Source organism: Rhinolophus sinicus, chromosome 3 (assembly GCF_057876585.1).
Source record: "Rhinolophus sinicus isolate RSI-liver-muscle chromosome 3, RSI-T2T, whole genome shotgun sequence".
Classification (NCBI taxonomy): Eukaryota; Metazoa; Chordata; class Mammalia; order Chiroptera; family Rhinolophidae; genus Rhinolophus; species Rhinolophus sinicus.
This window is the reverse complement of record NC_142503.1, coordinates 188235177-188379355: the sequence shown is the minus strand read 5'-3', so window position 1 is coordinate 188379355 and position 144179 is coordinate 188235177.

Below are 144179 nucleotides of genomic sequence, written 5' to 3'. Positions count from 1 at the left end.
GTCAAGTGGTAGCTCCCTGACACACAACTCTAAGGGCACCATTCACTTAAATGCCCCCTAGGTCCATGTCATGTGGCAACTGATGCTCATTAGATTTAGAGAGTTTAACAGGAGTTTTCTGGCTCCTTCATGGAAAAATTGGAGGAAAGTGGGAGAGACAAAGCAAATTTCTTAAAACTCTAATGAGTACACTGCAGGACATAAGACATAAAGAAAAAAAAAAGTAAAATCCTTTGTTTATTATACATTTCTTTATCACACAGGTACAATGTAGTACACTTCATGTTTGTGCCCGTGTCATAAAGAAATATACAATAAAAAAGTGTTTTACTTTTTTTTTTTTCTTCAATAGCTTCATATTCTGCTGCTGGTAAGGCTGCTACAGAATCTTATGGAAAATGAGCTCCAGAAAAATCCACTCAGCTCATCTTAGTCAACTCATTGCGAAAACTGAATCTCTGGAAAAACAAATGATCATATATATACACCCAATGGCAGAGGGATAGTTCTACTTGTATCTGTTCCTTTTATTCTTATTGAACTTCCAGGAATCAAAGCTCACACCAGAATTATTTCCTAAGTTATTTAATTATCCACCTCTCTCTAAAAAACATTTAAATATTATAAACATTTAGAAGTGCATTTGGAGAAAAGAAATAAGGACCTGTGAATAGAAAATCAATTGACAAGTGTAATTTATGACAATATTACGGGAGCACCCCCTGGTGGCAGAACGTGGCCACCCTCAAAGTCATGGCCACAACTGGAATTTTAAGTGTGAGCCTTGTTTATACTGTGTAGAATCTATACTGTCTACACAGGAAGTCGCTCAAATTTACTGGTTTTGTCTGTTCCCTTTTGTATCAATTTTTCTTGATCTATTTACTTTGTCATCATTTACTATATAGGAATTAGCTCAATTCACTTTATATTATTGGATGCTTTGCAGTTCATGTTATTCACTGAAATACAGGGCTGACATTAGCTTTTACAGAAACACTAGACAGCCTCAAGCTTCATTTACAAATCCATTTGTTGTTTTTGTGGCCTGCTCCATATTGGTGTTCATAAATACCAACCTATTTGTTTTTAACGTTGTGATTTCATTCCTTTTGTTTTAAAGTAGGTCATTCTAGTACATGATATTCTGCATTTAAAGAAACAAAACTGTGTTGGCCCATAGAAAAGCCACATTACCATCACCTTTAATACAACCACAAGAAAAAGTAAGGTGCTTCTATTTTGTCCCCTCAAAAATCTCCTTGTGGAATTGGAATAAATCTTACACACCTGTGTCTCCTGCAATGTCACTATGTAAAATATTTAAGAGTTAGATTTCCTACTTATTTCCTTCTTACAAAAGAAACCCAAAGAACCCCCAATTCTTGAACCCAGACTTTTTGAAGTATCTTTGGCGTGGTGAATAACAAGAACAGACTTCTCTGAAACAGAGTTTATTCCTGGTGGAAAAACAACAACAACAACAACATCTCCAACACAAGAAAAAGCTGCACGATTAGCCTCCGCTTGGAACCCTCTCTGCCTGTGGTTTTCACTTCTTACATCTGGGAAGGACAGATGATAAAGCCTTCCACCCCACTGCCAAGCTGGGAGGCTCTCAATCTCTCTGCTGGTTCCACCCTAATTAAATGTGGACTTTATGTAGACCGCAACCCAGACTTGTTATGAATTCAGAATATGCTGGCTTCATTACTCTTGTCAGGCGGCAAAACTAGACCATGACAGACGAGTTTCTGAGCATTTGCTGATCATTCATCTACAAAACATAATAGTTTGATTCTTTCACTTAGGGCTATTTACAGAAACAGAAGGTGATTAATTGAAGCACCGACGCTGGGTAAATTCTCAGTTCTCTCTCTGTCCTGAATCCACTCTTAATGTATCTCAAGGAAATTATCATTAATAATACATTACCAAAGGAGGCATAGTGTGAGTCATAGCCTCTAGAGAAATTACATGATTTCATTAATCTCAAATAAACGTATAGTATTTCTTTAACTCTATTTTATCTTTGTTAAACATATATTTACACTATTATCAGAGATTGTACCGAGTTCCGAATACATGGATGTGTTCATACTTAAAAGTATCACGAAACCTGGAGGTAATAATAGTAATTACAATAATACCCAATGTCTATTTAGTACCCTGTGGAATAAGTACTTTAGATTTGTTACAACTCTGATAAATAAGCCTCCTTATCCCCCTGTTGCAGAGTAGGCAATGAAGACACAGAAAGATTAAGTGATTTATCCATGGTCAGAGTACTGTGAAGTGACAGGATCAGGATTTATATCCAAATCTAATCGACTCCAAAGCCTGTGTTCTTAATCACTGTCTATATTGTACTGCAGATGCGTCAAATGCAAACAACAGAAGGGGGTTGATGACTTGACGGTGGATAGGTAGGCCTATTAGCTGTATTTGGGTCCCCTACGATGTTCAAAACCACCTTGTGACTCAACATGGCTCCCCACTACTACATTTATGGAGGACAGCAAATGGCTCCACTCTTGAGCCACCTCTTCCTGACCCCAATGAACTTCAAGATCTAGTATCTGAAAGCAACCACTTGAAAGCCATCAGAATGGGAGCTGTAGCTGTAGTTCCCTGCTTTGTAAAATGATAGAGGGGACCTTCAGTTCTTCTTCCTTATTCTTCTGCCTATGACCACTGGTTTGTATTAACCAGTGTAAACGTCTAATTCAACAAATGTTGTTTACTGGAAGTCCCAGTATCCCCTGTAGACCACAAAATCCACATTTACGTATAACCAGGCCTTCAGTAAAATCCTCTGAAGATGTGTGTTTGTGACAAGTTAGTCCTATAAGCTTTTAAAAGGCTACCCATAGGATCAGGGAACCTCAAAGGATGACTGCGGATCTTTTTTTCCTTCTTTGATCCATTAGCACAATACATGGCAAAGTGTGGTAGGTCCTGCACAGGAAGTGGGGAGGGAAATGAAGTTCTTGAGGAATTGTTGCTCAAGGATCATGGTTTCTTTTTATAGGGCTGCTAGGTATGTACTGCAGACCTTGTTCTGACATCTCTTCCAGAGATACAGGAGGATGGGGAAGAAAATACACAGAGTGAGTCAAGAAATCATGGAGTGTACCTCTGCCTCTTACCAGCCCTGTGGTCTTCGGTTCATCACTTTACTCTCTGAGCCTCAGTTTCCTCATCTACCAAATGGGCCCTCACAACCTACCTGAGGCCCGTTGATGTCATGTGTGATACGTTCTCTGCCATGTGATCATGGTGGTGTTCTGCTAAAAGGCCAGCGTATAGGCAAGAGGCCTTTTATTTATGAAATTGTAAGGTTACTTGGCAAATTTTTCTGAACTTTGACTGAACTTTTTCATATTCATACCTCTGACCCTCAGTTGAGCCAGCCGCCTAAGTTCCCCACTTATATTAGGTTCCTATGCTGCTGTAACAAACTACTACAGACTTAAAACAACACCGCTGTCTTCCGTTCCATACCTGGAAGTTAAACATTCAAAATGAGTCTTATGAAGCTGAAATCAAGGTGTTGTCTGAAATCTGTCCTGCCTACTCCTTCTAGAGACTCAGGGAAGGGTCTGTTTCCTTGCTCTTTTCAGCTTCTAGAAGCTGCCTACTTTCCGTGACACATGGCCCCTTTCTTTGTCTTCCAAGAGCATCACTCCAACCTCTGCTTCCTGCATCACATGTAGTTCTCTCATTCTGACGCTCCTGCTTCCCTTTTATAAGACCCTTAGGGTTACATGGGGCCATACCTGACACTCCAGGATAGTGTCCCCATCTGAAGGTCCTTTGTTTATCACATCTGCAAAGTCCCTTTTGCTACTAAGGTAACATATTTACCGGTTTCGGTGATTCTGATGTGGACATTTTTGGGGGAGGAGGCATTTTTCTGGCTACCACACCACCTGCTGAGAGCATTGGGAGCATTTAGGACACACTGCTGTCTCTCCAATTCACCATTTTCATTTGGGATTGCCTGACCTCTGCCCTCCAGCAGACCCTTATCTTTCTGACCCCCAACCTGTCCATTTTCTTCTTTGACTAGCTTATCTTGGATCTCCCATTTATCTTGGCAGAGGAAATAATAGTTGTCATGACAACCCAACGAGGTAGGTACGACTGTAATTCTCATTGTACATATGATGAAAGTTATATACAAAGACACTTACTTGGGGACTCACAGCTGATTGGTGGCAGAGCTGGGATTGGAAGCTAAGCGTTTGTGCTTTAACCACTGAACATACTGCCTCTCCATCATGTGGAGTTACTTCCTGCTGCCTCAAAAATGTTTGTAGCCCTGTATCAGAGTAAGCGATATCCCAACTCTACTCAGCATTAGCCCTCAGCTCTGGCTTGCATCTCTTTCCACTTCCGCTGGGACTTTGGACCATTTGTTTCTTCTGTTTTGTTGATTTTTCCATCATTTTTAGCTCATCCTCTTCAACTTACAAATCTGCTCATCCAAAAAATTCTTCTTCAAAATTACCCCTACTTTTCCTTTGTTTCAAATGATACCTGTTCTTCATTTTACTGCATTCCTTGGAAGAATAATCCAGAATCACCATTTCTCTACTTTGTTCCTTAGTTCTCCATAATCTATTGTATGCAAAAAAGTTTCTACCTTACCCAGCCTCTTTGCAGAACGTCACCATGTTGGACCATACATTCCATCCTGGAGCCTTTTCCTCTTTGTCTTTTGAAGACACTGCAATTTTTCGGTTCTCCTACTGGTTAGTCATCAGTTGGCTTCTTCTCCTCTCATGAGTCTTTTCTAGCTCCTTAAACAATTTCACATCCCTCAGGAATATACCTTAGTCATCACCTCAGTGCTGATCACTCCCCAAACTTGATTTCCAGGGCTGAACTTGAGTTCTGCCTGCCACTACCTGTTGCACTTCTTCCCCTAAAATCCTGCCAATTCTCAAGATAAGTGCTTGCAAATGTGAGCTCATTCATTCAGCAGGATTGCTTGAATGTTTACTGTGTGCCAAGCTCTATGTTGTGAATGAAATGCAGAATTCAAGGAGTCTAGGGGGAGAGAGCGATGTGGCTACATCATTGGAACACAGTTTGGTATGATCAATAGTAGAAAGATGTGTTTTGGGGTACAAGGGGAGCAGAGAGGGGTGTCCTCACTCCACTTGAGCAGGGCTTTAGAGAAGTATAAATCAACAGGGTAATGGGGGAGGATGGGTGGTAGAGGGGCAGGAAAGAATGGTCCATGCAGAGGAGACTGTGCAGAACATAGCGGATTTGAGTGTAGGAATATCTAGTCTCTATCCCTCGACCGGCTCTTTTTCTCTAGTTGGGTTAGTGGAAACCTCCTTTTCTCTGGGAGGTGGCCTGATACACATGAAAACACTCAGAGCACTGCCTGGCTTAAAGTTACTGTCCAATGAATATTTAGTGAAGAGAAGGAGGAGTAAAGTCTAGAAGTAAGTGTTTCATAGAGCCAGGTCCCTGCCCCAGTGTGTGAATGGCGGGTCTCTCCGCTGGCTTAGCGAGGTCTCTGTGAGGTTCTCTAGCACGAGATCTCTCCTGAGGCCCTTACTCCTGGCCTCAGGTAGTTGCAACCCTGTCTGCCTGCCTTTGCTCGTGTGTGGGGCTTCATTTGATACCTTGAATCTTCTTTTCTAACCCCTTTCCTATTCAAATCAGCTCTGAGCACATTCCCTTACACGTGTGTCCTTACCTATCAGCTTTTCACTTGTAAGGTCCTCTGGAAATATTTACTGAAAGCATTTTACCCTGTTAGAGAGATTCTGCACCTTTGAAGGTGAGGAAAGTGGTGTTTTTCTAACAAACAGTAGCCTTTCACACCCACTGCCCCATTAAATCTGTTCTGCCTCCCCACAAGGTTGTTCAGACTGGCCCAGGTGCATCCGTCTTGCCCCAAGCTTGGAAAGGCCTCAAAGGCTCTTCGATTTAGCAAATGTTTATTTGGCAGTTTGTTCTGTGTCAGGTACACTTTACTGTTGGGAAAACAAAAACAAATAGTCCACTTCTGGCATGCAGCTCTGTGGGGCATGGGCACCATGTTAGCAAGGGTCTGAGTGAAACGAGAACACAGAAAAGGTTAAAATCTGATCTGCGCTGATGGGCAGTGTGGGGGATTGGCTTGAGCGGGGCTTCAGAGAATGAGTCCAAGTTCAAGGAGGGAAAACATGTCAGAAAAGAGTTTCCCCTTCCTTCCCGAATTTATGTAACATCAAGTTCTCCTTGAAGCTTCTGGATCTCTGTGTATGTGTATATCGTATGGGGCTATGTGAATGTGTATGTGTGTGAGTGTGTATAGTACCTATGTGTATGTGTGAGTATTGTATGTGTATGTCATGTGTGGGGGTGTATGTCTGTGTGTGTGTGGGTGTATCTGTGGGTCTTAAGGGACAGGATGTGTTGCACACATGAGGTTGAGTGTTCACCTTGCCCTTCCTGGGGCCAATATCCGGGGTGAGTCCCGCCCCCTTCTCTCTCATTGGACTGTGAAGTACTTCAAGCTAATACAGGCCTCATTTATCTTTGCGTCCCCTCACCCACAGTACCATCTATGTAATAAGTGCTTAGTAAGTATCTCTGGGATAAATAAATGAATAATAAAGTGGAGGTTGTAATGCTTTACTCGCCTCCAGGGCATTGTAAGACATCATTAGTTAATGTGTGCAAAGAGTTGTATGAGCCTTAATTATTAACATTATTTTATCTGCCAACCGCCTGTAGTTTACTTTCGGTGTATGACTGCGGCCTTTGGGCCTGGAACAAAATCCCCTGGGGTACACCCCCAGCTTGCAGTTCTGCAGGGAATCATTTGTGTGGAGGAGGGGATGGCAGAGCTGCCTCCTGGAGCACTAGCAGAGGAGGCTTGGCTGAGACAGCTCTCTCCTTGCAGCTTCAGGGCTGGGTTACAAGGAATGAAGCTGGATCTCACCCTCAAGGAGGAGCCCAGGGACCATGGGTACTTCGCTCATTGGATTTGCCCTTTTGGTACAAGAACAAATCGATGCCTGTCTTTCTCTGTTATTCAGGGCTTTATTAGGAGGGAAGTAACTTCAGGCCTCACGCGACTTTCTCCTCTGCCTTATAAATGTATTCAGCCTGACTCCTTTTCCACTCCACCAACCTCCCAAAGAGAAATGCTGGAAAACGAACCCAGAATATCACAAAGCAGTCAAGAAAATCACAGAAGATGCTGCTGTGATCTGGAATCTCTGTGTCACTGAGGAGAGACTTTTTGCTCCATTCATTAAGAAATCGCTCTATTGTAATGCAGAGTTAAATTTGTTCTCCTGATTCCTGATGGTGAAAGGAGGAGTTTGGGGTGTGTGTGTGTGTGTGTGTGTGTGTGTGTGTGTGTGTGTGTGTGTGTTGAGCTCTTATCACTAAGTGGGTCTGGAAATTGGCCTCTTGAATTTTTATTAAACTTCCCCAGTGTTTTTTTGGGGGAGAGTTGTTGGCAATATATATTATCTTTTAACAGACTGCCTCTCTCTCTCTCTCTCTCTCTCTCTCGCTCTCGCTCTCTCTCACTATCTTTCTCTCTCTCTCTCTCACACACACACAACACTGTTTAAAAAACTCATTAAATACTATGATCTATATATGGAAAAGTTAATTGTATAAGACAGTGATGCTAGTTAGCAGATGATTGGCATGGCTAAGTAGTCCTGGGAATTTATTCACATTGTCATGGGCTCACACAGAAGGCTGCCTGGGCAACGGGGCAGTGTCCTCATGGAAGTGTGCCCGGCTTCCCTTTTCCTATCTCCTTCTCTGCAGCTACATTGGCTCTCCCCTAACACCGTCCTCCTTGGACTCTCATCCTGACTTAGCCCTTGTAGGTACTGGTAACTGATGTCTGGACACTGGGTAGGTGCCCTCAGTCATCCAGTCTGTGTTCCATAGTTTGCAGTACTCTATGCTATTTGTGCTCTCACCAGGGGCTGCAAACTCAAATGCTTATAGGGCCCAGCAGTGACATAACGACCAAGTGTCCTGGGTCAGGGAGACATTGAGGTAAACTGGAATGTGCATGCCTTGCCTAAAGAGGCTAGCTTCTTTTAGACTCTGGCTGATTTCAGCTGAACTATGCAAGACAATCAGAATTCAAACCCAGTATTGCCAATGCACTTGCGATCTCATGATTCAGTTATCTCTGTGGAATCTGCCCAATTTAGAGACCTTGGCATCTAAGTTACATTTGTAAGGAAACATGGTGTAGACCAAACTAAGCACATGCTCAAAGATCCTACTTGTAGGCCTCCAGTTTGCAACCTCTGATCCTTAGCAAAGTCTAGTAGCCCCAGTAGAAGAGGATCCATGAAAAGTCTCTGACATTGAAACCACCAAGAAAGGGCTCAGTAGAGTTACATAGGAGACAAGCACACGGTGAACCCAATCCTGGAGAAGGCTCTTGACTCAGCTTCGTTAAAATCCTAAAGTGATGCTGAATGGGTGGGGGTGGGGGGAGAAGAGCAGAGAAGAGCATCTGGCTAGGAAGATTCCTTGAATAAAGCCATTGTGAAGATTGGCCGAGCTGCCTCTGGAATCTCCCAGTCCTATAAAACAATCTGATGTGCCCTTTTAGCATCAGAATATCTGTGCTCCTGGCTGACTCTCCACCCACAGAACAAGACATTTGAGGAGTCAAGTCCTCACTAGATTGTACAATAGGAAAAGCAGGCAGTACGTGGGACCTTGGACTGGTGTCTGGAAGCAACAATGATTTCAGAGAGGCCTGGGGAGTACTTAACAAAAAATACCAAGAGCCCCCAAGTCTAAAATGCCCTCTGCCCAGAGTGGGGCTACAGGTGACAAGTGGAGCACAAAATGTCATCACTGTGGGTTCCCTGCAGCTGCTGACATGATATGCGACATGTGTGGCTGGGTCGTCTCAGTCTGGAAAATCTATCCTTGCTATGCCAGTGCCTTGTTTTCGTGCACGTCTACATGCCTTTTGGAAGAATGTACATTAAATGATTATATATTTCTGATTTAAGGCATTTTTTTTAAGACAATGAGTTTTGAACCAAACTCAGAATGTGGAAGGTCTCACCCTTCTGGGCATAGAGAAAGCAGGCTTAGCGCCAGAGGTGCCGGTCTGTATCCTTGCTCTACTGTTCACGAGTCCCTGAAAATGATGTCTCCCAAATATTTTTGACAATTCCATAAAACTTAGCTTATCTTTAAAGAATAATTCCTCAGAATAGGGGTCCTGGAGCTGTCCTCCGTAGAACTATGTCACTAAGCATAAATCATGCAAAAGCCTTTGGATGAAATAACTTGCCTTTCAGACATTCTTTCCCACTTTGCATATCAAAAGCAACTTACACCTTTTTGCACAATCAATGCAATTGATTTGGTTAGTGAGGTACATGGATGATAGCATTCCTTGTAGACTGATCTTATTTCAAGGTAAAGGATAGCCTGTGACCTATAGTGAAGTTAACTTGGTTGAAATGTCAGTTCTGAATCAAATTAAATGAACTGCAATGTATTTATTCAAAGAATCTTCAGAGCCAGATGCTCTGCTCTCCTCGTCTCAGCCCCCACCACCCAACCCCATTCTCTTCTGTTAACTTAGGATTTTAACAAAGCTGTGAAATTAGACAAAGAACTTAGCTAAGACTAATGTAAGCAGAAAGACATTTTGCCAAGCCTAATTTAAAAATCAAATGACAGGTCCACGAGTACGTCTCTCCCCTGACTGGCATTAAAGGTCAGGAAGCAGAATGTATACCAGAAAAAAATAAGAGGAAACCCCCAAATCTGAGAGCTTTACGTTAGAAGTGAAAATAAACACTACTTTTTTCATAGCACATTCCCCCCCCCCCCCACATTGCCAAAATGATGTTCGCAGTCACCCCTACTTTTGGCGATGTCGCTCATGTCTCTAGAATGGATTGCTAAAGATGCAAAGGAGCCTTTCCATGGCTAGTCCTCTGTTGTGGGCATTGTTGCCAGTCCTATATATGCATATATGTGCATTCCTGTCGACTGGAACCTCCTAGGCGGCAGGAATGATGCAGTGCTTTCGTTCTCTCTTCAGCATGAAGAGCATAGGCACAGAGCCAAAGGTCCACATAGTTTTACTGACTCACATGAGAGGTTTAAAGCAAATGCCCTCCTTATGGTAGAGATGCAGCTACACGCTCTCAATTTTGCCAGCCCGTTAGCCCCTACCTGTCCAGCTGCAGGACCTCAGGGTCACCTCTCGCCAACTCCTTCAGCTACCTCTCTGCCAGTTGCCATGTTTCCCATGAACTTGTCAGTACACATTTGCTTGTTCTCTTCAGCTCTGATTGGCTTTTGAAGTTCACTTTCCGCAGCCATATTAGAGTCAAGTCTCTCAAAAGCCCACTTTCTGGGCTGCCAGCACCTGTCACTGTTCCAGCAGGTGCTGTACTCACCCCCTGGTGGCTAGCCTGGGCCCACAGGGTGGCTCCACTGAAGGGAATGGCCTTCTTTCCACCTCAGTGAAACAAGCCTGTGGCCACTAGAATCAGACATAGGTCTAAAACCCAAATCTGCCACTTACTGATTTTGGGCAAGTTACTGTATCTCTTTAAGCCTCAATTTACCCAGGTATAAAAATGGATCAGTAGTAGCACTGAAGAGATAATATGTACGTAAGAATTACATGAGAAACATGAAAAGCACTTATCAGGATGACTAGTCTGTATAATAAGCATTCAATAAATATTAAGCATAAGAATTACTATCAACAGCTATTGATGTCAGCAGAGTTATAAACAATTATTGATGTCATAAGAAACTACTATTTCCTCTTCTGTCCTATACTATTGAGTACCCTGTCCTAGACCAAGATGTCTTAGTCCCACAATAGTGATTCGTCTATTACACACCTGTTTCTGTAGTCACTATTTACAGTGACACTTGTCCCACTTGCACTCGGGGCTCTGTGTTCACTTGGAGCAAGGGTGATGGACATAGGGGAGGAAACTTGCTAATTTCCTTTTGTTTGTATATTTATTTTTTTACTATTCAAACACCCATTTGTTTTGTGACCTACCTTCCTTCCTTCCTTCCTTCCTTCCTTCCTTCCTTCCTTCCTTCCTTCCTTCCATCTTTTCTTTTTTGATGTGAAGATACAATGTACACTCCTGCTACTGCTTAAAACATGTGCAAGGCAAAATATTTTTCTGAAAATCTAAGCCAGCGAACACACTTCTTGGTGATACATTGTGCCCCCATGGCTTCTTCTTCGTCTTCTTTTTTTTTCTTAAAAGGCTCATGGCTTATAGTGAAAAGCCGCAGCTGCCCATATTGCAGTGATTAGCATATAAATGCTCATCTCTGTCATGGATGTGTATAATCATGAAATATGCTACCATCCAAGTAGGAACACGCAGTGGACTGCGTTGCAGAACATCATAGCGTCTTGTAGTAATGTAACATTTATGGTTGAATGGTCTTTTTCAATATAAGCAGGTATAATCATTTTCCCCAAATACCGTCAGGATAAACTTTCTTAGACTTGGTCAAGAGCCAGAAAGAGATGCTTTTGCTGGCACATGTGGACAGCCCTCACAATTCCCCTACTAGCATTAATATACTCTATGTATTTACACTTTCAAAATTGTACCTACCCAGACATATAAAATTGTTTGGATCAAAAAAAAAAAAATTGTTTGGATCTTTTCGACTAAACTAACTAATCAATTGACCAACAATTGGAGGACTTCCTTTTGCAACTTAGAATTTTAAAATCTTCAGAGGCACTCATTTGCATTTTGTCCTCAAAGTCAGTAGATCTAAAAGGCAACAGCCTAGCAATTGTGGGTGGTGTCTCATCTCCGATGCAGTCCAAATTGTTGTGAAGGCGGGGATCTGTTGGGTTCACCACTGTTTTTTCAGTGCGTGGGACTTTTCAATTAACCACTTATTGAAATGATTCATGGCTTGGTAAACATTGTGAAGTAGGCACTGTTTATCGCTGATGACCCTTCTTTCTCTCTGTGCTCACCACCATGAGGCCATGAACTTGAGCTTCCTTGCCGAGGACCTTTCTCTTTCTCAGCTGTTTTCACCTGCATATGGCACCCACATTCACAGTGGTACCTGTGCTGTGGACATTTGCAATTAACAAGGAGCACAGAGCTTAAAACGAAGGATACGAGTCTGACTGGCAAGCTTTCAGGCATCAGCCAGCCTGATATACAGATGCACAATGATGGTTTTGGACATTGAGGACTTCCTAGAGCCCTAAAATCACACACATATGTGGTCACCCAATCTTTATATACCTAAGATTGCCCTGTCATAGTCACAAAACAGCTGAATTAAACTGCCCAAATGCACTACGATTTTCAAATAACTGTTTTCTATTATGGACAGAATTCGGTGTTTTCATGCTATAAACACATGGGCCAACCTTTGTACTTTCATGTACAACCTCTATTACATATTTGACTCTAGGTGACTTCTTAATGAGTGGTCTCATTTTATTAGCAGTATTAATTCATATCAGCATTTGGACCAGCATGAAGCATTTACTAGTTCTTTGTAAGATGCTGCTCACATTTGAACCAAAATCAACCATGGTACTGTATTTTATATTTATATTAATTTATTTCAAATATATGTATATATATTTTAAATAAACCATATTTTAGAATTAGATTCTGCCATGAGTAAGACAGATTCCCAAAATAGTGGCTTACACAGAAGTGTGTTTCTCTCTTACATAAAAGAAGCCCAGAGATAGTATTACAGAGCTAGTTTGGTCGCTCTAGGAAACCACCTATAATTCAGACTTTTGTCAGCTCACTGTTCCACCTAGCCTGACGTTCCCATACTCATGGTTTCATATGCTGGGGACCCAGCCATCACAAAGTCATTTTGAGCAGCAAAATGAAGGGATGAACAAGGGTGCAGATCCTCACTTAAATATGCTTCTGGGGGCGGCCGGATGGCTCAGTTGGTTAGAGAGGAAGCTCTCAACAAGGTTGCTGAGCTGCACCCTTCGCAACTAGATTGAAGGACAACGACTTAGAGCTGATGGGCCCTGGAGAAACACACTGTTCCCCAATAAAATAAAATAAAAAAGATTGTTTAAAACAATAAAACCAAAAAAACACTTCTGGGATGTTTCAACATTATGTACACTTAAATCTCACTGACCAGAACTCAATAACATACCGAATTAACCAATGTCCACACCCACTTCAGGTAGGTGTGGGGCATGTAATTTTCAGCTGTGCAAAAATGTCTCAGCTAGAAGTACAAATTGCACTACACAAAAGAAACACTGTTCAATAATGCATTCATTTTCTAGTGCTGTGTAACAAATCACCACAAATGTAGTGTCTTAGAACAATACTCATTTATTATTCTACAGTTTCTGTGGAATTAGAAGTCTAGGCATGGGTTAGCTGGGTTCTCTGCCCAGGGTCTCAGTAGGCTGAAATCAAGGTGTCAGTGGTACTTCATTCTCCTCTGGAATCTCAACTAGAATAGGATCTGCTTCAAAGCTCTCTCAGGTTGTTGGCGGAATCATTTCCTGTGGCCACAGGTTCATGGCTACTTGATTTTTCAAGCTGGCAACAGAGAAGGAGTCTCTGGGGTTTGTATCTCTTAACTGCAGGGAAGGTCTAGACTCTTTTTAAAGGTTTCCTCTGATCAGTTCATGCCCACTCAGGATAATCTCCCTTTTGATTAACTGAAAGTCAACTGATGATGGAGCCAGGGACATCTGTAAATCCCTTTATCTTTGCCATTCTGTATTCTGTAGGTTAGAAGCAAGTCACAGGTCCTGTCCACACACAAGCGGAGGGATTATACAGAGAGTGACTCATTTGGTATCACCCTAGGCTGTGTCTACCACAGACAAGCAGCTAGTGAGCTTTGCTACACACTTGTACAGGATTTTTCTTTTTTTTGGCTACACTCTTCCATTAAACAATGGCATGTTAGACCTCCAAAAGTGTTGCCTGAGAAGTTCCCTGATGGATTTATGCAAGATGTTTCAGCAACTCGTGGCTGCATAAGCAAAATTTAGCAGCTACCGGTTAAACTAACGCACATCATTTATTCAGGGTTACTATTTTGTCTTATAATTTCAACCTATGTGTGTAGTCTTTTAGAAAATGATTTTCTAATTTGTTATTTCATAATGAAATTAAAATTTACTTTTGCTGTTTAATGTAAGTGTACATTGCATTCTGTAAGTGCCAATTCATCTTTCTATCCAAAATTGTAATTAAAAAGGTGTCTCAATGTCAAAAACAAAATTCGAGAAACACTAGCCTTGACAATACAGACGGATTTTTCAGTAGAGGTAGGGGTGGGTAGGAGTTCAACTCTTTCCATCAAAGGAAGTCTCTTAATAGCTCTTTCACTTAAGGAGGGTTGTTGAATAACATTGTGACATCTGAAACAACAAGGCTGCCATTAAGAATAAGCAGTGCATCCACAGGTCTCCTGGCTCGTGTCTCTACACAAGAACATAATATAAATAATAAAGAAGAAAGAGGAACCTGAGCTGTTAGCACAGATATTATGAAGTTTGAATATTAATGCTCATGAGCTTACTCAGTGGAGAGGCTTTCTCAGAGGCTTCCCCATTAGCTTAATAATTCCAGTAGTTTTGGTTATCTGACCTCTTTGTCCTTGAGAAAGAAGTAATGGGAAGAAATGGACTACTAGAGGTCAAGACCCCAAGACTGCCAAGAAGAGACCTCTTTGGGGAAGACAGAACAAATACAGAACAGAACCAGAAGTTCAAAAAGGATAGAATTGTGAGGCTATTTATTTCAGAGACATACGATAACATGTCACTACAGCCATCTTTACAAACTCGAGACAGTTCCCAGATAATCATAATGATGAACTTGAGTTATGAAAAGTACTGAATATCTTTCTAAAAGTTTCCAAAGATGAACTTTTTTTTTCTTCAAAATCCTTTCTCACAAAGGATTATATATAAGGAAATGATGCTATAAAGTGCATGACAGAGGAGCTGAAACAGTATAATAGATCCTCAACAATGTTACTTGTTATCTCTAACTAGTTATTATTATCTATAACTATTGTCATGGCTGTTAACAGTTATTGCTTGGCTCGCCTCAGCCTCAACTACCCCAAGTTCTACCTGCTTCCATTCTGTACCAGCAATCCTGCTTCCAGTCCTAGCACACATTAAACCCAGCAGTTTAATAGCAGTTCTGAGTTCCTATTGCCCCAGCCAGGTTCTCATCCTCTTATTTTTGTAGATAAAAGTTTCATCGGTAGATTGTTCTGAATGTGGGGCCAGACCACTTCAACGTTGAGGGCCTTGTGTGCTCTCATTACTGGAGCTGCTTGGTCATTGAACACTTATTTTTCTAGGTATGGCACAGCTCCATGTGCAGACATGCAATTCAACAAATCGGAGTGCATGGGCAATAGGTTGCCATGGAAGCCAATATTAGGAGGCCCACAGTCATCTAGCTCTATGACACTGATGCATTAATGAGATATTTCAGCAGTTAGTATTCTCTGGGAATGTGTGTGAATGGAAGGCTATGTTATGTTCTCTTAAGACTTCACAGAGGAATCTTTAAGGTACTTACTTTGCATATCATCTTGAGATAAAATGAAGATGGATGTTTCTATTGTGCATTTTTTTTTTTTAAGGAAAGTAGATGTTGCAAATGCAGTACTTTATTGTTCTTGTTACATATGCTGCAGGTTTAAGAATAACATTGCATTCGAGTTTTATGTATCTGCTGAACCAGGGAATGGTCAATTATTGGCAACAATCACATTCCCCACACCTCCCTAATGGCTGGTGGCCCACATTGTAAATTAAGTCGGAAACATAAAGCCAACAGAAAGTGTGGACCCCTGCTTTGGCTAATTTAAAAGGTGTTTCATAACATTAACCCTGCATGGAGAAATGCCTGCCAATCGCCATGGCACCATAAGAATGTGTGTAGAGTATGGATTTCAGTTTTGGGTGCTGCATTTTGAGACTATCATTCACTGTCTGGATGGTGACCAGAATAATGAAGGATATGGAAACCATATTGAATGATTGAAGGAAATGGGATGATTGTCCTTGGAGAAAGTAAAATTTGGGGGAAGACTTAATAGCTGTCTTCAAATATTTGGAGCCCTGTGTAGAGGAGTTGACATATTCTCCTTTCAGGGGTCATACTGAGAGTCGAGTTTAGAAATTACTGGCTTTCAGGCTCAAAATAAGAAGCAGCTTTAAAATAATTACAGATATTTAACAAAGGAATGGCCCTCTGTTCAAAGGAGTAAGTTTTCTTTCTTTAGAAATAAATGTTCTAACAAACCCTGTCGAGCGTGGTTGCAGATAGCTTTATTGTGTGGAAGGGTGAGTCAGACTAGATCTCAGCATTCACCTGTTTCCTCCATATTGCTGCTGTCTTACTTTTGCCTCATATCTTTAAATGGGAGAAACTTTGAGTAAAGAAACTGAGAAGAATGACAGTAACACTTCATTCATTCAATAGTTGTGACTGTATGTCTGACATGTTTAAGCGACCTGTAGTTGGGAGACATGCATGGAGGCCTTGGATACTTGTTTTTATAGGTTAGTTCTTTGCTGTGATGAGGGTGGTTGTGTTTTATGTACTGCCCAGTGGAAGAAAGATCAATGAGAGAGTGCATCAGAATGATACCAAATGGGGTCTCGGAGTTGTCCAGGCCAAGAATGCTACCAGATAGTACAGATCGACCACCGGATGTAGCCTCAAGTCACCCACTCGGCTTTGTGATCCCTCACGTAGGTTTAGCTCAGTTCACTTGGTTGATAGCATGGTGTACACAATCTTTAAAAAAAAAAAAAATTGCTGTTTGCAAAGCATTTCAGAATATATCTTTTTTTGTTTTTTTTTTTTTGTTCTGGTAGCCCAATGATAAACTTTTGGGGTTTTAGGGTCATATTTGTTTTAATCAGAAAGTTCATTCCAGTGCTCATTTCTTGGTGAGCTTCCATAATTGACAGTGTCAGGGGTCACTTGCGAAAGAAGGTGGTAGAGCCAGGCAGCTCTGCTCTGATAATTGAATAGATTCACTGTTTGTAACTACATCTCTACATTTGGAGAAATCTCCATCTGTGGCCTCGGGCCAAGTGCTCTGTGAATGCTCACTGAATGTTTGTTGGCAGAAATGATTTTTCAGAGGCTGTTTCTGCATAGCAAGTTCAGATTCACTCACACATAATTGGCTTAGCAATTTTTCTCTTTGGGCTCCATACAGGCCCTCTCTCTAGGATGGTATGGTAACTAAAGAATGGGATTGTAGTTTATTTCTAACTTTGTGTTCCAGCCCTCGTTTTTCAGCTAACTATTAGACATTGCCAGAACTTTTGAGGGCATCACAAAAATTATTCTACAAAATTTTCTTAAATTCACTTCAACTTTGAGAAGATTATGTATTTTGCATAGAACATTTTGGGAGTTTGAGGAACTGCAAACTCCTAGTGAAAATGAGAAAATCCCTGCTCAGGTTTTAGAAGAAGAAATGAATATTAATTGAGATTAGGAAAAATATGTGGGACAGCATAAAGCCTAATGAAACCAACAGCAGCCCCCCTACCCTCAGTATTCCTTTGGAATGGAAGAGAAAAGGAACAAGAGAAATAGGTGGATGTCTTGTGTGTTTGGTCATCCTGTTGGCAGAGGCAGAGAGGAAAAAAGACTGACTTTGCTCTATGTAGCCCCTTTAACTGACTGAATACTCCAGGAAGCCATAGAGACCATCTGGGAATGACACACTGAAAGTGTTCTTGGTCCCTGTCAAAAGGAAGGGAATGTGGCAAAAGGAAGAAGGTCGGCAGCCCTGCGTTCTTGGAACCTAAGCTACATTTCTGACCACATGGGGTGTTCTTTCTCCCTCAGAACTGCCAGACTCTGTCTTTGTGGGTTGACTATAGGCAACTCATTGTTGCAGTTGTCCAAACCAAAGTCAGCTCATGTCTATCCCATTTCATTTTAAGCTTTGTGTGAAAGCCATTCCCTTCATTATTTTTGACACACATTCTTAGATTAGATCCATATGTTTATTAATTCCAACAGAAATCCAGTGGAAATCAGATCAGGGCAACTTATGACTCCTCAAACCCTGGAAAGATTATGGAAATCTTTTAATAATAAAATATAATAGAAAGTTATTCTAAAAATTTTTGCTCGCTTATCTTTATAATCATAAATTATCTCATACCTAATTACCAATAGGCAGACTGAGTAATTGTCTTCATTGAGGGATGTTTGACACTGAGAAAATATAGCCTTATTTTATAAACCTTTTAATGTTCAGACTATAAATATGTCACAGCTAAGGAATACTGCATCTTTAAGTGTATTAAAGTCACTCTGGTGTAACCAAACATAATGGGATTTTTAAATGAATTATAACTAAAGTAGTTAACAAACAACTTTTTAAACTTTCAACATGTGTGAAGCTATTTGAAACTATTCGTTTCATATTAGATGCCCCAAACTGTATTTCATTCTTAGCCGTTTGGTAAAAAAGAAAAAAAAAAGAAAGAAAAAAAAAAGAAAAGACAGAAAAAGAAATTATATTGGTGGAAGCTTTTTCAAGACACAGATTTAATAGAAAGAGAATGGTTTGATAGGAAATTTAATACCTATTCTTCCCTCATATGAATAAGGAATCACATTAGTGAGTTTTTAGAGTGCTGTTTGTGTTTGGGAGAGTTTTGGGGCAAGAACAGTGCATGTGTATTTAATTTAGTAAGAGGATTCTCCATGTGTATTCTGGTGCCTGGGACTGAAGTATTGAAGTTTGTAAAAACATGAACTCTTTCCTTCTGTTTGAGATCTCAATTCACACCCAGGCCTGGCAAGCCCTTGGAAAGTGAGACTTTGCACCTTTACTCAATCATTCATTCACTGTCCTATGTAGCTTATTTTGTAATTCTTATGAGGCAGTGTAATGATTGGTTTGTATAACTCTTCAGGTCATATTAAGATTGGTTCTTAAATTCCAGCAGAGTAAGATTTTTATCTGTTTTGATTACTATTATATCTTAGGAAATAATAGGAGTTCAAGGAAAGTCTTTTGAATGAGTGAAGGAACAAGCGTTTATTGAAGTCTTGCTTGTTAGAGTTTGGAAATATAAGGGCAAGCAAAGAACCCCTGCTTGCAAGGAATCCACTCTTTAGAAGGGAGGATGGTTCCAGCAACTGGTGAACCTGGAGAGCTTGTAGGAAAATTGCTGCTAATCGAAGCACCATTTTCTGTTTTGCTTTGGTGCTTACCAGGCAGGGACATGACAGTGTAACACACATAAAACAGCATTCTTGGCCTGATGGCTCCAGGGGTGTGTTGATGGCTCCAGTTTTGGGGCCAGACTCAAGCATGGGCAGAAAGACCCAGCAATCCCAAATTCATGGGAAACCACTGCACGGTACAATTATTGATAGTGGAGAGAGGATGCTGCCGCCACCTAAAGCCAGACATCATGTGAGACATCTCCATCAAAACCTGTTGAGTGGCACAGTCTTTGCTAGTGGCATGAGGGGCAGTACAAATGACCTTAGTATGGAGTTTCTTTGAAGTATCTGAGCCCTGGTCTCAGAAAGGGAGCTTTCTATCAAATTCATTGCAACACCAGTAACTAAAGTCGCTGGTGTGTGTCCTTTTAGGCTTAATGTATTCCAAACCCATATCAGAGTCTAGGTTACACTCTGTGTGGATCCTGGGCCAAACAAGAGCAAGTTGCTGAACTTGGGCAGTCCACAGGTCCCAGCTGTGATTCCAGTAAGCTAATGAAAGCTCGGGCCTAAAATACATGAGTAAATTCTATGTGCTTAAGTACCATTCTATTCCAACAATGAGAAATATAATAATCTACTACATAAAGTAAAACCTTCTTTATCATCAGGAGCATATTATAACCATTGGAAGAGGAAAAAAAAAAACCACACAACTTTTTCTCCTCTTCTGTACTTTCTCCGATGATGTGTTGTGAATTCAGACAGTAGGTGTGAGTAGCTAGTAAATATTTATAGGAGGTGGCTGGTGGAAGAAAACCTCAGCAAAAAGAGGATATTCTAACTGAAGCAAAGAAGAAGGACTTACGTTATCTTTCCCTTTCCCCCTGCTGCTTGTAGTTGGATAAACACCAGGTATCGCTTATTGGGCAGTGGTTGTTTTTTTTCTCATTATTGGCATCAAGAAATAAAACTGAGGGCGGACTGGGTCTCATGCATATCACTTCTCGGAGTGTGGTTATGCTGAGGGTCCAATTCATCCTTTGGCCCAGATGGTGGTGGGAGAGGGTGCTCCATTCCAGCCATTTGAGATCCTAGGTTGTTATCGTGGAATAAAGAAAGATTACAAAATGCGGCAGAGGGAAACAAGCAGGGAAGATGGTCTTCAGCTAGTTTATGTTAAAGAAGGGCTCCTCAGGGGCATTTCTTTATATAGAGAATTTTGCTTAAAAATACACGCTTTCTTTTTTCCTCCCATCAACTTTGCCCTGTTGTCTCCTCTACTCATTTTCAATAAAGTTGATCATGTGCTGCTGCTCTGCTTCCGAAAAGGCTGGAGACCTCTGTAGACTTCTCCTTCTGCCTTATTTATGATAGCAAGAGCCTAAACAGACAGAGGCTGTCAGATTTATCAGTGAGAAGTCAAGAAGAGTTTAGTTTAAGCGGGCAAGAATGCAAAAGTCTTTATTTTTTAATTTAAGAAATGGATATTTTTCCTCTTCTAAAACTCAATGGATAAAATGATGTGAATGCGATTCAGTGGGTCAGTAGAGGTGAGCATACTGGAAGAATAAGTCTTACCAGGCATTATCATTTTTATATATGTGTGTACACATACCCACTCAGAAAGGGAGGCATACAAATGATGACAGCAAAGGCTCCCATAATAATTCTGAGCCCTTGGGCAAGTCACAGAAAGCTCCTATTGGTTTGCACGTTTGACTGTAATTTGATCACCATTATTTTTTCCTAATTCACCATGTATTGAAGTCTTACGCAAGAAGAAGTCTGGAAAGGAAGTGGGGATGATCCCGTGCAGTTGGTTCCATGGAAGGCCTCCATTGCCCTATGGGAACCACGGACAAAGACTTTGCAAGTTGCTTTGCTTCTCCATGTACATGGTGTGAAGGGCAAGTTAATTTACTCTTCTCTGCAAATCCTTATCCCCGTGAAATTGGAATCTCCTGTTTGCTGTCTCTAGGGCATGGTGATGAACACTGAGTCAGCCAAACAAGCTTCCTCTGTCTCTGATAGTGTAGTTTTGGGCTAGGCGCATGAAGTCTCCATCCAGAGTGCTGGCTCCAAATCTCAGGCTTTGCCATTTACTGGCAGCCGCCAGGAGCACTTGTAAGATGAAGGATAATAGCAGGGTCTACCTGGGACAAGATAAGCACTCTGTGACTGATGGGCATTGATATTCTTATCATTCACTCATTCATTCATGTCTGAATTCAATAAGTATTCACAGAGGGCCAACTCTCTGTGAGGCACTCGGGTAGGACCTAAGCTCTCCTGGTAAAAATCAACAGGCTTTTTCTTTCTTAGAGGTTCTATCTGATGTGAGAAAACAATGTATAAAAAATAGTAAATACATTTGTAAGATAATTTCAGATCGTTTTATGTGCGAGTGATGGTTACAGGTGTGAAAAAAAGGAGATAAAACAGGATAACTTTTGAAACCATGTGGTGGGGATTTCTTTGGATCAAGGTGCTCCTTGGGCCCTTCTAAGCCTTAAACCTGTTTGAATGGGCAGTTGTGTATTCTTCTTGAAGGGCCTCCCCTAAAACTGTACAAGCTTCACAAAACCTGGGTGTAATAAATGAGGGACTACCTTATTTAGTAAAAAGGGGCCAGCCACATAAAGACCCAAGGGAAGTACTTTTCAGGTAGAGGCAGCCACATGTGCAAAAGCAGCAAAGAGCTCTACAGGCCTGAGGGATATCAAAGAGGCCAGTGGAACCAGGGTGTAGTGAGGTGAGGTCAGCGGGGTGGGCAGGGGTCAGGTCCTGTAGGGACATGTCAACCAAGTATGGCTCTTGGTGATTGCTCTAGGTAGTGTTATGGGTTGAACTGTGTCCCCTGATAAGATATGTTGAAAGCTTAGCCCCCAGGACCTCAGAATATGACCTTATTTGGAAATAGGTCTCTATGGATTAATTGCATTAAAATGAAGATATCAGGGTAGGCCCTACACTAAAATGGCTTGTGTCTTTACAATAAGGGGTGGGAGGATTTGAATACAGAGACTGGTACACATGGGTAGAAGATGAGTGAAGACACAGGGAGAATATCATGTGAAGATGGAGGATTGCAGTGGTGCATCCACAAGCCTAGCAAAGCCAAAGATGGCCACAAACCTCCAGAAGCTAGAAGAGGCAAGGAAAGAGTCCTCCAGAGGTTTCAGGGGCAGCACAGCCCTGCAGACAACTTGATTTCAGACTTCCAGTCTCCAGAGCTGTGAGAAAATAAAGTTCTATCATTTTAAGTCACCCTGTTTGTGGTGCTTTGTTATGGTAGCCCTAGGAAACAAATACAGATGGGAAGCCATTGGAATATTTTAAGCCAGTGAATAACACGATTTACTGCTTTGTAAAGAGTACATTGAAAATGAGCAGAAGGAGGGAGGCTAGCCTGGGACTCACGGGAATCCAGGTATTAGATGATATTGCAGGGACTGTGGTTGTTACTGTGGAGATGGAGAAAAGTAGATGGCTCCCCAATGAATTTTGGCAATTGGCCCAATGGGATTTGCTAGTTGACTGGATGTGTGGAGCAGGAAAAGAGAGAGCTCAAGGATGAGTGAGTCTTAGAGAGTTTCTCTCCATCTTACGTATAAATGGTCTGTCTTCTAGCTGGGAAATATTCAAAAGTCCTATGAAATCCTTGCTCACCAATTTCATGGCACCATTTCACTTAACAATCTCTCTTATTTATTAACATTAATAGTGCTGTGGCATTTAGTGACCGTGTGACGAGGGAAGGTATTATGCCAGATGATTCCACAAATAATTATCTTCATATTTACATGAGTGCTCTATTTATTTTTGCCGATTACTAGTGCATTTTTGAACCCATTAAACCTCTAAAGCTTTACCAATAGGCACCTGAGTAAGGTCCTATAATCTTGAAGAAGAATTTAGTATGTGATTGCTGAGCTACTAAACTCCCCAGCTACACTATTGTTTCGGTCATTGAGAATTTAACAGAGGAGAAAATCAGAATGTATTGATTTCCTCTTATGCCCCTTGGAAGAGGCATTCCAAATTGTTTTTCTGATGTTTGGAAGAGCAGGTGTGATAGTGCCCTTTAAAGTATTTGAGGAAATCCAAATCTGCTGGGTGAGCATATCACCAGCTTTCTCTTGGGGTCTGGCTCTGTGTTGATGTAAAGTCGTGTGTTAGGAATTGGAAGCAGAAAGAGTTGCGAAAGCTCCTCTCCTGGGAAGTGTGTATGTACTCTCACACCAGGTCAGATTCAAGTATTGAGCTTTTCATGCTGACTCTAAGGATGTCACCCCAGCTCTGTTAAAACTTGCATAGCTTTTCTTACAGCTTCCTTTTTTACAGGTTTTTTTTTTTTTTATGTGAAAAATTCATTAGAAAGAGACCCTTATGGTTTTAAACCCCCTAAGCCTGCTGCCAGATACTTCTTCCCCACTTCTCTCTTTCCTTTCTCCCATGACCTTTTTTCTTCTCTCCTCTTCTTTTCTAAGTACCTTAGATCAGGTGGTTACATGTTTGGGGAGTCATGGGTATGAAAGAATGCAGAAATGTGCCCAAGCAATAATGTTCTAATGAAGCACATGGGTCAAATGGCCACGAGGCAAATTTAGTCTGTGTTTGTAGGCAGACACTTTGTTGAAATAAGGCACTGGGATGGTAGTAGCTGGACCTGGGTTTTACTTCTGACTTTGACAACCTCTCTGACCTTCAGATTCTTTATCTATAAAACATGTCGATGATGATCTAGTATGTAGTGAGGGGCATATGAAGTAATATATGTGAAAGGACTCTACAAATGCTAAAGTGCTAAATACATGCAAGGTATTCCTACTAGGAATGTCTAAAATAACATAAGGAGGATCTCTGTGTACAGGCAGACCTCAGAAAGATTGTGGGTTTGGTTCCAGACCACCAAGACAGAGTATCACAATAAAGCGAGTTGTAATCTTTTTTCTGGTGGAGGGTCTTGCCTTCAATTTTTAAAAAATGCAACATCTGTGAAGTACAATAAATTGAGATATGCCTGCACCTGACCTGGAAAGAATTGCAGGATTCATTGTTAAGTAAAACAAAACTAAACAAAACACCAAAAAGCAGTATGTATGGTGGTGTGATTGGCATTTATGTGAATCTGTATCCAATCAAACCAAAACCATAAGAAAAATAGGTGTATTTGTGTGCACAGATAAATGTCAGCAGGTAGAAAAAAATGAGAAAGATGTGCACAGAACTGTGGTGATACCTAAACAGTAGACACAATTACCTGTGGGGAAGGGATAGACTGGATGTGGTAAAGGGGAGACTTTTGTATATTGTACTCTCATATTGTATAACAAGAATGTTTTCTGTGTTACTATATTTACTGTAGTAATATAGTTCTAAGACATTACTAGTATTATTAGTAGTAATACAGTACTTCTGCATTACTCAGCTACTCAGCTATAAATAAAACCAAAAAAACCTTTTTAAGTTAAAAAAGAACTATTGTGAGGAGGCTACGGAGGTCAGCAATGGAAGTCATTACACTAAAATTCCTCTTTTGTTATTTATCTCGGTCATGTTTTTCATTCATCTTCTAAGTCAGCCAGCAACAAATATTTCTTCAGTACTTGTAGGTTATACACTGGGCTAGGCACTGGGACTCGCCCAAAATATAATGAAATGATTTCTGTGTAGTTGGCATCATGTGCAATGTTTAAGTTCTGGTGAAGTCTTGGATGGTAAGGGGAACAAAGATCCCCAATAAGACAAAGATCAAATGTATTTAAAGATTAAGAATTGTGGCAGACTCTCTTGGTGACCTACTCAGTATACATTTCACCTCCTCTCCTATAAAGAAGATCTTGATTTTGTTCAGGTAGTAACGTGTTCAGTGTCAGCAGGGGAAGATGATTTTTCTGAGCCTTTCATGACATCCTGTTGTTTCCTTTCTTGTTCCTGTTGTAGCTAGGAGTATCCATGAAACCTGAACTGGCCAGGTTGTTTCTAGAGAAGATCTGCTTTCCTAAACTGAAGGACAAACAGAGATGGCACCTCTCTTCTTTCTTCCTGACGGAATGTAAATGTGAAGGCTGAAGCTGCAGCAGCCATCTTGTTATCATGAAAGAAAGATCCAGAGAGCAGCAGAAGGCTTGGCCTTAGCGATCTGGAACCACTGAATCAATGCTATAAACAATCTGTCTTCAAATTTCTCATCCTGTGAGAAGGTTAAACCATCATTTAAGTTAAATTTTATGTTAATTGCAGATGAATGCATTTCTGATACAAGAATGCATTAAAAATATCTGTATACAAACTTGAGGATGATTAAAAAAAAGAGAGAAGAAAAGGAAAAAAAAAACTATTAGCAATGCAATAGTCATTGCACAATATGTTTAGCCAAAAGTTTACATAAGCAATCCCCCAGTGAATTCTGGCAAACATTTTTTTTGTAGAAAACAAATGCAAACATAAGTTTGGAGAATATCTCTAACAGGAAGTTGGAAAACAGAAAAGACATAGTGCCAGAGTCCTAGACATGGTACTAGGATAAATTCTGGTTCGGAAGGCAGAGGCAAGGACATGGGCAGAACTGTGTGGAAGAACCAGGTGGTGGCAGGAACGCAGAGGGTCTGTCCACTGTGGTTGTGGTGCCAAATATGTTTCATGTTCCTTCTTGACTGGTAGGGTTGCCAGCTTTAAAACATAAAAATGTGTGATTCTTATGTTTAAATGTAAATGTGAATGTCAGATAAACAACAAATATTTTTTGAGTATAAGTATGTCTCAAATATTGTACAGGGTATACTTACACTCAAAAAGTATTCATGGGGGGGGTGGCTGGTTAGCTCAGTTGGTTACAGTGTGGTGCTAATAACACCAAGCTTTCTGGTTTGATCCCCGCATGGGCCACTGTGAGCTGTGTCCTCCTTAAAAAACTAATAAAATCTACTTAAAAAAAATAAACAAAAACAAAAACATATTTGTTGTTTATCTGACATTCATATTTAACTGGGTATCCTGTAGTTACTCTGGCAACACTATTTAAAGGCCTGGGGTAGAACCGTATGTCTTGATTGCCCTCTGGTTCAGATAATCAAGTAGTTAATCACTTCCTCAGCTTCCTTGTCCACATTATGCCTTGGTCTGGAGGAACCCAAATTCTGTCTGCAGCTCTTTTCTTATCCAGTGGTGAGACCTTAGAGGTTACTCCACCTTTCACGCCTTAGGTTTCCTCACCTGGGCTTAGGCTAGTTCTTTCGTAACATCCCATTGGAGGGTAAAATCGAATGTTTCAATAATTGATACACACAAAAGGTCAAGTTTAACTGGGAAACAAAATTTTAAACTAATTTACAGGGCTTTACAGTTGGATTCTAAGTGAATGTTACGGACTGTTCACTAAATGTGAGCTGATTCAAGTTTCACAAGATATTTAGTTAGGTAATGGGAAGGGGTCTGGAAACATCCAGAGTATTGTCATAAATAGGTCACATTAAGTGAGCAAATGAGCTTAAAGCAGGACCTTTGGTCTCCAAAAGTGGGTTGATTATTCCCGCTTGTCAATTAGTTTTTCCAGAACAGTTTGCTCCTTTCTCTCAGTATGTGTATTGATTTCTTTTCATTGTCTGTGCTTTCTCTTTATGTATTTAAAGATAAAGAAAGTGAGTTATGATATGTTAGACACATGTAGACCCACTGTGAATTCTCTGGTGTGTTGCCTTTCACTCTTTCTCTAAATTTGGGTGGGGGCTAGAAACAGAGAGAGGGGAAGGTATGGGTCACCACATGAGGGACAGGCAGAGATGTGGCTGGCTTGGCCCTGGTACTTCACATCAGACCCCCTGGCTGATGTCAGCTCTTCCGCAGGGCAGCTGGCAACACTTACTGAAAATTGAATGCCACTGTAGTTATCATACAAGTCACTGATCAGCGCTGTGCTGGCTGCAGTTTGTCTCCCCAGACCCTCTCACGGAAATCTCTGCCGAAATTAGAACAAGAAGAGAATTCAGCTTCAGATTCTGCCAGGCTTTCATTAATCCTCCAGACACTGGCAGGATCTGTCTTGCTTTCTCCTTTTCTTTGCCAGCAAAGTGACACTTAACGAAGAAGGTACCTCTGAACATGCTGGTACATCCCCGACAAACTTTTATAAATATGCCCAGCTGTTTCCCCAAGCTCGGCTCTGTGTAGCCTGCAAATCACGGATTAATTTGCACACAGCTGCTCAGATTCGAGGGAGACAAGCTCTTAAGAAACATTCAGTGTTGCTGGTATTAAGCCTCTAATTTCCTTAAGTGAAAAGTTTCTAAAGCTGTTCAAGTTGCCTGAGGAAGCTGCAAAGAAAGGCAGGACTCCTGGGCTTCCTCCCTCCTTGTCTGACAGCCCCACAGTTACGCTGAAAAATCCACATAACTGTTCAGTGCACGTGATAGTCTTGGAGCCACCAGACCTCTATTTAGCAATTTTTTCTTGCAGGATTTTTGGACATCTATTTTATATGCAAGGCACAAAAGGAGACAGTGCTCTGTCATGGGTGGGACCCTGAGTTTTAAAGGCAAACAGACCAGGGTTACAAGCCTTAATTCCCTTCTTAACTTGGGCCTGGGGCCGTGTTTTCATCTATAATAACTGAGTCACATGAAAAGGTCCTTGGGGATATTTAACGAGATAACATCTCCAACTGAAAAATGTAAAGTGCTTTCATAGCCTTTCTACTCACCCACTGCCACTGTCTAAGGGAACTTATGGATGCTTCTGCCTGATTTAGTTGTGCAAATTAGGCTAATGGGTGGAGAAGGCGGTGTGGAAATGTCTAGAAGACCACCTGGAATTGCACTGGGAAGAGTAGAGATTTATTCCTGGATGGAAAATTATAACTGCAGACAGATGAGAGGAAGAGACATGGTGTCAGACTGGACTGAGTATTTGAGAAAGCATTTGGGAATGTGGGAAGAGAGAAAGGGAATGATGGACGTCTCCTGTACTCTGCCATGTGAGATACGAAGCAGAGCAAGAGGAGAAAAAAGGAAAAGAAAAGAAAAGAAAACATTTGCTGTCAGTTATAAATCAAGCTTATGGAGTTGTTCAGTTCTTTTGGGCTGTTGGAACTACTGAAGAGTTTTGGGTGTGGAAATGACAGGGCCATAGCTTTATTTATGATCATTACGAGGCATGGTGGAAGATACACTGAGAAAGAGAAGCCTGGGAGAAGGTGGCGTATCAGACGGACACACTAGACTAGACTAGACTGGACTGATAAGAGAGGTAATGAGCCCCTATTAGTGCTGGGTATTCTGTAGGATATTCAGCAATACTTGGAGTTGGTGGATGATGAATAGAATTGGGTTTTTCTTCTTATGAGTCTCCTAAACTAGAATATTTTTCCTGTTCCTCTTTGGCCACATTCTTCTCATTCTTTAAGATGCAACTCAGGCTCTTCCACCTCCGAGGTCTCCCCACCACTCTCAACTCCATCATTTCTGAAATTTAGATTTCTGACTCACTGCCTATTCCACCATCTTCATTTCTATCCACCATTGTTTAATTCAACTTCAGCATTCCTGGGCCTGACTTATTTTTCCAATGAGATTGTAGGCTCCTGTAACTCTTTCTCTCTTATCCTCATGCCAAGCACAATGCTAAAACCAAATAAATAGCTATTGGATTGAAACCAAGTTGGGGTTCAGGGTATATCTTACTGGATGACTGGTATAAAACTAATAAGGTACAGTAAGAAGGGAAGAGGTATTTGAATAATAGAACACATACACAGATAAACCTTGAATTTTTCATGAAAATGGGAATCGTCCTGCATTATCATTTTAGAATTTCACAAAGTCAACTTAATATAACATAAATACACAGAGGAATTTATAATTGTGCTACTGCTGACCTTCCTGGAGGCAGACAAAAGAACACACAAGTCACTGTTTGGATATACCTATGTGTGAGTTGCTCCTTCTTTAATTGAAGTCTTGTCCAAACAGACTTTAATTGATTAATACAGATGCCTTCGGTGGTTATGTGTTTATTATATTTCCATAATTTTATTTCTCCAAAACTCTTGACATGATGCCTAGAGAAGAATTCATTTTTGGACTTTAGATAGGCATTTTTTCTTTTTTTTAAAATAAAGTATAGTTGATATACAATATTATATTATTTTCAGGTTCACAACACAGTGATTCAACGCTTATACACATTATGAAGGGATCATCGTGATAAGTCTAGTAACCATCTGTCATTGTATAAAGTTATTGCAATATTATTGACTACATTCCCTATGCTGTACTTTATATCCCTGTGGCTTATTTATTTTATAACTGGAAGTTTGTACTTATTAATCACCATCACTGTTTTCGCTTATTCCCTCACCCTCCTCCTTTCTGGTGACTATCAATTTGTTCTTTGAATCTATGAGTCTGTTTCTGTTTCATTTTGTTGCTCATTTGTGTTTTAGATTCCACATAAAAGTGAAATCATATGTTATTTGTCTTTCTGACTGATTTATTTCACTTAGCACAGTACCCTCTATGTCCATCCATGTTGTCATAAATGGCAAGATTTAAGTCTATTTTATGGCTAATATTCATATTCATATATATATATATGATCATATTTTTTGTATCTATTCATTTACTGATGGACATGTAAGTTGCTTTTATATCTTGGCTATTGTAAATATTGCTACAATGGATATAAGGGTGCATATATCTTTTTGAATTAGTGTTTTCATTTTCTTCACATAAATACCCAGAAGTGGAATTGCTGGGTTATAAGGTAGTTCTATTTTTTAATTTTTTGAGGAATCTCCACACTGCTTTCCATAGTGGTGGCACCAATTTACAACCTCACCACAGTTCACCACGGTCCTCTTTTCTCCACCTACTCACCAGCACTTGTTATTTGTTGGCCTTTTAATAATAGCCATTCTGACAGGTGTAAGATAATATCTCATTGTGGTTTTGATTTGCTTTTCCCTGATTATTAGTGATGTTCAGCATCTTTTCATATGTCTATTGGCCATCTGTATGTCTTCTTTGGAAAAATGTCTATTCAGGTTCTCTGCTCATTTTTAATCAGATTGTTTTTTTTCACGTTCAGTTGTATGAGTTCTTTATATATTTTGCACATTAAACCCTTATTGGATATGTAATTTGTAAATGTCTTCTCCCATTCAGTAGGCTGCCTTTTCATTTCATTGATGGTTTTCTTCCCTGTGCAAAAGCTTTTTAGTTTGATGTAGTCCCATTTGTTTATTTCTGCTTTTGTTTTCCTTGCCTAAGGAGTTCATCTTAGTTTAACTAAGATTTTTATTATTGTTGTTTGATTTCCCAGGTTGAAGCAAGGAAACAGAGTCCCCAAATAGCAGAAATCAAAAGTCCTGCCTGACCCAGAGTAACAAAGGTAAGGTCTATGTTTGACAGTGATAAAGAAGACGCACAGGGAAGGAAGAATGTGTGAGAAAAAACAAACAGCTGATTTGACAATGATCAGGGTATTTGATTCATGTGTGCTTTTAAAAAAATGAATTCAGAGAACTTTACAAAACAAAAATGTTCAAGTAGTGAGGTTGGCAACTGGCAAACTATTACATTCCCATTTTCATACAGACAAACTAAGACCCAGAAAGACGATGCCATTTAAAAATAGCCAGTTAACTATGCTGCTTTGGTTACTGGGAGAATTTGTCTTTAAGAATATCTATCATATAGAAACTTGTAATAGCTACACATGAAGAAATGTCTAGTCCAATAACAAAGGAATGATTTTCTTTACAGAAGGATTTTCCCAAAGTTCCTTTAAAAACCAAACCATCCAGTGCACTTGAATTCCAATTTGATATTTAGATATATGATTTACCCACAGTTTTCAAGAACCCTTCAATTGCATAAAAATATATTGAAATGCAGGCAAAGTCAGGCCAATTCAGTTTTAACTTGAATTAGAAGTGACCAAAGTGTCTGAAGGGTGCTATTTCTTCCAGATCAGCTTATATTTGACTTTATTTCCTCACAAAACGGAAAAAAAAAAATTCTTTGACTTTGTGTGACTTTCCACCACAGATATATATTCTTAGGTGTGATTCAACTTTATCTTCTATTTTCTTATCTTCCTAAGAAGATGCATTTGTTCAAAACCAATTTACTTGGTTAATTCTTTCCTCTGTCATCTTTGTAATTGTTTCCAATAGGCCTTGGCCAAACAATTCTTTCTCCATCATGTGGTTTCATCTCAGCTGAAAGTTTGCATCCGCAAAGTCTGTTGTTATGGCAACAGCCAGGCTGCTACCAGCTCAATATTATGGTTTTACTGCAAGAAAAGGAACAGGGAAACGAGAGTGGAGGAGAAATGTGACCTTTCCCACATATCTGCTTTTCAGTAATTTATCTTATCACTACTGTCATAGTTAATTCTTTTACATAATTCTCTCCTTGCAAGCACCTTGAATTCTACTAAATGCATTGTCTTATGCACATTTATAGTTTAATTAATATTTATGGAGAGGAAACCATGAGGTTTGGTCTAGGCATGTGCACACGTACAGTGATTCATTAGTTTGGGTAAGCATTCCATAAATATGCATTGAGCACCTCCCCTGTGCCATGGTAGGTTTCAGGTGCTGGATCAGGCAGTGACCATATCAGACAATGGCCTGGCTCTCCTGGAGCCACCATTCTAGTGTGAGAGTCAGGCAGTGAACAAGGAAACACATACGTAAGATGCATTCAGATGACTATACATGACATGAAGAAAACAGAGTACTCTGACGGAATGATGGTGATTGGGGCAGGGGGGCATTGCATAGGGCATTCAGGGAAAGCATGAAGAGTTCACATTAGAGCCGATGCCTGAATGAGGAAACAGAGTAGAACATATGAACATTGTTTGGAAAGGTTTTCTAAGCAGAGGGAACAGCAAGTGCAAGGAAACAGACATGAGCTTCATGGGCGTATGATATATGCAATCACACAGGGCCTCACAATCAGAGGGTCCAGCATTTGGCTTAATGCTCTGCTGCTGATATCTTGAAATTCTTAATGATTTTATCTTTGAACTAGTGTTTTGGGTATGAAGTCTGATGAGCCAATGGAGCACGTGTGCAAGCATAGGAAATACACACTCAATGTCTGTCTGCTATTCCTTACCACCTTTTTTGCATATATCATTTGTGATGGCTCATGAACAGAGAATTCCAGTGGGCCCACAATGTGTGGGAGTTCAGTGACACTCAAAGGGAGTACAAGTTAATTATGTTGTATTAACTATTGAGTAAAGGCTCAGTGTGGCTATGCACTGCCTTTGAACCAGAACTTGCTTTGAAAGCAGAATGAAGGCAATGACATTCTAAGGGACACTGAGGATCAAGGAACCATACCATATCCATTCTCACCATGTTTCTTCCCTGTATTAGCCAACCACTTATACCGAAAATGATGACATAGAAGGAAAGGGAAAGCTAGGACTACTCATAGTTCTTTTTCCTTTCAGTCCTTCCTTAGTCATCAGTCAGCCAAAGATAGAAAGTGCTGGTAGACCATGCAGGCATCTTGAAGTGAAATAAAAACAGTTAAGTTAGTTTTGTGCAGAATTTTCACTATGGTGGTAAGAATGAAATACATATACATGCATGAGTTACCGAATACAGATTGTGCAATTTTTGTGACTTTACGTATGAATTAAATGCATTTATATTTGCACTTAACACTGGCATTGCATAATATAAAGATGAATAGTAAAATTTGTCGGTAGTTAAATTTTTCATTTCCCATTACTGAGAATGACAATACACAGCAAATAACTGATTATGACAGGTTGAGGAGCAGCTGTGGAAGAAAGGAAAAGCCTTATATTTTAGTACATTGAACAACACTTACTCTTGTTCCTGCTTTTTTGAATAAGAGGTATCTTAGTCTATTTGGGCTGCTACGACAGAATTCCATAGACTGAATGGCTTATGAACAACATACATTTATTTCTCACAATTTAGGAGGCTTGAAAGTCTGATATCAAAGCACCTGCAGATTTGGTGTCTGGTGAGGACTCTCTTCCTGGTCCATAGATGGCTGTCCTCTTGCTGTGTCCTCACATGGCAGGCAGGACAAAGGAGCTCTCTGGAGTATTTTTTATAAGAGCATTAATCCCATTCAAGAAGGCAGAGCCCTCATGACCTTTTACCACCCAAAAGCCCCCACCTCCTAATCCTATCACCTTCGGGGTTAGGATTTTAACATATGAACTTTGGAGGGCACAAACATTCAGTCCCTGTCAAGGGGCCCTGCATTTTAATTTTTCATTGGACTCGGCAAATTATTTCGCTGGCCATGGTGATAACATAAGTCACATGAGAAAAGATATTATTGCATAGAAGAATTTGGAAAAATTAAAATTTAGCACTTCTGAGCTTTGAATTCCTGGGCTCTAAAATACAGCTAAAAGTACCCCCATGAATGAGGTTGTAATGAAGATTGTTTCACAAGATACTGCATATCCCACACTGGGCAGAGTCTTTTATATTTGGCAGGCCTTCAGTAAGTGGTCGGTATGGCTTTAAATGTACCCTAAATATGTAAAATATAATGTTCTCTGTGGATATAATTTATCCTAGGGTTGTAGAGATGGGAAAGGCCTTCTAGGTGAAACAATGTTTACATTTCCATAGAGAAATTCTTGCTTTAAAGGAACTTGAGAGAGAGCATACAGCTAATATATTCCATAATACCTTGGCTTCAGGACAGCATTTGACAAATTATTTTATCTTTTTTTGTGGAAAAGGAGAAACATAGGTTAGATGGTAAGTCTAATAGATTTGGATCAGTTCAGATATTTTACTCAGAGAATTTGATTTACGGATTGCGGTAGCATGGATCCAGTGATATGCCAGAAAACTTTGTTGTTGGCTCTATCCTGTTTAATATTTAATTTGGTGGCTTCATGGAAGACATACCAGGCTTCGTGATCAAATACACTATGTTCGAAGGAAGAGCTAAAACTTCAGGAGACTGATGCACAATTTCAAATTGTTTTGATAGACTGGCATCATGAACCAAATCTAACAGAATGGGATTTAGCATGGTTAAAGTTAGTTAAAAGTGAAATCAGAGGGTGGAGTATCCTAGGCTTACAAGAATATCCTGTGACAAAGGGCTAAACGTTGGAATTGGCTATGAGTCATTCATTAAATATGTATTTTTGCTTAACAGCTAGTAAGTGCCAGTCAACAAGCTGGTTATTATGAGGAATATGAAGGTGCTAGGAAAAAAGAATTCCATGTGAACATGGCAGACACAACACAACCCAGACATGTGAAGTCACCAAGGAGGGCAGGCAACGCTGATGTCAACTGAATATAAACTTCATTCATTATTTTGTTTGGCTCACAAGATCAGAGACTTATTCTATAGTCCTACTGGATATGGGCACTTACATTTACTTCTCGGAAAGAGTATTGCAAGGTGCTTCCAGAAGAACATCTTATGGATTAAAAAAAATGTAAAAACTGTCACATGAGGAATGAATGGAATGATTGAGGATTTCCAATTAATATTGCTACTATAATTGATGATACCTGATTATATGAAAACCAAACCATACCCAAAGAATCTCTGAATCAGCTAATTTTGCATGTTAAGCCTGGGAAAAGCCCTTGGGAAATGCTCAGTTGTTATATTTAAATATTCAACAGATTTTTATGTGGAAAATAAAATTTGGCGTTTTCTGTGTTGATCCTTAATTAAAATTAAGACAAATGAGTGGGCAGGAAGGTGAATATTTGGCTCAATGTGCAGAACGCCTTTCTGCTGAGAGCTGACCTTCCTATCATTGGAATTGTCCTTTCTCGGGCCAAATGACCATTTGTCAGGTGTGATACTGAATTAAATATTGAACCATACCGTTTCTATGGTTCTTTGCTATGCTAAGATTCCATAATGTTTTTAATGGAATTTAATGTAAATCAACAATGATTTAGCCCCTTCTATGTGGCAACCATGTCACTAGGCGCTCCTGAAGTTATGCAAGCACTGGAAAAAAAAAAAAATATTGTGCCTTCACCAAACTGACGGTCTACATGATTGATCAAAAATATTTAACCAAGACATGTATCCTAAAGGCACTCAATTTGAGTTAAGATTTTATGAGGCAAGGACTTTAGTTTCAAAAAGGAAAGGGGAAAATGATGGAAAAGAGAAATATTGAGATGTAACAGTCTTACAAAAAAATCAGAAGATATTTAACTTTGCTGGTAATGGAGGTAGGTATTGAGTTGTCTACCACCAAGTGAGTAGCCAGTAGAGTTAAAAAAAAAAAAAAAAAGATTTTAAATTATGTGCTACTTCCAAATGGCATGTTGGGTACATTGGAGGGATGCAGAAGGGGCTCAAATTGTGGACATGACTTTGGGGACTTCAGAAATGCTCAATCCTTACCACACCCTCACCCCGGTCTGAGTGGTTCCTCACACATAGGGTACCATTCTTAGCACCACATGACCCTGGCATCCTGGCCGTGGCTAATTGGGATAAGGACAAAAGCAATGAAGGGCCAATGTGGTCTTACTGGGGGTTGGTTGAGAGCTCTGGCCAGTGCGGGATCCCTGTAGGGAAATGACCACCTGGTCCCTACATGTCTTTTCTTTTTGCGACTAGGAATAGGAAATATGCAAAGGAGCCAGCACTATAGGATACGGCAGAAGCCAAGGCAGGGGGATGTTAGAGAATGGATTCCATGAGGCAGCAGAAGCAATGGCACGGAGAGCATGAGCGCAGAGGAGAACAAGTAGAGCAAGGCAGGAGCATCTGAGGTAGAGATGCTCATTAAGTCACATTCATGATGCCAGAGTGCTAGACACCCAAACAATGGCTACCTGGGCAAATAAACAACATACATATACGAGGGTGCACCTAGGTGTTAATGTCTGTGCTAAATATGAAAACTCCTGTGGGAAATCAGAAAAGGGAAAGATCATGGTGGTCTTAGCAGTGAAGGAAGGGGTGAGATTTGAGTTGGGCAAGGAGAGAACTTGAATTGCCAAGGATGCTGTACATGAGGATGGGAGTGGGAAGGCTTGTGGTGTAGGCATGCAAAGACCAGCATTACTGAAAGATTATGCTTGGGAAAAATGGAAGAAGTGTATCTGTGCCAAAGAGAAAGCAGAAAAGACTAATTTCCCAGAACTCATTGCCCTCTTTAAAAATGTCAAAACGGCCTCTGTGTGGCACTTCCACGTTTAACACACTCTTTCAGTTCCTACTGGGGAGGGAACATCAATGTTGAATCCCTCCTGCATGCCCTTTCAATTCTCAAGGTCTTTTCCATAGTCACACTGAACTCCAAGCGTTTTTATTCACCTTCACTGCGACAGGGTGAAAGGCTTGTTCTGACAGTTTAATACTCTCTGCTGACAAAAGTGTAAATTGTGAGGGTGATTTGGGGACTGTGGACAGCTGACCATGGGACCAGGGTAGAGGGCTTCTAATCATTTTCTATAAATAACTGAACTTTTTTCAGCTGGTAATGATTTTCTGTCTCTTTTGGCAAAGCTTGAAATTTGAACCAAGAAGCAAATTGTTCTGATTCCTTCCACAGGTCCTCTGACTAAAAGCAAAGTGGGGCCAATAATCAGCGTGGGATGGTTAAAGGGAGAAAGCATGTTTTCTCTTGCCCCTGATGAGTTTTAAATAAATTTGATTCCTAGGCTTTAAATGAGGGAAGCATCATGCAGCTCTGTGAGAGGTGTAAACAGGGTTCCAGATTTTCTGCTCCCTGCTGAGAGTTAGCGAAAGCTGTTTCTGTGTTTTTCTGAATAGAATGTTTTAGCCGAGGCTCAAAATGAGGGCGTGAAATCTCGGCAAATGCATGACACGCAAAGCAAGGCCTGGTCTATTAAAATCCTATTAACTCGCTCCCAAACTTACCATTTTCACACACACACACACACACACACACACACACCACACACACACACCACTGCCAAGTTTGCCTGTTGGCTTACTAGTCATACATGGAGAAACACGTCTTGGAGATCATAAATACAATTTCTGTCAGCTAATCAGACTGGGAGTTTCCAATGAAGAGATAGGCACGGCAGAATTCAGAGGGGTTAAGAAATGAGGTGGAAAATGAAAGCTGAGTTATGTTCCTGTGACTTGTCTCGCGTGAGCATCCAAAGAGATAAGGTGGGTTTCAGAATATAAAAATGTCTTCACAAGCCCATTAGTCAGAGGAAACTGGGCTCTGGAACCCTCTGCTTCAAGAGCACATGACAAGCCCTCAGCGCACAGCGGGCAGAAGAAACTAGGAAAGCTGTAAGCACTTTCTAGCATCTGTAGGATATCGGCACCGTACCCTACCAGAAGAGCCTAATCTTCCAAGTGGCCTGTTTTTGTAGTGAATCTTCTGGAACATTTAAGGCTTGAAGTTACATGAAGAGTGAATCTGCATTCTTACTGAAATCACTCTTAGTTCCAGAATGTTCAGTCCAGGGAAGAATTATGGTGGAAGACTGGTCACAGGAGATAAAGTGGCTTTTTGTAATTGCGAACTACAATGCCTTCTCTGGGGTGTTGGATCAGTGGGCATTCATTGGGATTTGTTGATAGGCTAAGGTGATGGATTAAGAAAACCTGGTTTTTTATCTTCTGCTAAAAGAATGGAAAAGGATTTGGTGATTTCGCTTCCAGTCTTAACTCTGCCTCTGGAGCACTGTGTGAGTTTGGTTCGAGAAACTACCTTCGTGCTTTGAGACCTCAGAGGATAGAATGGCAATAATGATAGTTACAGAAATTTAGTTGGAGGGCTGCTACCGGGGTCCCTCTTGCTTCGTGCCACAGGGGGAGGATACTAAGCTGATTGATGTGTAGAGTAGATGCTCTGGTATCCGTTTCAGGTCCTCCCTTTCAGAGTGGACACTTGTTACCTCAACTACTTGGAGTGTTAATTACTGACAGCTCAGAGTTTTGTCCCTCCCAGAATTTGTCCCTAGCTTAAAGGAGCTGTTTTGCCCAAGGTTATACCCCTTCCCCGGGCATAGCCTTTATCCAGTGACTATTGATGCCAGGTTATGAAGGCCCAGGCTTCTTGCCTCAATTCAGGACAACTCTGAAGACCCATCTCAGTTCCAGAGCTCCCTGTGGAATAGACAGAGGCGTTTGTCAGACCTGCATCGCAGCTCAAATTCTCTCTCTGCCCAGTCTCGTTATTTTCACTGCACCTCCCAATACACCCGAAGGGTGATCCTGAAATACCATCCAATAAACTTCCTGCATGTAAATCCCTGTTTCAGAGTCTATTTCTGGGAGGACCAATCTCAGAGAGTGAGTCTAGGATATTGATTAGAACTTATTTGTTGTAGAGCTGGGGCATTGCTTTTAGGTAAGATATTTAATTTAATTTTAACTTTTAAATAATATTAATGGAGAGTTTGAGATATGCTTATTATAAAGGGTCATGTGTTCAAAAAGGCTTAGCCATGTTCTCATATAGTTTCAGTAACTTTCTAGAACTTTTAAAATCACATTTGTCACCCATGTGTCAGATATCTGAGTTCAATTTGACTACTTGTTTTTTTTTTTTTGTTTTCAATTTGACTACTTGTTGATAGACTGTTATGTCATCTTTACAAAGCTATTTTTTCCTTAATTGCCCTGGTGACGAAAGGGCAGCTCGTCTGATCCTCTGATTCACAGTCAGAACAGTTGAGATTTCTAATGTGTATTCTGCTTCATGCCCTTCTACCACAGAAAAGTTGGAGAATTTTATTTTCTTCATTTCTTTTTGTACTGCAATAGTTCTATACTGAGACAACGTTGTTTCCGGGAGACAGTGAAAAGAAAAGTTAACTCAAAGAATCTAAAGATATTGGTAAAGTATGTGAGATACCTCTGCTCTAGAGAAAGCAGAAATCTCTCCAAGGTGTTTGGAGATGAAAAGAGGACTTTCAATAAGGCCATTGTGAATATTCAAAGGTCTCTACTAGAGCTGAAATATATTTATTTAATGATTATAATAATCAGTTAATATTTACCATTCGGGAGCCTATTACTCATTAGTTAGGAAAAAATCACTAGACATCTAGGTGCAAGAAGTAAATTACAGGTGATACGTTTCTTACTATCTATCCTTGAATAGAGTTGAAAGTGACCCACTGTTTCCAGAACCCAGCCATCAATTTGATACCTCTTGTCATTTAGTGTAGGTCACTATTCTATTTTCTCAAGTTCCTTTTATTTCCTTGAATGCTACAGAATTTTTTGACTTTTAGGAGGAGATCAAAGATACTCATTATTATTACCCACTCCTGTGCTGCTTTGTATTTAAATCAGAACCGGGGATTATGTGGTCCTATTAGATATGATCTAATACCATGATTAAAAAAACAACTGGAGAGATTGCAGGTACGCAAATCAGCATGTGAGTGGGCCAAGAGAGAGAGGAAGGGAAGTGACAGACTAAGATGAAATATGAAGTCTTGGCTAATAGGAAATGGAAACTGAAGATGACAGGGCAAGAAGATTTTAGTCATTTCCATGATCAAATGGATGTGGAAGGGCAAATTTAGCTCCTCAAACAACTGCTTTTCCAAAAAAAAAAAAAAAAAAGCAAGCGAGAAAAAACCCCCAACCATTGAATTACTTAATAGTTATAAGAAAGGAAGAAGAACTACTTTCTTGTATCTTATTTTGGCGTGTATATACTTAATGCATCCAGTCAACTGCCCCCGCCATGCAATAAGGGCAGTCCAGCAGTGTGGCCAGCGGCCACTAGAGTGCAGCAGAGAGCTGCTCATAGAATCTGTTCTTAACTGGGATGTCCTTAATGGGGAGAAGTCGACTCACCAAGGTTACCTCCTCTATCCACTCCACCACAGGAGAGAGATGGACCCTTTTGTTTAAGGAAGGTATTCTGATCAAGGATCAAGAATGTCTTTCTGGACTGAACTCAGCTGGGTTACTATTCAAGGAGTTTTAGCTGTGAAACCTCTCTGAGCCTTAGTGCTCTCACCAGTAAAAATGGGGATAATAACAGTACTTAACTCCTAGAGTTGTTGTGAGCGCTAAGCATGAGGATACCGGCATTCAGTAGTCACTCAGTAAAAACTGCCATGTAAAACGAATCGTTACTATTCTAAGTGACTGGGCTCTTTCACAGAATTTGGGATGAGGGTTTCTTTAGATGCCTGTTCCAGGACAGGCTTTGTACTCAGTCACAGACCTGCTGCCTCTGAGCTCAGAAGCAGGCTTATCACCGTCCTTGCCACAGTAGTCCTGCTACGGCAGTCACACCCAGATAGCATGTCACAGATGAGGAGGCCTGGCTCGCTGAAGGGGACACAGCCAGTTAATGGTAGAAAGGAGGTGAGAAGGCATCCGAGTCTTAAAGAACCCCCTTCCTAAATGTGATATTTCCTCTTGAAAGTAAGGGAGGCAGATTTGGAACAGCAAAATTAGTATGGTTTCCTTAAATTTAAACCCAAGGATCACATTAACTGGGCTGGCAGGCAAGACTGAATTATGACTTTTAGGGTCTTGCTGTTCTCAAAATGTTGGTTTTCAAGGAGGTTGATATTATTATAGTAAAGGTTAATTGCAAATTGTCTCTTCATTTGCATATTCCATTAAAATAAGGGCTTTACTGAGCCCTTGCTCTGGGCACAGATTCTGTGGGAGATTCAGAAAGTATGGAAGAAGCAATTCACAAGCCAGGATCACAACTGTGGTAGCAGTGGGGCTGGAAAAAGCCAAGACACTTGTGTACCTGCTACTTCCTGGTGGACTTTTCTGCATAGAAAAGTAGCTGGAAGACATAAGTCACCAAAGTCTTCCAAAGAATGAGTCATAGGGTTAAGACTAGAGTCACGATGCCAGAATCATCTTTCTTTTGTTCACACTCTGAGAGATGTCATAAATATTACCAACTATTGACTTTTCACTACCTGTTTTCTCTTTTTCTCTGGTTAATGATGCATCCAACTCGGCCTAATGGACAAGGTTACTCACTCATCACCAGGATAGACAAATCAACAAAAATGATCTACACTAAAAGCGTGTTGTGGGGAAAATAAATTGGGGTTTTGGTTGAATGAAGCTAAATATAAGTCAATTGTGGGATGTGGAGGGCCAAAGAGATAGCACCACCTGAGATTACTAATGCACAGTGTCTGGGGGGAGGGAAGTATTAGACTAGTGTCCCTCAGTAATTTTAGAGTCACAGATTTCTTTGAAAATATGAAAACTGAAACTCTTCTCAGAAGAAGTCATGTACATATAAAAATTTGAATAGATTATTATGGAGTAAATGTTCTTACCTAATAGCCATATACTGTCAATATTTCATTTCATATCCAGCACTTCTCATGTACGGAGCACTGTCCATGCCCATGGAAAGTAATCCCTTCCTTGTGTTTTCAACCTACCTGAGAGTAGTAGGTAGGTGAGTGAATTCATGCAGTACAGGGACTCTAAATATCCCCAAGTCAATGTATGTACTATTGACTCCTTTCATGACAGATGAGGAAATTATTAACTTTCAATGACTCACAACATACATGCTACCCCTTTTTACTTTCTGTTTTTTATTGGAAGACTCAAATTTTTATTATAGTTCATTATAATTAGAATAAGAAATGCTTATAATGACCTGTAATAAAACTACAATAAATTATAATAGTCTATAATAAATTCTATAATAAAAGTAAAATGCTATATATAATAAATCGTAACATAACACTATAATACAAAACTATGATAAAATGTTTCTTTTTTGAAGAATTAAGATACTTTTATTGCCTTATAACAATAATCAAAAATAGCTGTCTAGATTAAATTTTCTGCTGAGAGAGTTCAAAGATCTTTTCATACAGAAATTTGTCCATTTGTGATTTATTTATTTTGATTTTCATGTTGACAGCACTTATATAGTGATGATATTTTAAGAAGGATACACATTAATTATGCTACCTGAATTCCTGCATATTTGAAAACTTTTTCTGTTGTTGTCACAAAGAATGAAAACTAATTTGGGGAAAGTCCTTGGATGACATGTTCCTTCATTATTCCAGAATTTAGTAGACTTGCTCCATTGGTTTCTGGCATCTACATTTGTTTGAAGAAATCTGGGGCTACTTTAGGAGTTTTAATAACTTATTCAAGAATGAAAGTATACTCTTCAATGTTTATAGTGTTAGGTGGCACCTGATGATCCTATTAAATCTGCGTTCATAAGTAATTTCAGTTCAGGAATATTCTCTTCCATTATGCCTTTGCATGTTGTGTGTGCACTGACTACTGTTCTCTTTATGGCCAAATAGCTACATATGGCATTTCTACTGGGTTCCCCATGTAGACCACCTTCTTCTCAGTGCTTTGAATTTTTCCATTTTGTTTTTGCTGTGGGCGATTTTTTAATGCCAATACCACTTTTTGTTTTCCCTCTGCAGGGCTCATTCAGTTTTTTCGCTGTGATTCTGTATTAATTCCTTCTTTCTTTCCATTGAAACTGTTTTGTTATTTCCTTTCATCTGAATTTACAGAGTACATGTTTCTATAATTTCTTTGAAAGTCTGCAACATTGTGGCTGAAATATTTATTTTCTTTTTTGGAAGTAAAATCTTTTCAAGATTGCTTTCTTTATTTTGTCACTTGCCTGGTCTTTTTCTTTCTTTTTTGTTGTTTTTACAGATCTTTCTTGCATTTGTTTCCTCTCCCTCATCTTAAAGCTTTTATACATCTCTTGAGTGTTGACAGTTGTATCGACATCTCGCTTTTGATCCCCTAAACTATACTTACGAGTAGATTTATCTTGGTTTGCTTCTTTGTTTTCATGGGAGGCAGTTCAAATATTTCCTTACGGCACAAACATTGGGGGGGGGAGGTAAGAAACAATATTTAGTGATTTTTTTGGGAGGGTTTTGTCATTTGACTGCTTGATATGCATATGAGTAAAGTTGGGGGCTGAGAAACTGGGAGGAGACACAAAGGTCAAACATGGCTAGAGAAATATCACTCATTTTTTTTTAATCAAAGTTTATTGGGGTGACAATTGTTAGTAAAGTTACATAGGTTTCAGATGTACAATTCTGCAATACAGGAATATCACTAATTCTTTAACCTATTTTTTGGTGTACGTTATCCAGGTTTTGGAGAAAAATTTAACCACTATCTTTTACCCAGAACTTTGTCTATCTACTTCTCTATTATTTTGTTTTTCTTTTACAACACATACACACAAACACACACGTGTGTGTATAATCTAATGTACATAATGTATGTATATGTGTATATATTTATATCTATTTAATCTATCTATCTATATTATCTATCTATCATCTGTCTATCTATCTATACACAGTAAGAGAAGCAGAGAGACAGAGAGAGGAGAAGAGAGAGAGAGAGAAGGAGAGGAGAGAAGGTAGCATCTAGCTGGATTATGACACTCTTTAGGTTGAAACTGTATCTTATCCCCTTTTATATGTTCTGTACAATGCCCAATTCAGAACCTTCCTTAAAGAAATAGGATGCTGGTTTATAGTGGTCTTAACCGCAACCAAATATGGATCACTGAATATGGACCAGGCATGTTACTAAGCATTTTTATGTGGAAATGTTTCCTTTTACATTCTCAACAATATTAATGAGATAATTACTATTATTGTCCACATTGCCAGTAAATAGTGATCCCAGAGATTCAAACCCTGGCCAGACTGACCCCAAAGCTGATCTCTCAACCAGCATGTGCCCCCTTTAAAACATCATCTTTATGTAGGATGACTGGTGCTCCAAGGTTCTCTCTTTCTTTTCATTTTGTTCCAATGCCTTCATGAGTCTACTTTCTAGCATTTCACTTTAGGCTTGTGCCTGGTTGCCTCAGTTCTCAAGATGCCTGTCTCCAATAGGGCTACTGTCCTCAGATTTCCTAGTAACCAATGGTCCTTCTTTGCAAGAAGGAGTTGGATTTGAATTCCCTTGATGAAATAGTTGAAGACCACCCATCATTTCTTAGAATTTGAAATGGCATTCAATCCAAACTTTGGTGGCCTGAAGCTAGCCATGGGAGCTGCCTTGGAAGAACTTGACACTTTCTACTGATGGCATAAGCTCATGAATTACAACCTGCAGATTTATCTCAGGGGGATGGGAGGGGTCACTCTGGGTCCTTCCTGGCAGTTTGGCAAGTCAAACTTTATCTCACCGGATTGAATCCTGCTTTCTTCAGCTTATTGTTGAACTCAGGGATTCAGACTAGGCTGGGCCCATCCTCATTTGGCAGAGAAAACAGAGGACGCTACCAAGTAACTGTGCCCTCAGTAGGATGCCATCTCGCTGACCACATTTGTTTGTGTGCTTTAATATGGTGAAAGGAGATGCTGCAATGCTATTTTTTTTTTTTTTTACAATTTCAGCATTCTTAATACAGAAAATTTTGGAAATGTATGCATGCAGTCATAATTCCATTACCCAGAGATAGCCACGTTCCTATTTTGATGAATCCAGTGTTTTTCTACTTGTGTATTTGTGTATATTATGTTTACTTACCGTGGGCAGATCCTTTCAAATACTAATATGTATCAACTCAGTTGTCAACCAATTTTATTTCACAGCATGCTTTTTTAATGGCTGCCTAGTATTCTATTATATGGGATAACTATTTCTTCCTTTACCAACTAGGAGCCCTTCCTTGAGTCAGTTTAAATCATCCATGGTGAGAAAGAGGATTCTGACCAAGAGCCTCGGAGACATAAACCACTTTTCTCAGACTCTGGCTTTCTTCCTTTGACCTTTCTTCCCTTTGTATTGATTTCCAACATGACCTTCAAGGCACTTTGCCCTGACACCTTCAAGGAATTAGGTCTTGCTCAGGATGTTATTGAAAATGGAAATAGGGCAATTCATGTGTGTGGATTGAAGTCTTTAAGAGATCAAACCATTGAGGAAATGGAAAGTCATCTCACCTAAATCTATTACAAAGGAGAAAAATAGGAGAGAAAGAGGGAGAGGGAGGAAGAGCAGGAAGGAGACATGGAGGGAAGGAAGAAGAGACTAAAATTTCACTTGTTGTCTGGAACTTTCTTTAAACTCTTTACAAGCTTGGGAATGAAAGCTCTGTTCAGGGCAGCACATAGCAGTGATGTTAATGATTGAGGGCAGATAATAATAGAAATAATTGCTCACAGCACTATAGCTCTTGCTAGGGTCTCCATTTAATTCTCACAGTTATCCTCTGGGGAAAGTTTTATCATTATATACCCCTACTTTACAGTGAGGAAATTGAAGCATGGAGAGAGACTAGGGCTCCCCACGTCAGAGTGGCAGAGTGTGACCCAGTACCCCCTTTGATGCAGATGGAGGGAACGGAAGTGCTTCAGTGGAACTAACCGAATCGTCAGTCTGCCGTGCCTGGAGCTGTTGTGTCCCCAGGACCGAATGCCCTCTTGTCTGCTGCCAATATGGGCTGAGACTCCAGCTTCAGTGGGCTTGACAACACCGTGTAGTTCAGAAATGGGGACCAAAATGCCTGTTGTGCTCTGGGAAACTCAGATTGCAGAGTCACGCAGGGACCGATTTTTAACAATTCAAGTAGGGTTCTGTTCCCTTTCAGACTCTTTGACCCATTCCCTCTCTTTTTCCAAAAGTAATTCTCTTGAAGCATTGGAAAGAAATCAATGTCTGAAGTTCTGCTTTGATTTCAAAATGGCCACTCATTCTAGTACCAGATAGGTTTCGAATTGGACTAACTTGGGCACTGGAGGCTGCAGAAAATTAAGGATGCTTTGATAAGGACGTGCTACTTCTGTCCTTGAAGAGGATGCTTGTGGAGACTTTGCTGAGTGTGTGGAGAGAGGAGAAGGAAGCCGGAACTGTGGTTAGGCCCAGTTTCATTTTATTTGAGGTTCTAAAGCTGCTGGATGCTCGGTAACTAATGCAAGTGAAGTGGCTCGGAGGGATAGGGGCAATCCTGGTCTCCTGTGCGTCAGGCAAGTATGGCTTCTTTGTAAACCTGGACAATGGTTGTAGGAGGGAGAACTAATTCATAAAGTGATTCTAGCGTCATTACCCAAAGAACTCTCAACACCCCAGGATCCTTACAGAAAGGATATTTTGTTTTGACTTTTTCAGTTTACAGAAATTTCAGCAGGAAACTATATTTATTTCAACACATAGTAAGACATTTTTTTTTAGAAGTAAGGGCATTATAAGAACCACAAACAAGTCTTGGTTTTGCCCTTGAAAATTTACAGGACCTGAGGGCCATCATTCTGAACTTGATTTTCATTATATACTAGTATAGTTAGCATATAATGAAACTGTATACTAGGATAAATGGCCGAATGTGTGCAAATTGCAGATTACCCCTGAGAACTTAGATTGCAAATAATTCCTGACACAAACCTGATTCGTTGCCATTTCTTTCTTTAACGCAACTTGGTCTAAGAGAAGGGAAGGAGCCCAGGTCTCCAGGTCCTTCTCTGCCAGAGATGGCTGGTTGGGGACCATGCACAAACATCCCCCTTGGCCCTCAGGTCTTTCTTCAGGACAAGGAGGAGCTGCACCAGAAGATATTAGGGAGTCTTCCTGCAGTGATATTTGATGATTTATGGGTGGGAAAAAATAAGGATGGAAGGGAGGGAGAGAAGAAGGAAACAGACGAGGTGGGAGGGAAGGAGAAAAGAACAGAAGAGAGGAGTGGTTGGGGTAGAGAGAGGAGGGAAGAAAAGAAGGAAGGAAGGGAAGGAGGGAGAGACGGAAGGAAGGGAAAAAGGAAAGGGGAGCGGTGGGGCAGGGAGGGAGGAAAGAAAGAAGGGCAAGAAGGAGGTGGGGGTGATATTGAAAGAAACTGGGACAGGTTCAAACCAGCTGGGCCTCTCTCATCTGCCTGTGGCAGGGACAACGCTACCCACTAACGACCATTGTTGCGTAACTGTTCATACCTCCTGCCCCTCTGCTTCTTTATGGGCTGAGTCCTTGGAAGCTCAGACAACTGTCTGGCCATGACTCCTTTAGGCCAATCAGGGTAGACATTGAAAGCAGCAGAATTAAAAGTAGCTGAGAAAGACTAGATGTATCCCTATCAGGAAGAGCAACAGAGCAAATCTGGAAAAACAAATTTCTGGGTAAGAAATTTTTGAGCAGTGCACAGAACGGATATTTAGGACATTACCCTATGTCTGTTGTGAAAACATAGACCATGTTTTTTACTCTTCAAGTCTTTGATTTAAATTGCTTCTGAACGTTCTTTATATGTTCAGATTGCATCTTCCTTGAGCATCACAGCATGCCAACACGGGACCCGTTTTATTTGTGTTGTAAGAGGTTTTGCTGGGTGGGCATGGGAGAAAGTAGGCACATTCAAACTCTCATGGACATCCAGACAGTACTTGGGTTGTGTATTTTTAGGAATACCCTTCAAAAAAAAAAAAAATGGAACTGAAGAAAAATGGAGAAATACAAGGACAGGAGGAAATTTTCAAAATGGTAAGCCGGGGCAAGCAGGAGTTAGTTGGTGGAGGAAAGATAACGTTTGCTGCTGCTGTGGTTGTTTTGCTCTTAAAAGAGGAGTTTTCTTCTTTGGATTGCCAACTGCTTTGTTTAATACTGAAAATTCCAATGGAGGATGTCCTCTCAGGAGTGATGGACAGGAACTGATGAGAAAGTGAAGGCAGAGCTGGATGAAAGTGGCCCCTTCGAGATATTTGAGGAGGTTCCTGAGGATGCCTGCAACTGAGCACTGTGGCAGGAGTCCAGATGCAGCCCCTGCTTCCTATCTTCTGGTCACACTGTATTGGAGACCAGCTGGGGGAAAGAGGGCATCGAGGATTTTTCTGGCTTGTTCCTGTTTTTGGTTCTCTGGTGATTCGAGGGTCCTCTCTAGATGGGAGGGTGTCTGACACGGTTAAGAGCTAACAGATTGCTGTGAATACATGCCAATTAAAATTAGATGAAATCATTTAGAAACATTATTCTAACTCAGGATGCCCCAGTAGTTGGTAGTGGCTCCTTTGAAGGCATTACATTTGCAGTCAGCATAGCGGTTGATTGTTCTGTTTTCAAGTGTTCTCATAACGATCTCATTTTTTTTCTCCCTTGGAATTTTTTTGTAGGGTTTTATTTCACTTAAAAAAATCTGCTCTTGGAAAGATGATTTGAGATGGGAGATGTTCTGAGGAATGGAGACCAGCAGACTTGATGCCCTCTAACATAGAAATGGTTGGGGAGAAAATAAAAATCTAACTTGTACATTTTCTCAGATCAGGAATGACCAGCATTATAGCCATTCAGTGAAGTGGGTCTTTCTACCAAAATATTCACGTCACTGAGATCAACGACAGGCACAATAGTTTATGAGTCTGTATGTGTAGAAAAAGGTACTTTCTTTCAGTTTTGCCAAATATTTCAGTTCTGTCTTTGGGGTTTAATTTCAAGTATCAATACTTACCAAAGGCATGTCTCTAAAACAGAAATAAAGCACAAAACTCCCATCACTAATATGAAATAAAAATGTCTGTTAGTAACCATATACTCCACAAAACAAATTTTAGTCAGCTTGACACAGCATTTTTAACTCAACTGCAAGGCATAGGAAAAATACCAATGAGTTTGTTTTATATTTTCTAAATAATTTATCCTTTCTACTCTGCTGTTGTCTGCAAGGTAACTCCACATTCGTAGAAAATCTCACAGGATAGATGGTGTATGGAATTTCATATCTTCTTCCCTGGAGTTGAAACTTCTGATGTTCAGTTAGTTCCCTTACATATTATAACCTCTGCTTTGTAACTAAATTGAATGTGCTCCCTATAGAGAGTTTACCAGATTGAATTTTGCAATTTAATATAGCAGAAAAGAGAGAATGCCAGTTGTTCGTCTCAAGGTAAATACTTAGGAGATGTGTGGAAAAGCAAATCTTATTTTGTATCAACAAATGGGTTCTGCAATGCTTGCCAAACCCAGGCTGGAGCCTCTTGACTATTTGGGCTGGCGAAGCCTGAGAGAGGGGAGATCTTTCTGGCCTTGGGGCACCCTTGGGGGTCTGCTGCAAGGCAGGGTCTGGAAGCTGGGTGTACCAGGAGCTGTGCCGACCTAGGCCAGTATGGAGCGCAAGGCCCACAGAGTCAGAATAAAGACCTGAGAAGCTGCAGTCTTGTTTCCCCCAGGGGAGAAATGCAGCTATGACTGTGGAGTGACACATAAGCAAAGGAAGTGAGTGGGCACTGAGAGATGCTAAACGGGCCCGAAGAAGGTGTGTGAGGTGAGCAAAGTGATAGTTTCAATTTTTACAATTTCATTTATTTATTTATTTATTTATTTATTTATTTATTTATTTATTTATTTATGCTATCTATAAAAGTGATACCTGCTTACTGAATACAACTTGGAGCATGCAGAAAACTCTTCAGAAGAAAAAAAGAAATTATTTATGGTCTCCTTCTTTTCCCCACCAGAATTAACCATGTTGAATGTTTTGCTCAGTGTCCTCCCTTTAATTCATTTTCTCAAGCCCGTACACACATATATATATATATATATATATATATATATATATATATATATATATATATATATATATATATGTACATATATATATATGATTATACACGTGTATGTAACTATTTCATTTTCTTTTTGTTCTTAACGCGATTCATTTTTTTGACATTCAAGAAGTGTCTGTTTGATGCCTACCAGAAGTTCTTCTGGGCCCTTTGGGTTCGATGATGAATAGTCCAGAGGTCATCCGTCTGGCTACTTCCGTGTGGGAGAATAAAACAAACGTCAGGCAGCGGTGCGTGGTGTCAGTTGTGTGATGCCATTGCATGGAGTACCTTCTAAAGGAGTGTGTGGTGGAGGCTTCTCTGGAAGCACAGGCTCCTGGGGTCAGAACGTAAGTCCCCAGTACTGGTCTTGGGGCCTTAAGATACCCTTTCTGCAATTGAATCCACGCATAGTGAAGGACCTGTCCAGGGTGGGAAAGAACATTCTAGGCAGAGGAAACAGCATGTGTGCAGGTTTGGGGAATGAGATCACACAGGGCTCTGAAACAAGTCCCCTGTGTTGTGGGGCATGAGGCAGGTCTCAGGTCTTCAAGGAAGCGTGCTGGAGTCTTCAGCTAAGGATAGGCCCCCACTGGCCCTCCATGTAGGCTGTGCTTGGTTCTGGCTGAAGATAAGCAGAGTAAGGAAGAAGTGTGCAAACCAGAAGTACCTCTTTTTGTGGAGCTTATATACAGTTGGCCGTTCAAGGAGTAAACATTGAAAATAGGAACGATGAGACAAGACCACCCTCATCTTCCCACCACCCAGTCTCTAAGCATACTTACGTGGAAACCCAGATGACTTCCCTGTCACAGTGGCTCTGTCACTGCTCTCGTCTGACACCCTATTGCCTGTGCTCTGCATCCTGTCCCTTTTCACCTTCTCAAGGGCTTTGCTTTATCTTTGTTCCTGCTTTCTCCTGCATCCCCTATTTCTCCCTTTGTTTAGGATCATGCTTATCAGCATGCAAATGATTTCTATCATTCAGCATCGTAAAAAAACATTTCTTGACTGCACACTCCCTTCCAGCAACCAAGCTAGTTCTCTATCTGCTTTTACAGAATGATGTCTCCCACGTGTCCCGTACTTGCTATCTTCCTTTTTTTTTTTAATTCTTTTTAATCTCCGCTCCTCTCTTCTTCACTCCAGTGAGGCTTTAAGCACATCTGCTTCTCTGCCACCAATGACTTCCGTGGTTACATCTCTGTCCTCTTCTTGTCAGAAGCCATAGATGCTTTCAACACAGCTGAACACTTTTCCTATTATGAAGCGCTTTATATGAGAACTTCCATGACAAGAACTCTCCTGATGTTCTTCCTGCCTCTTAGCCAATCTTTTAACGTCGAGGTGCCACCAAGCTCAGCCCTGGACATTCTGGTTGTTTATCTAGCCTGCTTCTTCTTCGCTGTTTCCCAGGTGGTAAGTGGCCCCTTCATCGCCCTCGTTTCTGCAGCCAACTCCCATTTCTTTCTCATCCATATCTAGTCTGTCATCAAGTTGCCTCTAGCTCCAAATTATATCAAAATATACCCTACAATATGGTTACCTCTTTCTAGCCTCAATTCTATTTTGAAGCCAAACAGCAGACTTTCTCATCTGGAGGCTGTAAAGGCCTCTTCACTGGCTTCCCAGCTTTCACTCACCCCCCTTCCACTGCCATCCAGATGCAACTTTTAAAAATGTAAATAAAATTATGCAATTCCTTTGCTTAAAACTCTTCAGGGACAGCCTCTTGCCCTTAGAATACCATCCAACCTCACGTTATGGTCTGCAGTCTGATCCCTGCTTCCCCTCTGACCCCGTGTGCACCATTCTCCTGCTCATTCTCTGCCCATCAGCCCCTTCGGAGGCTTCCTTTCTCTGAGGAGTGCTTGTCTCCTCCGGGCGTTCATGCTTCTGTTGCCCTTAGCACGGGGTGTCTTTCGTCCAGATCTCCTCATCCTGACTACCTCTCATCATTCAAGGGATTTTTTTTTCTTCCTGACATTGTACTTGGATTTTGTCACCATTACTTCACCACACAAGCTTATTTAAGAAATTTCCAGTGGCATTCATTGATTTTACTTGTGCCATGCATTTTTTTAAGCTTATGCGTACTGAGTATTTAGTATGTACCAAGTACTTGGCTCTTTTTCACTATCTTAGTGAAGAGAAACTTGTTGTCTGAACAGTTTAATATGGTTGAACAGTGTTTCCAACGCATCTATTGTGTTCACCAGATATCCTAGTATCACAGACATTACAAATGTTTAATAAGGCACATATATGAGCTGCCCACATGGCCAAGGGTGATGGTTAACCAGCTGCTGTCATGTATGGAATGCTTGTGTTTTACTTGGCATTGAGCTTCTTCTCATGAATGAGCTCATTTAATCCTCATCTCAATCTCATAAGATAAATTGTATTACCGTTCCCATTTTACTGAGAAGAACACTGAGAATTAGAGAAATTAAGTAATTTTTCAAAGCCATACATCTAATAAGTCAAGATATTTGAATCTGGCAGTTTGAATTTGGAACCTACAGTTTTACTTTTCAGAATGGCATGTTCACTGTGATGTTATTTATGTCTTTTTCTTTTTTTATAAAAAGGTCTCCTACAAGATTTCTGTGAGTAGGTGTATAGGATATATGTATGAGAAAAAGGTCTAAGACAATGCACATTTAACTGAATCGCATTACCTCTAGAAAGGACTGTGGGGGGAGGCCAAGACTGAGGATGGTCCTCAAATGTATGTCTACTTACCTGTAAGGCTTAATCATTTTGTTCCACAAGGTAAATATACCCATCCTTATTATAGAGTTTAAAAAATAAATAAATGATGTCTTTATTTTACACTTTATTGTGAATGCAGGAGTCATCATTTTTTTAAAATGCTTTATGAGTGACCACTTGACATCTTGCTGTTTCTGGCCCTCATCTGCTTTTATATTCTCTAGAAGATCTCTAGTTCCTCTCATTCACTCTGCAAATTTGGTAAGCCATAAGGAGAATAAAGGATTAAATTCATTAGCAATTTTACAGAGAAATGTTTCTTCAGATTTCTGTGCACACATTTTTATTTATGATATTTAATATCTGATCAACAAGTTTCCGTTGATAAGAGTTGGCACGGCCTTCTTTCCCCTGAGCTGGAGCATTTTGATTCCATTTTGCGAACTGTCAGCTGACATGGCACAGAAGTTCTCCCTGCATAAATCTTGAGAAGCATTACATAGGGACACTTTCCAATCTAGCTGGAAACTTTAGTAAGTGGTTACATTTGCATTTGAAACACTTTTATATCCGTGATGACCTTTGAGACTCAAGACTCTATGAAGGACGAAGACGTGACATATTTTAAATCCATTTTCCAGATGAGAAAACTGAGATTAAGGAAGGTGAAGTGACTTGCTCATTGCTACAGCCACTCAGAAGCTGAGGTTCAAAGCAAGGTTTTCTGCATTTAAATGCTCTGGTATTTTCATCATACTGTGTTGCCTCCCAAATTCTTTGAGGGTTGTCCAGATGTTCTTTTACATTTATAGATACTATAAATTGCATTTTATACATTTTATAACTTGCAGTAAGACTGAAGAATAACTAGGACACCTCATTTAAAAGGAGAAAAAGCTGGGTTTCAGTGAATAACCTGTATGGCAAGTGAATGTTTGCGGACACTTCCAGTTAAAGAGATCTTTATTACCATTTGACTTCTGGTGTTTACATTAGATGTGAAAGTTAAATAAAGACAAACACCACCTTGGGGAAACATTAAAATGCTACAGTGAGTTTTGCTTTATTTAACTAACTAGCTCCATTCTTGGAATCCTATAAAAGTGCTTTTTTGCCTTTTAATGATTTTGCATGAATGTTTTATTTTGTTTCATGAGATATGACAGGTGGAGCTCTAAAAAGCTTCTTAGGATTGTCTTAGATAGTAAAAAAAAATTATGATCATCCAGTAACAAAATGGGAAGAAACCCTTAGAGATGAACTCTTGTTAATTTCTTATTTCATGTCCCCCTTCCCATCCCTCAGCTAGATATCAACCTGTTCTTGGATGTGTAACATACTCCCTCAAAAGAAGCTCCCTCATTTGGGGAAAAGGCTAATTGTTAGTAATGTTTAAAAAAATATTGATATGTAGTCTGCAACCTTATAACTTTCACCTTCTTGTCTTAGTTCTGTCCCCAAGAGCCACACCGAGGGAAGGATGTTTTGTAAAGTACAAACCACCGCTCTTATGTAAGCTCTTATAACAACACAAAATCCGTCGAATCCTTTTTCCCCTTGGGCAAGCAATACAGTTATTGGAGACATGAAGGTGTATCTTGGAGAAGGGCTTTAACCTTCCCATTGTTACCATCCAAACCCTTCATATCGCAAATGAACATACTTTTTTGGTTTAAATGGAAGTGTGCTTGCTGTGCGAAAGCAGTTCCAAGGTATCCCAAATGAACAGAGCCTCGGTGACAACAATGAGTTTGCCAGCCCTGCTTCTAGAGAGGTTTCCTCCATCACACCACAGCCCCGTAAGCCTGTGTCTATAAAAACTCTGAGCCACCATTGCTCCAAATAATTGTGTGTGTCCATCCCACTGCTATTGTTATCTATTTCTTCCACAACAAATTACCACAAATGTAGTGGCTTAAAACAACACAAATTTATTATCTTCTGGTTCTAGAGATCAGAAGATCTGATCAGAAGAACATGAATCTCATTGGTTAAAATGTTTTCTGCAGGCAAAAGGGCTGCATTACTTTCTAAAGTTTCTAGAAAAAAATCCATTCCCTTGCCTCTTAGAGCTTTTAGAAGCCATCACATTCCTCGGCTCAGAGCGCCATTTCTCCATCTTCAAAGCCGGCAAACTGACATCTTTCTGATCCTGTTTCTATTGTCACATCTCTTTCTGGCTCCCTCTGCACTTCTGCCTTTCTCTTCCACAGTTAAGGATCCTTGTTATTACTTTGAATCAACTTGGACAATCTAGTATAATCCCTGTACTTTAAACTCAGTTGATTAACAAATTTATTCTACTTGCAAACCTAATTCCTCTTTACCATGTAACCTAACAAAATATATTTGTATGTTCTGAAGATTAGGACATAGATATTTTGGTGGGGGTGGGGGGTGGGGTGGGAGGAGGAGGACTATTGTGTCTACCATGCTGACCTTGCCAAAATATTCCCTTTTCCTGCCTATCCATCCCTCTTTTCTTTCCTCGCAAGGCATGGTATTGAATGAACATTTTTCTGTCTGCTTTTTCCTTCCTGGGCTTTTGTTCATTAATAATACATTGGGAACCACTATGAATCACATGGTGTGTTTGGTGCTAGGGAGTGCCTACCGAGTAACAGAAGACTACTCCACAGAATTACAAGGGCAGTAATAGAGATGTGTATGAGGTGGTATTGTGGGCTAGGTTTGCCAGGAGGCTGACTCTTAGATGGAGATGAGTACTCAGGAAGTTTAGAGAAGGCCTTCAGAATCAACACCTGTGGACAGGAAGGGAAGGCAGTAGGAATGGGCAGACAGAGCAGTTGAGCTGTGATCAACTCTGCCTTTGGAATCTTAGGTGACTTGATGGCATGGTCTGATAATGGAATGACCCTTCACAGCTGTTTCAAGTTGGGTCAAGAGTACAGGACCTATATATGCCCACCATAACCGATCATATAATGAAGGCCTCCCCAGGAAGTGGGCATAATCTTGGATGAGACCACTCTATTTACCTGAGGCAATACCTGAAGGAGCCAATCAGTTGAGGGCTGTTTGCTGTCAGCACCCAACCAGCTGCGGTACTGTGTCCTTCATTTCTGAAAGGGGATTGAGTATGGGTCACAGCTTCCATATCAGGTACTGTGGAAGCTTCTAGCAAAAGCATCTTTCCTGGTCTGGCAGCTGAATGCCAAGGAAGTGGCCTGGCAGTCTCAGCTGGGCCTTGGTGCTCTTTAGAGCTCACCTGGCAGTCACAGCTTGGCCCTGGTTTTCTCCTATTAAACACAATTTCACAGAATACCAACCACAGTCAAACCACTTTGACTGGTAGATCAAGCCCCCTCCCCGGCTCCCCCCAAAAAGGCCGCTCTGTAATCAATCAAGACAAAAATAAGAATATTGTCCAAGCTGAAACAATGACTAAAATCCCCTATCTTAGCTAGTACGAGTGACTGCTGCTTTTTTTCACCCCCCAAAAAAACCCCACAAATATAGCTTTAGTTGTGCTTTCTTCCTCTTGCTTTCTAGATAGGAATTACTCAGATACTGAATAACAGAATTGTTCTTATTTTCTGACAGCATCCAATCCAGAACAGAGCGCCACTTTCTTGACTCTTCCCCCCAAAACAAACCTAACATAAGCTCAAATCCAATGATAATTCCTTCCTAACACCCTTTAACCAAGACGCCCCATGGTTCCCCATGTATGATGTCTCTGTTATTGCAACAAGTTGTAAACCCAACATTTGCTATACATACATTCCTGGCAGTATTTGGCTGGAGGCATTGGCTACTCTAAGTCTTTTGGGGGCAGAGACTGTTTCTGGCACATAGTCCTACAGTAAATATTTGCTAATAGAAGGTCTTATTTGGTTTTGAATTCCCAGTGTTTTGAATATTCAGTAATAAAGAATTTATTGGGTAATAAGATGTTCAATATGTTTGTAAAATCCACTCCCTGGTTGTTGAATGAGAAAATGAGCCTCCTCTAAAAGGGTTGAAGGCATTTTAGAAAAGAGGTACAGTAAGAGACATGGGAGATATTGGGCAAGATTAGGAAAATCAAAATATTTCTGTACAACCAGGGTATAAGGTGCCAAAGGATGGGGAGAATAGTCTCATGTACAATGATAATTTTTTTTCCCTACAGAAATTATTTTTCTGAAAACAGAGAAGGGTCATTTTAGTTTATTGGGTTGTATTGCTTTCTTGTCAGTGGTGGCTAGAGTAGAGAAAGGCTACCCAGGTAAGGTGTGATTGGCCAAGAGAATGGGGCAATGATTACAAATTTAAATCATTGTGCTGTCCATCGAATTAGAGGATCCTCTTAGGCACCTGGTATTGGCTGGAGTTGAGGATGGTGCACCTTCTGGCGTGATCTCAGGGATTTAGGTAACTTGTATTTTCTCTGCTTGTGTCATTGGGATGTCAAACCTTAGGACAGTGGAGGTCTCTTTGTCTGTGGCCCTGTGCTGATTTTAGTGGATTATCACTGAGTCTGTTTTCCCTTTAATATTTCCCCTGTAGAGTTTCCTTTGAAAGAGTAAAGTGAGAAGAGGCATGTCAGGTGTTTTCAGACCACAGGAGCATATTGAAAATCACAAGGGCACACTAGAGTGCCTTTGGACCCCGGCCATGGGGACATTTCTGTGACACGGTGGTAACAACAGAGAGCCACCACTGTATCTGGCTGTGTTGCCACTCTGAATACAAGATGCCACCATTTTCAGAGATTCCTGAAGCTTCCTGTACAGTTTTGAGTTAAAACTGTCCATGGTGACCCTGTGAGAAATTGCAGGTTTACCAACCAACGTGTCAATCCATGTGTCCCAATTTCTTCTCAATCATCCCCACCTTCAGGATATGGATTCATTAGGGAGACCTAGATGAAAGTAGGGAGTGGCTCAGGTAACCTCAGATATTCCCAGACTCCCTTTTTCATTGTCTTGTCTCTTCTTTCCAGGTTCCAGAATTTTAGCGTTCACACGACTTTTGCTCGACCACCACCGGCTCTGACAAATTATCTGTCTAACTCATTGATGAGGTGGAAACTATTGATCAGGTTAAATTTCCAAAGGGGGTTCATCATTCCCTAGGAAGGTCTGTAGAATTTAGGCATTCCAAGTGCGACCTTCAAATGTATGGAGTAGTTGAGAGTCTCAGCATTTCCCCTGCCGTTGAAAAAGACAACACAAGACTCTACGTACTTTGAGAGTCAAGAACCCCTGTTCACATGCATGATAGTTTTTCTATCCAGATTACCTCACGGGGGGAAAAAAAGCATACTCAAACCATGCTTATTTATAAGAGAATGGAAGGAACATTCTGATTCTCACAAACTAGTACTCATAAGAACTAAACACTGAAAAGTTTAGAATCTATTCTGTACAAATTGACTGTGCTATTTTAACCTGATTCCTGGGGTCATTTTAATTATATCTGAAAATGAGTTATGAGAGACAAATGAATTAAATTTGCTTTCATGAGTAATTACAATGCAAATTAAAAACTGTTATACCCTGTTTCCTAGAAATGACTGGGACAGAGATATTTCTCTCTCTTTCATTTTTACTTTTTCCTCTACTCATTTAGAAAAAGATGTCATGATTAAGTAGAAATGGAAAAGCAATAATAGGAAGTTAAGTGTAAAAGGCAACTTAATTTCCCTGTTTCTCTGAACATTTAGAGTGGTGTGTGGGTTCTCACCCCGTCTTTCATCAAAATAGCTTCATAATGGAAAACATTTCAATGCCTAGTTGAATTTTCTTCTTTTTTTTTTTATTAAAGAAGAATTAATTTCATAGGCCTTTCTGGTTTATTTTATGCACCTTAACTTAGGTGTTTATTCGGTTGAGGTGCTACGGAATGAAGCTCCTTAAATATTCTATTGGTATAAACAACAATGAAAAGTGGCACTTATTTCCTATCATGATTCTGATTTTTAAAAGAGACTTTCTATGTCCAGGGCCATTTAATTAGTGGGAACACAGTATGTTATCATTCAACAAACCTACTTTGACAATTACATCATTGTTGACAGAACTCTGCAGAGCACAGTTCTAAAATGAAGCAGACACCCACAGGTGGCCCTAAAATGGCTGACTGAGGAGGGGGCTGTTCTTGCAATTTCATTTCCTCAAGATCTTTGCCTCTCAAAATGTGATCTGTGTACCAGCAGCATCAGCATCTCCTGGGAGCTTGTTAGTGCAGAATCTCAGGTCCTACTACAGACCTGCTGAGTTGGAATCTGCATTTTATCAAAACTCCATGAATATTCATGTGCAAGATTAATGTTTGAGAACCCTATATATATAGAACATTTTAGGCTTTATTCTTCTGTTTTCCTTTTCCCCCTACTCTATCAAGTAGTAGTAGTATGTTAGTCAAGAGTAGGGCATCTTCACACACACAAAATAATCTCAAATCTCAGGGGTTTAACAAAATAAGCTTATTTTTTTCCTTAGTCCATTGTGGACTGGGATGGGGAGGCAATCTTCCTCATGTAGTCATTTGGGGGCCAGTTGTTTCATCTAATGGCTTTTCCATCCCCAGGGACCTCATAGTTCTTTGCTGGACCCCTGATTCTGAGCTTTCAATGATGAAGGGCTAGAACATGGAGTAACCTGCAGGATCCTTTATGGGCCAGCAACAGAGAACAGCACATCACTTTAACCTGCATCTAATTGGTCAGACCCAGTCACATGACCACATCTAGCTATAAGAGAGGCTGAGAAATGTCATCTTTTTTCATAGAGGGAAGAGGAAATGGTTATGGTAAACTTTTAGTCAGTCTCTCCCTCTCTTATCCATCCTCCAGGATCCAACGAAAGCCCTACCTCTTTCTGAACTGCTTCAGGTTGGGAGATGTCTTCTTCTAAATTCCTGCAGCATTTATTATTCAGTGTTTTCATTTATATATTCCATAAATGTCCTTGTATGTCATCTATCCAGAGAGATATGTCTTATTGTTCTGTTAGGATTTATAAGCACTGGTAAGGCAATGGTCATGCCATTCAATCTTTTTTAAAACTGCAGAGCCAAGATTCCTATTAAGCATATAATGAGCATATCATTAACATTTACTGATCAAGTTAGTGAATACTTGGGGGCAATATATTGGTTCTTCTCATATCAGTATTCAATAGAATATCTTGTGACTCCTTTCAATATCTGGATTCTGTGATTAATCCCCACATTTCATTAGAAACTCTCCTTCTAATCTCTTGTCACATTTTGTATGCATCATCAGTGTTCTTGTCTCAATGCATCCTAGTAGCAGTGTGGTGGTAGAGACATAACATGGACCACAATACATCATTATACCCATGCCATGGTGGAAGAGACCAAAGTCCCCAAACAAACAAGTCATTTGCCTAAAATTACATAACTGGAGAGGCAAAGTTGTACTCAAGTCAGTTTTATGGCTCCAAATCCAGGATTTTAAAAACTATCTCCCAAAATTTCTCCTATCGATAGCTGCATTCTCCTTGGATTCTTCAAAATATGATGTACCATTGAAAACATTGTGAAGAGAATTAAGTATAATTTATAGATGGCTCTTTTTCATTTTCAGTCCCTGTTCCGTCAGTGTAGTCATAGAGAATGTAGGCTTGTTGTCAGACTTCAATTTTTCAAAGAGCTTAGAATATTTTAACAAAACAACTTTTCTGGCCAAATCTAACCTAGGATAGCCAGTTTGCACACTCAAATATAAGGACATTTAGTGTCATCGCAGTTTGATGCAGAGGGTCCTGGAACCAATCCCTGATGGATACTAAGTGATGACTGTATTTCCTTTTCCTTAGAAATTAAAAATATTAACTTGTATATAAATACATACACATTTTCTATGATTTTGCTTGGATCCCAGTGGGCACTTTAAGTCTGAAAATTTCTTCTGCTAAGCAAATATTCTAACTTTATTTGTTTATTGTATATTCTCTCTTTGCTTTGTTATCTTCTTTGGGAATTCCAGTTTTTCATGTTTTATATTTCATGGATTGATCTTTCATCTCTCTCTTAGCTTTTTATCATTATGTTTTTTTTTCCTTTGTCTTTATGTTTTTGGAGAATTTCTTGAGTTGATATTGTAAAGCATATATGTGATTTGCTGCATCATACAAATCTGTTCATTGTCCTCAAAGCTTTTCAAATTTGGCTAGCCATGTCTTTCAAGAGCCAAATCGTGTCCCTGCTTTAAATAAGCAACTTTCTCTTAAAATTCACTCAGAAAAAGAACCAGAAATTCCCCGGTAATTTTTCTTTCCTAGTTGGAGAGCATTTTTCTCAAAAGAAAATATGTGCCCTGATGAGTCAAAATGGTCACCTTCTTGTGATCTGTTGATTTTTTTCACTAAACCTGGTGATTTTCTATCATCTTCTGTAAAGCCAAGGAGGTCACAGTCTTATTCCTAGCAAAAAGGCAAATTTTATGCTTAATAATTTTCTTTTTTAAGTGAGTATGGAAATGAAGCTACTAGAAAATAATTTTATGTCAGGGGTATTTTCTGATTAACTCAATTGTTTTTGCTATTAATATTTCTTCATTGCACTATTTTTCTTTTTGTTTTTTAATTAGCTGAGGGCTTCCCGGCTCCAATGTTGAAGCCACTGAAAATCTGAGGAGAGTGTTGAGTATTGGTGTTGTAGCCATTAGAATCAGAAAAAAAAACAAAAAAAAAAAACACACAGGATCTTTCTTTAGTGGTTCCAGTGAAGTGTCTGGTTGTCAATCTGTGTGTCATTTGACCAGAGATGTGGAACAGTTTATAGAAGCCAATGGTTGCACTATGCCTAGTGGCTTTCTGTGTGTGTGTGCGTGTGTGTGTGTGTGTGTGTGTGTGTGTGTGTGTGTGGAGGCGGGGAAGAGAGATGCTCTAATGGGTCAGAGAAGAGGAAGAAGGTGTTATCTTAATCTGGACATTTAAAAAAAATTAATACACTTCATTTTTTTAGAGCAGATTTAAGTTTACATAAAAACAAGCAGAAAGTACAAAGAGTTCCCATACACCCCTTTACTCCCCTTCCCCTTCTATTATCAACATTTTGCATTAATGTGGTCCATTTGTTACACTTGACAAGTGAATATCAATACGTTATTACTAAATAAAGGCCACAGTTTATATTAGTGTTCACTCTTTGTATTGGACTTTCTATGGGCTTTGACAAAGGCGTAAGGCTGTGTAGCCACTATTACAGCATCACACAGGACATTGTTTTTGAATATTTAAGTTCACTGGAGTCCTTAGCACTCCAGTCACCTGTTGGCTTGGAAATAGCACCAGCTACATTTTGGGGGCCATAATTATTGTAGCACTGAATTGCGGGCACTCCAAAAACCATGGCATTGATCTTGTTGGGAGCAAACATTAGTAGCATTGTAGAAGTAGCCTATGTTGGCTGCATGGAGATTCAACACAGTTGGAAGAAAAATTTACCTTTATCAATACTAGAATGAAATTTCCAAAGTCACTTATGGAGTCGAGATTTCCTTTCCATTAAAAACTCTGTGGTGTCACCTCAATAAATTTAATTAAAAAAAAACAAAACAAAAAAAACAAAACAACAACAACAAAAAGAACTCTGTGGTCAAAAGGAAAAAAAAAATCACTCATTTTTTCTTTTTCCATCAGTCCTGCCATTTTGAATGTGGGGTCACGTTTACTAGGCCAGAGATTCTATTGTTTATAGGAAACAGGAAGGGAGATCATTCATAAGATATTTAATTGTGGGATGAGTGTTTGGATCGTTCTCGCACATCGGTTGTGGTGGAATGAAGTTAACTGGGGCCTGCACCCTTTGCTAACTTACAATCACTTCCTTATTTCTATTTCCATCTTGCTGTAGCAATGTCTCTTAAAGCTCAGAATTATTTTCCTCAGATACATTTTGGAAAATTTCTTCATTTACATTTTCAGCTTCTTTCACTTTTACCTATATAGATTGGCCATGTATTATTTTTCTATTGCTTTGTAAAACATTACTACAAATGTAGCAGCTTAAATTTATACCCATTTATTATCTCACAGTTCTGCAAATCAGAAATCTGTTTGGGCATGACTGGATTTTCTTATCAGAGTCTCACACCCCAAGTCTTGCTTGGGTTGAGCTGCCATCGGGAAGCTCAGAGGGAAGAATCTTCTTCCAAGTCCATTCAGTGTGGTAGAACCTGGTTCCCTGTGGCTATGGGTCAAAGGTCGCTGTTTCCTTGCTGGCTGTCCTCAATGCTTCAAGGCCAACACCATTCCTTCCCCTGTGTCCTCTCCATTTAATTGAGACATCTGGTTATTTGCAATCATGTAATCAAAATTTCACCCTGTTTATTTGAAAGCAGTCCTGTTAGTTTGGCTTATGAATTTTACAGAAGAAAAGGAACCCACACATACTGGTGTTTCCGTAGTGTTTCTCTGGCACCATGTGTTATTCCTGTGGCATGGTGTTGTGTGTGTACAACAGCCTGCAGACAGAGTTCTCAAGAGCAGGCAGGGTGTCTCGTCTGCCTTTGTTTTCCTGTTGCTGAGTACAATGTACGGTGCAGAGCAGTCACTCAGTAAATGCCTGTTTAATGTTGCTGAATATCTCTGGACCCTTTTGTGACATGATGTATTTTCTGAGTCCCTTGATTTCCCATAGAGATATATCTCTAGAGCTGACCAAAATCTTCTTCCAACTCTTTGGCTTGTAGTATATGATAAAAAGCACACAACTCAGATGTGGTTTGAGAAAGCCTGAGGCACATGTCAAAGTGATGTGTGTGTGCTCTGAGGAGCCTTATTTCTTTAGCCGGGGAACCAGAAGCCTCTGGATGATCTCCAGATGTAACTACTATATTTTGTAGTTGGAGTATTTTTAATGCTTAATGACAAACAGCACTTTAATTGGAACTGTATAAGGCAAGGGGATTCCAGTAAGTGAACAAGCACAGCAGACACGGAGGCGAGAAGGAGGGCAAAGACTGCCTTCATTATAGGTGTGCAGCTCAGCAGCATGGATGCTCGGAGTGAATCTTAAGTAGTGCAGCCGAGGGAGAGGCCTTCAGCTCATCTGTGAAGTCAGTGAATATGGTAATCTTTGTGTGACAGAAGCCTGCCCAGCTGCTCCTCAGCAGTGCAGTCTGACTCGGGGATTTCTTACGAGGCTCACTGGACTCTCCATAAGGCATGAAAGAGAAAAGTTTGACCCCGCTTTGCAGCAAATAACTCTTTAGATGCTGATTTCTCCTGCATTCGGGTCTTGAGGGATGTGTAAGAAATACATAGTGGCATTAAATTTGGAAGAATAAACTTGATTGTAACCTGCTTTTCTGTGCCTTCCTGCCCTTCTTCCCCAACTCGGCCCCCACAATATTGTATATTCTGTATATTCACATACACTTCAGTTGCTAATTTCAATGTCTCTGTAAAAGATTTAAGGCCACTGACTTGGCAGGTCAGATTACAAGTGTCTTGTTGCTGGTCCTACCTTGCACTTGTACCAAGGGAGGTAGGATGGTGTGTGGAAGAAACAGGAGGATTATATAAGTCGATCTTATTGAATGCATGTGTGGCCATGTGATCTACTTGGTTAGTGTAATGTAAGCACAAATGGGCTGTCACTGCCAGGCACTGTGGATTGCCATTTTCCCCCTGGCTCAGCGATCATGGAGCCCCTGTCAGTATCGATCTTCACAGGTCTTGGGTCCTTGAGTGACTGTGATGAGCACAGATCCACTGATGACCATGGTCGAGATAGTGTAAGAAGCCAACTTTTCCACTCTAAGTCAGGGGATTTGTTTGTTACTCAGCAAAACCCAGCCCACCCTAATTGCTACAAGCTTTATCCTTCAACTCCAGCTGACTTAGAGTTCTCTTTACCTGCTAGCAGCCCCATCAACCCATATGGATCTTTGCTTAGCCCATCCAGTAACCGTCAGATGGACGGAGTAAGGCCACAAGCCATGCTCTGTCAGATTCAGGACTGCACAGCCTGTCTTCTCCTCCCACTCACCGTTCTCAGACTCTTACCTGCTAAAACCTGCTCTAACCTGTCAACCTGACTTGCAATAAACATAAAGAAGGTCGAGCTGGGATGGGTGTCTATGGGATGCTTCCATTTTTCCACTTTCCTTTCATTTCCCGCCTCTCATTCTTTCTGCTTGCTGCTCAAACTCATCATTCACATGTTGTCCTCACAGCGATGCCGGGGCCGGGGTGACACAGGGTTTGCGTCCTGGCGCTGCCAGCCGGAGACTGCATTGTTCTCCTTGGGCCACTTGTCCTACCTCCAGCTGTATTCCTCATGGTAAACAGGAGCAGTGTCCATCCTTGCCTGCCTCTGGAGCTGTCTGTCTGTCTTCCTCACCAACACAGGGTCACTTGACCTCCACAGGTGGCTCCAACCCTGCTCCCAGGTCCCAGCACTTTGGGTGGGGAGGTCTGAGCCGTAGCCTCCAGCTGCTTGTTGGGTTTGGTGTTGTCTGCCTTGCTTCGCCCGGTTCTCTGTTGGCGTCCGTCCTTTCCCTGAACTCTTCTTTTGACTTTCCCCCAGGACCCAGGTTCCTTCCAGGATGGAGCCAGCTTTACCTTCACAGTCCCAGGGATTATAACCAGTACCCAGAGCTGAACATTTAAGCCTGAGTGCTGTCAATCCCTGATGTTGGCTAATTAATTGTTACAAAGAACAGGAGCCATCTTGAACAAAAAAAGGGGATTTACTGTGAGGCTACACAAATCTTGGAACTAAAAAGGAAGGTCTTTGCAAACCAAGGCAGCTCTGAAGACTAGTTACTGTCTTGGTATCAGCCTCTCACAGGCCCCACGGTTTCCATAGGATCTATTTCAGCCACCTACTGCTCTGTAACAAACTACCCCAACATGTATTGGTTTAAAACTAGAATATCTTATTGCTCATGATTCTGTGGGTTGACCAGGTACTTCCTCTGCTTCCAGTAGCATCAGCTAGTGTCCTGGGATGGCTGGAAGATCCAAAACATCCTCTCTCCCATGGATGGAAGTTGGTGCTGGCTGCCAGCTAGGTGCTCAGCTGGGGCTAATTGTTGGGCAGGGCTTTGGTTCTCTGTCTGCTACTGTCTTTCAGCCTTGATCCATATTCTGTTTCATGGGACTTTCATAGGCTGGCATCTGAGCTAGGAAGGCTTCTGGGACTCTACTCACATCCGTCACAGTATGAGTGCTCCAACAGAGACAAGGAGCCAAGACTTCTGCTTTCAGTACCTCCCGTTTTGTCATTAATTATCTGAGCAGACAGGTGCTGTTCTACATTTTGCCTCTGCTGGGTCCATTACAGTGATTTCAAAGGACATAAATGGGCCTGACAAGTCTTATAGGAAAGAAAATTCCTTCGGATTAACAATAAATTGATCTGATTACCCAATCCTGGTATCATTCAGAAAAAAAACACCAGGATGAAGTGGAGTGGCAATCTTTATTCATACCAGCCTTTGAGAAAATGGAGAGTATAAGGGATACTCTGGGCAAGGAATTAAAAAAAAAAAAGTCTGCTCTCTGAAGGCCATAAAATTATCTGCATCTCAAAGATGTTACTACTCAGAGATGTATAGGACAAATATTTAGGGAATATTAAGAATATTACATAAAGACTTGTTGATTTACCTTTTTTTTAACAGTACAAAGTTCTCAAGATTTGAATATTTGGAACACCGATGGGAGGAGACTTTGCTTTCTTGTGAATACCTATCAACTTATTTTTAGACAAAGAGATATGTTCTAATTTTGTGAGCCTAGTGAAGCTCAGCAGGAGAATAGTAAATTCTGACTGTGACCTGCAGGCAGCTTAACATGCATGTTAGTCATACTACCTGGCAATGGCGGTGAAAGATTCACTTAATAAAGACTAATGGATTTCACTTAATAACAGGATAACTGTTGTACTTGATGTATTACCTCTGTAGTAAAGACTTACCAGACCCTCCCAGGAAAAGTTACTCCTTCCTTCCTTTCTCCTTCCTTCTCTCATGGAGCCCTGGACATATCTCTGTTAAGAGACTTCTTAAATATGCTCAATCAAATATTTATTCAGTCCTTGTTAGACGTCAAGTTCATTAGCAGTGCATTAAGTCATAGTCTCCATTCCTACTGTTTTATTTCAAGTCCCTCCCAGCTCTAGCTTGGACTGTTGCACTCAGGATATAATCCACACACCCCCCCCCCCAAACTGACAGTCTGCTAGGCGATTATTGCTGATGCTGTTGGTTAAAGACAAAGTAAGCATTACTTTTGTTCTTTCTTTTCTACCCCATTTTGTTCTGATGGCTTAAGTGAGATCCCAATTAGTCTAAATCCATCGCAGCAAACCAGTGATTGGTTTGTGGGGGGCATGTGATTCAATCCTCAACAAGGAGACATAAGGGGAAGTTGGCAGCAGAGGTTTCTAGGAAAGATTTCTTCATTGGTAAGAGACACAGGAACGCATGGCATTTTCATTTTTAGATTTGATGCCTGGAAATGCTATATTCTCTTGATCCCTAGAGGAAATCTTGCCTTCAGTCAAGCCAACAGGGTAGCAAGAAGGTGGAAAGAATCTGGCTTCTTTGCAACCTTTAAGTAGTTCAAATAACCCAAACTGGAGGTATCCTGAAATAGATTATCTATTATAATGCATAATAAATATCCTTGAATCTTGTACCAGTTACCAACTGAATACTTACTTATTGATAGGGAGTGAACTGATAAAGGGTAATTTTACTCCAACAATAAGGCAGAATACTATGAGGAATACAACAAGAGAGATACAAAGTGCTGTGAGAATTCAGGAGAAGGAGGGAACACAATTCACTGGGGTGAGGAGAGATAATAAGAAAACCAGACTTACAACATAAGACATACATGAGCAGCCCATTTAGACCGTAGGCATTTTGGGGGCATGTGTCTGGCTTACAAAAAAATTTAAAACATATCAAAAAATCGGGATCTTTCTTACAAAAGTCAATGTTTGTTTCTGCATATGTGGCTTCAGTGCCCACCTAGCAACAGAGGCTGGAGCTGAGGACTGGTAGTTCCCTTAGATGGGACCTGGGGTTTTCTTGAGACCTGCTACCTTCAAGTAGCAGGTCTTATTTGCATTTAACTGCTATCTCTATGGAGGGAGAAGCATTTGTTACAGAAAAGGCTATTATATTTGCTATTGGTGACATTTGAGAGCGAAGTTTATCAGAATAATGGAGACCTAAACCCAGAGATTTGGGGTAGAATAAAAAAATAGAATGTGTCCTCCCTTCTTCCCTCTTTCCCTCTCTCCCTCCATCCCTCCCTTTTTTCCTTCCTTCCTTCCTCCCTTCCTTCCTTCCTTCCTTTCTTCCCTCTTTCCTTACTCTTTCTTTCTTTCTTTCTTTCTTTCTTTCTTTCTTTCTTTCTTTCTTTCTTTCTTTCTTTCTTTCCTCCCTCCCTCCCTCCCTCCCTCCCTCCCTCCCTCCCTCCCTCCCTCCCTCCTTTCTTTCTTTCTTTCTTTCTTTCTTTCTTTCTTTCTTTCTTTCTTTCTTTCTTTCTTTCTTTCTGAAAGACTATGCGTGAAAAGGAGAGGAGTGGATTCATTTGAAGGCATTTTGGGGTTAGAAAAAGATTTATCTCTTGGGAAAGGGAAACCTTAAATTTATTTCTAAACAGAAGGATACAGTTCATTGTGTGTTGAGTGCAATAAGACTTTTTAATAAAATGAATGATTTCTGTGGAGTCTGCCATAACACTTGGTCTACAGAATCCCTGAGGTACTATATATTCTAGATCTTTATTTTCCCAAACACTTTGGAGTATGAGGACACATGATGGGCTACAGTATCCTGTCGTTATATTTAATATACTATTGGATTTACCTACTAAGGTAGAGGACTGATTAAGATAAATACAGACAATGATCTCATCCTGGAAGGAATTCTTTTTGCAAAAGATTTTGACAGAAAGATCCCCTTTTTATCTGAACAATAAAATATATCAATTTCTCAAAGCTGTCATGTTTGGCCAGTTCATCTGGTCAGAGAATGGAAAAAGGGAGACATCTATCAATTTTATAATCTGCAGTCCATCACTCTGGTCAAATCAGGAAGAACAGTGTGTGGAGAACACATTTGGAAAGAAACGTTATTTTCAAAACATCTGGAACAGGAGGACAAATTTCATAAGCTCAATTCCGCACTATATGCAGATAAGGTTTCATTCTTGAGAAGTCTTCATTTTCCCCCATTAACGAACTATAAAGCTTTTACCACTGGCCAGCAGTACAATATTAGAATTAATAATGTGGCTTTAAAAAAAAATAAAAACAGTGATGTAATTAACATGTTAGTATAAGGTTAATGATGTTAAAGTGGAAATGCTAGTTATGTGCTTTAAAAAAAAAATCAAAGAAATATCTACACTGAATTGGCTCCCTTTGATTCTTTCTGCTTGTTCTTTGAATAAAAAGTTGAATGAATAATTGGAATCACAGCAGATGAGAATGCCCCCCAAAACATTAATCAGGTCTTGAATTGTTTAACAAATAAGTTCCAGGCAGAAAATGGAAATGGGAGGTTAATGTATTTGTGGAGGAACAGAGCCGTCTAGCTTTATACTATTCAAAAGCACTGCAGATTTTGTTGAATGCTTCATTTGAGATACCAATCTAGCTCCAAATATCTAGAAAAATCAAAAACTTTTTTTCCCCCAAAATTGATACATAGATGTGAAAACCAAAGGGAAGATACTTACTGCCCAATGAAATTCTCCCAAATGGCTGTAAGACTTCTCATCATAGAATACTTAGAATTTTAAAGTGATTATTATTTTTCACAATTAAATGTAAAAAATGGTACAATAATACACTATTTTTATAACAAGATTCTGCTAGAAAATTTAAAGGTTAATCTGGGCTTCGATGGGCTGACCTAGGTGTTCAAAACAGCAGAGACATTTGAGAGATACATGGGAGTCTGGAATGTGGCAGCAGATTTCTGAGCTTATCTCACAGTTCCATCTTTTATTAATTGTGTGACCATGAGTATTCTACTTAACTTTTTGGTGACTCAGTTTTCACATCGGTAAGCTGGGGTCTTAACAGTACCTCGTAGGTTGTTCAGAGGGACAAATGTGATGATGCATGCAAAGTGCTCAGCTCTATGAACAACCCATTCGTGTGTTCAGCAGTCAACACACGGGAAGTTCTTATTGAATACTAAATATTATTGTAAAGGTATTTTATATCTGTAGTGTTTAACTGACTTATATATTTGAGACTATCAAAAACTCTCCAGAAAATCTATGCCTATAAAGATAATTTTGCATAAGAGGGGCTTAATACTTCTCTGTTGGATAAATATGTAAATGTACCAATTAGTGAATCTTAGTTATTTGGTTCAGTGTATTGATATAAGAACAATCGGTAAATTGATATAAAAGTTTCTTGAATATAAGAATGCTATTTCAATGTAAAAATAAGATATATATATGTTATTTTACAGTCAGGAACACTATTAAGTGGCTTTGTATTTTTTGCATCACAATAAAATCTACAGACATTTGATAAATAGTAGTATACATATGCACAATGCATTTTTTATTCAGTGAAGGATATTCATTAAGAGTGTGTGCTCAAGTGTCAGATGGTTGCTTAGCTGGGTCACGCCACCTAAGTTTCTAACCCCTAAGGATTTCCTCACCTGTAAAATGAGTGTATTAATAGGACTTACAACACTGGTTTGTGGTAGGGATTAAATAATATAATCCAGGTACATTATTAGCACACTTCCAGACACACAACAAGAGCATGGTATATATTATTATAATTGTTTATTATAATTGTCATTGCCAATATTATTACAGAAAAAGCATGGTATCCATGTGTATTGCAGAACTGCTCACATGAATTCTGTCACCTTGTGAGTTCTCAGTCTCCAGGTTGGGAACTTAGGGAATGAAGCAAGAGTAGAATGTTTTAGGTTTGAGTCCCAGCAATTCTTTCACTTGCCAGAGACATGACCTTACTTGATAGGGAGATTTATCAGTTACCTATTTCTGAGTAACACACCATCCCAACATTTAATATTTTAAAAGAGCAGTTATTATTCCTCACACTTCTATGGGTTGCTTTACTGGATCTTAAAGTTTGGTCCAGCTTGGCTGGAGTTCAGTGGTTTAGGATGGCTTCACACATACGTCAATGGTCTCAGGTGGGAAAATTAATCATGTGGAATGGCCGAGACATCTTTCTATGTGGTTTTAAGCCTCTAGGAGGACAGCCCAGGCTTGTTCATATAGTTATGGAAGGGGTCCAAGAAAGGAAAAGGCCCAATGTGCAAGGACTTTTACAGCTTCTGCTTGCTTCACATTTGCTAATGTCCTGTTGGCTAAGGCAAATGTCATGGCCAAGCCCAGATACTAGGGGTTGAGAAATAGACTCCATTTCTGCATCAGAGAAGCTGCAAAGTCACATTGCAAAGGAGTGTACAAATAGGGATGAGAAAATTGTGTGGAAATTTTGTACTCTACTACAGGAAGAAATTTAATTTCTAAGATCATCATTTTCCGAGCTTTTTCTCTTTCATTCAAGCTGAGCCTAAGATACTTTGATTATTTTTTGTTGGTTTTAAAAAACATTTGGAATATCTTCTGAAATGGGTGTTCAACTCAGTTTTAATTTGGGACCACTAAATTCCTCATTCTCTTCCCCATTTTTTAAAGATGGGTTCTAACCATGGTGAAATGCAATACTCATTACATATGCAAATGAATATTAGACATAAAGAAAAGAACTGACAATATATTAACTTACTGTATTCCTCTTTTTATTTTAGTTTATACTTGTCAATAGGTCAATATTTTCATTTCCCACTAAACAAATTCCCATTTATTGTCTCATATTTGTTATTTGTCTCTGCAATTGGACTGTTAGATCTGTGGAGTGCATCATGACACCAGATCTTCAGCTCTCTCTGCATTCATATTCTTGCCATGGCCTCCTTGTGTGCAAAGTACATTGCTCTACTCTTTGATTTTTGGACTTGGCCATATGGTCTGCTTCGGCTAAAGGCATGTGGTTGGAAGTGACAGTGTGTCAGTCTGAGCCCAGGAAATGAGGCTTTAAGAGGTATAAGGACTTGTTCTCTTCAGTCTCTGCCATTGCTTTAAGAACATGTCTGGCAGCCTGCTGGTCCTAGATGAATGAGACACATGAGGAGCAAAGCCACCCTAGGTAACCCAGACACCTGTGAGGAGAGGTAGAGCTCCTTTAGCCCCAAAGCCTAATGTGGGGATACCTGACCAAATTTGGCTTTAAACAGCTAATCCTTAGCTGTTTAAGGATTAAACATGTGAACCATAGTAAATATTGCTACTTTAAACCATTGTGCTTTCGGGTGGTTTGCTATGCAGCAAGAGCAAAAGATTACAAGTTCCTTGAGGATAGACTGCTGTCCATGATATAGCGATGGATACATACTAGGGATACATTTATTTGTTGATTCAAGCTTGCATGTTGCATCAGCTTCCTATTGTTGTCATAACAAATAACAACAATTTTAGTGGCTTAAACACATGTTTATTATCTTACAGTTCTATAGGTTAGATGTTTGACATGGTTTCCACTGAGCTAAAACCCAGGTGTCGGCAGGACTGCAACCCCTTCTGAGGCTCTAGGGCAGAACTTATTTCCTTACCTTTTTCAGCTTCTAGAGACCACCCACATTCCTTGGCTCATAAACCCCTTCTTTCATGTTTGTTATGGGCTGAATTGTGTTCCCCCAAAATTTGTTGTTGAAGTCCCAACCCCCGGGACCTTTAAAAGGAAGGCTATTTGGAGATAAAAACCCTTTAGAGAGGTGATTACCTGAAGAGGAGGTCATTACGGTGTGGTCCTAATCCAATATGACTGGTGGCCTTGTAAGAAGAGGAAAAGACACCAGCAGTGTGAATGAACAAAGAAAAGGCCATATGGGGACCCAGAAAGGAGGTGGCCAAAGGAAGAGGCTTCAGGAGAAACCAAACCTGCCTTCATCTTGATCTTGGACTTGCAGCCTCCAGAGCCTTAGAAAAGAAATTTCTGTTGTTCAAAGCACTCAGTCTGTGGTATTTTGGTATGCCAGTCTAGCAAACAATCTTCAAGGCCGGCAACATAGCACCTCTCTGACCATATTTCCCTCATCACATCTCCTCAGCCAGGGAGGGTTTTCTGCTTTAATGGACTCATAGGATGAGATGGGGCCCACACAGATAATCCAGGATAGTCTTTCCATCTCAAGGGACTTAACCCTAATCACAGCTACAAAGCCCCTTTGCAACCTAAGGTAGCATACTCACAGGTTCCAAGGAGTAGGACTTCAACATCTTTGGGGGTGGAGAGGCATTATTCTACGGACCAGAGACATAAAAGGCAGTCTTGAAATTATACGAATTTCATAGTCCAACCAACAGTGATTTGTTTTTTTTGTTTTAGAAACAAAGTATTCATTTGCTTATTTTTAGAAAGAGACTATTGCAATGAGAACAATCACTTAGTAGAGACAATTTCTTTTTCATTGCATTTTTTTATTTCCTAAATCTAGGGTCCAACTTTTAATTAAAATTTGCCTTGCCCTTTTTCTTCTAACAGAATGCACAAAGATTTACTCAATCCATGTTTTCATTTTATTTGTATTTATTTATTAATCTGCCCATAAAGGGCTTTCTATATTAGCTCACTTCTTAGCATCTTGCCTGTTTTTACAAGATTCTCTCTAGCTCTATCTATCTAGTGAATCCTGCCTCTCTGCTGAGGAATTATTAACAAAAGCTGTCAGCTGTGAGAGCCATTCTTCCAATCCATAAATGAACTCCACAAAAAAAAAAATCTCCCTGAATCTTTTTCTTTGGGAAGCCTTATGCTGCCAATGGAAAGTTAGGGAATGAACGGCACGGCATGCTTGCTTTTTCATGATCTGGGTCTCAGAAGCTCTATTAAAAGTCTATTAAGTATTTTATTGGCTTCTGTTGGAGCCACAGATGATAACTTCATGTTGCAATTCATTTTCTATACATGCCAATTATAATATCAGAAGTGTGCTGAGCTGAATTTTCATATTTGCATTTAATAGCTAAGGCCAGCTGGTAAGCATTTTCTACTGTGAATGAAGAGTCATGTGCATCTTTAAAGTTAAATATTAAAACACACACCAAATGTACAATGCTGGGAAGATTCAAAAAAATACCAAACAGGAAACCCATTTTTCACAGACTCACAACTGAACATTCAATCATAAATTAAATGACTCCACCCATGGTGAGTCACCAGGGTTGTATCAGTTGATCACAACTTTTTTCACTCTGGTCAGAAACTAACCTGCCTATTGTTATGACAACCTCTCATTGTTTAACACCTTAACATTCAGCTTCCATATTCTGGACTAATTCCCCAAACACAACATGACAGTTGTTTTCCAAGTTATAAACACAGCTCTGAACCCATTACTGCCTCTTCTGCTGTTTCTCCTAGGACTTGAGCTACTGAGCCGCCAAAGAGCCAAAGTTCTCCTGCTTTTCAAGAATGTAATACTTCATGGCTCATTTGAAATTGAGTCAGTACAAAGCAAAGCTTTATGGCAGGAGCTGAATGCTGTATCCTGGGTGGCATCTGGCAGTCTGTGATCTAAGGCGAATAAATCAGGGACTGGCGGTCCCCAGAGGCTTTCTCTAGTGGAGCTCAGCTTAAGCAGGAGAGGAATGAGGACTTAAAGTGTCATGGGTTTCATGCTAGAAAAATTTGGATTTACATTCTGTTAGTTGAGCTGTCAAGTTCCTAAAAGGGATAAAGATCTTTGCAGTCACTCCACAAGACTTCTCCATGTGGGATCAAATTTTTCGGTGCAAATATAGAGAAAACAACAGTGACAGAAGTTAAGCAAATAATTCTGTCCTTCTAACTGAAAGTAAACAGTGAGTAAGCGGTGGGGGAGGTGTCCCTGAACACAAATTCTGCCGTTTCCACATAGCCTGTTTTGAGCCATTGCGCTACAAATAGGTAGGGCAAGAGAAGGAAAGGATTCCTTGCTCTCCTGATGTCATGCCCAGATCAGTAGTCTCCCAGTGATCTACCGACACAAGAGGTATAATAGGAAGTGATGGTTTTAAATCTCTACATTTTGTGTATTTTATTAGGGAGCCCATTTGTAGCATTGACACTAGACTGATAGCATTTAGCAAACATTTAATAGGTATTTACTAAATGAATAAATCAACAAAACTCTATCCATGTGTACATGTCCACAAATATATATATATAGATAAAGGTAAAATATTTCACACACACACACACACACACACACACACACATACACAAACACACAGTGTATTTTCAGCTGTGTATAGAGCTGGACCCTTCCCTGTTTTAATTTTCACAATTTCCTTTTGACAGCCGGTTTGGGATTAATTGGCTGGTTGCAGAGTTTACACAGAATGAGAGGCAATTCTACCTCGCACTAGGACTCTCCAGTTTTGTTGGCCCATTGCGTATGATTTGAGTAACCATGTATGTAATTAATCGCATATATTTTGTTGTTGACCCAGCTTTTCAAACGACTAAGTAAAATAAGTAAAGTTTTGCAAACAAGAGGTCAGCAGTATTGATCCCACTCTCCCTCCAAAAAAAAGAAACACGCAAAATTTTTAATTTCCTAGGTAGTACTATGACTTTAAAAAAGCATAATGTCTATTATAGCCAATTTTAAAACTGTGCTGCAGGAAATGATCAGAAAAATTTTCTTCTGCATTAGTGCTATAATTGCACTTGAGAATATAGAAGGATTAATTAATTTCACTGCTCAATGGGAGCTTGAGTCTGGCTTTATAAGCTAAAACTGGAAGTGAAACCTTGGATTGATAACAGAATTCAAATTTTCTAATCAATTACTGTCTCCAAACCTATTCAGCATGGTGGTTCTAAAGAATGAAAAGAGAAGAAACATCTTCCAGAAGTGAAATGAAGTGATAGTTGATAAGTAACTAATTACACATCTCATTCCAAAAACATTTAAGTTTTGAAAAATTTTCTCCTAGACTGCTCAGAGTATTTTGAAAAATGTGTATATATATATATATATATATATATATATATATATATATATATATATATATATATATATATACGTTTCCCCGAAAATAAGACCTAGCCAGACAATCAGCTCTAATGTGTCTTTTGGAGGAAAAATTAATATAAGACCTGGATTATATTATATTATATTACATATTATATTATATAAGACCCGGTTTTATATTATAGTAAAATAAGACCCGGTCTTATATTAATGTTTGCTCCAAAAGACACATTAGAGCTGATTGTCCGGCTTGGTCTTATTTTCGGGGAAACAGGGTATGTATGTGTGTGTATATACATATATACACACATATACATATATATTTAAATGTATATATATAATATGTATTTTTGTGAGAATTTCTGATTGTCAAACAAGATATAGCCCTAATTTGGTACATATTACAATCGCCGCTGAGCATTTAGAAAGCTACAAGGCTATGGTGTGGAGATTAGCTATGAAGGGACCTGATGACCAGACCACAGACCTTGATCACCCTAAGATAGTAAACCTCTAGCCTTTCCCCATACCTGCATATTGTTTATAGAAAAAGAGAGTGTCACGGGAACTAGAATTTGAGGAAAATACCCCTTTGGCCGCTAAACAACCGCTTATTGTGAGCTTTGAGGATTTGTCAGAGAACGATACAGGTAACCCGCGTATAACACGGTCGTTAGGTTCCTAGTAAAAAATGCTGTGTTACGCCAATCCGTGTTAGACGAAACAAAGAACTAGGACAAAAAAGTTCCAAAAGTTAAAAAAGCATACTATTATGTTTTTATAATTAAGGGAAATATCTTTATTAAAGCAATTTTTGCCAAAAGTATAACATATTAATATGTATTAAATCATATTTTCTTCATCATCACTACTAAGCACCATTAACAGAGGGTGTTTTCTTTTTGACAAGATATCTTCATCCTCTGCATTTAATACTCCACGAACAAAATGGAGTTAAAATTCTAATAAATTTTAAAATTCTGCAGTCAAATCTGATATGACATCCATGCTCGAATGAAAATTTTCAAATGAGATATCTTTTGCTCTTAAAAGCTTTTATTATGTTCCGTGTTATTCCGGGATTTCCCTAATTTCAAATGGGATAGTTTTTGCTCTTAAAAGCTCTTATTACGTTCCGTGTTGTTTGGGGATTTCTCTAATTCTCAAACCGTGTTAGAGTGAAACCCTGTTCTAGGACGCCGTGTTGTGCGAGTGTTGCCAACAATTCTTGAACCGTGTTAGAGCGAAACCGTGTTTAGAAGTGCTGTGTTACATGGGGGTTACCTGTGGTTGGATTATTGTTCATTCCAACCAGGTATCAAACTCCCTCGGTACCCCTGGGTCCTTGTAGGATTTTAACCACCTCATTTTGATTTCCTAAAAATAATTTGGAGTTTCTACTAACGATATAGTTGTTTCTCTCACCTACTTTACTAAATGTGTAAAATAACAATGCCAGAAAAATATGGGCTACACTTTAGAGGAACAACAGGAATAGTGAAATCTCTTAGTTTTGATCTTATATCTGTACCTGTAACTGCTTTCTTCAATTGGATAGTTTGCAGGGGAAAAAATATTCAAATCATCCATTGATGGAATGAGCCAATTGGTTATATGACTGAGTAGACCAGTAACAGAATGTGAGCAACAAAAGGATCCATGAATCATTTTATTTCTAGAAAAAATTTGGATTCTGAGAACTATTCTGAATACTGATCATGAGTGTACCTTGTTTACTTGGTGAATTTAGAACTATTTTAACAGATAAGCCTATATAGTGGTAGTACACATCTTGAAGGCTTTAAAACTGAACTTTCTTGTGTGATTGTTTAGGTGATTTTCCCCTTTATTTATAGCACATTTGTATGCACATCTGTATGTGTGCATACACGTATGTAGAGAAATAGGTGTAAGAATTTAATGCATGTTGTTTTCAGAAAGCCTTAAAAACAGAGATTCATCTCAAGTTTCAGATTCCTAACAAATGCATTTGATAGACAATACATTGCTTTCAGGGATTAGAATGGATATTCTTTTGGGCTGACTTACTGATTTTCTTTAGGTTATAACTATATGCAATACTTTTTTGCTTACTTTTAAGGAAATGCTAAAACAATAGTAATTTGTACAAACATACAGTGGGTATGTGTGTAGAGGTATTATGCAGAATACATGCCGGGGTTGTAATGGGAACTTGTGGTCACCTTAGGTGATCCTTATTAATTGATAAAAGCAAAGATGTGAAGAAATAGAATGATCTTATTTCATCCTCAATGCTCAATTCTTATAAGTCATTTTTGTACTCTAACTTTCAAATAGGGCAGCCAAGAGACTATTGCACTTTTTTTTCAAATTTTATAATGGATGGTGGTCATGGCCAACCTTTACAATAGAGAATTAGTAATGTTAATTATAAATCCTGACTTTGGTATTGACCTGTCTCTTTTTGAAGGTTATTTGACCTTCCTAACTTTTCAATTTAAAATATAAATATGTTTCTTTTTACCCACATCATGATATACCAGGGGTGTCAAAAAATGTATGCAAGTGGACACTTTGGTCAACGTTGCTCAAGCAGTAGTTTGTCATAATCAGAAGTGCCTGGATGCTGATGGTAACCACTTTGAGCACCTCTTGTAATTGCTGAAGTGAAACGTGATTTGTATTCATCTTTCGTTGTTGGTATATATTGACTATGACAATTTTAATACAGTTTTCCTTTCTTAAAATGCATATACATTTTTTTTTGGCACCCTCTGTGTAATCTAAATCAAACAAGACAAAATGCCTTGAGAAGATAATATAATAGGAACAAAAATGTCTTTTATTTTAGTGTTTTTTACCTGATTTGGACAGAAACAGAATCATTCCTAATGGACAGAAATATTTGACCATACTTGTGGCTTTTCTTCCTTTTTATGTTTATGTGCATTTCATTTCTTTGAAAATCCCGAGTGACTCTGGTCCTCACTTTCCTCCATGACTTTTATGTACCGTAAAGATGCTCTTTGTGAAGTGTGAAATGAATGGCTTGTCTTTGTAATAAGTGGGAACGAAAGGCTGTTGTATACCCTTAATGCTTTGGTTTATCTTTAAAATGTTGAAATATCAATTATGTCTACACAGTGGTGCCTCTCTTTGTACATTTCACATGTATTATTGTATGTGATACAGCAACCACAAAAGGTGCACAGAACACCTATTAATTTTTCCAATAGAAGAAGAAAGTGAAGCACAGTGATGGCAAGCTAAAAGCTGTATGATTACTAAGGTCTCCGGTAAAAGTTAAAGATGGCTTTAGTAGGATTCTTAATTCTGTCCGCTTTCCACTGTCACACATTTGACAGTTAATGAGAATCTGTGTCAGTGCTAATCATTTATACAAAGGCACATGAGTTGAAGTAGTAATAAATAAGTTGGGGAAACAGACATGAGAAAGACCCATAAAAATACAAACAAGCGTTGCAATGTATGCAAGAACTAAGTGCTGATAAAGTCAGAGAAAGCTTTACCAACAGAGTGATGCTTGAGGGGGTTCTTGAAGAACTCTAAGAATATGGGAATAAATTTTGATTCTTCCTCCCTTACCCACATATCCAATCTATAAACAAGTCCCATTGAGTCTACCTCCAAATACCTATGAAATCCAAGCATGTCTCTCCACTTCAAGTCCACCCTCCTAGTCTAGGCCCTCGCCAATTCTGCCCTGGAGGCTTTCAGACTGAGCCCCCACATTCTTGTCATCTTTTGTCAGTGGTTCTTAACAGTGACAACCAAGTGAACCAGGTCAGCCTCCTCCATGTAACCCATCACTGTCGGGATATGGTTCTAACCCTCATTATGCCTGCAGAGCCCTGCCCGGGCTGCTCCTGCTGCCTTTATGTGCCCACACTGCACTGTGCTCCTTCTAGCTCGTTCTCCAACCAAATGGTTCTCATTCTGTCCTTCGAAATGCTGAGATTGAATGCAAAGTTTCATTTTATATGTCAGCTTGGCTGGCCCATGGTGCCTAGCCAGTTGGTCAAACATTATTCTGTAGGTTTCTTTGAGGCTTTTTTTTAAAGATGAGATCAACAGTGGTTTAACGTTTAAATCAGTGGAAAGCTGATTACCACAACATGGGTGGGCCTCACCAAATCAGTTGAAGGCCATAAGAGAACATAGTTACTTCTCTTGAGAAAGAAGGAATTCTGCCAGGACACTGCCCTCAGACTTGGGCTGTGACATCAACTCTGTTCTGAGTTTCCAGCCTGCTGGCTTCACCTGCAGGTTTTGGACTCACCAATTGTGTGAGCCAATTCCTTAAAAACTTAAAAACTCTCTCTCTCTCTCTCTATACACACACACACACACACACACACACGTATCTCTAGCTAACTAACTATCTACACATGCACACACAAACAGACACAGAGACGCACACACACACCCTGTTAGGTCTGTTTCTCTGGGGAACTCTGGCTAAAACACACATCAAGGCCTTCATTCATGCTGTTCGCACCCCGGGAAACTCTTCTAGCTAACTCATCTTTCAGGTTTCAGTTTAAATGTCATTTATTCAGAGATGCTTTCCTTGACCTTTGGGACATGAGATGTCATATTTTGTAATTCATTTTTATAATGTTTTATAATAGTATACATGAGTTTGCAGTCATATATTTATTTCTGTAATTATTAGTTTAATATATGTATCTCACATTACAGCAGTGTTTTTCGACCATTTTTTTTCATTATCAGCCACTAAGTAACCTTTGCAGACATTTTTTTACTAATTGTTTGCCACCACAAATCTGCTGTTTATGATATATATATATATATATATATATATATATATATATGTATGTATATATATATATGTGTGTGTGTGTGTATATATATATATATATATACATATATATATATATATATATATATATACATACAGCCTGCCAGCCTTCATGCTGGAACTACATCATCAGTTTTCCTGATTCTCAGGCCTTTGGGCTTAGATTGGAACCATGTCATTGACTCTCCGTGGGCTCCAGCTTGCCACTTCACCCTGCAGATCTTGGATCTTGTCAGTCTCCATGGTTGTGTGAGCAAATTCCTTATTATAAATCTCTTCCTATATATAAAGAATATATGCATATACTGGAGGGTGCCTAAAAAATGTATACAAGTGGACATTTTGGTGAACATTGCTCAAGCAGTAGTTTGCCATAATCAGAAGTGTCTGGACGCTGATGGTAACCACTTTGAGCACCTCTTGTAATTGCAGAAGTCACACGTGACTTGTATTCATCTTTGTTATCAGTATATATTGAGTATTAGAATTTTAATACAGTTTTCCTTTCTCAAAATGTGTATACATTTTTTGGCACCCTCTGTGTATATATATCTCCTATTGTTTCTTTCTTTGAAGAGCCCTGACTAATACAAGTGATTAAAAATCAAATGAAGATGAGAAGGAGGACTGTGATTCTGATTCCCTAAAGAGATACATTTCTCTTTTAGAAAATAGCCTAAATAATTGGGGTCAATAATTAGAATAATATGTTTGTGTATAGAAATATATACACACAAAACACATATACACATATGTATATATAGAAACTTACATCTATATACATACATGTATATATAAATAGATGTCTATATAGAAACATATATGTATTTGTATATGTGTGTATATAATAAAAATGCAATGTTTTCCCCAAATTTTACTCTCCTTTACATACATCAAAGTGGGAGAGATGTGTTTGGAAAACAAAGATGTGATATTTATGTTTTATCTCATTTGCTGTAAGGAAATAAGTCTAGTTTTTAGTTTTCAATGTATACTGTCAATTATTTTTAGTGAATGTTTTCCCAGAGAGAGAAAAAAAAAACACAGTCAAACAAGCATGGTGTAAATGGCAAGAAGATGGTGCTCAGTTCATGCATTACCTTGTTTACAGAAACTCCAGAACTAGATTTTATCTATCAAGAAAGCAAAAAATGCAAAGGTAAAAAATGGTTTTCTATCAAACTGACACGTTCAAATCAGTAATGTCATATCGGGTCGGAACTGGTCATTACATGTATTGTCTGAAAAAATGGTTTAAATTGTTAATACTGTCAACTTCTCTGACAATGGCCATCTCTTGTAAAACTTAAATGAAGTAGAGGGTCATTTGCTTACTTCCATAGTTTCTCCAACAGTTTTTAATTAGATAAAGCAATTTTTATTCCCAGATAATACTTCAAAAGGGAGAGTGGCTGTCAGGGTTTCAATGAAAAAGTAAATTGTAAAAGTGAATTCTTCCCCTTCTTCCTCTCACTCCTCTTTTTCTTTTTGTGTTCTATCTCTTCTTCCTTTTCTCTCCCACCATTCCTGATCTTCCTCATCCCGTTCTTTTTTTCTGGATGCCCATTCGGAGGTTGTAACTTCTCTCGGGCGGAACACATATACGTTGGTATGGGGGTCGTGGGGGACATCCTTCAAGTGAACATTTAGCAGCACAGGTTCTCCTCTGATATGACAAGTTTGGTTTTCCTCCACATCACATATCAATGAGATAGGAACAGGGTAGAGCAACTATACCTGAAATATTTCTTTTACTTCCAAGAAGCACCAGTGGACCTTTGCATCATACAATCATAAACGTCATGCAGTTTCTCCTCTATGAGCAAGAAAAGAACTTGGGATGGAGCTCAGCCTCAGAGCTTACTGATAGAGTGTGGGAAAGTTAGCTCAGGAGTGTGCCTTGTGGATTTGTAATGTCCATGGCTCTGCTAAGTGTAGATGATGTGGTGGCTTGTGAGTCTAAGGTACCATAAATTAGGCTGGGCCGTGGGAGTGGAGAAGCAGCCAGCTGAACATGAAACATTATAAACCCCATGGCCAGCAAGGCAGTGTCTTTGTGTAGCCATGTACTCCAGGAGCGGCTTCGGGGGCAGAGCCACAGCTAACAGAGTGTTGATTCAAGGCGTCAGGACTCTGAGTTACCAAAGGGTCTGGCAGCCATTGGCAAGGGGGGATTACATCTGCCCACATCCCCTTTCCTGAGATGGTCTTACAGGAGCTTTATTGCTTATGTATTTGGAAGTTGTCACATACCAAGGAGCTCTCACAGCCCCTTTGGTCTATTGGTAGTTAGAGATGAAATCTTGCATTATAGCTCCCATCCTTACTAATCTTCACGGTAATGCAGTGAAATGTTATTACAAATAGTTTAAACTGATCACTCATTGATTCAGATGGCTTTTCCTGCCGTTTAGATGGTGCCAAAGCAGGAGGGCTCAACCGTGTCATTTACCTCAGAATCACAATGAAGTACAGGAAGCATAACCTTGTGAAGCTTGTTAGAAATGCATGTTTCCTGGCCTGACTCGAGCCTAATGAATCCGCATTTCCAGAAGGTCAGTCTGAGCTTGTGTATTCTGCTGGACTCTGTGGATGATTTGAGGCCACGCAGCTGCTACTGCTCTAAATGCTTTACTTCACCTTGACATTTTATGCCTTTTAGAAAAAACCAGGTGAAGACAACGTGCTAAGTCTCAATTAAGTTTCAACACCTTCTTCAATTTTTCAGTGCCAGAAAATTGAATCATCTTGAATTGGCTGGAAGTGGGACAATTTATGAGTGAGCCAGATCCTATTGTTCTGATTTACAGCAGCGTTACAGAGACTTGGCCATTTGGGATGGTTGCCTGACCACAGGTGACTGCCAAGGCTTTGAAAAGTGAGTGAGAGTTTCCAAGGATCAGTTGGAACCCTGAGTCAGAAACCAAAATTTACTCTTCTCAAACATCTCCGTGCCAAGCAGGGTGACAAGAGGCAAAGCGCTTATCTTCCTTGAGTTTCAGTTTCAACATTTCCGCATTGGGACAAAATCTGCCTCAGAGGGGTTGTTGTGAGAATTAAGCAAGAGAAAATGTAGGGTGCACACAACTTGACATATAGTAGGTGGTAAGCAATATTAGTTTTCTTTCATATTCACCTACTTCTTCCTCCTGCACCCTCTCTTTATTATTAAACATTGTATATTGCAGTCACTAACTTGCCTAACTAATTCACGGTAGTTCTCAAGTGACAAAGTAACTGATTTCACTATCAGTGTAGACCTGGTGAATAAAAGTCACAATTCATTTGGGTACATGAGTCCCCCTCATCTGTGGTTTTGCTTTTTGTGGTTTCAGTTACCTGCAGTTTTCCGTGGTCCTAAAAGATTAAATGTCCCCAACCATCCACATCATCATGGCTCCATGATCCAGGACCACCCAAAGCAGATGATCCTTTTTCGAGTTTACTGTCAGAAGGTCAATAGCAGCCTGACCCTACATCGTTATACCTACATCATTCGTCTCCCTTCATCTCATCACATAGGCATTGTATCATCTCACTTCACTACGAGAAGAAGAGCGAATACAGTACAATAACGTATTTTGAGAGAGAGAGCTCACATTCACATAAATTTTATTACAGTATATGGTTGTAATTGTTCTATTTTATTATAGTTATTAATCTCTTACTGTGCCTCATTTATAAATTAAACTATTGTAGGTATGTAAGTATAGGAAAAAGCATAGCTTACATAGCGTTCGGTATTATCCGTGGTCCCAACTATCCACTAGGGGTCTTGGAATTTATCTCTGATGGATAAGGGGGAGGTACTCTATTTTCTATCCCTCAGAGGTTTAGAAGCCCTTGGTTTAAACTATACAAACGCTGCAAGACCAAGGCTTCCCATTAATTTATGCAAACTCCTGAGTTCACTTCCTCATGGATCCCTTATATTCTTGAAGGTTGTTTAGGTCCTGTCAACTCTAACTTTTAGGCCCTTGCTAGCTTCCAGGAGAAATCACTGAACGTACTTCCTTAATTTTGAAGCTATATAAAAGATTTGCATGGTAAAGGGAGAAATGGGAGGTTATATTGTGACTGCCCTCCTTCCGCACAGCATTCCCACTCAAGCCACCTGTGTTCCCCACACCTGCCACCCAACCCCCTACCTCACCAGGGATTCCTGCGAGATACAGTCCAACACCCTGCACTGAACATCTTGAGGCACTTGTGTTCAAGCCTTGCACTGATCAAAAGGTGAGAACTGATAAACACTCCTGAATCAGGAGCCTCTTGAGCCCTCTCATCTCCACAAAATATAAACATAATTTGGAAAGATTCTTAGTGGTTGTGAGAATTTAGGATTATTGCTGGCTGAGTTTGTTTGAACACAATCTCCCAGTTCTGTCTGCTTTTCTGTTTGCTGCTTAGCACACGGAGAAAGCAGGTGTGATCCTCATAGCTCATGGGCCATCCAAAACTTAGTATTCTCATTTTTAATGCTGCGGAGAATTGAATAAGCAGCGGTGTGAAATTGCCGCATCCCCCCCCCCCCCCCCCATCTTCTTGGTACCTAAATCACTTTCAAGATTGCATTCTACCATTATGGTCAGTCCTATCATGTCCACATATTTGTTCTTTCAATGAGGCAAGTAAATCTTCAAAGAAGAGTGGTTATATGACTTTCACCCTAAGGAATTAGATTTGTCTTCCTTAAGCATTAACATATCCCTCCTAAACTGAAGGTACACAGATTAACCAGCTCACCACTGGCTCCCCTTCCTCTTTACCAATGCACTCTCCTTTTCCCGTTCCCTTTTAATCCTCATTAATTTAATCACATTTGTCCAACATGCCAAAGAGAGACCCAGATTCCTAAGGTTCTAAATTCTTTTTATTACTATTATTAGTTTCAGGTTTACAAAACAGTGTAACAGTTAGATATTTATACCCCTTACAAAGTGACAGTCCCCCTCCCCCAATCTACTACCTAAGGTTCTAAATTCTTGACACGATGACATAAGAAGTGGTATGCGCAACTTTGGGGATGTTTCTTTCAAGATAGTTGCCATGTGGTTTTCCTTTCTCTTTTTCTTCTGACTAGGATGGGATTCATGGACTAGAGGGGGAACCGGCATGTTGAACCTCAATGAAAAGAGATCCTGGCGGATGGGCTGGTTCAGTGTCCCATGAACCCAGGCTCTTTGTGTGTTGTTGTTCAGCCATGGGTAGCCATCAGATTATCATGTTTTATTTTCTTTGTTATACTTAACGATTGCTGAAATTATCTTGTTTACTTTTGTTTACTTTTAAGTTCTTCTGACCTTACTAGAATTCAAGAACAAACTGACTCATTCACCACCGTACAGTAGCGCCCCCCATCCCTTATCGATGGGGGATAGTTCCAAGATGCCCAGTGGATACCTGAAACTGCAGATAGTTTCGAATCCTATATATGCCATGTTTCTTCCTACACATACATACCTATGATGAAGTTCCATTTATAAAATAGGTACAATAAGAGATTAGTAATGATAACTAATAAGATAGAACATTATAACAACGTACTGTAATTAAAGTTACGTAAATGGCTTTGGAGCAATTATTAATAAAATAAGGGTTACTTAAAACAAGCACTTCGATACCATGCCAGTTGACCTGATAATGAGATGGTTACTGAGTGACTAATGCGAATGTAGCATATGCAGCATCGAGATGCTGGGCCAAGGGATGATTCACATCCCTGGGAGAACAAAGCGGATGGCACACAATTGCATCACGCTGCTCAGAATGGCACACGATTTAAAACTTATGAATTGTTTATTTCTGGAATTTTCCATTAAGTGTTTTCAGACCACTGTTGACTGTGGGTAACTGAAACTACAGAAAGTGGTACCACAGATAAAGCGGGGGAGGCAGGTACTGTAGCCCAAGTACCCATCTGGTGGTTGAAACACAATAGGTACTAAATATTGCTTGCTTGAATGAATGAATGAATGAATGAATGAATGAGTGAGTGGTGGATGAGCAGCAGCCAGCGTCAGGGATTTGCAAGCCCAGTGGGCCAGTGGCAATCACTAGCAGGAAGATGCCAAGTCCGACTGGGTGGCATGGAACAGCACCAGCATGCAGTGGTAAATAGTGGAGTGGTAGTGGCCATTGGGAGGAAAAGATGGGGCAGGTAAGTAGCAGGTGGTGAAACAAAGGGCCATAATTCAATGTGGTGAAGCTGAGGCACATTAAATCTAATGGTACATATACTTGCGAACACATTTAAAATATCCCTTAGGATACATAGACATACCTGGGTGGGTAGAGAGAGGGAACTTTGCATATGATGGACTTTCTGTGTCAGTTGATAGAGACAACAATACATTAAAATTTGAATTATTGTTGTTTTCCTGAGGACATCTGTACCCACAGGCGGGTGATAAGGGGGCATTTAAGTTAGAATCTTCATCATCTATGGCTTCCAAAGCAATATCTGTTTTGCTTCTAATTGTCTATACTTGGCTGAGAGCAGGACCCTTAACATGTCTTCTTCCCCTTATATCTTGCTCCTGCTTTCCTCCAAATCTTGCATGCCCCTTTCTTGTAGGCCCTTGCATGCCTCTCACATGTCTTAGAGGTGGGTCAGACATGGAGTAAAATCGTCTACCTTATTTGCCTCCAGTTTCTCCAATTCATTAATCACAGAGCTCAGCCTTTTCGTCGGTTGTGCCTTTTGCTTTCGTGCTATCTGATTCACATGGTTTACAGAGATAATTTATGGGTGATGTATGTTTTGCCTGACTTGGCTTTGGGTGTCTGAAGTGACCCACAGGGCAGTGGTGTGTGTACAATGTGTGTGGGAGGAAAGAAGTGATAAAATGCTCTTTGAGGAATTATAAAGTATAATAAGTTATTTTTGTGCTTCACCTGACTTCCTCTCCATCCCAGCTCTAATATCATCACATGAAGAAAGGGGGAAGAGGGGAAAAGAGGAAGCTAAAGGCATCTATGAATAATATTACTTAGTTCACATCAAACAATGCACTAGAGCTGCCACCAGAGCTCGGAATGAGGAAAAGAAGCACAAAAGGCAGCTGTGGTCACAATGCATTGAAAATTTGGAAATTTGGAATAAGTCGCTGACAAAAGAGTCAAGGGAAGAATCTGTCTTGGATAGAAATGGCCACAGGAGATTGGTTAACTATAAATATGTGTGGAAAATTAGGGGGAAAGTATTGCTTGAAGGGGGATTGGATTTGCTTTATTGTTTAATGTTATTAGCACACAGACTTTTACAAATTCCTCTTACCTAAATATAGCAGAAAGTGATTGCTCCTTTAAAGCCTTAGAAGTGTCTCACATTGATTTTCTTGATGCGTTTGCGTGTTGGGGATTCTCCATCTTCACTACATCTTTCTGGAAGCAAGCCATTGCACTTGTGGATTTTCTCTCCTAAAAAAGCATAGAAGTGGTGTTTTTGAAAGGAAAATAAAGCTAAGATGACTCTTGAATCCAAATTAACTCAGGCATTTGTAAAACTTTATTATTTGTCTGGTGCCGGGAGCATCAGAGATCATACAAAACATCTACTTGTTTTTTAGGTGAAAAATTCAGAGAAGTCAAGTGACTTAACCCATCACCATGTAAGTGCTCTTTGACACCAAGATCCTGGTGACGTCTCTGACTTTTGACCTCTGGTATAATGTTTCTTTAATGTTGAGCTGAGCCGCCTAGCCGATCTACTAAAAGCCTGCCTAATTTACACACACACACACACACACACACACACACACACACACACACACACAATTTGTTTGTATTTATATATTCATTTATATTTATAGATGTATAGTTGTTTATATTTGTAGATTTTTTTATATTTATATATGTTTGTTTATATTTACATATATATTTATATTTAGAGATACATATGTTTGTATTTAAGGGGTATAATGTCATGATTTGATATATGGATGCATTGCGAAATAATCACTAAAATAAAGCTAATTAACATATCCATCATCTCACACAATAGTTTTTTGTGTGTTGTGAGAAATTTAGGATTTACGATTTACCCTCTTGGCAAATTTCAAGTATGCAGAATAGTATTGTTACCTATAGTCACCATGTTATAAGGATTAGATCTCCAGAACTTATTTATCTTGCATAACTGAAAATCTGTTGCCCTTAATCAGCTTCCCCCCATTTAGCCTTTTCTCCAGCCCCCAGTATAACCACCATTCTACTCTCTGCTTCCATGAGTTTGACTATTTTAGATTCTAAGTATGAATGATATCATACAGTATTTGTTTTCTATGTCTGGCTTATTTCATTTAACGTAATGTCCTCCACATCCACCATGTTGTTGAAAATGGCAGTATTTTCTATTATTGAGGCGAAATAAAATTCCATTATATGTATATGCCACAGCTTTATCCATTTATCTGTTGCTGAACATTTATTTTAGTTTATTTTTTCGTATTGTGGCTATTGTGAATAATGCTGTAGTCAGTATGGGAGTAGATTGAGATTTTGATTTCAATTCTTTTGGACAAATATCCAGAATTGGAATTATTGGGCAGATAGTAGTTCTAATTTTAATTTGTTGAGAAACTTCGATACTGTTTTTCATATTGACTGTACCAGCGTAAATCCTAAATCCTTTACATTTTACCAGAATGTAAAATGTACCAATTTACATTCCCACCGACAACATACCAGCATCTCCTTTTCTCCACATCCTCTCCAGCACTTGTTATTTGTCTTTTAGTCAGTAGCCATTGTAACAGGTATGAGGTGACACCTCAGTGTGGTTTGAAATTGCATGTCCTTGATAATGAGTGATGTTTAAGATGCCTGTTGGCCATCTGTATGCCTTTTTTGGAAAAATGTCTATTCAGTTCCATGGCCCATTTTTAAATCAGATTGTTTGCTTTTTGACATTGAGTTGTATGAGTTCTTTATATATTTTGGGTATTAAACCCTTATAAAAATATAATTTGCTAATATCTTCTCTTATTTGTTTGGTTGCCTTTTCATTTTGGTGATGGTTTCCTTTGCTGTGCAAAGCTTTTTTGTTTGATATAGTTCTATTTTTTTAATTTTTAATTTTGTTTCCCTTGCCTTTGGAGTCAGAGCTGAAAACAAAACAAAACAAAAAAACTTAAAACAGATGTCCAGGAGCTTACTGCCCATGTTTTCTTTTAGAAATTTTATGGTTTCAGGTTTTACATTCAATTTTTAATCATTTTGAGTTAATTTTTTGTTAATGTAAGATAGTGGTCTAGTTTCATTTTATTTTGCATGTGGCTGTCCAGTTTTTATAACACCATTTATTTAAGACTGTCCTTTCTTCATTGTATGTTTTTGACCCCTTTGTCAAAAATTAATTGTCCATATATGTGTGGGTTTATTTCTGAGCTCTCTATTGTGTTCTATTGTTCTGGGTATCTGTTTTTATGCCAATACCATATTGTTTTGATTATTATTGCTTTGTAGTATAGTTTGAAATCAGGGAGCATGATACCTCCAGCTTAGTTCTTCTTTCTCAAGATTGATTTGGCTATTCAGGATCTTTTGTGTTTCCACACAAATATTAGAACTATTTGTTCTAATTCTGTGAAAAATGCCATTGTAATTTTAACAGGAATTGTACTGAATCTGTAGACTGCTTTGAGTAGTATGGACTTTTTAACAATATTAATTTTTCAAATCCATGAGTGTGGAATATCTTTCCATTTATGTCTTCAATTTCTTTCATCAATGTCTTACAGTTTTCTGTGTATAGGTCTTTCACCTCCTTGGTTGAATTTATTCCTAGGTATTTTATTTTTTTTGGTGAAATTGTAAATGGGATTGTTTTCTTAATTTCTCTTTCTGATAGTTTTTTATTAGTGCATAGAAGTGCGACAGATTTCTGTATATTGATTTTGTATCCTGCAACTTTACTGTAACTGCATTAGTTCTAAGTTTTTAGGCTTTAGGATTTTCTCTGTATAGCCTCAATGTCATCTATAAATAATGGCAGTCTTACTTCTTTTATTCATTTAGATGCCTTTTATTTCTTTTTCTTGCCTGAATGCTGTAGCTAGGATTTCCACTATTATGTTGAATAAAAGTGGAAAGAATGGGCATCTTTGTCTTGTTCCTGATCTTAGAGAAAAAGCTTTTAGCTTTTCAAAATTGAGTATGATGTTAGCTATGGGTCTGTCCTATATGGTCTTTAATATTTGAGTTTCTTTCGCACTAAACACATTTTGTTGAGAGTTTTTTTTAATTATAAATGGATATTAAATTTTGTCAAATGCTTTTTTCTGCACCTATTTAGATGACCATATGATTTTTATCCTTCATTTTGATAATGTGTGTACAACATTGACTGATTTACAGATTTTAAACCATATTTACATCCCTGGAATAAATCCCACATTATCAAAGTTATGATCCCTTTAATATATTGTTAAATTCAGCATGCGAATATTTTGTTGAAGACTTTTGTGTCTATGTTCCTCAGGAATATAGGCCTATAATTTTCTTTGCTTGTGGTATTGTCTGGTTTTAGTATCAGGGTAATGCTAGCTTTGTGGAATGAGTTTGGAAACATCCCTTCATTTTCAACTTTTTGGAAGAGTTTGAAAAGAATAGGTATTAAATCTTTGAATGTTTTGTAGAATTTACCAGTGAACCCATCTAGTCCTGGACTTTTGCTTATTGAGAGGTTTTTATTACTGATTCGATCTCCTTACTAGTAATCAGTCTATTCAGATTTTCTATCTTCTTGGTTCAGTCTTAGAAGATAGTATGTTTCTAGAAATTTCTCCATTTCTTCTACATTGTTTAATTTGTTAGCATATAATTGTTCATAATAGTTCCTTATGATCTTTTGTATTCTGTAGTTTCAGTTGTAACTTCTCTTTCATTTCTGATTGTATTTATTTGTGCCCTCTTTCTTTTTCCTTGGTGAGTCTAGCTAAAGGTTTGTTATTTTTATTTGTCTTTTTAAAGAACCAGCTCTTAGTTTTATTGACCTTTTAAATTATTTTCAGTCTCTATTTTATTTATTTCTGCTCTGATCTTTATTATTTCCTTCCTTACACTAACTTTGGGCCTCATTTGTCTTCTTTTTCTAGTTCCTTTAGGTGTAAAGTTAGATTGTTTATTTGAGATGCTTTTTATTTCTTGAGGTAGGTCTGTATTGCTTTTGCTATATCCCATAGATTTTGGAATGTTATAGTTCCATTTTCATTCATCTCAAGGTATTTTTTAATATTATTTTTGATTTTTCATTGACCCATTAGTTGTTTAGTAGCCTGTTATTTAATCTTCACATATTTGTGATTTTTTTTCCAGTTTTCTTTTTGTGATTGATTTCATGCTACAAACCATTGTGGTCTGAGAAGATGCTTCATATGATATCAATCTTCTTAAATTTATTGAGACTTTTTGTAGCTTAATATGTAATCTATCCTGGAGACTGTTCTGTATGCACTTGATAAGAATGTGTAGTCTGCTGCTTTTGGATGGAATGTTTTATATGTATATATTAAGTTCATCTAATCTAATGTGTCATTTAAGGCTGATGTTTCCTTATTGATTTTTTATCTGGATGATCTATCCATTGATGTAAGTGGGGTGTTAAAGTTCGTACAATTATTGTATTGCTGTTTATAGCTCTTTAAGTTTGTTAATATTTACTTTACCTACCTAGGTGTTCCTATGTTGAAAAAAAATATATATATATATCTCATATTTTCTTGTTGGATGGACTTCTTTATCATTATATAACGCCCATCTTTGGTTTTTATTACAGTTTTTGTTTAAAAGTCTATTTTGCCTGATACAAATATAGCTACTTCAGTTTTCTTTTGGTTTCCATTTACATGAAACAATTTTTTCCATCCCTTTACCTTCCGCCTGTCTGTGTTCTTCTACCTGAACTGTGTCTCTTATAGGTAGCACATTAGGTGGGTCTTTTTTTCTAACCACTCAGCCACACGATGTCTTTTACATTTAAAGTAATTATAGATAGATATGTACTTATTGCCACTTTGTTAATTGTTTTCTGGCTATTTGTAGATTCTCTCTCTTCTTTTCTTCTTCTTTTGAATATGGAAAATTTCTCATGTCTTCTTTGGTATAAAACAACCTAGCACCAAAAATGAATGGCTACAGGGAAATAGCCCAAGGAAACCTGATTGTAAATCCCTAGGCACCTCACTTTGTTGTTATGAAATTTTTTCTTAACATATCAAGAATTTATGAAACTCCAGTTATTTCTTGAGGTCAAATATGCAGCCTTTCATGAGTTCCAGAGTATGAGCACTTTAAAAGGATTACCTTTATAAATAAGATTACTCTGTCTTCTGTACACTCTAAACTAAGACCATAATCTTTACAAATGTAATGCATTCAACACTCTTTGCCTTACATTTTTATTAACTTGTTTCCTAACAAATCAAATGTATATCAGTTGTTTCCTGTGTCCTCCTCAGTATGAAATCACCATGGTTATTGAATTTCTATTTTACAATGCATAGGAAGGAGAAAAGAACAAGCATTTGTTGAAGACCTTATATGATGGACACTTTCATTAATTCACTGAAAATATACTTCCAGGTCCCGTGTTAAGAGATGAGACTACGTCACTGAACAAATTAGTTGTGGCTGTGCCTTCACTGAGCTTACTAGCTTGTATGGCAGACAGGTATTTAATCAGCAAAGTAAAGCCAGTGTGATAAGAAAGGAAGAGCTGAGGACCAAAGCAATACGATTTTTTGTATGTATTTTCAGGGGAGGAAGCTGAGGCTCAGTTAGGCTAGGAATCTTCTTCAAATGAGTGAACACTAAACATAGCTTTAAACCCAACGCTTCTCACCCCCAGCATTTCCACCTTGCCGTGTTTGAGGCACGGTCGTAGGTACTGAATATTCAAGGATTTAAGCTTACAGTCTTGGAGAAATGACATCCATCAGAAGGAAAATGTTAATATAGACTAATATTCTTAGGTAATTTGTGAGTTTCAATGTGAATAAAGCTATGGGCTGAGATGGCTGAGAGAAAGCTTTGTGGATGAAAAATACAAATCTTAGATAAATGGATAGGATGGAAGATAGGTAAAAAGGCACATTTCCTCATAGAAGACCTAGAATTGTATATGTCTAGTTAGAGAAAAGAATTTGACTAAACTGTTGATTCTTTTGAGGAAGTGGTGGGAGAGAAGATTGAAAAGGTACCTGGGGATTCTTGAATAGTAAGGTAAGAATTTGGATTTCATTCTGTAGTTAAGTGATCAGAAAACTTCTTTATGGTATAGTAAATATTTTAGTGTTTAAACTATGCAATTTCTATTGCAACCACTCAACTCTGATGTTGTAGTGTGAAAGCAGCCATAGACAATAGGTAAATAAACAGGTGAGACTATGTTCCAATAAAACTCCTCTGCAGGCTACAAGAGTTAATGGTGATGAATTCAATGCTTTTAAGCAATAAATCCACAAATAGGTGTTCGGGGAGAGTGTGACCTGGTAGTGTTGTGTTAGTGTGGGTATTGGCATAGAGCAGGAGCCACTGTGCTTTGTGGACAGTGAGAGACAGAAAGGAGATAATATGCTTACTTTCCTCACTGTCCCATCCTTTTTCTCACTGTGACTTCTTCCAGATCAAGTAGATCTGTGAGTATCTCATTATTTTGGGATCAATGTCCTTTTAATATCATGCTGACATAAATGATAGGGCTCTTTGAATTTTAGGCTCATAGGCTTTTGCAGAAGAGAGAGATAGTAAAGGATGGTTAGGCCAGTAGATCAACATGTACATGATAAATCTGGAGGCCTAGACATATAGAAATACTTGATCATGGTCATATAGAATCATTGTAGAAGAAAAAAAAAAAAGCGTGATTTTTTTTCCCCCTGGAAATTATATAACAAAGAACAAACCCAATTAGAAATTAGCAGTCCTCTGTAATTTTATGTCATTGTACCTATTCAGTCCAACCCCCTCAATTCACCTGTATAAATTATGTTTTCTGCTGCCTCTTTGGCTCCATAAAACACACTGAACTCATTCAAAGTAAAGTAGTCCCTCCTTATCTGCAAGGAATACATTCCAAGACCCCCAGTGGATGTCTGAAACCACGGATAGTACTGAATGTTATATATACTACCATTTTTCTATACATATACTTGCATGGTAAAGTTTAATTTATTAATTAGGCACAGTAAGAGATTAACAACAATAACTAATAATAAAACAGAGCAATTATAACAATATACGGTAATAAAAGTTATGTGAATGTGGCCTGTCTCTCAGCAAACTAACATGAATTTCTTTATCCTTCTTCATGGATAGAAGACTCATTCTTACCATAGATCTAAACCACCTCAGCATACAATTTCTTTTCTTACCTTATTAAGTGGAGAACCTTCATCTTTTCAGTCACAGGAGGGACTTCACAACTTCTCTTCGGCATATCCAAATTGCCAGCATCACTACTCTTGTGCTCAGGGTCATTATTAAGGAAAATAATGGTTACTTGTATACAAGTGCTATGGTACGATAACATGACAGTCTGATAACCAAGATGGCTACTGCGTGACTAATGGGCAAGTAGCCTGTACAGTGTGGATACCCTGGAAAAAAGGATGATTCATGTTCTGGGCAGAATGGAGCAGAATGGCATGAGATTTACAACTCATGAATTGTTTATTTCTGAAATTTTCCATTTAATATTTTTGGGCCATAGTTGGCTGTGGATAATGGAAACCGTTGAAAGCAAAATTGTGGATAAGGGGAAACCACTGTACAGGTTTTTCTCAGCTCTTTCCCCATCTGAACTATCAGTTTAATTTTCTCCAAGAGTATACCCTTCTTTCCATTTCAGGCTCAAAAGTGACTTTTCTTACTAGTCTCTCACCAACAATTCCTCTTCACTTTAATTCCCTCTTCTCTGGTGACACACTTGCCTTTATCGCACAGTTTACATGCCCTCATTTATTTCACAGATGAAATTTTTCTCCCAAGGAAGGTATGGAGTATACAGACAAGGTACATAATTCGTTCTTTCCCCCTTTGTAACCATGCTGGGCATGTAATAGCAACTCAGTCAATGAAAGAATGTGTGCATAAAAGTTCCAGTTTAAAATGAATTCTTCAGGGTGAAAGGTGTTTACATCTAAGGAGTAATTCATTTGAGGCTGGTGGGACACATTATTTTGTTATTAGCCAATAAGTCATCTTATTGCATCCCATTAATCTACCAATTGTTCACCACACTTTAAGGTTGTTTAGTTTAAAACTCATTAAACTTTTTAGTAGGAGAATAACCTGTCCCCAACCTGTTTAATAAAGGCTTAACAACCATTTCTTTCACTTCATGTATAAATAATTGCACAGCATCTTTCAGAGGAAGGAAGAAGGTGTGTGTACTAACACGGGCCCCTGTAATTACCAGGAAATCTTCATTATTTTTATTGATAGCCTACCTCACAGCTCTAGAAATAATCTCACCAATTAGATAACTATTTAAGGCTATTGAAAAAATAGCCAATCTTTGAAAAATAAAATATCACCCTTCCTCCCTGGTTTCCTAATTTTAAAGACATAGTAAGACACTGATTAGAATATACGTAACAGTAGACAGTTCTATGAGGATGGAAAACTTGAAGACTTGTTTCTAAATGCTTTCTAAATATAGATTTATGTGGGAAATTCTGCCCTTCCCCCAGCACAGTTTGTTTCCACAGGCACTTGAAAGATAGGTCCTTCCACTCAGCGACTAAGACTGATATTGTGCAAGAATCATCTAATCTGCTGGTGAAACAAAATCCTAGAATTTTAGCACATGGCTAATTATTAGACATGTGGTCTATAATGTCACATACAGATTTAAAATACTGGCTGAGAATTTGAATGACTTCAAACTTAGCTGAAACAATCTGCCAGGTCTCTTATTAGCTAGCTGGAAGCAGATACAAAAGATTTTGGTCTGACCCTTTAGTCTATTTCACTGTAACTGAATCATTTAATCACATTTTATAAAACTCCAGGCTACAGTGCAGCGAAATGTTAAGCACATCTTGCTCATTAGAAACAAATGAAAAACTCATCAGCCTTGAGACTCAGCCATTTATATTAAATATCTATATAAAACACTACCAGAAACATTGGGTCTCGGCTGGCCTAATCTGTGACACAGCCTCTTTAAGAGATTTGAAAATATGTAGTCTATTTCACACTACCAAATTTTCCATGGCCCAAACGAATGAGAAAAATGAAAAGAAATTCAAACAGCATATTTCACTTTATCCGCTATTTAAATGTCCCATTTTATTTTGTAATGTGGAATTTTCTTGATGCCATTCTCTAAAGAATCTCAAATGTGAATCAGAATAAAGAGTTCTCCATAGGCCTGTGTTTGGTCAGTAAAAATGAAAATATTTGCGATTTAGCACACAGTACCAAATGTTCATAATATACTACGAATCTCCTACCATGCATCTCATTACTGATTATTAGGCTCCAATGATAAAACTTTAAAAACAAAGAAAAGTATAATACTATAGAATTAAAAAAATTAGCCTGTTAGGGCATGTTTCTTTTTACCTCACTGTGGACTACAATCTCTGTGAGGTTAGGAGCAGTATCCTGTATCCAGTACCCAGCACTCAGTATCCAGCACCCAGGATACTGAGGGGCTCATCATAGTTGCTTACTAAAAATTTAGTAATGACTGTGAGGAAGTAGTGAGCATTTCAATGCATTTGCTGGTTACAACAAAGTCTGGGGCAAACAAATATTTGTTACAGAAACATTCTGATCAGACATCAGTAGTCAGGCATGTCAAATACTCATTGCCTGACAGGGACTCTGTTCTGTAAATAGGAATTTGGCCATTCCAATGAACACATTTGGAGTATAGGTAGTCTTTATTTCTAATAAATTAAAAGTCAAATAGGGTATAATAATTGTCACATCTACTCTATTGTCATTGTGTTTTATAGCATGAGAAGCTTTTAAGGTACCATATAAATATTTGATTTAAAAGTGCAACTTATGTATTTGTTGGTAATCTTGAGAAAAGTTTTATGTTTCTCTTAAATTAGCATTTGACCTTTTTTCTTTTCCTTTTAACTTATAAGAGTGCACTTTAAGGAATGTGGTACAAACATGAAAATCTATTGCAAACCATGGACACCTGTTTTTCTCACCCACAGAGTTCCTGGCACATGGCAGATACTCAATAACCATTTGTTAAAGGAACACAGGAATCAAACTGCAAAATGTTAACAATGCAATGTATTTCAAAGAGTGTTGCAAAAATAAATTCAGTAGTGTAACTAAAACCAGGCCTGGCATGGAGGAGATTCTCAATGAATGTTTGCTCCTGTTATGAGTTGCATTGTGTCTCCTCAAAGTTCGTAGGTTCAAGTCCTAACCCCAACACTTTAGAGTGTCATCTTCCTTGGAAATAGGGTCTTTCCAGAGGTCATTAAGTTAAAATGAGGTCATTAGGGTGGGCTTTAATCCACATGACTGGTGTCCTTATAAAGAGGGAAATTTGGAGACAGACATCGCACAGGAAGAACGTCATGTGAACATGAAGACAGAGCTCAGGGTAATATTTCTATTCGTCAAGAAACACCAAAGATTGCCGGAACCACCAGAAGTGAAGGGAGCGACATGGAACAGATGGTTTCTCACAACCTCAGAAGGAACCCACCCTGTGGACACCTTGGTCTTGGACTTCTCATCTCCAGAACTGAGAGAATACACTTCTGTTGTTTCAGCCTTTCAGTTTGTGGTACTTTGTTACAGCAGCCTTAGTAAACTAGCAAAATATCCATGCTCTATCCTACTTCAAGGCTTTAGCCTCCTTCAAACTGTGACAAACACTCATAAAGGTTATCAACAATTGAACCCAGAAACTTAATGAAGTCTAGAAATAATTTTAACATGTCGAGATAACTTTAGAAGCACTTTGTGATGTTTGAATCCTAAGAAAAAGTCCCTTTGGATTATACTTATATAGAGCTTATGTTGTGTGTAGCTGTAGGTTACAATAATATTTCATTCTTTCAAACTGCCTCGATAGAAATTTAATTTGTTCAAATGAGATTTGATTTGCTATCAAATTAAATTTTTTCATTGAATTTTTGAACCACAAACACCTTTTATATACTCTAAAGATTTTTGATCATAAAAGTGCAATTGCAAGATGAGTCAAATGCCTTGGTTCGGGGAAAGCATTATGCCAGCTGTCTCCGTGGAGCAGAGAGGGGAACTAAGGTGGATATTTTACATTGTATCTAAACTTGCCTCCTTCTCTGTTTCTGAAAAGAATGTTCTCTGTTCCTGAGAAGAGCATCCATGCCCCAGGAAGCTTCGATTTTTCAAATCCTCACCAAGCATTTTAGATTGCCAACCCCACCTCATTCTTTCCCTGTCCTAGGTTGTTTGCGGGGATAGTAGTACCAGACAATCTGTGTATTGGGAAGGAGGGGAGTAGGTGTCAAATTCTCACTGTGAGTTTTGGAATCCTAGTGTGCCCGCTGGTGAGGTACTCAGCATCTTCTTCCTGCAACCCACCGGGAATCCAGGCCTTCTGGATACAACTTTGTCATTGCCCTCACAACCCTGTGCCACATTTATAGTGATCTGTTCATGTGTCTGTCACCCTGACTGATTATATGGCTTCTTTGGCAACAGTGCCTGCACCTTATGCCTTCCGATACCTGCAGCAGAGTGGCCCAGAGAAGGCACCAGACTGTCATAGCATGGGGGCAAGGCAACACTCTGGGGCTTAGCCCTGCTGAGCAAATCTGGGAGCCAGCAGAGAACACGCATCCTAGCGTTGTCCACCCAGGGTCCAGGGAGCTGGTATATTTCCACACAGACTCTTATAAGCCACAGGTTGAAGGCTGGGATTTCTGTCTTGTGTATATATGTAGGCTGAGCTTGCTCTGGAGGCTAGAGAGAATGCTCAGGCAAAACCAGGCAGGTGCTGGGGAAGGTGGCAGTTAGGCAATGTGCACTGTAGTGACAAAGATGAGGAACTGTGAGTGGGGCACTGATGTCACCTACTAACTTTACTCCACCATCCACTGGTCGTTTCCTCAAACCTCATTTTTAGTGGCATAACATTTCTGTATCCCTGGACCCATCTAAAGTCCCAATTCCTATATGGCTTGGACTCCCAGCACTCTGGCCAGAGCCTTTTGTGGCCTGACAGCCATAACAACAGTGCAAGTAGCAGACCGGTGAGCTGTCCCCATCCCCTGCCTGAGTGTTCTTTGAGTTACACACAGAAGATACAGGGCTGCATTCATTCATTTACATGCTGGGATTCTGTGCCACATCCAGTGCTAAATGCTGGGAAAGAGAGCTGGCTCCTGGCCTCTCAGAACTTATAGTCAGATGAGGAAGACAGATACTTCAGATCTAATCACAGCAATATCAGCAATTATATGTAAATTATGAGCCCTGTGTGAAGGCAAATGAAGGGTGTGATGCAAGAATATAATAGGGACAAGAGAGCTGTTAGAGGAGGAAGGATTGGAGAGGCCACTCCGAGGTAGTGGGACTGGTGAGAATTTTCCAGACAGTATCATATTATTCAGAAGCCAAAACGAGGGAAGGATCTTGCAGTAGTGGAACTGAAAATGTTCCCTGCTTATTTAATGCATTTACAGGCAGGAAACAAAATCAAGCACAGAAAAGTGTAAATAAGAAAACACACATCTCACTGGCAGGTCAGCTGTCCATTGACTCCTCTCCTTCCCCATTCTTACAACACACACACACACACACACACACACACACACACACACACACACACAGAGCAATGTTAGGACAAATTCCCAGATTTTTCCTTTGGAGGTGCCCAGCATTGAGTAAGAGGCGGAACTGGATACTAGCCAGGTAGATAAGAGCACCATTTTCATGTAAAGGAAAGTTTATTCTCCTAGTTTTTCAAAATAGATTTCCAAGGCCCCCTTGAATTTCTCCGTACAAGTCAGACGGTAGAGCTTCATGGAGGCAGCTTTGATGTAATCCAGTTTATTGAAGCTTTTTAAAACAGCATACTGTGGGGCATTCAGTCTTTATGGAGAGTAGGGATTGCATACTGACCTTGGCCCCCCCGGAGCCAGCCATGTCCAGGGATGCAGGAATAAGTTGTTTTATTTTCAAGTCTGATTCCTGGGGACAAATACTCTCAGCCTCACTGTAGATTCAAGAAGAAAAATACAAGTTCAGTCTCAGCCGTTGCCTACCGTCCGCAGCTGAATTTCCCAAATTGAGTCAGTTTTAGACTTAATGCTATGGGTTGGCTAATTAATTAATTTCCATTTCATAGACTTTTATTGAGTATCTATTAGGTACTTTATGAGATTATGAATATACAAAACAAAAAGAAAAAATATTACCAACACTAGAGCAATACTGACAGCTAATATTTCTCCGTTAAGCCCTCACTAAATTCTAGGTGAGGCTCTAAGTGCATTACTTACATTTTTTACAACTATACAGGGTAGGTGCTATTTCTGCACCATTGTGCAGTTTAAGAAACTGAGGCTCAGAAAGGTTGAGAAACATGTCCACAGCCGTGGAGCTAGTAGTTCTAGAGTAGAAATGAGAAGCAGGTTGTCTGGCTCTGGTCTCTGCCTCTGCTCACGTTCCAGATCTCAAAGAGCTTGGGTTTTCATGAGGAAGATAATCAAGAAAAAAGAAAAGTTTAGTGAAATGGATATTTACTGAGTGATTGCTCTGTGCCAAGCACCCATCCAAGTATTTCATGTGTATGATTTCATTCCATCGTCACAATCCCTCTCTGAGGAGGACACTGTTATCATCATCCTGAATTCACAGGCAGGGAAACTGAGGCACCCAACAGTTATGAAACTTGCTTAAATCCACATAGCTGGTGAAGGACAGAGCTGATATTTGGGGGGCAGACGGTCTCTACTTCTAACCTTGAAACTTTTAAGCTTTTCTCTCTGTGTAAACTATACTTTTAAACCTTTACCTTCTGATGTCAGGTAAAACGACCACAAAGGCTGTGACCAGAAAGAAAATGGTCAGATGGAGGAGAGGAGTTAGAGAAGGGCTCCTATGAGTGTGTGTATGTGTGTGGGGGCGGTTGAGCTGCATGCTGAAGGTCGTGCTGTATTGGGCCAGGTGAAGATTTGGGAGTAGCGGATGTCAGCAATGGCAGCAGTCAGGGAGAGGATGCAGAGGTGAGAGGGAGCCCAATTTGTTTGGAGGAGCTGCAAGTGCTTCTGTTTTGCTCTAATACAAGGCAGGATGGGGGTGTGAGGAAAGTGAGGTGGGGCGTTAAGTCTGGGCCAGGTATAAAGGTCCTTGTATGCCATGTGAAGGAGTCTGGATCTTGTCCAGGTAAAGAGGAGCCATGGCAGGGGCTTGAGCAGAGCAGGACCATTGTCGGGTCTACGCTTGAGGATGTTCTAGCTAAGACTGAAGGCTGGCAGAGCCATGGAGCAGGTCGTTACAGCCGTTTCTGCAATGAGAAGACAGTACCTTGCAGACTAGGATGGGAATAGGGGGATAAAGAGAAGTGACTGAAAGGATTCAGTAATATTAGGAGGTAAATCAAACGGAAATGTGGTTAGATTCATGTAGGGAGGGGGCAGGAGGAATGGTGAAGGATGAGCCCATGTTTGTGACTCGTGCAAGTAGGTAGAAGGTGGGACAGATTTGAAGCAGGAGCCTGGAGCAGATTTGAGGCTGATGAGGACAGTTTCCACTGCGGGCATTTGGAGTTAGAGGAGGTCGTGGGAAAACCTGATAGCTATCCAACAGACAGCCTAATGTATGAGTCTGGAATTCAGGAGAGGGGAGATCCAGACCGATATAAGATTGGGGGAGAATGAGTTTATTTATAGGTGGTTTTTCAAACTTTGCAGTAGATGAATGTGTCATTTCTAGGGTTATAGGACCTCATTACAACTGACGAGCTCATACCTGAATCTCAGAAATAATCTCATCAAATATTATAGTTCATTTTCTTTAGAAAAAAATCAATAATATTCTACCTCAGTCTAGCCCTTTGCAGTCCCGTCCCCCACCCCCCAGCACTTTCATATACATTATCTCATTAAAATAATGTCTGGTTGGCAACACAGACGATAAGGGCTTGTCTCTAAAAATAAGAATGCTATTTTCAAGGTCTGTGTAACTTCCAAGTTCCTAATTTGCCAGGGGCAGGGCTGACACAAGTACAGTAATGTTCAGATTTTCATGTGTATTGAAATCACATAAGGATCTTACAGATTCTGATTTAGTGTTGGTGGCGGTGGTGGCAGTTTTGGCGGTGACCATGATGAGATTTTTCATCTCTAAGCCCCAGACGATGTCACTGTTGCTGTTCTGGGACACGCTTTGAGTATCAAGGGACTAGAGAAGAGATTTTCTCTCTCCTTGTTCAGCATTCTGTTCGTTAATCCACATTGAATCTGCATCTAAAAGTAAGAGTGGGCAAGGCAAAGTAAGGCGTTTATTGCTAAGACTTCAAGTGATAGGATAGACTTTTTCCCATCTTTGAGAACTTGGGATCTGCCTTGCCCTTTTGCAGATGGTAAAGCCATGGCCTTTTTGCAGAGAGGGAGCTGACACACCCAAGTAAACTGTGCTCTGGGGTCAGAATAAGCTAGGACCCCTGGTTTTCAGGTTCAGAATCCAGTGCCTGCCACACGCCACACTGTCCCTTTTACATATTCGGAGGCATACCAAGGTTCAATGGGATCCCACAGACTATAAATGTCAAATCACATGGGTTTCTTAATCCTGGAGTGTCTGGGCAGAATTGCCCCTTGGAATAATTGCTCCTGGGGCTGAGGGAAGTGAAAGTTTGCTTCAGGTAGAATGAATAAACAAACACGAATGGGAAAGGACAGAGAGGAGAGGCATTGCTTTCTGTGTTAAAATCAAATGGACATCAGGCCAAGGTCTAGTCCATGGTTCTGACTGGAAAAACCAGGGTTGCTGCTGAACCCCGGTTTCCTTATCCCGTGTCCCAGTGACTCTGAGTTACAGTTACACTTTAAAGCCCATTTAGTCCAGCTGGGATGTGCCTTTTGTCGTCAGCTAAGGTATCATTTTTCATACCATGATCTTTACTTTCATAGTTAAATCCAGTTTTCTTTAATTTAAATTTTGCTGAAAACAGCCATATTGCTGGGAGTGTAAATGAAGGTAGATGAACATTAATTGTGTCAGTTCACAGCTGTTCTTAAGTTAAATAATTACTGCTCACTCCCTTGGATCTCTGTTTAAAATGCCTACACCGTTCAATTAGAAGCACAAAGCACTTTTCCTCATCACTGTTCTTAGGATCAGGCTCAAGCTGAGGAACTTGCATGTGGTGTGAGACATCCACATAAGGGTGGGACCCCATTGATTAAACAGAGCGGTTTACTTTTGAGAGGAGTGCCGAAGCTGTGTTGTTTTTGCAAATTTATTACATTTTCTCAAAAGGATCTAAATTAATGCTACATTAATTACTGGTGGGTATGCACCCTGCAGAATATGTTGCTATTAATTGTGTCCATTATCACAAAGTAAACAGAGCTTTATAAAAACAAATGATGCTTCATTTTAATCCGTGGCTTGAAACACCCTCCTCCACAGCTGTTGCTACTTCTGTTTTGGTGCTTTTCCTACAAAGGGCCACCTGTTACAATAGACATTTCATTTGTTTTACTTTGGAACAAAAGAGCTCTTAGAAAACAAAACCCCACCTCCCTAAAGAATAATAATCATAAAAAATGAAGCCCCCCAGGAAATTTGCATTTTTTCCCATCAGAATTCTCACTCTGAGGGTGGCCCCTATCCCTTCCTTCCCTCTTTAAGCCCTGAGCCCTCGATTTAGATTTGTTTGATTTTTAAATCATGAATCATGAAGGATCTCATTCTAGCGTAAACTTCTTTGTGTTGCAAACAGAGAAACTGAGAGCAGTTGGTGTTGACTCAAGGTAGAACCCATGTCTCTGGACTCTATAAGCCTGGCAGAGACAGCGATGACACTGCATCAGTCAGTGTTGCCGTGTCACAGGAAGATTTATCACTCAGCTAGCTCGCCATTCCTATGGTTTCAGAGTTTTAGTGAAATGTTTATAGCCATTCATGAAAATAAAATGTTTGGAAAGTGCTGACATATGCAGCCTCCTAGAGATATACAACGCATTTTCCATATTAAAGGTTCAGAGAGTTATTTAATGAATATATCATTTAAATTTCTTAAAATTATTCTTATTGATATGGAGTTATTTGTCAATGAAACCTCTCTGAATATCTCCCAGGACGCGTTGAGCTGGCTTAAAGCTTGAGAGAGGTCACCTTCCCCTAAACTCATCATAAAAAGTGGAATGAGAGTCTCTTCTTTCACTTCTCATCTCTGTGATCTGTCTACCACCTCCTCCCTGCCCACTTCTTTCAATGCTCCTAACTGACTAAAGGGTAACAACTCAAGTTTTCATTGCCATTTAAAAGATATGTGACTTGGGCAAGATTTTTTTTGTTGTTGTTTATCTTTTTTGAGTTTAAGTTTCCTTATTTGCAAAACAAATACAACAATATCCATCTTCTAGATAGTTTGTGAGTCTTAGAATCCAAGTAAGATAAAGAACACAAAGCATTCTGATTATGAGGTATGATGCAAATGGATGAGTAGTATTAGTTATACTTTATCTTAAATCTTGAGCCCATTTGTATTCTTAGCCTGTCTGCATCCTGGGCCTAACAATTCAAAAAATTCACTTCTGCTGTGCAAAAGAGTGCCTCCCTTCAGTTGTCCTAAAATTCCTCTTCTTAAACTGTAGGCAGTACCAAGGGTTATTTAGCTGGACTCCACGATTTTAGCCTGCAGGAGGGCCCATTTCCCTGTTAGCACTGGGCTGTGTGCTACTTGGGGCACACTGGTTTTACACTCACTTACACACCATAGAGAGACACCCCTTGCATTCCTTTGTCTCATCTTTCTTCCAGACCAAATACTATTCTCCTTTTGTCTCAGCCTCCATCTTCTCCTAGCAGGTAAGGGCCTGAGGGATTTAGTAGATTTATTGACCACACATTGGTAAAAAAAAAAAAAAAAAAAAATTCCTCCAAGAATTATTATGAATCACCTGTTTGGATAAAAACATCGGAAACAACCAAAATGTCCTTCGATAGATGAATGGATAAAGAAGTTGTGGTATATATACACAATGGAATACTATTCGGCTGTAAGAAAAGATGATATAGGAACATTTGTGACAACATGGATGGATCTTGAGAGAGTAATGCTGAGCAAAACAAGTCAGACAGAAAAAGCAGAGAACCATGTGATTTCACTGATATGTGGTATATAAACCAAAAACAACAAAAGAACAAGACAAACAAATGAGAAACAGAAACTCATAGACACAGACAATAGTTTAGTGGTTGCCAGAGGGTAAGGGGGGCGGGGGGTGGGGGGTGGGAGATGAGGATAAGGGGGATCGAATATATGGTGATGGAAGGAGAACTGACTCTGGGTGATGAACACACAATGGGATTTATAGATGATGTAATACAGAATTGTACACCTGAAATCTATGTAATTTTACTAACAATTGTCACCCCAATAAATTTAATTTAAAAAAAAAAAAAAAGGATAAAAACATCTTCTCTCATTTTCATAAGGAAACAAAAAACTGGCACAAACATTAAAAAAAAAAAAAAAAAGAAAAGAAAAGAAAAGCGAAAACTTAAACCTAGCAAATAATGCCTATAAGCCGACATAAACAGTGATGTGAATTGTAGTGTTAGGCATATTGTATTATTTAAGTAGCTCACTGTAAGTACAGTGAGTGGTTATTATGTCAAGAACTGGGGTAAGTGCTGGAGATACAGAAATGGATTTGAAATAGAGTCTTTTTCTAAGGGACCTTTCCTTAAAACAGCTTAGAGGATAATGCTTGACCAGATACAAAAAGACCAAAAAAATAAAAGTAAAAATAAATGTGGTAGGCACTAAAATATGTGTTGGATCTTCCTGTTTTCATGCCTTCTCTTCATTTTATTAGGTGACCATCTGTCTTCTTGAACCCCTGCCTCTAGATGTGCTTGAGCTCAGGTAACAGAAATACTGACAGAGGCTTCAGTAGAGAAAGATGAGGGAGCTGAAGCAGGAGGAAGCTCTTAACTGTTCATTAGGCTGAAGGGGGCGTTCTATACCCAAATAAAGATTTTACAGTATGATTTCAAAGGTTCCTGACCTGGCGCTCTTCAAAGGCAGTCAATATTTCCAAAATCTGTATTCCAACAATGCACATATCCATCATTTGGACATAAAAACTAATGAGTTTGATATTTTTGGTCCACAAAAGTTTTTAAAATATTGAGCCCTATGTAGGAAATTTTAATGGTAAAAATTCAGAAACCACTGTTTCAAGGCTGTAAAATAGTATTACAATTTCGTGGATGTGTCTGGGAAGGAGGAATAGAAAACTTTCTGAACTATTTCGAAAGAGCTTAGAATTGAATTCTGTACTATAGTTTACTCTACCTTGGGAAAATGTTTAATTTTAGAGGAATGTCTGAGAGGCACCTAACGTCTTTAATCAGTATGATCTTCATGTACTGGCCTTGCTTATCTCTCGAGCTAAAGCTTTCACCTACGCTGATAACAACTTAACGTTACCAATCCCTCCACCACAAGCTCTTTCATGCTTCTGTGCTTTCTGCCTGAAATACTCTCTCAGTCTTACCCAAACTCTTCCTTATTTGTTCCTAGAATTCCACCTCAGATATCATATCTCCTACAAAGACTTTTTTGCTCTTTCTCAGGCAAATTAATCATTCTGAATCCTGATGCTTTATTGATGAGGTTGCTAAGTACAAAAGACAATGAATTCCATAGCCCAGGATCTCCAGCCACTAGAACAAGGTCTGACCCAGTGTAGTTGCTCCAAGCGTTTGTTAAATTAAATTGAAATATCCTGTTGATAATAGTCATTCTAACAGGTGTGAGGTAGTAGCTCATTGTGGTTTTGATTTGCATTTCTCTAATAGCTAGGAAAATTGGGCGTTTTTTCTTATGTCTGTTGGTCATTGGGAGAAGTATTTGTTTAGGTCATCTGCCCATTTTTTAATTGGATTGTTTGGTTTGTTGTTCTTGAGTTGTGTGAGTTCTTTATGTATTTTGGATATTAGCTTCTTATTGGAGGTATTGTTTGTAAATATCTTCTCCCATTCGGTTGATTGCCTCTTGTTTTGTTGATGGTTTCCTTTGCTGTGCAGAAACTTTTTAGTTCATTAAGTTTTGCTTTTATTTCCCTTGCCTTTGAGGTCAAATTCATAAAATCCTCTCTGAACCGAAGGTCCATAGGTTTAGTACCTATGCTTTCTTCTACGCAATTTATAGTTTCGGGTCTTATATTCAGGTCTTTGATCGATTCTGAGTTAATTTTTGTACATGGTGATAAATAGCAGTCTAATTTTATTCTTTTGTATATGGCTTTACAATTTTCCCAGCACCATTTATTGAAGAAGCTTTCTTTTCTCCATTGTATTTTTTTTTGGCTACTTTGTTGAAAATTATTTGCCCATATATATGTGGGTTTATTTCTGGGTTCTCAATTCTGTTCCACTGATGTGTGTGTCTGTTTTTCTGCAAATCCCATGCTGTTTTGATTATTGTTGCTTTGTAGCATAATCTGCAGTCAGGGAGTATGATATTGCTGTCCTTGTGTTGGATAGGCTGTGGAGAAAAAGGAACCCTCATACACTGCTGGTGAGAATGTAATTTGGTATAGCCACTATAAAAAACACTATGTAGTTTCCTCAAAAAATTAAGAATAAAATTACTATATCACCCATCAATCCCTCTCCTGGGTATCCACCCCCAAAATCTGAAAACTTTTGTCCATAAAAATATATGTACCTCTATTTCACTGCAGCATTATTTACAGTAGCCAAGACATGGAAACAACCAAAGTGTCCTTCGATAGATGACTAGATAAAGAAGATGTGGTATATATACACAATGGAATACCACTCAGCAGTAAGAAAAGATGAAATACTGCCATTTGTGATGACATGGATGGATCTTGAGGTTATCATGCTAAGCGAAATAAATCAGACAGAAAAAGTCGAGAACCATATGATTTCATTCATGTGGGATATAAAACTGAAAGCAACAAATGAACAAGATAAGCAAAAACTCAGACACAGACAACAGTTTAGTGGTTACCAGAGGGTAAGGGGGGAGGGGGAGGGGTAGAAGAGGGTAAGGGGGATCAAATATATGGTCATAGAAGAAGATTTGTCTTTGGGTGGTGAACACACAGTGCAATATCATATAGATGATTTATTATAGCATTGTACACTTGAGACCTATATACTTTTATTAACCAAAGTCACCCCAATATATTTAATAAAAATTAAAAAAAACTAAATTGAAATGAATCATCCAGTGCTTTGTAGAAATTTTTAAAATAGAAGTAAAGACAGCAGTGATTTTTAGTCCCAGAGTTAGTCATATCTTCAATGTCTGTTATTTCAATTATACAAAGAGAATGTCAAAACAAAGAACAATCACATCGTGATGACTAAATTGTGGGGAAATCATATTGTACATGGGGGATTTGAAGCTTAGGAACAAAGTCGGTTGCATACTAATGGGGAAATGACTACCAAGCACTTTGCTTTTTTGCTTCCTGACGTGAAAGACCTATCAGTAAAGCATTTAAAATGACACAAAGATTTGAATGCTTCTCAAAATTTAATGGACATTTGAATTGCCTGGAGATTTTTTCAAAGTCCATATTTTGATAGGTCTGGTGTGGAGCCTGAGAATTTGCATTTCTAACAAGCTTCCAGGTGATGTTTATACAGCTGGATTGAGGACCACTCTTAAAATAACAAGCATTCTGCATGGATAAAGGGATTGGCTGTACTCTCAGTAGCCAAGCTATAGTAATTTTAATCCTGAATAGTCACTCAGTTCTATATGTAAAAAGCACATAAATTCAGTCTTGGGTTTTTTTGTCTTTCTACCTTGTGATTCAGATATTGCCATTAATATTTTTCCCTTTATAAGCCTGATCTTGAACATGATTAAATATAAATTGGTTGCTAGGAGAAATAGTAAATGAGATTTCACAGTGGGAATAGATAGAAAACTTAGCTGTTAAACAGTCAAGTGAGAAGAATAGAAAAGTAAAATATTAGCTAGCTTTAGTCCTATTCATCATGTAAGTTTTAAGAATAACAGAATATCAATTAAGTGCTAGATATCATCTTCCTCCACATTAGATGTGTTGACACTGCATTGCTTAATCAATCTTGTTATACACTAATTAAATAGCTGCAGATTTTTTTTTTTTTTTTTTTTTTTTTTTTTGAGAATGAAAGAATAATTAGTTACCAACTGATAGCAGTCAATGTATGTTCTATACTTTCCTCCTTTGGGTGAGACACCTCTGTTTCTTGTCCAAACTTGTGGCATCAGGGAGCTGTAAACAATGAAACACCAGAGGAAAGAGAGTGCCATCTGTTCAGTTAGTAGATCCAGGATCAAAATGGTGAAAAAAAGTGGATCTTGCTCTCTTGAAAATAGTAATACTAATAATGATAATACAAGTAGTAAGAAATGAAAAATTTTAAAAATAAAATGAGTAAAATTTATGGGTAGATGAATGAGGAAACACCAAGTCATAGACTTAATTGGTATCTTAACTCCAGAGGTGGCTCCTGCATACCTGTTTATCTAGGAGGAATTTAGGAGAAGAAATCTGGTTACAAATTCAAGATACTTGTCTTGAAACCATATTAACATGACAAGGACATATTTTTATAACAAAAGGCTATTTGGGAAGGTAAAGATGGAGTTCACTAAGAGGCCAAATCCTCTCATTTCCACACCAATCTCCAAAGCCACCTCTTGGAATTGCCATTAGCATGAAACATACAAAGGTATCCCAACATATGAAAAAATGTGCTGGGGCCTATAAAGCATTACCCAAATTATGGTGGTGGTTGTTTTTTCTATTATAATTGAAAGAAAAGAAGTCACAAATGAAAGTGAATGCAGTCTGAATCTGTGTTGAACCCATTTTTAAAGAATTGCAAGTGAAGTTTTAAGCATCCATAAGAATCTAATTATGCTTTCATTGCTTAATGTATGGACTCAAATTCTGACTTAATTATTCTGCAACTAAATTTATATGTCATTTATATAGTAAATCCTGGCAATTGCTCTCACAACTATCATTGGAAATGTAATTAACTTGGGTTAGATAAGTTTTTACAGTGAGAACCAAATGCAGTGTAATATCAAGGCATTATTTAAAGGGCAAAGGCTAAATACATCTTCTTTCTAAACTTTCTTGTTTGTTTGCAATTTCTTTTTCCAGAAGGCTAAATGCTGAGTTTGTTTTTCTTTTCCAGCTTCACATTTTTGTCTGCTAATTGGAAGCTTTTCTTTTTCTATAGTTTTAAGGAAAGAAGTTCTACTCTTTGTATTATATCTTTTTTTTTAAGAATACAGCTTATTTTTGAAAGCAGCTTCTTTGTATGTGATAAAGCCGTTTGATTATATTTTCAAAACTAAGCTCCCTTTATTTTAGTGTAGTTAAATATAGATTTTTTTTTTTTTTTTTTTTTTTTTTTTGTAATTTGCAACTAAGATTTCCCCAGGAAGAACATTTTACTGAACCTAAAAACTGTATTTTTATGACTTGTTTAGAACTGACAATGTCTTGTATTACTTTTATTATAAAAAATATAAACAATAGTTAAAGAAAAAGAGATAAAAGTCAAAGGATGATTCCCAGGTACTGTGTCCACTCTCTATTTTAAATTGATTAAAAATATATTGATAAACAATAATTGTCTTCCTATAGGTTTGGGATTTGGTTAAATCATGATATCACAACAAAATTATATAATGTAACCTTGGTCATTATAAGTTAATGTTCCTGTTTCTTGTTCAATAGGTGAATGATACTTCTTTTATAGATGAGAAAAATGCAGATGATTTTTTTTAATACTTGGGGTTTATTTCCATGTTTATTCTATCCATCCTTATAGATTTAGGATTATACTAACATAGAATTCTTATATTTATTTCATACTTAATTATTTCTTTGTTGTGCCAGATTTCTGCAAGATGCTTTCAGTCAAGTATATATGAAGATGAATAAAATGGAAATCATATACACAGAAATAAATTCCAAGTAGATTATAGATCAAAATATGAAATGTAATAAAATAGAGCTTCTAGAAAATAACATAGGCAAATATATCTATGACCTTGGAAGTACATAGATATTTGTTATATACAAAGGATTTCAATAAGTCAATTAAAACGACAACTTACAAAAAATATTGAAATGGCCAATAAATGTATAAAAATGTTGTAACATCATTTATCATAGAGGAAACGAAAATCAAAACCATAATTACATATCACTGTACCCAAATAAAATAGTTAAATTGTAAAGTCTGACAATGCTAAGTGTTGACATATATGTAGAACACATGAAATTCTCATACATGGCTGATGTGAGTATAAATGAGCAGCAATCATTTTGGACAACTTTTTAGCAGTTACACTGAAGTTGGTTTCATATATAAATATATGGTATACAATTGGACACTTTGGTCAACGTTGCTCAAGCAGTGGTTCGCCATAATCAGAAGTGTCTGGATGCTGCTGGTAACCACTTTGAGCACCTCTTGTACTTGCAGAAGTCAAGTGTGACTTGTATTCATCTTTGTTATCAGTATATATTAAGTATTACAATTTTAATGTTTTTTTTCTTTCTTAAAATGAGTATACATTTTTGGGACTATGTGTGTGTGTGTATATATATATATATATATATATATACACACACACACATATATACGTATATATATGTATACGTATATATATACGTATACATATATACACACACACATATATATATATATATATATATATATATATATATATATATATGTGTGTATATATCCTGTAACCCAGAAATTCCACATATAAGAATATGAATACACACATATGCTCACAAAAAGTTAGGTTAACACTCTTTGAAAGAGCTAAAAATTGGAAATAACTCACATGTTTATCTACAGTAGAATGGATAAGTAAATTGTAGTATACCCAAGCTGTGGGAGCCTAAACTACAATGACTGCAATACTTCTAAGAGCTATTGCTATAAACAACATAGACAGTTTTCACAAATATAATCTTGAGGGAAAGAAACCATATACACTTTTGGTTCCATTTATATAAAGTTCAAAAGCAGATGACGCCATATTATGGTGTTAAAATCAGAATAGTGGTTCACTTCAGGGTGTTAGATGGGGACAGTGACACCACGAGGAGAAGAGACACTTAAACATCTTCTGATTTGTGGTCAGGAATCTGTCAAAGCTTTCCAAAGAAGACAGATGGAGAAAAAAGAAACAAAAACAACAAACAAACAAAATTGACCAATTATAGTTATATGATATTTCCAGCTTACAAATGAATTCTACCAGTATTAAGTGATTTATTTAATCGACAGCAGAATGTTTGATCTACCAACGTAAGTTGTATTGACCATGAATGGTACACACATTGAATCTCAGTTTGAACTTTAAGTTTTCTCCCTACTACTCATTCATTCAGCACACATTTATATAGGGGTTACTGTGAGTCAGCATTTGTATTGGGCCATAATAATATAACGATGAGAGACAGATGAGGCTCTGCTGCCCTCACATAGCTGACGATAATCTAACCGAAAAGGAGGATGGATTTATAGTGCAATGAAATCAGGGCTAAACTATGAATTCCAGACCTCTCCTATATTCCCCATATGACTTTTGATGCAGTACTTAAAATCTATTCTCTTTAACCTCCTTTTCTGTAAAGTAGGATTGTGATGGTTAATTTTATGTGTCAATTTGGCTGGGCCATGGGGCCCAGATATGTGGTCAAACATTATTGTGGATGTTTATGTGAGGTTGTTTTGAGGTAAGATAAACATTTAAATTGGTGGATTTGAATAAAGCAAATTACCCTCCAAGAGGTGGGTGGGCCTCATCTAATGGTTTGAAGGTTTAATTAGAACAAAAGACTGACCTCTCCGAAGCAAGAGAGAATGCTGTAGCAGATAGCCTTTGTACTTCAACTGCAATATTGGCTATTCCTGGTCTCCCATCTGACTGCCTTTGGACTTGCAACTCTTTCCTTAGCCTCCAATCTTCTGGTCTTCCCCATCAGATTTTGAACTCAGCAAACCTTCACAATTGTGTGAGCTGATTCCTTAAAATAGCTCTCTGTACCTCTATATCTATAGCTCTTTATCTGTATCATCTACCTCTATCTCAATCTATCTATAACTCTATCTCTAATCTATATCTTTATCTCTATCTAATCTATATCTATCTATCTATCTATCTATCTATCTATCTATCTATCTATCTATCTATCATCAATCTATCATCAGATACAGATATCTCCATATCCTACTGGTTCTGTTTCTCTGGAGAACCCTGACTAATACAAAGAAATTAACACTTACTACACATAGATGTTATAATCATTAAACAAGCATATATGAAAAGCTCCATGTGCATGGTCTCTAGATAAATCCTGAAAGAGTTCCATTTCCTTTCCCCTGAAATACAAAGACCATCTTATGCATGTGTATCTCATGGTACATGCCAGCCTGAAAGATGCTTATAAGACCAAAGTTAATTCAACTCTTACTGAAAATTGACTGCAGAACTTCAGGACTGAAATTTTCTTAGGTCAGATGTTAACTTTCTGTCAGAATGGGAATGTGACGTGTTTCTTGGGAACCTAAGGTTGACAAGGGCCAACTGCCAACTTTTGCTCTTTTTTCAGGCTGACAGCCTTTTCCCTTTGCAATTGTACCTCTAAGAAAAATTACATTTTATAAGTTTCTAGCAACTAAAATTGGCCAAACCACTTGGGTTAACAAATACATTTCTGTAATAGATGATATAAAAAATGATCCTCTCTGATGTGAAGGTGATATTTCTGCACAGATTTAAACGTACTCAAGAAGCTAAAGTAGAATAAATGAAATAAAGTTAACATTGATTTTTTCCCCCCCAAATGAGCCAAAGGCTATGGCTTGTCAATAGAATGTTAAAAATTTTTTTTGTACAGACAAACCTCAGAAATATTGTGGGTTTGGCTCCAGACCACTTCAATATAGCAAATATCACAAGAAAGTGAGTCACACAATGTTTTTTGATTTCCCAGTACTTATAAAAGTTATGTTTAAACTATACTATAGTCTATTAAGTGTGCTATAGCATTATATCTAAAATAACAATGTACATACCTTCATTAAAAATACTTTATTGCTAAAAAATTACTCACCATCATCTGAGTCTTCAGGGACTCAATCTTTTTGCTATTGGAAGATCTTGCCTTGATGTTGATGGCTGCTGACTGGTCAGGGTGGTTGTTGCTAAAGGTTGGAGTGGATATGGCACTTTCTGAACATAAGACAGCAATAAAGTTTGCCTCATCTATTGACTCTTTCTGTCACGCACAATTTCTCAGAAGTATTTGATGCTTTCTGTTATCGTTTTACTCACAGTAGAACTTTCAAAATTGGAGTGAATCTCTCAAATGCTTTATCAATTAAGTTAATGTAATCTTCTGAATCCTTTATTGTCACTTCAACAATCTGCACAGCTTCTTTCTTAGGAGTTGTTTCCATCTCAAGAAACAACTTTCTTTGCTCATCCGTAGGAAGCAACTCCTTATCTGTTAAATTCTTTATCATGAGATTGCAGCAATTTAGTCACATCTTCGGGCTCCACTTCTAATTCTAGTTTTCTTGCTAGTTCCACCACATCTGTAGTTACTTCCTCCACTGAAGTCTTGAACCCCTCAAAGTCATCCATGAGGATTGGAATCAACTTCTTCCACACTACTGTTAGTGTTGATATTTGACCTCTTTCCATGAACAATTAATGTTTTTAATGGCATCTAGAATGGTGAATCCTTTCCAGAAGGTTTTCAATTTACTTTGCCCAAATCCATCAGAGGAATCACTATCTATGGCAGCTATAGCCTTATAAAATATACTTCTTAAATAATAAGATATGAAAGTCAGACTGCTTGATCCATGGGCTGCAGAATGGATGCTGTGGTAGCAAGCATGAAAACAACATTCATCTCATTGTCCATCTCCATTAGAGCTCTTGGGTGACCAGGCATTGTCAGTAAGCAATAATATTTTGAAAGGAGTCTTTTTTTTTTTTTTTTTTCTGAGCAGTAGGTCTCAACAGTGGGTTTAAAATATTCAGTGAGCCATGTTGTAAACAGATGTGCTGTCACCCAGGCTTTGTTGTTCTATTTATAGAGCACAGGCAGAGTAGATACAGCATAATTTTTAAGGGCTCTAGGATTCAGGGAATGGTAAATGAGCATTGGCTTCAACTTAAAGTCACCCGCTGCATCAGCCCCTAACAAGAGTCAGCCTCAGCTTTGAAACTTTGAAACTAGACATTTTCTCCTCTCTAGCTATGAAACTCCTAGATGGCATCTTCTTCCAATATAAGCCTGTTTTGTTTACATTGAAAATCTGTTGTATAGTGTAGCCACCGTCATTAATTATTTTAGCTAGATCTTTGGGATAACTGTTTTAGCTTTTATATCAGCACTTTTATATTATGGAGATGGCTTCCTTCCTTAGACCTCATGAACCATGAGCCTCTGCTGGCTTGAAATTTTCCTCTGCAGCTTCCTCACCTTTCTCAGTCTTCATAGAATTAAAGAGAGTTAGGGCCTTCATCTGGGTTAGGCTTTGGCGTAAGGGATTGTTGTGGCTGGTTTGATCTTCTATCCAGACCACAAAAGCTTTCTCCACATAAGCAACAAGGCTCTTTCGGTTGCTTATCATTAGTGTAGCACTTTTAATTTCCATTTGGAACTTTTCCTTTGTATTCACAACTTGGCTAACTATTTGATGCAAGAAGTCTAGCTGTTAGTCTATATCAACCTTTGACAGGCCTTCCTCACTAAGCTTAATCATTTTTAGCTTTTGATTTACAATGAGAAATGTGTGACTTTTTATTTATTTATTTATTTATTTATTTATTTATTTATTTATTTATTTATTTATTTCACTTGAACACTTAGGAATCATTGTGGGGTTTATTAATTGGCCTACTTTCAATATTGTTGGGTCTTAAGGAGGAGGGAGGCCCAAGGACAGGGAGAGAGATGGAGGAATGGACAGTCAATGGAGCAGTCAGAACACACGTATTTATTGATTAAGTTAGCCATCTTATATGGGTGTAGTTCGTGGTGCCCCCCCAAACAATTAAACTAGTAACATCAAAGATCATTGATCATAGATCACCATAGCAGATATAATAATAAAAACGTTTGAATTATTGTGAAAATGACCAAAATGTGACACAGAGACATGAAATGAGAAAACACTGTTAGAAAAATGGCACCGATAGATTACTAGATGCAGGGGTGCCACAAACCTTCCATTTGTACAAAAACCACAATATCTGTGAGTGCAACAAAGAGAAAAGCAACAAAACCAGGTTGTATTCTTAATTCATAGTGATTTTAGGTCTCCACTAGCATCATGTCAAATAGCTTTGAAAGTGGCCGAATGAAGTGTATGTCTCTAAGTGATCCTCTTTATAACTAATTTTACTTTTTGCCTGGCAACAGAATTGAATTCCTGGTTGACTATCTGAAACAAAATTTAAAAAAAAAAAAACAAAAAAGAAAAAACAACAACAGCATTCCTAAAACATTTGTTTTATGAAGTCTTTATATGTTTTCCTTCTTATTATCAGAGAAGAACTGGCTGTGAAAAATATAAAGACTGATTTGCCTGATCCATGAAATGGATCAAAAGAAAAAAATGGGTAGAAATACAAACTTTCTTCTGAGGCTGACCTTCACAGTCCACACACCTCTCTTTGGGGGTGTGTGTGAACAGTGAAAATGTGAAAACAAAGTCATCTATCGAAACCTAGTGGCTTTAAAGCAGGTATGTATATATATGGGGGAGGGGATTTGAGCGCCTGAATGCTCAAAAATGTATTTTGCTTTTACTTTTTGTTGTGCTTTGATTGGGTTTAAAATTCAAAATTAATTTCCTTTAGAACTTTAACAGCAGCATCTGGTCTTCTGCTGGTGAGAAAAAAGATATTAATCTACTTCTTCTTATAGAGATAGATAACTTGCCCTCTTCTGACTTTGGAAATCTTAGGGATATTTTCTTCTATGGTAATCTACAATTTTATTAATATTCTATAATTTATGGGTCTGTTTTCATTTATTCTACTCAGCCCCATGGACCCTTTCAACATATATACCTGTTTCTTCAACACTGGAAAATGGTCTTCTATTATTTATTTCCTTATTTATCTCTCTTCCACTTTTTTTTTTTATTCTCTAAGTCTTGAAAATTTATTTGATGGACATTGGTCTTTTATATTTCTTGCTTTTCTGTCATATTATTCTTCTCTGTACCCACTTTCTTCATGTTCTGATTATTATTCTGTCTTATATAGTTTCAGCAATATGAGATCTTTATCCCCATTTGCTCCTTTTTCGTACTAACCTGTTTCAGGGATGTAATCTTTTCTCAAATCTCTCTGGGGATATGAATAGGCTATATCTAACCTCTTTCTTCCTTATTGAGGCAAGTCATTCAGTTTGTTAATTTTCTAAACAAATTTGTCTTTTCTATTTGTAATGCTGCTTTTAAAAATTAACAAATATATGGTGATATTTAGTTATCTGGTCACATTTTTGATGAAAAACTGTGTTGATTTCATAGAGAAGGCTTACCTTTGCTACACCGTGAGGTTCCACTGTAGGTTGCTTGAATGCAGAGTATGAAGGCAGCCTGTCCCTTCAATACAAAACAAGGATGGACCCTAGGAACTCTATTTAGTAATCTTAGACCCTCTGGATAGATGGCTCAATTTTTAAAAAATATATCTTAAAAATATTTTTCTTGGGGGTGGACTTTCAGTCATGGCAATGTGAAGAGTTTAGTGAATCTTCTACACACACACGCACAGTGTAAAGCAGGACAAAATTGTGAAAAATAACCATTACAATGCTCTGGGAATCATTTTAGGCAAACAACAAATTTGGAAGTGTTTATTCATGAAAAGCTGTTAGAACTTAGAGTAAGGAGTATGGGAGTTTACAGCTTTGTTGCCCGAGGCATCTCTTATTTCTTTCCTCAATTCAGTTTGCAAAGGCGTTTTATCAGAGTTGGGTTGGCTGTGAAAATAAGATGGTTTGCTGCCTTTGGGGCTGGATTTTATTTGAAGCAGAGAATTAAAACCCATGCCCACTGTCATTGTTGGAAAAAATAGCAAATGTGGTAGCACACACACAGAGAAAACACACAGCTTTGTTAACCTGAGGTTGCAGACTTTCTTAGGGGTCTGGACTAACCACAAATTTAACAGAGATGGAGTTGCTGAGAGAGCCATAGGAGGGCTAGACAAGATCCCCACACCCCTGGCTGATGGAAAATTTGCATGCATGTGCAGTGGAGACCTGAAGACTTATTGTGCCTGGTTTCTAGATCTATTATACAGACATTCTAATACTGTGGTGTTGGAGAATGTATAGGCATGTAGATCAATGGAACACAATAAGGGGTCCAGACATAGACCCACACATAATCAATTTATTTGCAACAAAGTTGCAAAGAAATTCCAATGGAGAAATCATAGTTTTTTTCAACAAATAGTGCTGCAACTGTTGGATATTTATATTCAAAAACATGAACCCCTGTCTGTAAATCACAACCTATCAAAAATTAACTCAAAATGGAATGGAAATCTAAATAGAAGAGCAACAACTATAAAATGTCTAAAATAAAACATAGAATACAATATTTTTGACCTTGCCTTACGCAAAAATTCTTTGATGGAACACCCATGAAATAGAATTTGATAAATTTGACTTCATTGGCGAAATTAAAAAAAAAAAGTTTCTCTTCAAAAGACACTACTAAGGAAATGCAAAACAAGCCACAGATGGGGAGAAAATATTTGAACATTGTGTATTTGAAAAATAATTTGGATTTGGAATATATGAAGAATTTACCCTTACTAATAGGGAGACAAACAGCCAATTAAAAACTAAGATGATGCCTGACATTATTAGACATTAGGGAAATACAAATTAAAACTAGTATGTCATATACCTACATACCCTCTAAAATGGGTATGATTATATCTTTCAAAAGACTGAAAATATCAACTTTTCGTGCATATTTGGAGAAATAGGAACCCTCATACATTGCTGATGGGAAAATAAAATGGTATAACCACTTCGGATAATTGTTTGTCAGTTTCTTAAAAAGTTCAAAATGTATAGTTGACCCTTAAACAGCAGGGATGTTAGGGGTGTTAATGGCTGGTGCAATCAAAACTCTGCATGTAACTTATGTTGACCCTCCACACACACAGATTCCCATCTACAGATAGAAAATACAAGTTACCATAAAACCCAACTTTTTCACTCCTAGGTATTTATCCAGAACAAAACAAAACATATTTCCTCACAAAGGCTGGTGTGCACATAATCCTTGCAGCATTATTCATAATAGCTTTAAACTGGAAAGAATTTAAATGCTCATCGATGGATACACAAAATGGGGTGTATTTACACAAATGAAATACTATTCAGCAATAAGAAAAAATTAACTACTGCTATATGCTACAGTATGAATACAAATTTCAAAAATGTTATGCTAAATGAAACAAGCCAACGTGAAAGATCACATATTAAGTCATTTAATTTATATGAAACAGCTAGAAAAAGAAAATCTATAGAGACAATGAACATATCGGTGATTTCCTGGCACTGGAAGAGAGAATGAGGAGTACCTGAAGGTACAAGGACATTTTGGGGCGGGTTATAGAAATATTTTAATGTTGGATTTTGTTGAAGGCTATACAACTGTATAAATTTATTAAAAATCAGAGAACTATTTATATTTGAGAAAATTTATGGTATGTAAATTATATGCTAATAAAGCCATTGTAAAAAGAAGAAAGTTATTTTCCTGCTCCAAGTGTTCTTTGTGGTAAGAACACTTAAAATATATTCGCTAAGCTTTCAAGTATATAGTACATTATTGTTATCTATAATCAAAATACTGTGCCTTAGGTCTCCAGCACTTAGTTCCTTCTAGCTGGAAGTTGGTACTTGCTGACCAATCCTCAAACCCTGGTAACCACCATTCTATTCTGTCTCTGTGAATTTGGCTTTTTCATGAGTCGTTAGCACTGCTGTGCTTTGAAATAAAGCAGTTTCAGATATAATTATATGATTCTTTATCTTTGGAATATTAGCTCTTCCCAAACTGTATTTTCTCAGTGATACACATTGAGCCTCCACTAAATCCTATACTATAGAAATTCTATAATTGTATTCTGTGACTAGATGGTGATCATCAGCAGTAAGTTATTCATCATTTATCTACATTCACATGTTAAACAATAGTGATGTCAATTCTACTTAAAGACACCTCTTGATTTTGAAACAAGAAAATTCATCTTCCCAGAATTCTTTTGGTTAATTAATTTCTTACATTCACATCCTATAGGTTGTTGACCATGTTTCTTTCACCTAAAGAAACTATGTGTTAAGGCCTTTTCCCTATAAGAGACAAAATTGATTACTTTATTATTGCCCTCCTTTACTGGTTTAAATGATTTTAGCCCAGTGGATTGCTGTTATCTTATTAATCATGAATTAATTTAAGCTGTGGAGGTGGAAAATATTAGCTGGTTTTCTTTAATTAATTGTTTTTGGGTGAATTACTAGAGGCGTCTTTTATAATGGTTGATGTGAGATAATGACACAGCCTTTCATTTTTGGAAACCAGGTCCTGATTTAGATTAGAGCCTTAAATAATGTGAATTACATCTTGTTTTAGGTGCCATTCCACACGCCCTCATAGTAATTCAATCAGTTGACTAAGTTTCTATAGGCCTCATCACATAGAAAAAGTATGAGGGAGTTTCACAAGACCTGCCATTGAGAGAGTGTCAATAACAAAGTCCTTAACCAGGAATAGGGACGGCCTATGGGAGGACCTCTCACACCCTATGTCTATAAAAACCCTACAGGAAGAACTCTAGGGTTACAACAGAGCTCTATGGTATAACAGCACCCCCCCGACCCCCTTAACTTCCTCTTCTGCTCTGTAGAAGAATTTCCTCCTCTTTGTTGTCTCCCTGTACATGGCTCCCTATGTCTGCATGTACTGCACTGCAATCTTTTCTTTTTCCCAAACACATCGTTTGCAGACTGAATACCTAGTCGACCTTTTATTTACAGTCAACAAGAGTTACATGAAATGCTTTGTGCATTTGATAGACTCTAAGCCCTATTTCAGTCCCCTCATCTGACTGTCCTTAGACTCTGGGATGGAATCCTGGCCCCCATCTCATATAATCTGCATGGTCTTGGATAAATTACTTCAACTTCAGGCCTTTAATTTGCTTATTGCAAAATAGGGGGAGATAATTGTAATTACTTCAAAGGGTTGGTGAGAGGACTGAATAAAATCACAAACACAAGGTGCATAAAGCAGTACCTGACACATAAATGTACAATAGACCTTAGCCATATTATTATTGTTTTTTAAAGATTTTTATTAAAAAATAGCTGACATACAATATTATATTAGTTTCAGGGGTACACCATAGTTATTCAACATTTATATATGTAAAGAAGTGATCATCGTAAGTCCAATAACCATCTGACACCGTACCACACTATCACGATATTATTGACTATATTCCCCATGCTGTACATTGCATCCCCATGACTTACTTGTTTCATACCCGGAAATTTAGATTTCTTATTTTCCTTACCCTTTTCCCCCTTTTTAATATTTGTCAACTACAGTTCACATTCAATATTATTTTATATTAATTTTAGGTGTACAGCACAGTGATTAGACATTTATATAATTTAAGATAAGACCCTCCTGACTTGTCTAGTACCCACCTGGCATTGTACATATTGTCATGTCATTGACTACATTCCGTATGCTGTACTTGACATCCCCATGACTATTTTGTAACTACCAATTTGTACATTTTAATCCCTTTACCTTTTTCACTCTGCCCCCAAACCTCATGCCATCTATCACCCCAATAAATCTAGTGCCCATCTGACATCATACATAGTTATTACTATATTATTGACTATGTCCCTTACACTATACCCTACATTCTCATACCCATTTTGTAACAACCAATTTGTACTTCCTTATCCCTTCCCCTTTTTTCACCCACACCCTCAAACCCCCTTCTATTTGGCAACCATCAAAATGTTCTCTGTATCTATGCATTTGTTTCTTTTTGTTTGTTTATTTGGTTCTCAGATGCCACATATAAGTGAAATAACATTGCATCTGTCTCTGTCTGACACACTCCACTCAACACAACACCCTTTAGGTCCGTACATGCTGCCGCAGGTGGCAAGAACACATTCGCTTTCATGGTTCAGCAATATTCCATTGTATACATGTGCCACCTCCTCTTTATCCATTCTTCCATCAATGGACACCCAGGCTGCCTCCATATCTTGGCCATGGTAAACAATGCTGCAATAAACATATGGATGCACACATCCCCTTGAAGCAGAGTTCTGGGTTTCTTCAGATAAATACCCTGAAGTGGGATTACTGGGTCCTTCATTGTCTCTTCTTATAGCCTTTATTTGAAAGTGTATTTTTTTCTGGTATAAGTATTGCTACTTCTGATTATTTTGTTTGTTTGATTTTTTTCATTTTCATTTTCATGAAATATCTTTTCCCATGCCTTTACTCACTGTCTGTGTATGTCCTTCAATCTGAAATGTGTCTCTTGTAGGCAGCATATGTAAGGATTTTGTTTTCTTATCCATTCTGCCCTCCTATGACTTTTGATTGGAGCATTTGATAGATATAAGTACAATTGAAATTACATTGAAAGTAATTACATTGAAAGTAATTGTTGATAGATATGTACCTATTGCCATTTTATTGTTCACAATTTAAATTTTTTTCCATCTTAAATGTGTCCCTCTAACATTCCTTAGAATGTTGGTTTGGTGGTGACGAACTCCTTTAGCTTATTATTGTCTGGGAAGCTCTTTATCTGTCATTTGATTTTTTCCCCCATAATTATATCTTATATTGCAGTTAATTTTGTTTCTCATCTCTAATATTTTTAATTAAATTTATTGGAGTGACAATGGTTAGTAAAATTACATAGGTTTCAAGTGTACAATTCTATAATACATCATATATATACACATATATATGTGTATATATATATACACACACACATATGTATACACACACACATATATATATATATATCACATCACATTGTGTGCTCACCATGCAGTCAGTTCTCCTTCCATCACCATATATTTGACCCTCTTTACAAACTCTTCTAAAATCCGCCATCCCCCCTTACCCTCTGGTAACCATTCAACTATTGTCTGTGTCTATGAGTTTTTGTTTATTTGTTAGTCTTTTTCCTTTGTTGCTTTCAGTTTTATATCCCACATATGAGTGAAATCATATGGTTCTCAGCTTTTTCTGTCTGACTTATTTCACTTAGCATAATAATCTCAAGTGTCCTTCGATTTTAAATGATAGCCCTGCTGGGTAGCGTAATCTTGGTCATAGGTCCTTGCTTTTCATCGTGTTGAATGTTTGCTGCCAATCCCTTCTGGCCTGCAAAGTTTCTGTTGAGAAATGAGCTGACAGTCTTGTGGGGGCTCTCTTATAAGTTACTAGTTGCCTTTGTCTTGCTGCCTTTAGGAATCTCTCTTTGTGTTTGAGTTCATCCTGTTTGGGCCTCTCTAATGCTTCCTGGACTTGTATGTCTATTTCCTTTGGCAGTTTAGGAAAGTTTTCAGTCATTATTTTTTCAAATAGGTTCTCAATTTGTTGCTTTCTCTCTTCTCCTTCTGGTAACCCTATGATGCAAATGTTATTACACTTGATGTTATCCCAGGGGTCTCTTAAACTATCCTCTTTTTTTTTTTTTTTTAATTCTTTTTTTCCCTGGTGTTCCAGTTGGGTGCTTTCTGCTACCTTGTCTTCCATATCACTGATTCAGTCATCTGCTTCATCTAGTCTGCTGGTGATTCCTTCTAGTGCATTCTTAATTTCAGTTATTGTATTCTTCACTTCTGACTGGTTGTTTTTTATGGTTTGTATGTCATTTTTTTTATGCTTGCAATCTCTTTGTTGAAGTTCTCACTAAGTTCCTTGAGCATCCTTATAACCATTGTTTTGAACTCTGTCTCTGGTAGGTTGCTTGCCTCCCTTTTGTTTAGTTCTTTTTCTGGATTTTCTCCTGTTCTTTCATTTGGGATGCATTTCTTTGTTTCCTTGTTTTGGCTGCCTCTCTGTGTTTCTATGTATTAGGTAGATCTTCTATGTCTCCCAGCCTTAGCTGGGTGGCCTTATGTAGTAGGTGTCCTGTGGGGCCAGTGGCAAAGTCTCCCTGGTCACCTGAGCCAGTTGCTCCAGGAGTGTCCCTTGTATGTGTTGTATGTGTTTTCTGTTATAACTGACCTTTGATTGCTATTGGCATGTCAGTGGGTTGATTGACTCTCAGTCTGACTAGCTGTGGGCTTTGGCCACATACACAGTTTATGGGCTGCTGTACGGGAGGCTTAACTCACTGAGTGGGATTCTCCCCAGTGTGCTCTGGTGTCTGTTGGGACCACCTTTTGTGTGTGCCACTTGTGGGCTAATTGGGCAGTGCTCTGCTGTGATCTGAAGCAAACCGTCAAGTATATTGGTTCTGGCACCTCTTGGGAGGGGCTCTGGTGCAGGTCACCTATTGCCTGTTACTGGCCAGGGATTATCTGGTAGGAGCTACAAAGTGATCTGCGGTTGTTCACTGCCTGAGCTAAACCTGAAGGTGCACGGGAGAGACCATGCTGCAAACCAAGAATATCTGCCGCAAGTACCAAGCCTAGGTAACTCCACAAAAGCCAGGACACCTGGAGGCCTGCTGCTACCTGCCAGCTCCTTTCAGTTTCAGCCACTGATAAAGCCTCGCGGGGTACGCCACTTAAGTGAGGCAGGTTCTCAGGGAGTCACTAGAGTGGGAAGCATTGTGGTCACCAGGTTAATGTAATCTCTGGTTTCATTCCAGTGCTGAGCCAGGAGCTACTCAGTAAAAGTCTTAGAGCAACTCAGTAAAAGACTAAGGCCAGTTGCCACCTACCTGGGGCCCATGGACTCTGATAGTTTTTCCAGAAAGAGTGCAATGTGGATGGGGCTGGATGCTCATAGAGAAAGTTCCTCAGCGTTGTGCTAGTAGCTGGGGCGGGATCCCAGTGAGTCACAGGCTGAAGCTGTGGTGCTCAACAGACCAATCAGATTCAGACTTGGCTTGTTGAGGTGGACTTAACACAAGAAGATGGCGCCCACCTGCAGGCTGCACCAGAGGAGAACCCTCACCAGGAAAATGCCGACTATCCTCCAGTTCTCCCCATGAAGCCACATTCCTCAGTCTGCCCCCACTATGTCTCAAGGCCCCCTGAGTCACTGTCCTTCTGCTGGAGCCCAAGGTGAGTACCTGCGAGTGACTGAGTCTGTGTGTGGCCATTTGAGAGGACATCTGCGTTTCCTGTTGTCTTCTGTCCCACCTGACTGGTTTGAATCCCCACTGTTTTTCACAGCCAGATATTGTGGGGGCTCTTTTTCCTTGCACTAGTGCTCTGGGCTGGGGAGCCTGGTATTGGGGCTGTGGTCCCTTGCTCCATTGGGGGTAAACTCCAGGGCCGAGATATCCCTCCTGGTTCAAACCACCACAGGGAGGTTTGGGGTATGTACTGCGTCTCCACCCCTCCTACCAGTTTCAATGCGGTTTTTGTTTTACATTTTTAGTTATAAAACTTCTGTTTGTCTAGACTTCAGATGGTTCACCAGGTTGATTGTCCTATAATTTAATTGCAATTTTAACGTGTTCATGGAAGTATGCAGGCATAATGTTTATCTTGGATCTCTCCACACTGTTGTTGTTTTTATGGTTATTGACCAACTTTTTAGAACCCTCTTTCTCACCCTTCAATTCTGCTCTCTTTCTGCATTTCATTTCCTGTGACTCTGGGATTCTTTTACCTGGACCTAAAATGCCAAAGATGAATTTGTAATGATTTAAGTTTCTAAAATAACATTTTGTCTTCATGCCATTTAAATGTGTTTTTCTTTGAATGTAAAGGGAATTTTCTCTCCATTTCATTGACTATTTATCACATGACTCATATTTTATGCCAATGTGTCTAAAAGTTTATTGGTTGATAAAATTTTTGATTCATGCATTAAACATTTTTGTAAGAGTTTTTGCAAATATTATCCTTAGATTTTACTCTGAATATACAACCTTATGTTGTATAATTTAAGAAGCTCTTCTTGACTATATGTTAGAATTTCTGCAGAATTTCTTCTCTCATAAGGAATACTTACTACTGCTCTCATCTCTAGCTTCTTCTCCCTTCACAATATCCCAAATCTTTGTATTTAGGACAAAATCTTATAATTATATTTGTGTGTTTCTATCTCTCCCATTAGAACCTTGGCATCTTGGGGCCTAGAGTTCCTTTCATCTACAAAATCAAGAATAGTTCGTGGAACAGAAATCAACTATTTTCCTCTAGCTAGTGAAAGGCTGTTTCTAATTTCTTCAATGAAATCATTAGTTGGTTTGCCATTTTCTGCTTTCAGCTCTTCTAATTATCCCCTTTCTGGGTAGTAAAACTTAGTTCAGAAAGTACAGGTGGCATCTTTAGGATGTTGGTGTGTGTGACTTTGTGTGTGTGTGTGTGTGTGTGTGTGTCTATGTGAATTTTTAATTAGAAGTATTTTTGAAAGAGAATAGAAAAGCTAATTTGTTGGAAGACCAGCATTTTACATTTATTTTCAAGCACATGCATTGAGCTAAGAACCTGTGCACACTTAACTCAATGACTTATCCAAGTGACAGGAACACGGGTCCTTCAGCAGGTTTTGGGGGAAGAGTTGCTCAAGGATGGGCACATACTACAGGCGAAGGCTGCTCCTTCCCCTTCAATTATGGTAGAAGAGGGAAGTTTTAATTGCTGTAATTAGTGCCTTGAGTTTCTTTGAAATTCCCTTGTTCCTTTGTACAGACATGATAACATCGCAGCCTCTGTGTGAATTAGTTCCAGGAGCGTTGGGGGACATTGACTTCATTCACATGAAATAGCCTTTGATTCCTTCTCATATAAAACCTGTTTATGGCTACTACCTTGGCTTTGCCAGTTGTTCTGAACTAATTTCTCATTTCTATTATCGGAGTGATGTTTTATTTATTTTGTTTTGGGTAGGTTAAAGAAAAAATATGCATAAAATTATTTCTACTCACTGTGGGCTTTTTGTGAACTTCGAGTTTCCTCGCTTAATGGATGATCGTGGATTGGTTCTCAATCAGAAATAGGCAGTAGAATAAATGACAAAATTTGAAAAAGAAAAATGTCTGTAGAATAGATAGTAATATGACATCAATGATCATTTCCTGATCTTGAAAATTATACTTCCGTTATGTAAGATGCTAATATTTGGGGAATCTGGATGAACAGTGCAAAAAGATTCTTTGTACAACTTGTGCAACTTTTTGGAAGTCTGAAAAATGTTTTAAATCAATTTTTAAAAAGTTTTCTCACTAAAGTGATCTGAATTCACCGAACTGTGGAAGATGAGTGTCTTAACAAGGCTAAATCTAAGCCTAGGTAAACTGGGTGACAATACAAAAAAAGACAGGCTACATTTTTTGGGAAATAGGAAGTCTGTTAGAAGTGGCAGATTTTGGAGCAAGGCCGTTAGAATTACTGGGAATAGTGACCTTGAAGGAAGTCCTTAGGAAAAAAAGTAATAGAAACTTTCAATGTAACGATTGTGGTCAGTTTCACATGCTGTTACACGAAAGAGGGATTAGAGTTTCCTCTGTATTAACATAATGGGTTAATTAAAGCCATTGGATAAATGGTATAAAACATGAGTTTGGGGTTATTATGCAGAAGAAACTTCTGACAACTGGACTTATTAAAAAATGAAGTGGACTGCCTTGTGACACGGTTTCATTACCATCACTGGAAAGTGAAACCAAACATCAGTGGTCGTTGGGTTTTAATAGTGCAGAAGGGGATCCTGAATTGGGTAGGAAACAAGTAAAAACAAGCTCTAAGTTCTTTCCCAACATTAATAGTCTATTTTTTTTTTGATAAAAGTCTGAGTGATGCTTCCAATTGTACAATTTACTCTATTAATACTACTTCTAGCACTAACATTGTGTGTGTCGGTGGGTTTCCTCCCTAAGGTTCAGTGTGTTTAAAATACTTGCCCCAAGATGATTTATATGGACTATATATGTGGATAATGTTAGATGCTGCACAGTACCCATTAAATGTGATTTATTTGTCTGCAGATCAGTAGCCCAAGGCTGCTCCAAATGTAACTGCAGGGTGCAGGTTTGAAATTAATGCGCTAGAGTACTTTGACGTGGTGAGCACACTGGCTGGGTTTGCTGGTATTCAGTGCAGCCAAAGGCTCTTACATTGATGGATGGTTGTTTCCTTCTTGATCAATGCATGAATCATCTCTCCTAGGTCAACAAAGAGAGGAAACAGTGGGTGGGTCTGCCCACTGCTGGATTACATTCAAAGCCTGAGGAGAATTTTGCATTTGTAAGAAAGTATGTTTATTTGAATCCCTGGCACATTACTCTTTTTCAAGTTATGTTTGCCCATCTGCATGAAAAAGCACCAGTATTTTTCATTTACTCATTGGAATAGCCTAGATGCGATCATGGTAGACCATCCTTAGACTTATGTTTGGGTTTTCTAAAAGGAATAACAGTTGATTTATAAGTGAACAACATTAACAGTTTTTAATTATTAGATCAAAATAGACTCTTGAAAATATCTTCGTTTAGTAGCATATTATTATTTTCCTTAGGAAATAAAATAATATCCAAAGATATAATGCCATACTGCAATTGGTCGTTTTATTTCATTCTGCAGGATGAAAAGAATCTTCCACTCTTATGTCAGAGCCACAAATGCTACTCTAATAGCCCCTATAGGTGGACCGTGTAAAGACAGCCTAAGAGATACTTAACTGCCATTAACAAAATACTTTGGAGTTTTAGCTATTAATGTCATGATAGCGTTAGGAATACCTTGATCCAGTAAATAAAAAGGGGCATTCTACAGGATAAATCCTCACTGACTTAAAATTCAGCAAACCAACATATGGGTGATAGAATGGATAAAGAACCTTATCCATGGAGACAACAGATTGTTTTTGAAATAAAAAAAAAAAATGGGCGGAGGGGCTTTAGAATCAGGCAGACCTACAGGATTTCAGATTCTTTTGACTATCGATTTTGAACTCTTGTAAAAATGACTTAGTTTTCCTGGGTCTTAAGTTTTTTATTTGTAAAGTAGGTAAATAATATCTATTTCACAGTGTTATTCTGAGAATTAGAGAAGCTAATCTTGGATACTCAGCATAGAGTACTGGCACCACATTTTCATTAAAAATTTAATTATGTAATTATTTGATTTTTCTGCTAGATGGTAGTCTCAATTAGGACAGGAACTATATCTATGCCTATTGTTCTTGGTAGTCCAAGAAACTAGTACTGTGCCTTAATGATTTCAATAATTTTAGTTTCTGTTCTCCTGGGAGTTTAACTGCAGTGTGGGATTGGTTGTTGGTGAGAATATCATTGAGAGAGACAGTGGGGAAGCCCGGCATGATACTGCAATGTCCTAGATGTGGCTAGTTGACTCTTTTCCTCTGTTAACTCAAAGATTCTCTTCTTTCGAGAAGGGAAGAGATATCACCTGGGAAATGAAAATGAAATCTTTCTCTTGGAGGTCAAAAAATTCAGCCCATTCTGCCTTTACAGTAAAACTCTGGAGTTTTTCCTGGGGGAGGAAGGTTGGGGCAGTGGTAGTCAGAAGGCATCAGAAAGGGTAAGGCAAAGCAGACTGGAAAAATCACATCATCTGGTTTCTTGCCTAAGTGTGGTAATATTGATTGCCTTGAAGGTCCTTTGAAGGTGACGGTAGAATCAAGTCCTTCTGGATCTGTCTTGGTTTAACGTCACATAAAGACAGCTGTTTCTGCACGATTGAAACTGTTCTTATTCCTTTAAGATTTGGAAATTGCCTTCATCTTTCACATTAATCAGAGAATAGATGACATTAACTTTCCCACTTGACTTTCGGTTCCTTCCTAGAAGTCTCTCAAACCTTCCACTAATAATGTGTGTGTTCTGCAAACAAATGAATCACTTGAGCTCTGAGTGTCACTTTATGCAGACAAATAAGTTCAGGAGGTGGCTCATTATTTTTGAAATTTCTTCCACCGGGTCTCTCTAAATTTTTCTGACGAGGATTTTTAGTTTTTAAAAAAGAAATTTACTAAACTGGATATCATTTTCCTCTCACTTTTCCTTATTCCTTTTTTCCCATCTTCACAACCCACTTGAGGGAACTGAATCACTTCTGATTTTTTACTTTTCTGTGTAATAAAAAAGGCTGATTTTTTTTACTTTATATTTATAGAAATGAATGATTCTGTATCAGTGCCCCCAAACCCTTCTGAGTGCTCCCCTAAAAGCACTGCTCTTTAATGTTAATGGCCATACAAAAAAATATGGACACACCAGAGCAGTTAAAAGAAATGTTTCTCCAACCATAGTTGGCTGTTCACTTCTAAGATGGAATATAGTAAAATCTTGCCATAGGTGAATGTTTTGGAAAGAGAGAACAGGCAACCATTGTCTGGTATTAACTCAATAGGTCTGTAGAGACTTAATTATCAGTGTAGCTACTTGGAAAATCACTCATTATATAAAATGCTAATGAAACTAAACAGTGAATGTGGCAGGGGCAGAATTCATCAAGGCCATATTGTACGTCACAAATCTTGGACTTTGAAGACAGAACAACCTGGCTTAAATTCCTGGCTGTGTGACTCGTTATGTGATGTCTAGGAACCTCAGTGTTCCCCTTATAGAAAATAGGAAGATTTACACATCTCTCAGTAATTTCAATGACCAGATTGAGAGACTAAATATAAACACTTGTAGTGCCATGTATGTTTCCCTGCCTTTTTGCTAGACATAATTTGAGAAGCAAGACATGTCTTTGAAACTCATCTCCATCCTGGGTTACCTGTATATGTTTGGGGAAATTACTTACACTTTGAGTTATTTATTTATTTATTTTTTTGTGGAGATAGGCACTTGGGTGCAGAGAGTTGAGTTAATCATCCTGCTCAGATCATTGGACAATATTGTTATTGGTCCATGCAAGGATTCTCTAATTGTATTTATTCATTTCATTTTTATCATTATTACTCAGTCCCATTACTCTCACATCCCATAGGTGAACCTTTTAATGTGTTTGATGTATTTCCTTTTACTTGTATATGTTTTTATAAAACATGTATTATTGCTTTGTTTGCATATAGTTCTAATTTACATAAGTTACCTAGTTCAACAGATATCATTTTTTATCTTTTCCACTTAACACTATGTTTTAAAAGTTCTATCTCTTTCATGTATACAGAAGTTTACATTTTATTCCATTGTGTGCTTCCACTGCATTTTGCTTCTCCATTCCCACAGTTATGGATATCTGAATTGCTTCCAATTCTCCCATTGGGCTGGCAGAAATGAGAAAACCAGACATTTCCAAGTGATAAGGCTACAGAACACTCACGCCCTACTGGTCGGTGGGTAGATGGATATGTCCACTCTGGAAAGTAGTGTGTGTGTGCACGCACACTTGAATATATATATGTGTATGTGTACACACACATATGCATCAGCAGAAATATATAGATACAGATTATAGAAGGTATAGAAATATACACATATGGTTGCACACACATATCCTGTGACCTAGCAAGTGTTCTCTTGAAGTCTGGGCAATGTAAGTTCATAACATTCCAGCCTCACAGTGTAGGAAGGCAAATTAGGAAGCATGCATGAAAAATGCTGAATATCCACCGTTCGACCATAATCTGATCATTTCTATTATGGAAGACCCAAAGGCCCTTCTGTGTTCCTTCTGGTGAGATTAAGCCAGTATTTCCTAATTTTTCTGGGCCATGGACCCATTTGGCAACCTGGGAAAGCTTATGGAACTCTTCCCAGGATGCCATTTCTAAATGTGTAAAACGAAATTTTTATGATTACAAAGGAAACCAGTCATATTGAAATTAAGTCCTAAAATAGTAAAACATTGTGTTATAATTATCTGTTTTTGTTAACACATTAAATTAAAAATTTTAGCATCGTGTCTAATAAATAATTGTCATAATTTTAAAGGAATTATGAGTGTGAAGACTATTTCAGAATATCTGCAACTGTAATGTGATAAGAAAATATCTGTGACTAAATTGGTGACCAGGTCACAGGTACTGCTGATACTATTGTGGTTTTTCATATTTATCATGAAGGAAATGATCTGAATTCCAGGCTAAGAACCATTTGTTTAAAGAAAGAAAATGGTCTGAGTCTTGGTCATCACTGGCCACTCTTGACAATGCCCATTTGCTGTCACATCACTGGGCATCTGCTTGGGTTGGGAATGCACATTTAACCTCTAAAAATGATTCAGCAATGAAAGGTGCAGGATCCTGCCCTATAACTGTGGAAGTTTGGAGGTGGAGAAACACATGGTCAAGGGTCACTCACCACCATAATTTGTTTCATCAATGTGCCAACCAAATAGGGTCTTTGTACCACTCTGTTGTTACTCTGTGGATACTGGTGGCTGTCAGCTCCTGAGGTGATGGTGTAGCCAATGATTGTCCTTCCGGAGTGTTGCTGGAGGGTAAACATTTGGTGAAGAGGCAAGAGCAGAACTGAACACTCTTCACACTCTCCTTCTGCTCTGCCCTCCCTCTTCTCCAGACACAGCACAGCCCCTCTGTCTTGTCTTTCCTAGAAATTCTACAGCTTGTGAGAGCCTTCAGACACCTGAAGTGTTTCTGGCAGTTTTGTTGTCTGCTCTTTAGATTCGTGTTCCCCTCTTGCTTCAGTGGTTTCTCCAGGGTTAATTTTGAGGGAAGCAATGAATAGCTCTTGCTAGTTCATCTTCTTCACAGAAATATATTCATTCTACTGTTGGAAAAAATAGCAAGTTAATACTATCTTTCTAGGAATTGTCTTGAGAATAAAATGAAGCAATGCAATGGACTTAACACAGTTGCTGGCCCATAGTAGGTACACATCCTAACTGCCATATATTTTTATAACATGTAACATGCCATTGGTGGCCTGATATCTGTCAGTATCCACCACTGGAAGTGAAGCACATGGCCGAGGTCCTTCTCTCCGAAACAGTGGCTCTCAACCTTGGCCACATATTAGAATCACCAAGGAACTTATAAATGCCCACATGCTCAGGTTACACCCTTGTCCAGTTATACTGAAATCTCTCAAGCAGGCACAGAGTATTCGTGTATTTTAAAGTTCCTCAGATGATTCTAATGCACAGTCAAAATTAAGAATGTCTGAATTTGTTCTCTGACTTAGAACCATTTTCCTTTCCTTTATTCCCCAGTAACTCTGAATGGTCATTACGAAGAATGAAATTTCTATATTTCAGTCCCTATATAAAGTCACCACACTTAATGTTTTATATACATGCACCCACTCACACACATACATATGCATTCTATATGTGATAAATTAAGTATTTAAAATGCTCAGGGATAGGATAAATTTGAGGAGGAAGGGGAGAAAATATGACAACTCTGGATTGCAGATAAACTTTTCAGTGGTGACAGGGCATATTCCGTATGAGTATAAAATTCCTAAAATTAGTGAGCCAAGCCCTTTGGAAAAGGATTTTATTTCTTGAATTTAATAGGAAGAACACAGTAATGTTCGCTGTGATGATCACATCATTCATTATTATAAAGTTTGTTTCTGTAGTGTTGGGTCTGCAGGGGAATTGACCTGAAGGAACTTGTGGTTCTGTGTTATATGACTCATCAGTAGTTCTTCTGGCTCTATATAACTTGAATTAAACCAGATTTGGAACATGTGATCTAGTGTTCTTATAAACTCTAGTGTTATAAAGTTGCCTGCCAATTCGGAGTTATATCTGTGTGTTCTTTTCATGGAGTGAGGCATGGGAGGGAAGAGAAAGACTTGGCACAAAGGGCCCCTCCTCAGGAACAGAGAGAGCACAGATGGTCATGACAGTTGGCAGTGAGGATTTGCAAGCCGTGGAAGAGATTGTAGTTGAAGATAGATTATGAACTTCCCTTAGGAAATGTTGTCTGAGAGTTAATGGAAGTTTATAAAGCTACACTGATTGAGAAGAAAGACAAAGATGGAAACACACAAAACTTCACATCCAGCTTCTCAAGGCAATATTTTGAAACCCTTAAAACAGCCACGGTTGATCTAATTGAAACACTTAGTTGTGTGATTCTTATGTTTTCTTTCAATTTTAACAATGCCTTGCAATTGTCACTCTCTGTAATACCTAGCCAGCAGCTAAGAGCAGGTTACCAGTACCAGAATGTTGAAAAGAGCACAGAGAAGGATAAAAATTATCCTTATGGCTGCCCCCCACACTCCCAAAAAAAATCTGAAGAAAGTAAAACATGTCTGCAATATCCTTTTCTTTTCTTTAATGACATCAATATTAAAACTACAGGAACCCAACTGCTGGTTCTCTGAGTCAGTGTTCAGTTTGGAACAGAACCCCCCCCCCCTTTTTTTTAATCCTCATTCCCAATCAAATTTATCTCTGCTTGTTCTGTTCTCTCTGATTGTACTTTGCTAAGTGACAGTTAATTTGAAAAATGACTACTTACTAATAGATTGAGCGTTAATGCATTCATTAAAAAATAATAACAAGCATTTATTGAATGCTTTCTCTATGTCAGGAAATGTATGAAAAGTGTTCACATATATTATCTCCAACCAAGTTAACATTTTCATTTTGAAAGGTGTCTAATGATTTAACCCAAGAAAATGGCCAAAATGTCAGAACTTTAGGCTCCTAGCAGCGGGGAGATGGTGCATTTATTGGGTGGAAAACACGATAGAACTTCTCAAATCACATCTGGGGGTCTATCATCTATTTCATCTGTGGCAAGATATTTATTAGAAAGCATATAAAATATGCGACAGAAGCCCTAGAGATTAGTATCTTTGACAGACTATCATCTTCAGCCATCACTTAGATTCTCTGAGCTTTAGTTTCTTCATTAATAAAAGCAAAGATCTTCAGTAAGATCTTTGTGAATGTTGGTAATTAGATCTCACTATCTATTTGTGATTTGAAATGATCAATACATAGCTCAGTTATGTTAGTGTTTGTTACTAATGAGGCTCCTGTCAGTTTTTAGAACCAGAATCCCTAAGACTAGTTTTGGGATTTCCATGGACATCCTTGTAGTGCAGTATTTTGGAAGTCTTTAATTCATTAAAAAATTCATCCTAATTTAAGACAGCCACACAAAAATATTTGTCATGCTTATTGTAGATTACAATTTAGTTAATGAATGGATAATAATACCTTGAGGGGTTATTTTAAACGAAGTGGTATAACATTTGTTGGAGTACTTTAATTTCTTGCTCAGTATGTGTGTGCTTCGTGGCTGTGTGGGTTTCTGATAAGTCTTAGTATAAGTTAGATATATGAGTTTAATAATTTCTACTTAAGCTTAAAACCCTATCAGCCGGTAGCTTCTAAATCATAAATTCGCTAGTGTTACATAAGCACTTTTAAAAGTTCTGGGTAAAATTATATATTTATAATTTTATACATATACTGTGTTTCCCCGAAAATAAGACCTAGCTGGAAAATCAGCTCTAATACGTCATTTGGAGCAAAAATTAATATAACTCCTGGTCTTATATTATATTACCTAAGACCGGGTCTTATATTAATTTTTGCTCCAAAAGATAGATGCATTAGAGCTGATAGTTGATGGTCCGGCTAGGTCTTATATTCAGGAGAACACGGTGTATGTGTGTGCGCGTGCGCATATATATATATATATATATATATATATATATATATATATATATATATGCCAGAACTTTTACATTTATTTTGGTTTGGCTAAAAATAGAGAGCAAGAGTTTGGAAAATTTGATTCATTTGGGAAATGAATAAAAATGGAGTAGAGACTTTTCTCTTATTTCAGGGTGTTTTATCTGGTTTGGAAATTTTGCTCATTAATCTGATAAATCCATTTTAAAGGAAATAAATTCTGCTCTGGATAATTTTTTATGGTCACATATGTAGAAAGAGAAGCAGTTGATATTTCCCACTAGTTTGTTAGTAATGATACTATTTTAAATTTTCAAGGGAAACAGTGACAGTTGATATCCACTGGTCACTGCATGAACTACAAGCTTGAAATAGTTCACAATTTCAATATTAGATCATTCTTTTTATGGTGTCACATTTTGCAAAACTGTTTTTTTTTTTTTCAACTGTGATCAAAATGCAAAAAATAATAATGTGGAGCAAGAAATGAGGGTAACAATGTCCAATTTAATCCCAACATTTAAAATTTTTTTCTATGTCAACAGGCACATACATCCAATTAGTGAATATGACTAAAACAAAATACCTTGTATATTATGTTTTCTTTCAATTTTTGTGTATTATTTTCCAAATGGCCATCAACCTCTTACAATATAAATTGTTAATAAGTTGGTAGGACCTAATTGCCTAATGAATGAAACCGTTAATTATTTCTTTCTTTTCACTGAGTTCTGTAAAAACAAACAAACAGAACCTAATCAGACACTAAAAATGTTGTGAAGCAAGATAGTTTGGGATCCTCTGGTATATTGTATGGTATTTGTATTCTTCGCAATACCTAGAGTGCCTTATGCAGTACATATTCAATTCATACTTTTTTATTTTAAACAATTTATTCCCATGATATAGTAGTGAGTTTACTTAAAGAGAATTTTGCTTCTGTTTGACCTGAATAAAATATATGGACAATTTCAAAATGAATAAACAGCAAGCATTAGCCCCCTACATATGCATGGGTCTACGATAGGTACACTAGTTGTGAAATGTCATCACATGACTGGATTTTGCCTCATGAAGTTCCCAAGATAAAGGTCATCCTTAAATTAACTTTTCATGCCACTTCTCTTTAAAAAACAAAAACTTTGCCAGATATCCAGAATCTTCAATGTCTGAGAAGATGAAAGAAAAATGATATTTGGCCTAATATCAGATTCATGATAGAAGAAAGACATCGTTAATGAAGGTGAGGGTAGCAGTACTCTGAACATGGGCAGTCAAGGTCAGAGTCAGTTAATATGGGTCTCCTACATGTTTGGTTTAAGAAGAATCCTAAGGAAGCCTGCCTTCACAAGTCATATTATTGATAGCCCATTAGATGCTAAGTAAATGACACACACAAAATTACTTGAGATGAAGAGCAAATAGACATATTAGCACCAAGCAGTTTCTTACATGTAGCAGAAATCATTTCTAGAAGGATTTGTGCACGTACAATGAATTAAATATACAAGGGCATAGGGTTTCTTATTCTCTGAGATGGAAATATTTCCATGACCGAGGCATTTGCTAAAAAGGCCAGTCCAGAACAATGTATCATGGGAGATTAAATCGAATAGCCAGGGTGAATGAATATTGTCTTGGATGGTGGGCAGAAGAACGTGGAGAAGAATCAGAATAGAAGAGAACAGAGAAATCACACTTGGCAGATTTTGCAGTTTTGCCTCAGGCCAGCCCTGAGGCTACCAAACAGTCTGATTGTTATTTAAAATCTTAATTCCTAGTTTTATAAGAGAATGTGAACTTTAAAATATATCCTTATTTTCATTTGTAATGGTTTCTGTGTGTAGATAGGACAAGTGAGAGTTTTGTCACACATAACTTCTTGGGGTCACTCAATATGAATGACTTTTCAGAAATGTAATAATTTCTGTTACTGTTCAAAAAAATCTGTTGCCCATATGTCATTTTGTTTTTAATGAATTGTGAAATTCTTACCAAGAAAGAGAAGAGAGAGGTAGTTGTTGTATCTCAGAAAAATTATTTGAGTGGTAAATGTAATATTTGACTATTGTTGCATCAGTTAATTTCAAATTTCGAAGTGGTGATGTGTGCAGTTGATTCTTTTTGAATAACCCAAATAAGGCTGTTAATAAGTATCAATATTTACATGTCATAGTTAATCAGCAATGGGCTTATTGTTAAGAAAAAAATATCTAATATTTGGAAACAAATCAAGAGGATAATTCCATGTCTTTTTAATGTTATATCAGGATGTTGTTTAACAGGCTTACACATATTTTATTTATTTAATTATCTAAAGGAATGCACATTTGTTTGACTTTGCTATTTGCTGTTTGGTAAGAGGCCAGACACTAATAAGTTACATGTTAACTTAAGGATGTCTTCTAGTAAAAGAGATAATATCAAAGGTTACAGTTTTATTGCTCTGTAAGGCATTCATCAAATTTATATCTATTACCAAATTAATTTCAGTATTCCTTTGACTGACTCACTACATACGTCACCATTCCTAAGATGCTTTGAACTACCTTTATCATCTTTCTGGTTCTCTCTGATTAATGAGCTAATCAAATATTTGGCACATGGTTATTCTGTTTGCACGAGAGTCATTTTTATCTTTTTGGAAACTATACTGAGATACCAATCGGATGGATAATCTTTGCAACAATCTCTGACCTGCCTCTTTAAATAAATCAAATCTCACACTATTAGCTGTTTAGAATTCCAGATAGGCTTGAATTGTAATTTGGATATGGAAGAAGTACTCCTGGAATACTGCCTATGTAATTCAAATTATTCATGTGTGTTGTCCATATGTTTTCTGGCCAGAAACAATGCCTTCTAACTGAAATATATGTTGTATCCCCCTAGCAGACATCACATTATCTCGGCAACTGAATGAAGCATATCTGGGGGATGGCAATAGTAGGAAATGAAACTAATAATTGCTGTGTGCCTGCCACATGCTAAGCAGTTCTTAGTCATGCTCTAATTTCATTTTTAAAATGGCCCTATGGGGTAAGATTATTGTTCTTGCTGTGTAGAAGAGAAAATAAAATTTAAAGAGGTAAATTTATTTGGCTAAACTACATTACGTGGGTTAAATCCTGGTTTGTCTGACTCCAAAGTCATGTTTTTTCTCCTGTTGTGGAACTGTATCTGAAATTATTTCCATGGCATTGGTTAGAAATGATTCAATTGATAAGAATACTCAATAATTAACCCCAACCATCACTTTTTTTGTTTGATTGTGATCAAAAGTTTTGGTCAAGTGTTTATAATGACGTTATTAGTAGCACTGTGCCATCAACAGCTCGCAGAGTTTGTAACACATAGAACTAGAACGGATGGACAAGTTCAGTGATGGAACGAAAATCTTTATGGAATGATTTTAATGACTTCTTTTATATTTTATAGCAGAGTACAGCCATATAATATCAAATACTCTTCTATGTTTCCAATTTGGGAAACTCTTCATCCTGTTTGTTTTTGGTGGTGTTAATGCTGCCTACTATGGAAATGGAAGGGGATAGATCCTTTCTTTTCCTGCCTCAGTGTATCCATGGATGGACACTTGTTGATTTTGGCTAGAAAAAGTTCCTTTTTTCTAAGAGTCTCAACTTTAGTGGATGATGTGACTATATGGGACAAAAGAGGTCAGTCTCATTTCAGGGGCTAAGGAGGCACACAGATCAGACTGTTTCTGAAGAATAATGTTTGCTGTGGCTCCTCCTTGGCTAGTCCTTTGGAATTCCCTTATGTGGCTGTGACAACTAACACTTCCCGCAGTATCCATTCTCCTCTTATTCATTTTGGTAAAGTTTAAGCTGGGCATGTGACAATTACAGACTCAAATTCCCATCCTTCTTTGTAGCTAGGTGTGGCCAAGTGACTAAGTTTTGTACAACGGAATACGAACACATCTGATGGGTTCAGACAGTGCGTCATTTCCTTACCCTGACTGTCCTTTCTTTCTCCATTTCTATAGGTTTAAATGAGGTTATTGTAGCAGTGAAGCTCTGACCTGGGGGCGGGGGCGGGGGTGTTGGCAAGAGGCAATGCCTTAGCAGAGCAACAGAACCTAAGAAATGTGAATTCCTGATTGGCTTTGTGGAAAGGGCTGACCCACCTCTATGGCCTAGCCTGATTCTTACATGAGAATGAAATGCAGTCCAACAAGCATAATCCACTATACTTGAACATTTATTTATTATAGCAGCTGAGACGCTATTCTACCTAATTAATGCAATTTAGATTCTTCCCATTATTTTTTTATGCCTGACACTTCAGACTCCATCACTTCTGTGTACTCCTGATATCCCTCCAGTGAAGTTTCTTTTTGATTAAGATAGTCAAATTTTGATTTCTGTTGCTTGCCATGAAGAGCTCTGAGTGATACAGTTTCCACTATAATATGGCTTAGAGCACTTTTAGTTTCTTCTGGAGCCTCTTCTGTAATAATTATGGTTCTTTGCTGATTATTTTTAGTATACCATTATCAAAACTAACTTTTCCCTTATACCTGCATTTATTAAATATGAGTTTAATAAACATGTGGAAAACTGTTATCACCAAACTTCATAACTCTTAAGAAAATTGTTTAAAAGATGGCACAAAGCACCACAGATACTCTGAGCTCAACTGCTCGGAAAGATTAGGTGAAAAATATGCTGAGTCCATCAGCTCCTCTGGGCTCAGTCTCAAGACTAGTCCCCACGGCCGGCACTGTGCCTGACCCACAGGTGATGTTTAAGGAACTGATTATTGAATCTGTCACTGCATTATCAGCAACAGGAGGAAATAAGTCCCACTGAGTTCCTAATTAGGCAGCTTCCTAGAAATTAATTTGAAAACACATATTTAAACACAGATAAGGACATACAAGCAAAGTGCAATGCTAGTCTTTTTGTACCTATGTATCCTGCATTTCCTTTGTAAAGGTACTTTTAAAGCTGGATATCTTCCATGTGCTCCTTCACAGGCGTTCTTCACCCTTCTCTAGGCTGCTCTTTGCTCTGAGAAGCTGGCCTTACGGATCATCAGCAGGGTTCCTGGGTGCTCAGCTACCTCTGGAGTTCCCATTTCAGAGAGCACCCATTGGGGAGAGAGAAGTGAGGGAGGAGAGTGAGGTGAGGGTGTTGAACTGCGGGTCCCTTGACTGAAGGACACTGTTTCCTTAAGGATTCCAGTGATTCATAATCATCTCTGCATCAAAGACTGAGGGACTGCCCCCTTACCTCATCTCTTAGGACCTCAGAGTCATAACAGCTCAGATACTCTTAGGTCTGGGATCCTGCACTATCCCTTTGTTTCTCCTCCAACCACACCCTTATAATCATCATTTCGTAGGCAAACCTTCCTTGTGTTATCCTAATTTTTATGTATGTCATTTTTTCCCTGTTGGACCCCTGGCTGAGAGTCTTTTTATTTAGAATGTGGAATTAACGTGTTGTGTAAGCTGGCAGGCAACCTCACAAAGAGACCCAACATACAGTGGCTTAAAAATACATTGGAATTTATTTTCTGTATCATATCATATTGCAATTGGAAGAAATTGAACAGTGCAGGACTGGTGAGCAGCTCTGCCGTCCCTGACACAGGTGGGTGGGTCCAGGTCAACTGCCCAGGTCTCAGAATCTTCGTGCCAGCAGCAGTGAGGAGAACAACCAGGGGAGCTCACAAAGTATCCTTTTCAGAGTCAGACCCCACATCACGTCCTCTCCCACTGCATGGATGTTACCTTAGTCCGATGGCTGTATTTGGGACAGAAACGCTGGGGAATTCAGTCGTTCTTTGGGCGACATGTATCCTGCTGACATTCCATTACTATGGGGAGGCCAAGGCAAATTGCTATTGGGAGCTGACTAACTTAAGGACAGAGGCTCATTTTCATTCAAGAGGAGCCAGCTAGACACTGACTATACCCCAGGGATACAATATTGAATGAGATGCTCCCTCCTTTCTATGAGTTGATGGCCTAATTAGAGAGATAGGCTCTCGGACAGACAATTTCAACACAATAAATGGGACACAAGGAAAGGTTTGGCACAGGTGCCATAAGAACATGGGGGAGGGACAGTAAGTACAGGATTATCGTTCAATAAAGGCATAAAAGAGGAAGTACTTGAGCTACTTGTGATCATGATGACAAAATATTGCCCTGCCACCTATAAAGTAGCCTGTCCTTATATGAAGAGGTGTCCGTGACCATCTCAAGGTCTGCCAAGCTCCGGCTCCCTGAGGAAAGCTTACCTAAGTGGGTCTTTCTACAGCATGTTGCCTTAGCTTTTGTCATGCAGTGCAAGGGAAACTGAGGCACTGAATCCTGAGCTTTACTGATTTACCCTGAGGTGATTGCTTGAGTCAGTGGAAACCAGATATGGCCCGGAGTGGAAAGAGAATAATCTCCTTCAAGCTTGGCATCCTCTAAGAGGCCAGAGAACACACACAGTATGGGAACAAGTCAACTCCTTCAGAGCCTCCCTTTGAGGAAGTAAGGACCTCTTGGGCGCCCCCAGCAAATTGCATTGAGCTGTGCTTCTCATTCTCCCTGGGGCCTCCTGTGTATGCCAATATTAGAACATCTGAGACCCGGAGTAACCACATATCTTGGAAAGGAACAGTGACCTTCATTCATTCAAATATATTTATCAAATGTCTACTATGCACCATGCATCATGTTAAAAGCTGAGGACTTTCCCTTAGTACCTTATATCCTTAGTATAGAGCTTCATTTATATAAGAAAAACTGTCCATATTGCTTCTTTTCCTTTAGAGAACCGACTCCAACGTCCACTGATCCTGACACACACACACACACACACACACACACACACACACACACACAAACAGAATCTTTAGAGGTAGATCTGGGCTCTGTTGATCCTAGGATGCAAAGAGTTTCCTACAGATCATCGCAGGAGGGGAGGGAGAGGGAGTGGGTACAACCCCAGATATACCCAAACCCATTCTGCCGGAGGTTTACTTTCACTGGTGTTATTTATTAGGATTCCACATCAGATTTCTGAAACAAAACAAAACAGGAAAAAGTTGGGGACAGAAACCGAGCCGTGCAAGTCACTGACCATTTACAGCTGGACCCTTTTGAGTCACGCTCTACATGACAAGAGCCTGGGATGTCACATAGTACATTTCCCAAACTCCTTTGCCACGTGGCTTCAGGACGGGCTCTGCCAATGGGGGCTCTGCATGCAAGGAGCATGGAAGACAAGGAGAGAAGCCACTTTCCTCTTTCTGAGTGTGGCTGTGTCTCAAGCAGCAGTGATAATGACAGCAGCCACGGAGAGGTGACGATGGGCGTGGTCTGATTACGCAGGCTCCTGATATCCACTTGGGTGGCTCACATCCTCCCATGGAAAGCCCCTCAGTGGAAATTGATCCTGAGCTCCCAGTAATGTGTATCCTGTTTTGCTCCATCAGCCCATAGCTACACCCAGCCCATAACGAAACCCAGTACCTAGATTTAATCCTCTGTGCTTGAAATACCTGCAGTGACTTTTGTTTCATAATTTGGATCCTAAAAATCCAAGCAGAGCATGGGTTTGTGTTGGTTATTTAAACAAAGGCAAACAAAAAAGAATCGAACACAATTATTATAGAACAATGGTTCTCAGTCAGGGTTTTAAACCAGGGGAAGGTTGCGGGACGTTTTGTGTGCCTAGGAAACAGTGGTGGGTTATATCCCTTTGACTACGTGTCATGCCCACCATAGTGAATTCAGATTGGGCTTGGCCAAAGTGGATTCCCCATGCCC